The sequence below is a fragment of the Amborella trichopoda genome, chromosome 1 (genome assembly GCF_054954075.1).
Source record: "Amborella trichopoda isolate Santa Cruz 75 chromosome 1, AtrichopodaSantaCruz75HAP2 v2.0, whole genome shotgun sequence".
Classification (NCBI taxonomy): domain Eukaryota; kingdom Viridiplantae; phylum Streptophyta; class Magnoliopsida; order Amborellales; family Amborellaceae; genus Amborella; species Amborella trichopoda.
This window is the reverse complement of record NC_142336.1, coordinates 40,262,776-40,379,147: the sequence shown is the minus strand read 5'-3', so window position 1 is coordinate 40,379,147 and position 116,372 is coordinate 40,262,776. Positions and strand designations below refer to the sequence as shown.

The 116,372-nt window shown below is 34.2% G+C and overlaps 3 protein-coding genes across 7 annotated transcripts; all 3 read left to right on the top strand.

The window, feature by feature from the left end:
• The first annotated feature begins 22,343 nt into the window (after positions 1-22,343).
• Positions 22,344-49,446, top strand: LOC18426359 (uncharacterized). 4 transcript variants are annotated; one of them, XR_016054522.1, is made up of 8 exons: positions 22,344-23,272; positions 30,353-30,592; positions 31,087-31,176; positions 32,438-32,587; positions 33,572-33,696; positions 33,821-33,950; positions 45,049-45,431; positions 49,154-49,446. XR_016054522.1 is itself a non-coding variant. In XM_006833012.4 (7 exons), exons 1-7 carry the CDS (start codon positions 22,739-22,741, stop codon positions 49,277-49,279), a joined length of 1,395 nt encoding a protein of 464 aa, XP_006833075.2. In that variant the 5' UTR covers positions 22,344-22,738; the 3' UTR covers positions 49,280-49,446. The 4 variants fall into 4 exon arrangements, 3 of the variants coding, with proteins under 3 accessions (XP_006833075.2, XP_088721411.1, XP_088721414.1); XM_006833012.4 differs by lacking the exon at positions 45,049-45,431; XM_088865285.1 differs by lacking the exons at positions 33,821-33,950; positions 45,049-45,431.
• Positions 49,447-67,880: 18,434 nt separating this feature from the next.
• LOC110006569 (enoyl-CoA delta isomerase 3-like) lies at positions 67,881-78,297 on the top strand. The gene is made up of 9 exons (XM_088846036.1): positions 67,881-68,002; positions 68,214-68,259; positions 69,047-69,091; positions 69,279-69,344; positions 69,532-69,605; positions 70,943-71,055; positions 77,911-77,963; positions 78,038-78,099; positions 78,240-78,297. Exons 1-9 carry the CDS (start codon positions 67,905-67,907, stop codon positions 78,295-78,297), a joined length of 615 nt encoding a protein of 204 aa, XP_088702162.1. The 5' UTR covers positions 67,881-67,904.
• Positions 78,298-81,034: 2,737 nt separating this feature from the next.
• Positions 81,035-90,551, top strand: ACD32.1 (alpha-crystallin domain 32.1). 2 transcript variants are annotated; one of them, XM_006833013.3, is made up of 6 exons: positions 81,035-81,194; positions 82,778-82,891; positions 83,016-83,289; positions 85,677-85,791; positions 86,003-86,167; positions 90,210-90,551. In XM_006833013.3, exons 1-6 carry the CDS (start codon positions 81,102-81,104, stop codon positions 90,244-90,246), a joined length of 798 nt encoding a protein of 265 aa, XP_006833076.2. In that variant the 5' UTR covers positions 81,035-81,101; the 3' UTR covers positions 90,247-90,551. The 2 variants fall into 2 exon arrangements, 1 of the variants encoding a protein (XP_006833076.2); XR_016054517.1 differs by lacking the exon at positions 85,677-85,791.
• Positions 90,552-116,372: the final 25,821 nt, after the last annotated feature.

Genomic DNA, 116,372 nt, shown 5'->3' with positions numbered 1-116,372 from the left:
TATTTTGGGATGAGCTGGAAGAAGATATTCCTCTTCTCAAAAGATTCAGTATTTCATTGGAAAGTATTTTCCTCGTTAGGTTTTCTGGAGGTCGTCTGACTTCTATAAATTCATCCCATACTTTATTGGGAAAATTACAAACCCAACCACCCCCCCCCCCCCCCCCCCCCCCCCCCCCCCCCCCCGGCCTTCCCCCCCTCCCAAAAGAAAAACAGTTATTCTATCAACTTACCCCCCCACCTAAACTTTCTTCACTATCTTTTTTTAAAACCCAACTTTCCTAACAAATACCCCCAATACAAAAAATGAGCTTTTTTTTATGAAGATACCCTTCCCATACTTTAAAAATTTATTTTCGGGTCCAATACAACGTAATTAACAGATCGAATATATAAAATGCCGGAACGCCCCTCCAACGGCAAACATCCCCTGACCGCAATAAACAAACCCCCATAACCACCGGTCTGCCCCTAAAAACACCGAACTGGGGTAGTTCCAGTGACATAAACGCCGGATTGCCCACTAAATATGCCGGACTGAGCTCCCAAAATGCCGGACTGCCACTCAGAACGTCGGACTGGGGCCGTTCCAGTAACATGAAACGCTAGACTGCCCCATAAAATTGTCGGATTCTACAACTCCAGATTGCCCCTCATAACGCCGGACTGGGGCAGTCCAGTGACAAACACCGGACTATCCCATAAAAATGCCAGACTTACCACCCATAGCGCCGGACTGGTCCACAGAACGCCGGACCGGGCAGTTCCAGTGAGATCAAACGCCGGTGTGCCCATGAAAACGCCGGACCGACAGTTCCTAATCGTCAGACCGTAGTATTGAACGCGGGACTGGCTTCCTAACCGTCGGACTACCCCTCATAATGCCAAACCGGGGCAGTTCTAGTGACACAAAAGCTGGACTGCCCCTTAAATATGCCGGACTATTCTACCTAAAAAGCCGGATTGCCCTTCATTTTTGCCAGACCGCAATATGGACTGGCCTCCTTAACCGCCAGACCGTTCCACTTAAACGCCGGGCTTACTCCACAGGACCGCCGAACCGTCCCACTTTAACGCCGAACTGGCACCTCAAGACCGCCGGAGCACCCCAAATTAACGTCAGACTACCCATAACAGATCTTCATTAGTGACATTTATACATTGTGAATTTCTAGAAGCTCCTTGCAGAGCTTCATCAGTGTCATTTATAAATTGCAGGGATTTTAATGTTTGTCCATAACCAATAGCCACACCCAGGGATTTCAATGCTTGTCCTCAGATGCCCATAACTTAACAAACCATAGCCACACTTAATCATGTCCTCAGTTGCACATACTATGATACAAATTAAATTAAAAAAGACAAATAAAATAAAATGCCAAGAAGAAGACATGCGACTTCAAAGTTCAAATATCTATTAGAATGGGACATTTCATTAACTGGCTGCTTGATAGAGTAGCTTCAATTGTACAAAAAGAATGGACATTTCACTCTTAGAAACTCACTACTTAACATATGTTTCAAACATACATATCAAACTCAAAAATACATATCAATTGAAAAATACAACTGAATCACTTTCTTCGCCTCAGCCATTTTTTTTGCCAGCTTGTAATACCCTTTCCCTTTACAACGGGTTTCTCCCTAGTTCTTTCTGCTTGGACATCTCTCTCTCTCTTCTTGATCGCAAATTCCACCTTGATTCCTCATGCAAGGCCGGCACAACTTGAATTTGTCAGTTTTTGCTATTGTCATTTCTACTCTTTGTTCTCCTCTCATTTTTATCATAAGTCTCGCTCTCTCTTTCCTCATCTCCTTCCTCAGTCTCAAGCAAGGCCGGCACAACTTGAATTTGTCAGTTTTTGCTATTGTCATTTCTACTCTTTGTTCTCCTCTCATTTTTATCATAAGTCTCGCTCTCTCTTTCCTCATCTCCTTCCTCAGTCTCATGCAAGGCCGGCACAACTTGAATTTGTCAGTTTTTGCTATTGTCATTTCTACTCTTTGTTCTCCTCTCATTTTTATCATAAGTCTCGCTCTCTCTTTCCTCATCTCCTTCCTCAGTCTTGCTTTCCTCATCTCCCTCCTCAGTCTCGCTTTCTTCATCTCCACTGTCTACCTTATCTCTCTTGATTTCTTCATCTCCATCATCTCTCTCATCGCTTCCACTTTCGCCATTTCCACCATCTCTCTCCTCGCTCTCGCTTCCACCATCTCCCTCCACCCTCTCATCAGCATTTGTCTCCATAAGAGTATCCTGCAATAGCAAATCATGTGCTGCTTGTACATAATGTCTTGATTTCCCTGCTAATACTTCACTCCTAGGTGCAGCTTGTAGCGTCCCTATATAGGTTAATCGCTGCAGGTAGAGAATGAAAATCAAAATAAAAAATTACTTTGAATGCATATTAAATTAATAAAAAATGAAATACATAAATTAGATAATATACCAATCTCCTCTCGTCATCATGGCCTGCGAGTACGGGCACATGAGATTGTGACCACAAGGGGGGCGCACATGGGATTGTAACTGTGTGGGGGGGCACATGAAAGTATTTCTATAATCATAGGCTGCGAGGAGGGGGGCACGTGGGAGTATTTCTATAATCATGGCCCACGAGGGGGGCACATTTGATTGCGACTGCAAGGGGGGGCACATGGGAATATTTTTATATCTATGAGTAAACATGTTGTACCAGGCCATATATTCACTTGTAGGCATTCCACCATATTTATCCACGTCTACCTTGACAATGTTGAGTTCTCGTTGCCGCCAGTTGCTTGTCTTGGTACTCAACTCATCAATCGAACTTGTGGATGTAAACCGATATTTTCCCTCCTATCCCACTTGGGTGGCCCAACAGGAATCGCTTGCATCATCCCAAATTGTTGCAATACACAATCAGGCATATAGTACTCTGCAATATTGAAACATAGCAACTATGACTTGCACAACGGGTTTTCTTTACTTAGTGTATCTCGTGGACTGTACTCCTCATATGGTTGCCAAGTCACTACATAAACACAGGCAAATAACAAACCATGTCAATTGAGATGTCATCAAACATTGTTAATAGGTCTTTCCTACGTGATTGTTTCTTCTATTTGCAAGCTCTAGTAGGCTTACTGCTTAGAGCTAAAAAATCTCATAGATCCAATACTACAAAAAAGAAGAAGCTAGAATGTGAAAAATATAGCTAGGAGCAATTACTTTGAAGCCAAAGGAATTGTAAATAGCTCAATATTGACTATAAAAATTAATGAACGATATAAGTTACTTGTAGTAGTGTTACTGATCCACTAAAATGTGTATCCCCGTCCACGACCTTAGCTAAGGAATGATACAAACACAAGCGCTGCTGCATCCCATGCATACTTTCATGCCTCAACGAGATCTCCGAACAACTGCAGGTAACTTGTCAACATCAATCCTTGAGATGCGTCAGCAAATATAGTTGTGCCGACTAAATACAAGAGATAAGCTCGAATGTGTTGAAGTAATTTTAATTTGGTAGGTTTTTTTGGTAGTTATCCAAATTTGGTCATCAACCAAGTATGTTTAAGATAGCTTAACTTATCACCATTAGGGCAATCTCCCAAATACTCCATGGTGAAGGCTATGTAGTCTTTAAGTCTGATGCCTGTTACAGGCTCGCCTGTCACAAGTATCCTTAATAAGGGGGACACATCGTACAGGGTTTGAGTCATCTCACCATCACTTAAACGTGCGGTATTTGTCAACTTGCACCACTTCCCTATAAAGGCCTTCAGTAAACTACAATTGACATAGTGGACCCCTATGTCTATCAAGGAACTCAATTTGGTTTTTTTAACCAAAGCTACCTGTCGTGGTTTACATTTGTACAAGTACAATACACTTGTAGAAGTACACAACTGCAAAATTTTCTGTTGAGAAAAAAATGTAAATAAAGTATGCTTCTGAGAAGACAAGTGGACGCTAATAAAGAGGCTCAATAAACATGAAAAATAAAAGGCACAAAAAACAATAATGAAATGATCATGCATGGATATCAGTGCTAATAAAGTATGCTTCTGAGAAGACAAGTGGGTGCTAATAAAGTACGCTTTTGATATTAAGTTTCTTTAACCAAAATACATAAAAAGCAGTATGTTACATACCATACAAGTATATGCTTTCAAGTGGGTATTACAAATTAAAAAGGCAAAATAATTAAGCTGAGTACAAGTTTATGCCTTTAAGTGGGTGCTTTACAAGTTGCCCTGTTATGACCTATTCCTTTGCACCGACTACAATGAATAGGTCGCACTGGTACTTCCTATGACTCGATGCACTTATTTTTAGGTTGGCCAGGGGGGCACCTTGAGTGAGGTGGAAGTACTCTTACTCCCTCTGGATGAAGCTGTCCACGTAAACTACGCCCAGGCAAGTCGATCAAGGTAACTGACATGATAGCTACGGAATATGTTTCATGGAATTTTGCAATTGTGAAAAACTATTGACAATAATCAATGGGATCCCTATTCATTACTGGAAGGGCTTTACAAGTATGCTTGCAAGGCAAACTCGTTATTTGCCAAGCCCGGCATTCATATTCTCGTGTAATAATATTTACCTTATAATTCATGCGATCACCCTTAGCTTTATAAACTGCTTAATTTGATGCCACAGTGACTATCACGGAAAGGGATTGTTTTATGACATTTTTTAGTTCGTTTTGAGCTTTTGGGGTAAGTGTTGCAGTCCAGGTTTCAGCTTTCAAACTGCAAGTGGCCATTAGTTCCATGATTTGTCTCCTAATCGAGTCAACGCACTAGAGGATTGGCATATCTCGTGCTTTTAGAATCCACTTATTATATGACTTAGCCACATTGGTTGTTATTTGGTCATATTGATTACTCTTAAACTGTGATTTGGCCCAACGGTTTGGTGATGTTTCCATGAACCACTAGAATGCGTCCTCATAAAGTGATCTAATTTTCACCATCTTATCAAAATACTCGTGTTGCCTATATGCTCTACATGCACTGATAAATGCACATACAATTGCCTTCTTAACATCATTAGATATGTGTTTTCCTTCCTGTTTGAAATTATCCGCTAAATGATGCTCACAGAAGGCATGATGGGCATTATCAAAGACTTGATAAACCATATCAACTAGACCAGGGTGTCTATTTGACAAAAAAATGATTTCACGATTAGTCCCAATAGAAGCCTTTAATGATTTCATAAACCATAACCAGTTATCGGTACTTTTGGTATCCACAATAATGCAACATAAAACATTTGTCCTTCCCCATCGAGTAAGTTGGCAGTAAGTAGAGTCTCAAGGTATCATGCCTTCAATGATGTCCCATCAAGAAATACAAGTAAAACGACATCCATTATTGAAGCCATGTATTGACCCATAAAAGCTTAAGAACAATCGATGAAATCTATCATCTGGCCATATGTGTCATGTCGCATAACTACCAGGATTCGTCTCTATCACACGGTTTACATATGCTGGTAACTGGTTGTATGCCTCCTCTTGCGAACCATATATGTCTTTAATGGCCGTTTCTTTTTCTCACCAAGCCTTTCAATAGGGCAATTCTAACTTATAATCTTGAGATAAATCACTCATGATTTCTCTAGCATTGTAATATGCAGTGTCACTTAATTTATCATTGATTAAGGATGTAACAAATTTATGTGAAGCTCTTCTCTGTACATCATTGTTTGTCTCAATATTGCATGAGTGATTTCTTATCTATGTTTTGATTATGAAAACATTCGGCTTGCCAAGCTTCCCAGGATATATTTCCCATTTGCATAATTCACCCTTACATTTTGCCTTTACGCGGTACTCCTCATTTTTAACAAGACGATATATGAAATGGTTTGCTATAGCAAACTTGCTAAAGGCTTCTCAAAATTTTTCTAAAGATTCAAACTGCTGCCCTATCCCAGAAAGTGCATTCTTCCATGCACTAAGCAACCTTGGTGCAATACTTTGTTTAGAGACAGAGACTAAAACATTAGAAGATTGTGGGAGTTTAACTTCTTTGACTGCCATAGTGTTATGTGAAGTACTTTCATCCATACGTTCACTTCCATCAAATACATAGACAAGCACTTCATTCTCACCTTCATAAGTGTTCAACATCCTAAAAATATCATCATCATTGTATAGGTTCACAATAAATCTTTTATTTCTCGAGACAAAGTACCTCAAAGATATTAAGTGGATGTCAAGTAAGAACCGATCTGTTACGTATTTTCGCATGTCTTCTAACCTAGTACTACTGTCAATCATAAATGTACATGCAACACTACCAATATAATCCAAAGTCTCATCGACGCTTGATTGGAGTTTTCCACCAAAAATACAATAACCCAATATGTTATCACCCATTTTCTTTTGTCCTGCACAAGATCTGTAATAATTTACACTCCATACATTTCATTACAATATCTTAACACTAGCCTTGAACTTGCAGAAGTTTAGCAAGCTATTAGATTTTTTTTTCAAAGAGCTACAATTAAATTTTAACAGGAGGTATGCATATTGTTGGGGGTCTATAACCTACAAAAAACAAGAGCTACGCATAATTTTATTTTTAATGAATTAAAGTTAACAAGAATAATATAATGGATTATTCATATCCAAAATTGACAACAAAACAAACTCAATTCCAGCCAGTAGAGAATAAATTTACAATAGGGAATAAAAATTTACAACTACTAAAAGGGGACAATTTATTCTCTCTGATTTGCAACGAACCATAGGGGACACATGTTTTGAGCTTTTCATTTTTTCTATCTTTTTTGTAAAAAAGGCAACTCTATAATCCCAACATTGTCTCTGTAACAGGCTCTCTCCTCTAGTCACTTTTTTGTACAGTTAACCTCACAATGAGTCTCGTCTTTGCTAAGATGCCTCATTTAAGCCCTAAAGATACTACATTTAATTTTTTATACAAAAGTAAACAATTTCAAAAAGAATATTACAACTACCAATAACATTCAAGCCTTAAATATACCACATTCAAACCAATCTATATTCTTTTAGACAATTTTAACAAAGTGGATAATCAAGAGTGAGAAACATATACACATGGATTTATTCTCTCTTATTTAAATCTTCAATACATGCACGAAGAATCTATCTAGTCATGAAAGGAATGTCACATAATATATATCATCAATAATTTACCTAAATAAAATCCACAAAAGTTAAATTACATGTGTGATCAAAGAGAAAACCATCTAGAAACCACTACCTTGGTTTATTGTTTATTTTTTATTTTTACAATGAGGATAGTAATTTATTTTTTATTTTTACAATAGTAAACTCTCTTTTGTACCTGTGGGCTGATTTATGGCTAAAATCGAGCTCGGTTGCTTCAGATGGTGGTATAAGACCAATAGGCTAGAAATACAATCTTTTAAAAAAAAATTCATTGTATAAAAACTCAAGGGTTTAAATGTATGAATATCTCAATGCAAAACCATAATACATATATTCCAGCCTACAAACATGGTTTATACATATTTGAATAAGAAAACTCAACCCTAATAGGTCCTTTACAAACCCCTTACTAAAAAGTACAATTAAACTGAATACAATATTCAAATATTTACATTGTACATCTCTACAACATATTGCATGACTTGCACTCGTAATTCCTTATTATATCAAAATTATATGATAATTTCATCTTCATTCTTCATTCTCATCATATATCATAATATCTCATACAAATCTTACACTTGATCATAATAATTCAATAAGATTTCAATTCGTATAAACAATAATGCATAACATTAAAGCTCATACTACAAGATGAAAAATTAATAATCTCAATATTCATACAACATACTCAACTTAATCAATCATGAATTCATTTAATAACTGTGAATACATCAAATTAACATGCAAATATACATGGGGAAACCATAGTTCGAACCCCTTGTGCCTGGGCCACGAAAGGGCCTTTTGAGGACTTAATTTTGTCTCATTGTTTAAGGTACGGGTGATAATAATAACTCAAGAAGATCAATCCAATGAGAAGCAAATGATCATATTTATTTTACTTAATGGGGATTAAATCATGAGAGTGATGTGTATCAAAATAACCCTTCAAAGTTTGAGAGAGATACAACACAAAATAAAGAAGTTATCGTGAAACTACACCCATGTGGTCCATAAGGGACCACACGAACTTTTCAAGATTAAAAAAGGGAACTCAATGGATTATTTTTTATGCTCAAATATGATGAAATAAATATCTCATCAGTTGTATATTCTCAGTAAAAAATTCCAAAAAAATAAGATCAATAAATCAAGTTTGAAACTACTTAAGATCATGGAGTAAGCAAGTTAGCCTACACATACAATATGTATAGACTACATTATTGCTTTGGGATTTTTCAAATATCAAGTTTTCATGACCAAAAGTGAAGAAAGCTACTGTAAATTAAGAATTACAATAACCTTTAATAATAAAAATGAGGTAAGAATTAAAAATATGAGAAGAAAAATCAATACATTAATAAAGCAATGGTATAGGCTTGATCACATAAATGATGGACTACTCCATAAAAAGGTTTCAAATGAAAGCTCAAAAAAAAGATAGTCTCATAGGTGACAACATTTTTGTCAAGGGCTCTATTTCTCTCTCTCTCTCTCTCTCTCTCTCTCTCTCTCTCTCTCTCTTTGAAGTGAATACTCGAGTTAGGGCAATAATTGATCCCATAAGTTATTTTTATACTTAGATCATAAAGATAAATGTGATCTTGATCATTGATGCCTTAGATCAATGACACATGAGAGGTTTTTATCCAAGCCACTCATCTATATCTTATCACCAAGATCAATGGATAAGCTTTTGACACCCTTCACTCCTCAAAACCTAGGTTTATAGTCATTTTACCTTGAAGCCCTTAGTTCCATATTTTATTTCCCATTAAGTCTAAATTCATGTTTACAGTTATGCCTATGATTTTTTAATAATTTGTGAGAGTCAATAAAATACAAAGACACGGACATAAAGGTAATATGAGACATATATACATGTGAATAAAATATCTTATGACACCACCAATAAGATTTTAACAATACTAAAGTTTCTGGGTCAAGCCCATAAGGTGATGCCATATAATATATACTCACATGCTACAAAAGCATATGTGGATAATAATATGAATTAAATTAATTCTCAAAATCCCACACATGCCAAAAATGACACATATGCGCTAAAAAAAAAATGTGACTTAAATCAAACTTAAGTCACAGCAATATATAACCCTTTAAATAACAAGATAACATGTTATAACATAATACCAACAAAAGAATTAATGACAAATATGCCCCCCACATGGATATGACTTCAGCATGATGTCATCCACGAGTGGGGAGGTGGGGGTGCCATGTGGCAACCCTATAGCCACTTGGGATCCATGTGGCATCCCCATAGGATGTCTTTGTTTGGTATTTACGTCAAACAACTTTGAAAGTCACATTTTTTATTGTTTAAAAAATCTAAAAATTTCTCAAAAAATCTCAAAAATTCTCTAAATGATTTCTCAACATTGTTACACAATTTCTCATTAATATAAAAGCTTTTCTCGTCAATTTTAAAATAATTTGGGCCAAAGGTAAATGAGATCTCTAGACTTAAAACATCAGTCGAAGTCTTTCACTGGGCTAACCCGAATGACGTTCCACCGATGTATTAAGCCGATTCAATAAACTTATGCTCCACAGTCTATGGCAGGGACACATAATTGGTCATATCAAAGTCGCTGAGCCAGAGCTTCCCGTCACCGGGGGTTCAATGAATTACTAGTGCACCCTTGTGGGACATGTTTCTACTCAAATACAAGGGTCCTCTCAAAGCACATGTGCACTAGCTCTTATAAGTTGAATAATAATATAGAAGAGTGACTTCTCCATACGACTGTAGGTGCACATGCTATGAAACGGTATCGTGTCAAGATACAGGCTCATGTTCCATGAGCTGACCATTCCATACAAGGCAAATACTCTTTTAAATACTTAGGTTCTATTATTCTCGATTAGATTCTCCAACCCCTAGCTTATCACAGCAACTATGAGATATTCTAATCAATATATTCCTGACTTGGAGGTGACCGCCACACCTCCCCGAGAGTTTACACTCTCAAAACGTATACTTTCAATACCTCAAATACTCGGGATATATGAATCTGAGCCCCAGTACGCCAAGCACCCAGATTCAGTCTCTTTCTAACTCTCACTGAATGTAAGACTATTGGCTTTAAGGCCTTGAAAGACAACATAGGCAACAACTTCAGCCTGGTTTGAGGGGTAAATCGTAAGAGAGAGAGAGAGAGATAGTACCACAGCCTGGCTTTTTACCATCTATGATGAGTAAATCGTGAGATAGAGAGAGCGTCAGTGAAGAATGGGTAAATCATGAGAGAGAGAGAGAGAGCGTGCGCCAGTGAAAATGGGTAAATCGTGAGAGAGAGAGAATGCTGAGTAAATCGTGAGAGAGAGAGCGCTGAGTAAAACGTGAGAGAGAGCGTTGGTGAAAACAATGGAGAGAGATAGAGCGTTGGTGAAGACAATGAAGAGAGCTGTGAAGACAGTGAAGAGAGTGGTGAACACAGTAAAGAGAGAGAGAGAGAGCGAGAGAGAGAGAGAGAGCTAGAGTGAAAAGTAAAAAAGGTAGGGTAAGGGAGGGGTAGTATGGTCCTTAGTTTTATACTTTTTTTAGGTTGGGGGGTTATTTGTTAGGAAAGATGGGTTTTAAAAAACGATAGTGAAGAAAGTATAGGCGGATGGTAAGTTGATAGAGTAGTTGTTTCTTGGGGGGGGGGGGGGGGTTTGTAATTTTCCCTATTTTATTTATTATTTATTATTTAAATAATATTTATTTGAATTTTAGGGCTCTTTAATCATCAACACTTCAAGGCACAACAATGTAGGTGTATTTTTCTTTTATAAAGGGTGTGGTTTGCATGAGGCTGCAATCTTAAACAATCAAATTAAGGCACAAGATCCAATTTTGGTGTTCAAAAATCTTAGAATGATTTAATAATCTATTTTTAACTCTAACTGCACAATTTTAAACTCCAAAAATAGTTCAAAACGAGTAGATCTACAAACACATGAAAATCTTAAATTTGATGATTTAGATAATGTGTTGCAAGATGTCGTATTATTAGCACTTAAAATCTCTTTTTTTCTCTATATCTATGCACCTTGATACACATAGAATTAGAGCTGAATATGCAAAGTGGAAATGTGCAACAGGAGATTAATATGATCGCCGCATATCAATGAAGTAGAAGGGCAAGAGGTCAGCTGAAATGAGCTTTGCTTTTTATGGAGTGGAATTGTTATGCATTCAAGAAACAACATATCCATAGAATGAATGTTGCTGCAATGAGGATGTTGAGATAGATGAGTAGCAAAATAAGAAATGATAGAATTCGAAATGAATACATTCAGGAAAATTTAACATTGGTTAGGCGGTGCGATTTAATTCAATTGGAAGGCTAAAAAAGGTAAGTGGTGTCACGACCCCGCCCCCGTCCCCTTCACCGTGCTCGCCGGAGGGCGGCCAAGAGTGGATCCGTGAACGGGAGGTAGCGAATGCCACCCAGGTCGAAGTGGCTCAATGCTTATACAATGCAGTAAACAAAGCAAACCATGGAAGAATTAAAACATTAACTCTGAATATCGAAGCCAAAAACCATACTAAAAAAATCCACTATATGTCATTTATCAAAATCATTACATATCAGTTCGAGGCATCAGAGCCCGATAGTACACACAACCCACAATAAACAATAATTAGTGCCAAAGTGCCTATAAACCCACAATGAGAAAGAATTATCTTTGACTGCTTCGAGTCCCAAACACTAACAACTTCCATTAGGCCAAGCTTCTTCCACATGTGACTGTTGCTGTACAGAGATAGTAAAATAATAGAATGAGCTATACAGCCCAGTAAGAAAGTCTAGGTACTAAGCATCATTATTAAATCTATGACAGTATAAATATCACATAAGTCAGGAATCTTGTCAGGGCATCAATCACATGCATCATTTCAGGTATTATAATTCTCATTCGATCAATACAATAACTATCATTCACATTCACAATGCAAATAATAGGTATCATAAGGATTGGCAGTTCAGAAACCTTTCCTAGACGAACACTATCATAATGCATAGAAGTCATGCATTTCACAATATCATTCATTCATCTAAAACATAACGTGTTTCATAGTAGATGTTATTATCTCAACAGAGTATACTCTTGCTTTATCAAATAGCACCTTTCCATTTCATAATAAACAGATGGTCAGGTCATGCTATACGCCTAAAGTATGTACCCCATAAGCATTAGTCACATAAGTAGGCCTTACAATACTCTCAAAGCAGTCACCTCTCAATCTCAATCTCAATCTGAGCCATGCGATACGCACAAAGCATGCCAAAGGTTCTCATAACACTAATCACATCAGTCACATAATAGGCACTGCAATACTCTCAAAACAAGCACCTCTCAATCTCAATCGGCCACCCTCCGACGAGCACAGTAAAGGGGACGGGGCCGGGGTTGTGACAAGTGGCTAGCCCAAAAAGATGTAGTTGAAGTAGTGAGAAAAGATATGGGTACTAATGGCCTCACTAAGGGTATCAACCCTAATAGAGCATAACCCCAATTAGGTGGAAAAAACTTAGATGACGATCTATACATCTCGATGTCGAGATAATTAGATGTTTTTCCAACATCAAAATAACCTTTTCCAAAGAATTTTAGAGTTGCACCTTAATTCTACATTTTAAGGTGTCAATCTTTTATAGACTTTTCCCTTTATAAATAGAACTAAAGAAAAATGATTAGAAAATATTTTAAATGGAAAAAGAACCAAAATATCCCTAAATTTATTTTGATCAATATTTTTTTTCAAAATATTTTTTTTATTATTATATAATTCTATTTTGATCATCATTATTATTATTATTATTTAATTATACTTATAAAAATGAAACTAAAACCCAAATTTCTTATTAATATATTTTGTAAATAAAAATTTAAAACAAAAAAGTAAAATTCATCTTTAGCCCTTGGATGAGGTTGGTACAAAATCTGAACCATGTCTTTGTTTTGTCCCTTCTGGGCAGGACCTATTGTTTGGTTACTTATTGGACCTCAAGTCTAGTGTTTTATTCGGCTCGAAAATTGGTGGGATCCAGTCCGATTTTTTGTCAGAATTGGGAATCAACTGGTTTCCCATAGAACCAACAGTTTTGAATCGGCTGGTTCTCTCTGTTAAAGAATTTGGTAATCTATTTTTTATTATTCTTAAAAAATATTATTTCTATTTTTAATTTTATTAGCCAATTCTCTTGGTTGGATCACCTATTCGAACCTGTTTCCCAAATGGCCGGTTCACCTGGCCAATCTGGATTTACACTACCCCATATTTTCGGTTGTAACGGTAGAGGATATAATGGTTCTATGATTTAATGGAGTTCATTCAATTTTTAGATGGTTACATCTAAGTGTTTGGAAGATCAAACTTGGATTTTCCTTTTTGAGAGTTTTTATATAGTAATCCTTAGGTGAATTCCAAAATTTGAATTAAATAAAAATCCTAAACTAGCCCTTTCGCCCGAAAGAGTAAATATACAGTATGCCCCCATAATAACACTTGTAGAGAGGCTTGGAGTCATGGTAATTGTCATGGGCCAAATTTGTATTAACCGAATTGTGCGTCCTTGACGCTTAGCCAAGGTGCTAAATTTTCAGTTCAACCTACTTAGTGTGCACCAACCAAGGGAATATACATCACACACACTACAAGAGACAAATTGGTCAAGGGGCCATACCCCAACTTTATTCCAAACAAGTCTATGTTTAACACACAAATTTTCAAAAAATTATGATTTTTTAAAATATGTTAAGAACCCGAGTTTTTTTTCCAAAAATATTAAAATTTTGATTTTTTTTTTTATAGAACCGATATAAATCCGTATTTTATCTTTTTTCAAAAGACTTTTCAGATTAACTATTTCCATATAACTTTATTTTTTCATTAACTTAATATTATTGAATTGTGGTTTAAAAATAATAATATTAGCCGTGGGAGTAAATTAAGAATCTTGATTTAACAAAAACTTTCCATAAAAAAATTCACCATAAGTTCCCTTAAAACAAGTATATGAAAGAATACAAGCGACATATTCCCCAAAGATAATGTATCAAAACAATCGTGTATCTCATAATAATAGGCGGAGTTCAAAGAAGAGCAACCAAAGGATAAATCTATTTTTTTTATTTAAACTCATAGCACCTTTATAACGAGCAAGAGGCAACTAGAGATCAATTGATATTCGAATTTGCATAAGTAATTTATTGCTTTCTTTATGCATAGAGAAGCATGATTAATTTTATATTTATAGTTTTTTTTTTATTATTCCATTGGTGCATATTTGGATGGACCACTATTCTGCATATTTGGTCTTTGTGTTTTGTTTTAGTTAACTGCAGTGTTTTGTTTTAGTTAACTGCATTCATATCTTAATGGTCTTTTTTGTTTTTTTTCTTTGAGCAATAATCCTATGCCTTGATTTACAATTCTTGTTGTTTACTGTTGTAGTTCTTGTATTTGGTATATTATTGTTTCACTTTATGCCATCAATAAATCTATGATATATTTTATGTTGTGACAATTGCATGAGCATTGTTGTGGGTAAGACCATAAATTGTCAAGTATTACTCTAATGACACTAGGTAAGGCAATAAAATTATTGTTCAATGGTTAATGTACCTATACAATGATTACAAATCATAATCCGATATTATGTCATCTTTACATATCAATTCTGTCATCCCGTTTTTCTATGCCAAATCCGAAACATTCATGATTCTATAACTTTTTTTTTTTTTTTTGATAATCTATATTTTTTACCAAATTATTTTCTCCGATATTTTAAAATAAAATTGACTTTTTACCGATGTTTTGGTTCACCGATATATTATTATTCCCCGACTTGCTTATTATAGTTGTACCACCGTAAATACCCACCAAGAGTTTGGGCTAGAGGTTTATATAAACCCAGGTTACAAGCATTCGAAATTCAAATGCAATTCATGTAATAGCCAGCCCTTGCGCATGGCCTGGTCGAGAACACTTGATGGCTAAGTGAAAAGCCCAACTAAGTCCGCAATTCCCAGTCCTTGGGTTGGTTACACTGACCTTCAATTCTAGCATCCCACCTAGTCTGGGTCCTTGATTCATGGCCACCTGATGGTCAATTGTGTCCGTCACAACAACTATCTTCCCTCTTTCAAGCTGACCACATTCCGGCTATTACGCCCACGTCTTCAGCCCGACATCAATAACATGGCACCAATTTGAATTTGAACTCAGTGCCCCCCATCTTGGGTCCCCATGATCTTTGTGTTACTCAGACAAGAAAGAAAATATGAGGAAGTCTCACACTTTTTACTAGTTTTCACCTGCACAAGAAAAGTAAAATTGGGAAAAGTCTTTCCCTCATTTTACTATTCCTCTGAGGAAAGGGGTAGAGCATAGACACCTTGGGCTGCCACTTTCGGAAAAAATTACAAACCATCGAGAAGCCCTAAGCCTTTTGTTGAAAATCATTTGACTTCTTCCTACAATTACTGGTGGTTTGACATTTTAACAATATTTTATAATAAAATTCTTCACTTTCCAGGAGAGAGAGTACCCAATTTCTCAAAAAATCTTAACCCAATATTATCCCTAGAGAGAGAGAGATAGAGGATGATCATTTGGAGAGAGGGATAGAAAGAGAGTATATGATCATGTGTACGCCTGTGGCTTTGGTGCAATAGAAAGATTGGGCAATGGCATATAGGATTAGTACAAAATTGGGGCAACGAGTGATAAAAATTTCACCAATATGAGATCAAATTTCAATCTCAACCGTAAGAAATATATTAAATAAGTTATAACAATAAAACTTTATTTAAAATATATATCTTATACAACATATCAATGAAATACATAATAAATGGTTAAAACATACAATTTCTTGGTTTCCCACCACTAAACACATGAAAGCAAACAGCTGGAAAACTCCTAAAAAAACTGCAAAAAAAGTTATCAAACGCACCGATTACATGATCGTGAGGCCCAAACCCATTTGCACCAACGTAGTTTGTCAACTTTAGGGGAAAAGGTTAAGCTCTTAATCTTACAACTTGGCTTTAAATTTTTCCTATTTCTTAAATCGTTATTTGTATGATTTATGTTCTGGTGTCCTAAAATAAAATATGGACAAGTTTTATATGCTTCTCCTACAGCATAGAAGTTCTATCTTTCTCCTTTTCCGGCCGTCCATTTTGAATGGAGGGCTAAGATTGCCCCAATCACAATGTCACATTTCTACACTATTTTATTTTTAATTTTTTTTCTATAAACTATTTTGACACCAAATTTTGGATGTCCATTTCTCTTTTAAACTCGTACTAGCGAAAAATATAAAAAAAATATATTCAATAAAATAAAATGATCAAAATACCCCTGAAAGTTTCAAAGAGTATTTTGGTCATTATATTTTATCGAAAAATTATTTTTAATATTTCTTATAGGTACGCCTCAATGAGAAGATGACACGTATTAAATTTCATATTCATACAATTTGTATAAAAAAGCTAAAATAAAATACTTTGAGTTGTTGGATCTAAGATCAAACGGTGAGTGGTTCTCTTGATCAAAATTAGAAAGCTGGATGGTAGGGGGAGGATAGAACTTCTATGTTGTAGAAAAAACATAGAAACCTTTACTATAAAACATATGATATTAACTTAGACGGATAGAGAGAGAGTAGATAATTTAATCTAGAATTCTAGTTTCTCCTAATTTTAAGGTAGATACAATAAGTTAACTAAGACGGATAGAGAGAGAGTAGATAGTTTAATCTAGAATTCTAGTTTCTCCTAATTTTAAGGTAGATACAAGAAGTTTGACAATAGATAGTCAACGGTAGAACTGCTTTTGTGAAAAAAAAAACATAGCCCAAATTCCAAAAATACATATAATTCCCTGCAAAAGCCCGCCCTTTTTGATCAAATGGGAACTTGCTATATTCCTTATTTGCAAAAGCCCTTCCTTGTTGATTCACAAACGGGAACTAACCATATTCCTTCTCCGCAAAAGCCCCAACTAGGGGAGACAGGAGATGGGTATTTACGATATTTTTACCTCGTAAAATTGAACCGAAATGGTTAATCGGATATGGGGTTGGAAGCAGTTTAACCAGTCTAACTGGTAAACCGGTTGATTGAACTGCTCTAATTGGACAAGACTCGGGCCGTCAAAAAATTATTGAAAAACTAAAAAAGATACAAAAAAAATTCTACTAAAATATGAAAAACATATAAAGAATGATTAAAACAATACTCATTCAACTGAAGTTGAAAATTAATGAAAAAAATAGATTTTAAAGAATCGATTTGTACCTAGTGGCATTTTTAATTTTTTCGAAAAAGATGGAAAAATATAAAAGTGAGTATTAATGACTAAAACAATTTTTAATCTTTATGTAAAGAATATTAAAAAATGTATTACGAACCAAAATCTTTATTTTTGAGATTTTATATACATTTTTTTGAAATTTTTTTTTTAAATACCAGCCAATCACTAAAATTGCCCGATATCGGAATCGACCACTGGCAGATTCCAATCTAACCGGGCGGTTATCAGTTAGATCGCCTGATTTTTCCAATATGGATTCCTACCATGCAAAAGCACCAAAAATGAGAGGATATTCGTCTACAAACACCCCAACAAAGCGAGAGAATTAGGTTTTTCACTTTTTATCGGTTGCCATGCATTTAGCCATGGGTATCATGCGAGCTATATAATTTCATTTTACTAAATTTTTATTGGGTTATGTTGGAGTGCTCATAGTATAGAGCATTTTATATACTCAAAAAAATTGGAATATTTATATATTGAGTAATTTTTTAAAGGGTATTTTTTTGTCATTAGGAGGAGTGCAACATCATCTATATGGAATTTAATATCATCTATATGAAGTACAATAGTAGTATTTAATGTTCAATGTGTGTGATGTCACACCCATATGGATGATGTCACATCTCTATTAATGATAAAAATGGATTTTCTATTTTTTTTAAAAAATAATATAAATATCCATTATATTTACCGTTATTACGGGATTACTTATAAGTTTTCGTTGTTATATCTATTCCATATTTCCAACTTTCTAACTTTCTTTTTAAAGAAAAAAGCTTCTATAAGGTGTCAACCTTATTTGTACAAGTAAGGTGCACCCAAAAAATCTATTGAGAAGATTTTTCCGATGCTGTAAAACCATCAAATCGATCATCTTGGCCTTGAGATTCATAGATATGAAAAAAAAAAAAAAAACGATTTTTAGTCCTAAAAATCTTTCATCTTCTAACACATTATATGGACCGTCAATTTTCAAGATTTTCAAGTATTCGTAGATCTACTTAGTCATTATCATTTTTGGAACTTTAGACTTCATAATAGGGAGTAGCATCAAATTTTCATATCATCACAAAACTTTGTTATGTCAAAATTGAATTTTCAGTATAATTTTGAGGTGCACCTTGCTTCAATAATATAAGGTTGACACCATATACAAATCTCACTTTTTTAAAAAATAAAGATGAAACTGCCCATTTTTAGTTTTTAAAAAATTTAAAACTAATAATTTTCAGATTTTTAAAATCTAAATTTATAAGTAAAAATCTCTCTCAACAAAAAGAGCTCGTTTTTCTTTGTTTTTTTAGACGGACATGCCTTTCCCGTACACAAAAATCATTTTGGCCAAATTTCATGTTGACTTTTGGATCCAATAGCACATTGTTGGAGGGCACCATCACATTGCTTACTGCCAGACCGCTCGTGAGCGCCCTAAGACAACTACCGAACCAAAACTAGGTACTGTCGGACCGCTCTTGAGCCCTACTACCGCACTGCTTGACATCTACTGCCAGACCGCCCTTTGCAACTGTCGGACTAGGACTATATTTTACCCAATGCCGGAGCCCTACTGTCGGACCGCATTTTACACCGTGCCGGAGCCCTAGTACCGGACCACACTTATGCTGGAGCTCCTATTGGTGGGATAGAGGAGAGAGGCCTGGCTTATGCTGGAGCTCCTATTGGTGGGATCCTATTGGTGGGATAGAGGAGAAAGGCCTGGCTTATGCTGGAGCTCCTATTGGTGGGATAGAGGAGAGAGGCCTGGGTAAAGTAAAAGTAAGGGAAAGTAGTTTAGTTTTTTTTTTTTAGTTGGGGGTATTTGCATAAAAAGGGTATTTTGGATAAAAAAACGAGAGAAGACGTTAGGTTGGAGTGTAGTCTTGGGTTTTTGTTTTTTATAATTTTCTCTTTTTTTTTTGTCTGTCATCTAGATTGACTTGAACATTTGGGTCTTGATCAAATATCTTGAAGGAAGTTAGCGTTTTTCTTACATTTTTGGGTGGACGAGAAGAAAACTACAATGTGGGACATCAAATCTCTGTAAATTTACAGTTGGATTTCCTTCTTTACATTTGAAGTAACTAGGGTTTTGAGATTCTTCAATCTTATCAAATGTATATAGTGAATTTGGTAGGGTTTTCTTGGACTCTACGGCATTGGTTTCTCTTTGAGGAGAGCCCTGCATTTCTTGGCTGTAACTGAGAAATCCGGCTTGGGTTTGATGGTTGGAGAAGTTGGTTTTTAGGGTTTAAGGGATTGAAGTCGAAATGGGTAGCAGGAAAGCAAGGTGGACCATCTCTTTGAGATTTTGACCATTGAAGTTTCGGCGAGAATGGCCATCGGAGTTCCTGTGCCCTATCTCCATGGCTCCAATGGCTAACCCAATCATTGTTTCTTATGGCCAGACCTTTGAGAGGAGATGCATTGAGGCCTACAAGGAAATGGGAGCCATGGCTATGGCCTCCAGCCAATTAGACCCTTCAGCCCTATTTCTTAACTTTGCCTTCAAAATTGTTATTTTCAATTAGTGTGGGAATGATTGTGACTTCCATGTATAAAAGATAAATGGTCTCTTTATAGACAAACCCACTAAATAAAAGGATGTGGTTTGTATTAGACTGATGCCCGAAATAGTCAAATAAGGTGTACCTTCAAATAGTATCGAAAGATGTGGTTTCAACACTACAAATCTTTATGGCCTAATAATTGATTTTCATAGCTCATGATAAAGTTTAAATCTTCAAATATAATATAGATTAAACAAATTTGTGAACACTTGAAAATATTGGAAATTGATCGTCTAGATAATATATTATACTATCTAGTATTTTTAAAATTTGAAGTCCGTTTTTTAGAACTTCATATATTATCTCAAGGTCGTGATGATGGGATTTGAGGGTATTTTAGGATCAAAACAATTCTTTTTAGTACATTTTTTATGTGCATTTTAGTTTGTTTATTTAGAGCCTCAACCTTATACAAACTTTTTTCAAAATAAAATGGCCACATTATTTTTAGAGAAAATATTTTCATAGATCCCATTTTCAACTTTCATTTCTCTATTGACCTAAAGTTGTAAAACCTATCTTACTACATAAAAATTCACATTATTATATCTCCTAACCTCTTAAACATAATTTATTCAATTTTTACTAAGTTTTTTATCCAAACAAATTTTAAAAATATATGATTTCTAAACCCTTCTCTCTCTCTCTAGACATGATTCCCCATTTCTCTCTCCATATCAGCCTCTCAACCCTCTCTCGCTAAGCTCAGTCTCTCCCTCTCTCTCTCTCTCTCTCTCTCTCTAAAATCGAATCTCTCGATGAACTCAGTCGCTCTCTCTCTCTAAACTCTGTCTCTTTCGATCGCCACCTATCTCTCTCTAACTGCCTTTCTCTCTCCTCAAGAGTTGGGTGCTCTGTACCCCTTTCTCCAAACAGAAAAATAAGATAAACCACCAACCTTCGGTTGTGCCTCCATTGTCAATCCACTCACCCAAATACTCATTCCCCTTTCCCTCTCACCGGCTCACCTCTCTCTCTCTAAAAGAGAAAGAGAAAAAACTATACAGAGACTCCCCACTTTTCTCTCTCTACATCTGCACTCAAAATCAGAGGTGCATACGCCCGAAATCAATCACTCAAAAACAATCAAAACTTCAAATTCTTCGGCAAAACATGAAAAAGAAAGCACCCAAAAAATACAATCAAGATTCTGCATCATGAAGCCAACCAATCTCGTATTTTTGCGAAATCACAAAAATATAGGATATTATTCTGATTTCCTCTTTGCCTGAATCCATATCCTGAAACACTCTTCATCTAGTTTTACATAAGAGTTTCAACAATTCTGTGCATAGAGAGACAGGGACAGTGAGAACCAAGACGAGGCTTGTGTATCCTAGAGTGAGGAAATCAGTCCAGCTCCCTATGACTGAGATTAGCCATAGATAAAAGCAGCGATCTTGAAATAGAGCTTCGAGTCCTTTCCAAGGGCGATATCCTGTTAAACCTTGAGAACATAATTTGTCTGTGAACGTATGAAAGCAGCAGACTCCTCCACTACTGGTTCTTGTGAGAATTGCATATCTGGCGAAGGTGGAGGTAACATGTTATGCGTTAACTAATTTAGACAGCTTATATATTTTTATATTTCGACATTCTCTACAATCTTCTGGCCTTTACCATTGTTGAGCGGGAAAGAAATGGGTTGAAGAGGAATAACAGTCTAGATATAGAAACACGTGAGGAGGGAGATTTAAACATGCGAGAGTTAGAAAAAAAAGTTGTCTTTTTTAATTTATTTGAGTTAAAAGTTGGAATAAATATAGATAAAGTTGTTTGGGGTTGGAAGATGAGCTTTAAAAATTTGAGTTTAGAAAGAAATAAAAGTTAAAAAATAGAGTCCATAAAAATATTTTCCCTTATTTTTAGAGCTTTTATGCATGACAATGTAATTAAGACGACCCGGACAGCTAAAGAGAGGCGTCGCCTACATGGTTTCCTTTGACCCAGTGGGCTTGTAAAACACCTTCCCCTTAGTAAGGGGCCGGGTAGGGTACGGTTCATTGTTACAGTATGGTACATATACGATCCACAAGTGCCACGTGGCTGGGTACAAAGTGTGCTTTTCCCGAACAAAAATGAGCATTCCCTACTTCACCTATCCTTAAATTCATATTTTTATGGAAAATTCATTGTAACCTTATCTTCCTTCCATTCCCATGAATAAGTTTTCATCTATGACCATTTTACCCCTCATCAGAATCTCTAGTCAATTCATACGTCTTCCCCCTTATCCTCACACTCCAGTTATCGAAGTTCTCCAACTTTTTTTATGACCACTTCTTCCTTTGCAACTGTTGCCGATATTCCTTGACCTGATCCCGGTCCACAAAACCCTAGATATATCCAGAACCCTAATTTCCTGTGCGACTGCAACTCAGCTTGTAAATATCTGATCCATCAAACCCTAGATTTCATCTGCTGCATCAGTCTCTGCAAGTTATACTGTGGATTCTTTTGCGAGAGTGAAGTTCAGAATTTGATAATCTTATTTCTCCTTTCCAGCTACTTCTCCATTGAACTGAAAAGAGTCGCCATAAAAGACATTTGTTAAGTTCACTATGTCCTCTCCTCTTTGACATCATCAAAATTCCTAATTTGAAAGACTCTGGCTTTCAGTCTTCTGATTCCATGGAGTCTTTCAACTACTGCTTCTGAAACATTGGTTCGACAATGTCAATGGAAAGATCTTTCGAGGCATGGGAAGAGGTTCAGAGACAAGGGCAAGACATAGCAGATCGCTTCAATTCTCTTGCGCAAGGGTTTACTGGTCTAATCCATACTCATATGAGCTCACCCCCATTCTCATGGCCAAACCACATCAGCAAACCTCTGGATCTCGAGCACTCTCATGAATTTGCAGTAACCAGTGGGGTTCCTGCTATCTTCGACATAGGGGGAAGACTGGGGCGTGCTGGAGCTGAGTTTGGGGCCTACATGAATGGAGTTGTTCAACAATTTTTCAGGAGGCTTCCTCTCCCTTTCAAGCCAGAGGAGAACCCGGTCATGAATGGTAGTGATGGGAAGAGTAAGAAGCGGTTAGTTTTTGAAGGGGATGAGAGAGAGAGCTTAGGATCTTCTTGGAGGGGTTTGAGTGGTGGGAGGCCTACGTATTCAGTGGGTTCTTCAAATGATGGAGATGAGTTTGAAGAAGAGGATGGGTCTGGGTTTCAATCGAGGTTGTCTGGTGTTTGCAATAGGCATCAGGTAGGATCTCTTTGAGGATTATGTGTTTCTTTTAATGAGCTAATATGCATTTGTTTTCTGGTTTGGAACTGAAATGAATTCTAGGCAGTCATATTGTATATCCAAGCTAGAGATTGATCAAATTGAGTGGGAACATTTGAATGATCAGTTGAACTTTGTTATTCTTGATTTGCACACTATCCTTTTTCCTCTTTATTCCTCATTCTTATGTTGGGATTATTGCTCGGGGAGGGTAATATGCGATTAAGTAGTCGCTATTCCCTTCCCTTGCCTGAAATTTTCCTGAAATTTGATTTTTTTTGCAACCATAATAGAGGCAGTTTTTCATTCTTTCTACTGTAGATTTATTTTGTTCCCCTAAGAGTTGTGTCATCTCTTATAATTGATTGGTACCAGACATTATATATATTTTTAGGACTAGAGGGGTTCTTGTCGGTTTTCCATGCTTCATGGTTAAAGGGGCCAGATGAACGACTGAAGCCTTTTGTGATGTTCTCTAATTTATATGCATAAGAGAAAAAAATCTTGATTGAGGATATCTGAACAACCGTTGTACTAGTTTGGTGAGCCACATGTTGCTTTGTTCATTGCTATATGGCATAATCAGGTGACCATTTTTTGGACTGACATCTACAAAAATATTGATCTTTTTCTTGTAATTCATTGGAGGTTTTGATTGTGATATTCCAGTGGTACTTGAGTGGTATTTGTTCCCCACTTTTGCCTCAGCTATGCTTCACCTCCTTCTTGCATGTGCCCTCCTCATATCTTAAGGTGCCTTCTGTTCCTCTCTCATAGATCTTGCTAACAACCATGTTGAGCGTGGACCATGAGACATGGCTTTGAAAACATTTATTCAATTACTCCATTATTTTAAGTATTAGAGGATGCGTTCCTCCCTTCTCTGGAATAGTAGACAAGGATTTGTATGCATGCTTAGAACATGAGTGGGTGAGACTTGCACTTGCCATTTCATGATGCTTGTCTAATTGTTCTCTAATTTGATACCAGTCATTTTGTGATGGCTTGACACGACACACTGGGCTATTGTCACACTATATTCGCCAAATTTAGCAATATTATGGCATCGCTTTCCTGCTACACTATAATGGTTCTCCTTTAGATTTGTTTGAATACCATTTAAATGAATGGTGTGTCCATGTAAATTCTTATTTATGTTAAAACCATTGTGTAACTCTATTAAGCACAATGCCTATTACAAACCCTTTGGGAAGGACTGTAAGCTTTCTGCAATGTTCTATAGGAACCTCCTAGCAGAAGGTGGCATGTGTTGCACATGTTATGGTAGTCCCTATGGCACCACATAAATAGTTTCTTTAGGAATGAGCCTAAGTCATGGAAAATTCAATAGTTTGTGACTCTTTTGAGAGACAGTGCAGAGTTTCAATAGCATTGTTTGGATTTTGGATACTGTAGGTGTAGGTTGATTTTGAGACTAATCCTTCTGTTGGTTACTCTGCTATATGGATCAGTATTGTGCCCTGGCTCACCTCATATCACATGTCCCTATTTTGTGGAGAAGCTTGTTCTTTGTTTGTTGGTCTGTGACCTTAGACTTGGTCCTTTCTACAGGCCATCTTCAACATCATTGGATTCGTTCCCAGACATCCGCTGTCTTTGGGATTATCAAAAAAGAAGACATTTGTTATCTTTGTAGGGTTGCCAAAAGGTATGTGATTCAAGGGTCCATGGTGCCTTTCATTTGGACCTCATATGGCTAATTTGGGTACTTTAATCACCAGTCGAGATTCTCTTATGATGTTAGTTGCTTCTCTTTCGGTATTGGAGAGGTCAGCTGATGTGGAAACAATGTTTCTTTGCCACTCTGTGGAGTATTTGGGCTTAGGTGTACTTCTTTACATAGCCTTCCTGGATGTTTTGTCACACATCGACATTTCGTATAGTGGTTCAGGGTTTTGGCTATCTTGGGAGTCTGGCACAATTCGGGCTTTGACATTCAGGGTTGAGGGCTTTATTGTAGAGCGAGGGTGGTTTCGACAATGGATACCCGGCCCCTAGACTGAATTTGGTTGGAGATATTTCCTATTAGTGTTCCAAAGCTTAATTTTGATGGTAGGTCTCTTGGGTACCTTGATCTAGCTAGGTTTGGTAACATTTTCTTAAACAATACGAGGCAGATGCTGAAAACGTTTCCAGGGACTACTCATATTTGTGCTTGATTAAAGCAGACTTTGACAAGTACATTTGACTACATTCACACAGAAATAAGTAGTATGTTTGATTGGTAAGCTTAGAAGGATTGGGATTACTCATCCTTTCCCTTGGGGATTTCATATTTCTGGATAAGTATGCTGCTGCCCTTTCTCTTTTCTCTAATCTTTTGATTTCCATTTTCTATTTTGTTGGTGATGTGCATGTATTTCATTGTCTATACTCTTGCATACAACTGGATTTATGCTCGTGTACTGGATTAATGCAATGGTATTCAATGAAGAAAAATTCATATATTTTTGGGGTCATTATCATGTGTGGCTTCATTATTTGGAGGAAATCGTTGTTGATATTAAATGGAAACTCTTAGTGGCTATTTCCCCATGCAACATTTTCTACTGCAACTTCACCATGTGAAGGAAATATTTAATGATGATTAATGGAAGCTCCTTGTTGCAGCAAAAGATCTCTTTTGCCCCAATGCATCATTCCCATCAGTGCTTTAAAAAATGGCGGCTTCAGTACCTAGGTCAGTGCTTTAAAAAATGGCGGCCTTGATACCTAGGAAGGAGGGGGGAGGGAGGGCGGGAAGGGGGGAAGGAGGGAGGGATTCATGTCTTTCGTTCTTTGGTGCTTGTGGTGCTGTAGACAGTGCACAATAATTGTTCAGTGAAACTTTGCCTAGAAGTTTGGTTCACAACATATTTTTGATAAAAATTCTCTTTAAATTTGGTTCACAACAATTGGTTGATGAAAATCAACACAAAATGGTCTATAAGTGTTCGAAAACGTGGTTGGCTGAGGGAAGGAGGCATTCACTTCTTTCATTTGGTGCAAAGTGCACACTAATTTTTCATTGAAACTTCTCCTAGAAAGTTTGGTTCACAACATATTTTTGATGAAAATTATCTTTAAATTTGGTTTAATTGATGAAAATCAATAAAAAATGGTCTAGAAGTGTTTGGAAACGTAGTTGGCTGTGGAACTTGGGCTTTGGATGGTCGGAGTGACTTGGGCGAGTCCAAGTTGACTCACCGGTGTCTGTGTTGGGCCAACCAAAGAGCTAAAAAACCCTAAGAAATTGGTGAACATCTGAAAAATTGGTAAAAATGGGAAGAAAATGATAAACAACATAAAGGGTAAGAGTAGTTAAAAGATGAGAAAATAGTAAGTTTTGAAAAAATAGAGAAAATGGAAAATTGGTTAAAGATTATTTTCTCAAAAAAGGGATAAGTAATAGGAAAAATAGAGAACATTTTTTAAAAAATATAAAGAACATATTAAGTTAAACTTCTCTCAAAAGAATAAAATATAAAGAACATATTAATTATAAATTAATTATAATTGATTTAGTGAAAAATTAAATTAATTGTATATGGATGTTCTGGACTTGACAACTTGCTAAGTTTGAGTCACTCGAACAAGTCTGAGTCAACTCGCCAAGTCAGCAAACACTGGTCTAGATTGATACCAACTAAATATTGATTTTCATCGAACAATTAGTGTTGAACCCAATTTTCTAAGCGGATTTGCATTGGAATCTTGGTGTCCACTTCCTATGCAATTCCCCAGCCAAACTACAATCCTTTAATACATGGAGAAGTATAGTATGCGTCAGGTTAGGGATGCAATTCTACATGTGTGTCCCCTGACGCACCTAACATCCATCTTAGAGATGGATGTAAAAAGGTGGTGGTCCCACCAAAACCCTCAAAACAACCTTCTAAAAGAGTATATCAAAATATTTTTATATTAAAATTAATTTTTTTATACTCATGTTTGCCATGGTGTTCACAATTTTTTATTTTAATTTTTTTTTATACTCATGCTTACCATGGTATAGATTGTCTACCCCTAAAATTTTTGGATCCTAGATCCATCGCTTAGATGGATTTTGGAGGGAGGGCTTATATAAATAGATGAGGCAGACTCACAAAAACCTTGTCCTTAATATATTTGTATGTTGATTGTCAATCCTTTAATACAATTCTTATATTCTCTGTAAGTTATGTTTTTGATAGCTTTAAACAATGATAATGGTGTTAGGTTTGATAGCTTTAAACAATGATAATGGTGGTGGCCTAACAACCTCGGGGTCAAATAAAATCCATTTTAGGTGTGGAGAGTCTCTCTCTCTACTTCTTTCTCTCTCCTTATATATATGTGTTTGTATATATATTAATAGGAAAATGATTCTAAAACATCGGGCTTGCATGTGCAATAATATATGCCCTACGAATTGGATTAGGAGGGAAAAAAGAGAGATGATTATAGGAAAATGATTCGAAAACACCAGGGGCACATGTACAACAGTATATGCCCTAAAATTCATAGTAGAATAGAAAAAAATGGATGGCCAAAGTTGTGTATGGGTTATAATTTTATTTTTATTTGTTACAGATCTGTTTTACATGAAATTTTGAGAGTATCTGTGCCTCACAAAGTTGCACCTAAAAAGTTATAAAAATAACAATTTGAAAATACTAAATTGACCAAAATACTCCTGAATGTTTCAGGGTATATTGGACTTTCTGGGTTATTTGTTTATGTTTTTCTAGGTGCTCCGAATTTAGAAGAGTGGACGCCCCAAATTTCATCTGAAAAAAGTTTGTTAAAAAAAATAAAATTCAAATACAAAGGCAATCATGGATGTCTGTTTTCTTCCCTTTTAATCTAAATGAAGAGTGGATGCCCAAATTTCATGTGAAAAACGTTTGTTAAAAAAAAAAAAATTCAAATACAAAGGTAATCATGGATGTCCATTTTCTTCCCTTTTAATCTAAATGGTTGTGTATGCTATTGTATACACAAGCTTGAGTTAAAAATTATTGTCTATATATATTAAAATGATTTTCTATAAGTATGTCATACGTACATACACATACGTGCATACACACCCACACACGCACACACCCATACCCACACACATATATATATCCTTGCTTGTTTGCATCATGTCATACATGATGTGGTTTCCTAGGTGGCGCCTTTTGTTTTTTAAAATACTGGTTCCTATCAGAAATTATAAAGTGATATTTCTTTTTTAAAGACTGAAACCATTTTCAAGTAGTTCAACAAAGGCACTTATTCTCTATGGCTATGGGGTGTCTGTATGTAAGAGTTAGCATTGTACACTTATACAAACTTTAGTGCATGGCTTTGGTCAGGTGTTAGGTTTTTTAACAGTTTAGATGACCATTGTGGCCTGTCTGACCAGTGGCCACAACTCTCTAAGTAGCTACTGGATGAATAGATTAGCAGTTGACATAAACAATATGGATGCCTAACTGTGGAGTGAGTTCTAGCCTTGTATGATTCTTGTCCATGCTGCAACCTAGGTCGCAATTTTTTTATATTTAAAGGCCCAAGGGGTCAATCATGCATACATGCCTACATATATAAATCATTATGTCTGTGTATTGGAATAACTTTGTTGCATACATACATGCATGTATTTCATATGCATGTACATACCGATGTATATGTACCAACATATATATGGTGTCTCTTTACACTACACAAAGAAAAAGAACACTACAGTCTTAATCTATGCATGCATGACGTAAACATATAGTCACACTCACATATGCTATGTATGTGTTACCCATATTTGTGTATCTAAGTCCTTATACAAAAAGATCAAAGTTAGAATATGGGTTTGGGGGATGATTGACTTTTAGATCGTGGATTCTGGAGGAAGGCTTTTGTTGCATAATGAAATTGCCTTAGTGTTGCCTTCCAGAAAGAGGCAGAAACTGGTACGATGGGATTGATGTTATGATACCAATGTTCTGTGAAGATCAAGAAACTGGAAGATAGGGTAACTTTACTTTGTAAGTTTTTTGCACAAAGTAAATTCTTTGCAAGTGTGGATATTTCTGCTACCTTCAGGATTAAACTGTTTGGATGTGGCTTGGGAGTCGATTTTAATGATGGCAGGGTGTATTTATGAATGAAGGTGGTAAATGTTAGTTTAATTGCTACTAGCGTGCACTTTTTATGTATTTTATGAATCACAAGACGATCAAAGGGTGCATCTCATTGCTGCTGGTAAACAATTTAGGATCCATCTCACTCCTCCCACACCCTCCCCCCTTTCTCTATTTTCTTCGCCTTGGCCTCACTAAACAGACGTTTTAATCTCTTTCTTATAAGCTAATTCTATCACAGGTGGTCTCACCTGTTTTTTGGTACTTGAGGTCCATTTGAGGGTAGCTGTTTTTTGTAAACCATGAACCTTTTTGGTTATTCTTACTCTGAGTACCTGAGTTGTGGGTTGCCGTATATCTCTCCCACTTCTTCCTCTTCCTTCCCGCCCTTCTTTTCTTTACTCTCTTTTTATTGCCCATGCCTTCCTGGGCACCCAGCTTGTGGGCTGCCATCAAGGGGCATGTTGGGTTTCTTGTAAGTTTTGTAAGATATTAATACAGTACAGTCAACCATTATTTTTTCAGAAAAAAAAGGGCAATTGTCACAGTTATTTTGATTGAATCATTGTACTGCATATTTAAGATGAAGTAATTCTGAGTTGCCTGATAGCTAGTACTGCAGGAAGCAATTCTTTGTCAATTAGGTCTCCACAAACAAAATGTCTACATCAATCATAGTGTGCTAATGTGGCAAGAATATGGTCTTGTTTCTTTTGCGAGATTGTTGGAGCGACTAACAATTTATTTTATGCTAACTTTTTCTTCTTTACTCTTCATTTTCTAATATGCTATTTGAGATGTGCTATTTATTAAATCCCTTCATAGTATCTTTGAAATGTTAATATCTAAATTATTATGTGACTCGTGGTAGATGTTCTCTTTGTCCATGGAACTAATCAACTCTATTTTATTGCCTTGATATTCTTTTGATTATACCTATAATCTATGATGCAAACAGGGAAGCATAAACATTACAACGATGTATGACAGTAGAACACGTGACATTGAAAGTTCTGTTGTTGCAAGGGGGGACTTATGGCGAGCAGAGGCATCTCATGGGGGATCTACCTCAGGGAATGACAATTCACCAGTCTTCCTAATTCAGCTTGGGCCAGTTCTTTTTGTTCGGGATACGACACTGCTTCTGCCAGTCCATTTATCAAAGCAGCACTTGCTTTGGTATGGCTTTGATAGGAAGGTAAAGCTATTATTGTGACAATCAAGTTGATGCAATCGAGTACTTTTTAAATAAGTAATTTGATTTGAATGTGATGTCATGTGAGGCATCTTGTGCATTGTGTGCAAAATGCTCGGGCATATTTGCTTTGTGATTCTCTTTCTTTGGTAATAAAGGAATGTCTGTGTGGGTGTGTACAGGCGCATGTGTTGTGTGTGCATTTGCACTCACATGTGTTAGTTTATATATATATGTGTGTGTGTGTGTGTGTGTGTGTGTATGTATTTTATTTATTTATTTAATATTATATGAAACATAGATTTAGCTGTCTGGCATTTGGTTTTTCTCTGCATTTCAAAGTTAGTACTGAACTGATAACAGGTTGTGAAAATCCTGAACTGATGGCGGTTTTTTTTTTTTTTAAAACAGGATGCTTATTTTCTTTTGTCTGCTACATTTTGAATTATCATCTGCGTTAAGTCATACTCAACTAGTCTTCTGGTTGTTATCCACAGAATGGGATGCACTCTCTGTGCCCAGCCATATGGTCAAAACACAGAAGGTGGCTATTGATGTCAATGATATGTCTCAACCCCTTGGCTTGCGTAAGTTTCTAATTCCTGTTAGGGTATTTCAGATTCTTTGACAAAATTTTGGGTGCCATTCCAAAATTATATATTCTTTAATCTTCTATTGTTGGGGTTAGTCTGCTTTCGCTTATGTGTTCCGTTTGTATACTATACATGGGAAAGATGTCATACAAATGAAAATTATAATACCTTTTTGGTCTTCTTTGTTCGAAAAGTGACTATTGGAAGATTGTGAAGTAATTGAGCCTATGTGAAACCGTTGGTGTTGTCAAATCTGTACAGTTAATTTTTTACATCCCCAAGACACCAAGGTTTTCTCTCCACTAGACCCCTACAACCACCACTATGTCACCACTGCTATTCTCCTCGCCATTGACATCCTTATTGTTGCCACTTTTGCATATCACCCTTGTAACTGTCTTCCCTTTTTCTTTATCAACTTCTTACTGTTCGACTTGCTCGGGTTATATATGCTGGTTGAAGGATCTTTATCTTTTGTACTGCTAATTTTCACTCCTATTATTAATAAGAAATGCAGATTGGGATAATTAGTTCACACTTCTATTACGGAAAAATTGTTTACTATAATAAGCTTGCAGCATTTGTGTTTGAGGGTTGTGTAGGCTGCATTAGAAGGTATTGAGGTGTGGTATGGCTTACAATAGCCACAGCTTGATAAATATATCTCTCCTCTATCTCTCCTCCCCCCCCCCCCACCCCCCACAGCAGGTATTTAGGCCCATGGGGTGCATGGGCCAACCAATCCCTTCCTCTTTTGGTGTAGATAAGCAACTAGCTGATTTGATGAAGGGGCCAACGAGGGAAGACAAAAATGGCAGGAATTTGAAGGCCAGGTTTAGAGTACTGTGAGCTTGATGGATTGAGTTGGCTGCATTTTGGGTGTCTTATAGGCCCTGAGTTTGTCTTCTCTCGTTGGCTATGATAGGTTGTATTGTATTTGTGCTTATTCTGTTTAATGATTTATTTTAAGCAATAAAAGTTTTGGGCAATTGAAGGATGTTCTCTTAGCTAGACTTTTCTTGTTTGTGCATTATTTGGTTAACAGTAATACAACTTTGAAGTCATCTGGTAACTTACGCATAGTGGAATCTGTTTCATTCTGTATGTATTTCTTTTCTTTTGCTTTTAGTGTGCATGTATCTCTGTGTATGTGTGTGGGTGTAGCTGTTAATAGTACATAATTTCTTTGGCATTCTAAGTCGAGGGAAAAAGTAAATGCCTCTCTGACTTTTCTTTTGCTTTCTTTTTTCTTCAGTCCTTTATGGATTTGCAGTTCCCAAATGGGCAGCTTACATATGTATCTGGAGAAGGCTTGACTACCAGTGCTTTCCTACCCGTTCTTGGGGGCCTCTTGCAAGCTCAGGGTCGTTATCCAGGAGAAACAAGATTAAGCTTCTCTTTCAAGGTCAGTGGATATGTATGATGGTCATAATCCTTATCGTTGACATAAGGATCAATAGTTTATTCTTGAATGAAAACTTGGGGGTATGTTCTTTGCATGTGCTAAATATAGAGAGATACAAATGAACCCAAAAAAAAAAATGCAAGAAAGGATACATAACCTGAAAGAATTAATCCGGACATCATCATCGTCAAAGCCTTTTTCCAACTAATTGGGGTCGGCTACACAAATCCTACTCCGCTATGTACAGAAATCCTGGTCCGCTATGTACACAAATCCTGGTCCACTAAAAGGCAAAAGACTAAAGAAAATTGTGAAGGGAAGGAGAAAGGGAAATACCATATGTACAGAGAGAACATATAGAAATGGATAGGAGTTTAACTTAAAAAATTTAGAAATCTGAGAGAGTTTCCCTTTTAAAATCTAATTTGGTTTTTGGAGATATGGATTGATTTCATGGAAGTAGGAAAAAATATGCTTGTCAAATTTCAGAGGTTTGGCTAGAGATTTCTAGGGAAGAAAATTAAGATATGTGAGTAAGGAAAAATACACATGAATACCTTACCCTAAACTTTCTCTCCTAAGGTTTCCTCCAATACGTACCTTATCCCAAACTCTTGTCTTCCTGTGGTGTCCTCTTCTAATTGAATACCACATGTCCACCCATTAATTGTGGCTTAATAATTTAGGTCAGATATGAAATTGGGAGACAATTTCTTGATCTAGACATTTTCATATTGTCCATGATTTGAATTATTTTGGAACTTTTTTCTTGGTTGTGACTTGTTTCTTAATTTGTAATGAAGTTTCCAGTTGAAAGGCTTATAAGGATACAGGGTTGAGTCTTCTTTGTTTCTATAATATTTTGCTGTTTCTGCCATCCATTTTTTGATGTTTTTGCCAACTATTTGCTGGTTGATTATCCATTTCTGCCATGTTGGCATTGGAATGACTATAAAAAAGATCTTTAATTGCTTACATTTCCAGAACAAATTGGGAACGCGTATCACTCCAATGGTTCAAGTACCAGATAAATCAGTTTCACTTGGAATTGTGCAAGCATTAGCATGGCAAAAATCAGGTCTGATGGTTCGGCCAACCATTCAAGTCAGGTAGGACTAACAAGCTGCTGGATCACATAAATCCATGTCTTTTGTTCAGTTTTCATGTTGGTTCTTTAAATATCTCTTCAATATCTGGGGTAAATATTTATATTTTTAACTTGACATTGAACAGTGTTTGCCCCACTTTTGGTGGTAGCAATCCTGGATTACGGGCTGAAATAATTCATTCTGTGAGGGAGAAACTGAGTCTCATTTGTGGCTTTGCTCGAACAATGAATCCTTCAGCATTTGCATCCGTCGCTGTAAGTGACTCTCATCAAAATAGTAAATTAAGTAACCTTTGAAGAAAATTCTAGTAACTTTGTTGATGAGTGAAGATAAAAGTGACAATTATGACTCGTACGTTGAATGATAACCTGACAATTGATGTTTGTAACTTCTTGCCACTACATGCTATCTCATTTGTTCAATAGTAGCGGCATATGTTTTGTTTGTTGCATAGTGTTTTAAGTAATGAGTGACTTAAAACTTGTCCGCTTGTGTAAACCCAGCTCATCTAAGTCCATTTGAGACTCAGGCAAGTCATTGAGTCTACTCTTATTGGCATGGCAAACTCACAGCCAGTCACTAGCCAAGCATTGGTTTTAATCTATGGTTTCTTGACAATTGGTACATTTTAAATATTTTTTTGTAAATGGAGAACCTTGATTCCTTCAACCCAAAAGAGGACCTTTTTTGTTTCCTAGCTTAAAACCTTGATCAGAAGATGGGGAAGGATTAATACCCCCACTTTTTCTAAACTATCTGACTCATAGTTACTTGAATCTCTCACTGAAGGTCGCGATTCCGATTCAGAACCCCGATTTAGCGATTACGCCAAGGAATCTTCATGGAACCCATTTCCGTGAAGACTGGAATCTCGATTCCTTATTTTAGGAATTCCGATTCTCACACTTATAGAATCGCATTTCCAATATTGATTAATTCTCGATTCTGCCATTGGTGAACTTCAATTATACACTTGTTGAAACTGGTTTTCACATATATAAATACTTAATTCGATTGTTTTTGAATCCAAAATCCTGAACAATAAGAATCATGTTTGGTAGATGCAAGAAACAACGAATTAATTGAACATTGAAACTTGTTTCCACCCTCATAGAACCTTGATCTGTTTTTTTTTTTGGGAATCGTAATACCACAAAATCAAATACTAATGTTTTAGGTGCATAAATGTGACTTATAAATTGGCTAAAATATTTATGGAATTTGATGTGAATTATTTAGAAACCGGAACTGAAAATGATTATCTTCCATAATTAATGTGTGTTCCGAACAATAATATGATGAACACATTGCCGAAGTTTTGTTTCCATAAATCAACATTCAAATTCAAAAGTATAGAGTTAAGTTCTTAACAAGTTTCATTCCAATGTCTTTTGGGGGTAACAAGGGCAAACATAACTTCTTTTGCAGGGCCCTTGGAGTATTAAAATAAGATAACTTGCCCTTGCAACGTTAAAATTGAATATTCCACGCCTTCACCCTTGGTATCAAAGGCCCATATCCCTTCAGATGGGTCGAAACTCGAATCCAAACTGCAATAAATCTTGATTCCAATCTGGGTCAAATCTTGATTCCAAACTGGCATAAATCTTGATTCGAAATTCCTAGGAATCTCGATTCTAAAGATGTCAGAATCTCGATTCCATAAATGAAATAATCTCGATTCTATATTGGTCGATTCCAAAAAATAGGTTGGAAATTTGATTCCACAGAACTAGGAATCTCGATTCCATCTATGTAGGGATCTTGATTCCATTTTGGCCGGATCTCGATTTCTATAAAATAGGAATCTTATTTCCCATGATCATAAATCTTCTAACTGGTCACGATTCCATGAATCCAATTCCTAATTTGTTTTGAATTGTTTCAAAACATATGATCTGACTACACCGGTCTTGAACAATGATAGCTTTTACTGGAAGAATCAGATTTTTTCTCAAAATGACAGTTACGTTCCAACCTTAGGTTGTCGGAGGCTTCATTGAGTGTGAAATATGTACGTGCTTTGGGGAGTAAAGCATGCCCAAGGATGTGGGTATCGCACGAGAACAGGAACAAAGTAGGGGTATAGGATCTTTATTTTTTAGCTAGGTTCATGTAGCGGTCTTGTGGATATCTGGTGATGATGCTACAATTTGAGCTATGTTCATTGTGAGTATCTATAAAATCGATGGATGGAAATGCTGTCTGATGCATGGTTTTGGGGCTGGCGAAGAGATTGTTCTCAAGATCTATGTTGTGGTCTACCGGTCGTTGTTTATAAACTTGGCCAGAGAACTGGACTTACCCGGCGCACATTGCCTGGCCACTTCTTGATTTTCCAAAGAAATTTTATAACTCGCCTGAGACTTAAATTTCTTTTTTTCTTCTTTTGACCATACTATTTTGTAAATTTTTTCGAAGAGTTCTCAGTGAATCAGCTTGTCGACAAGCTTAAGGCAGGTCAGATTTTAAGCCTACTCCAGTTTTAAAATTTGCTACGAGTCCAGAGGTTCGTTGTCAGTTCATTTAGAGTCATGAGCTTTAGATCTTCGATAGAGATTGTAGCAGTATGGGCATGATAGATAACATCAAGGGGAACTGCCTTGCATATGATTAACTCTGTCTATGGGTAGTTGGGGGATGATGATCATAGGATACTTGTATGAGGGATCTTTCTAGTTCATTTAGAGCCATGCTGTTAGATCTCTGTTAGAGACAGGACCGGTATGGTAAATGACAGAGAATGGGAAGTTTATAAGGAGTACTACAACAAAATTAATGTTGTGTGAAATTTTGTTGACTTGGATTAGGAACTAAATTATTGGAATCACCTACCGTTGGTACCACCGTGTTATTTTTTTTTGAGAATGTTAACATTGTATTACTTTAAAAGACGAAGGAATACAAAGATTGAGGGAGAGGACCGAGAATACCCACGAGACAAGTATCTCAGTCAAAAATCGGTTCACTGATTCTATACAAAATATATTTTTTTGAAGTGGCTGTATACAAAAGATTGAGGTCTCAAAAAAATAGGCTTATAAGCACACCCTATTACAAGCAGCAGCAAAAAATATCTAGTGTCCTAGAAAAACTCTGTGGTCCAGAGCAAAAAAGGAGATGGACCAGTCATTATCTTCCATGTGTGGTCATCGACGTGCTCCGTCTTTAGCCAGAAGGTCGGCGAACTTGTTCGACGTCTGCCATATATGCCTCCAATAGACGGTATCCCTGCATAAGTGGTAAATTTCATCAAATATCGTAGATAGGTACCAAGGGGGGGTAGTGGTGCCTGCTGCCCATGATAAAATGTTTTGAGCATCTCCTTCCACCACCAAGGATTGGCCCCAAGATGGATTAAAAAATTTTAGGCCCATTAGGAGTGCCATGTCTTCAACAAACTGTGAGTCTCCATGTCCGACATATTCTGAGTATGTCATGAGAACTTTGCGATTGTGATCACGGAAAACCCCTTTTACTCCTGAAGGGCCTGGGTTTCCCAATGAACAGCCATCGAAGTTAAGCTTTATGGCATTTTCTGGAGGAGGCAACCAGTTGTGAGGTCTTTGTATCTTGAAGGGCTGGAATTGGATAATGTTCTCCCATGGCCTGAGGAAAGAACTCGTAGGAATCCCACCAAAGATGCTGTGGGTGGAAGCCCTAAACGTTACAAGGGATGTAACCTTATGAAATAGCATTGAAACATCATTTTTGTGTCCTTGAAAGACCCTCTCATTTCTTTCTAGCCATAAAACCCATACGGTAGCAGCGATTGCTGCCCTCCACAAGGTTCTACCTGCTTTGGGCCATTGACCTTCTGAGTAATAAACGAAGAGATCGTTAACCAAAGGTGGGAGGACTCAATAGAGACTAAACAAGTGGAGAATTAGTGTCCAAAGTTCAAAGGCCACACTGCAATGTAGAAAGAGGTGGGGATTTGATTCCTCCTCTATCAGGCACATTACACATCTGTTTGGGAGCGGCAGACCTCATTTTTGAAGCTGGTTGAGTGTGAAAGCCCGTTGACAGCCTGCTATCCAATTGAAGGTCTGGACTTTTGGAGGAGCTATTGTGTTTCAAACTTTGGAAAGAGGAGAGGTGGGATTTAACGGAAATGTAAGAGGTTAGATAAGTTTCTTATAGAAAGAGGCTGCTGAAAACTTACTAGAAGGGGATCTAGTCCATACTAAAGAATCATTCCCTGATGAAGGTAAGAACACGCGGTGAAGAGTAGCCGAAAGGTTGGTGAAAGCTAAAGTTTCCTTGTCGCAGAGATTCCTTCTAAAAGAAGGATTCCAAGTTCTATGCCCCCCTGCCAAGACCATTACCAATGTGTTATTGAATCATTGGTTTGGTTGGTATGGTCCTCCCACTTTTCATGATGATGTTTCCTTGGCACTTATTGAACACTAAGGTAGTGTTTGATAACAGGGACAGAGGGGGAAGTCCCAAACTTTCCCCTCTATTTTAGCTTCCCTAGTTTGGGAACAGTGAATGTCGGAACTTTAAGTTTCCCCATAAAGAATTTGCAGCCAATGGTCATCCCTGGGATGCAACTTTCTGGGAAAATAGACGGGGTTTAACCCCATTAAGGCCAACGCTCACCCTAACCGTCTCACTCACCCTTCTCCATGCTGTTTGTCCTAACCCTCTCACTGAAGCCCAACCTTCTTCCAGCAACGCCCTTCTCTTTGCCCTAGGCCTGCAAGAGAGAGAGAGAGAGAGAGAGAGAGAGAGAGAGAGAGAGAGAGAGATGAACTATAGATAGAGAAATGAGCTCAGGAGAGCAATGTCAAGGCCTGCTATTAACCCCCCTTACATACGTGAAGGTTTTCTGCCACTATTCTCTGAGCTTTTCGATTTTCACTCTTTCTCCCTCTCTGAATTTGCTGGTTTTCTCTGTCATAGCTTTGTGGGCCTTCAGAGATTCATCCCCCAATTTATTTTCTCTATTCACTGACCAGCGAGTCACAGGTCGGCCCTTTTGGTTGTTCTCTGAACTGTCAGCGGTGGTGGACACGCTTTAAACCCTGGTAAATTCTGTGGTTTTTGGCTTCCAAATCATCTGCTGATTCTTGTGTTTCTCTTCTGTCGCCTCTGGTCAATTTTGGGTTTCTTAATTCTTTGCTGTTTTTTGTTTCTTGAGAATTAGCTTGTCTTGGCTCCTCAGGGTTTAATGTAGGAGCAGTTAGAATTGGAATTTTGGGATTATTTTCTTTATTTGGATATTTTTAGGCTTTTTTTTGGGGTTTTGAGTAAGACTTGGAGTATATTTTGAGTTTTTTCTAGGCTTTCTTTGGAAATTTCCAGTCCTTTTCTCGCTCATAGCAATGGTTAGGATCATAATTGGGTGGTTATATATTTTTTTTTTCTTTTAATCTCTTTTTTCTTGTTTTTTGTTTTTTTGGAAAGGGGGGGACGAGGGGAGGGGGAGTGGTTTGGGGGTTTTGCTCTTTTCTTCATATGTGGTTTTTGGTTGTTAGAACCAGTTGGTTTTAAGAGTTCTGAGCATTGTCTTACTCTGAAAAAGAAAAACTTCCGTCCTCTGAATAATTATCTGATATTTAGTGGGGCTCTTTTTACAATTTACTGATTGGACTTTTGCTCTAATTCCCTATAAAAGTCAGGGTCATAGCAAGGAATTTGAGGTTTTTATTGACTCCCAACACCACTTCTCTTGAGGATTATTGGATTCTTGAGATTTTTTGCAGTTTTCTGGGGAATTCTTCTTTGCCTCCGAAGGTCAATTAGGGTTCTTTTTGTGCATTTATTGGGTTTTTCCCCATCTCTAAGCATCAAATTTCGTGGATTGCAGCTTGAATTCACTGGTTTACCTATGTATCAATTGAGTTTTCGAGATAGAGAGAGCTATAAAAATTTCCATCAGGAAAAGATGGATACCTATATAGGCAAATTGAAGAAAATTTGAGGTTGAGGTCCATACTGATTGGTGAACAGTGAGAAGCTGGAATTCTTATGGCTTGCGAGGGCACACCAGTTACTTATGCTTCCAAGAAGCCTCATGCTTATAAGAAAGGCATTAGATGGGTTGTAGTAAGAAACTCTTATTCAAAATATGCATTTCACTCATCAAATCATTGAAACACATGATGAACGATTAAGGGAGGCTCCAGCTTTCCCAACACCAAACAAGTAAAAATACCAGCATCACAGTTTATCAAACCGTGTTCCCGGCTTTCAGGCTACCAATTTATACCTTCCTCCAAGATTCCAAGAAATTCACCTACTGGGATTTTCCTATGGAAACTCTGAAGAAGGGTATCAAATGCAGTCTAAGTGGAACCGACTCCCCCTTGGTTTCCTACTTGGTGTTTTTGGTAACTGAAATGGGAAACATTGGTATATGTGCGTCATTTGAAATGCCTTGCATAAGCCCTTCTTGAATCATCATTCTTGCTACTTGATGTGAGAGGCTGATAGGTTGGACTTTATGACTTATTTGCGTGGTTAGCCCATGTGCTTTATTTAGGATTTGTTGATAACAGGTACTAGTTCCAATTGACTAGTTGGTGATGTTGTGTTTGCTTTACAAAAGGCAACTAGCAAGGAGGTGTTCTTTACCTTTTGGCATGTATTTAGGCCTTGTGATCCTGATAGATTGTTAATGGATTTTAATCATGAGATCTACAATTGGAATTGGGGTATATACTCTGTAGTGTTTCATGGAGTTCTATGACAGCTTAGCATGGTAGAAGTCCTTTGTCAGGTTTTAGTCCCTTAGTTCAGTTTTAGTTGAGTTAATACTTGCTTTTTGAGAGGGATCCTCAGTTATTTTTTACAATACTTATTACGTCAGAAAGACAATAGTCCTTAGGATTGGATGATGCCTTGTGGTTGTGCCCATTGTCCATCCTTGCTCATTCTGGAGTGATGCCTACAGCAGAGATAGAGGAAGCACATTATGGTGGGAAATTACTTATTTGCATGTTGGATTTATCATTCCCAAAGGGTAGATTTCTTGGATATGGGTTTGTATCACTCTGGTGTATTCCATTTATGTTAATGGCGAGTGAGAATATCCCTTTGTGCTCAAATGGTTTGGTTCGAGATATTGAGCCTATAGATGCGGGAACCTTGGGGTTAAGGCCACAGTCCTACCTTGGGAACTTGATTCGCGGTTCCTCTAAGGGATCTTAGAGGTAGCTAGGTTTAGACAAGTAGGGATCTTGCTCCCTATAAAATTGAAAGGTGGACTATGTGACCGAGCAAGTCAATACCAGTTAAAAATGTTCTACTTTATTCTTATTGTATTGCTACCCGAATCACTAACAAGTGTCCATATATAGTATGAACCAAATAAAATTGCTTAGAACTCTCACTTACTCGCTATTAAAATGAAAATAGATTCAAGATATAGATCTAAAAATAAAGATGAAATGGAATCAAAAGAACATAAACTAAGAGAATACGTTATACCTTGCGTGAGCTTACCGCCAATGACTTAGCACACCCTACACTGGGTCTCCTCGACCAATGGCACATAAGATCTAGGTCCAAGAACTTGTCTCACAAATTTGGGAAGCCTAGGCAAAAATCAGCAGAGAGCATAACATGGGATATGCTTGACCAAAGCTCAACACATGAGCATAGGGCCAAGACTTAGGGCTAGGCTATGTGGCTTGGGCGTGCCACTCCTTGGTTTAGTTTTCCTTCTTAAACTCTAAACTTTGGAGAGAGAAGAAGAGAGATATTTAGAGAGTGGCATGCCACTCCTTGAGGCTGAGAGAGAGAGAGAGAGAGAGAGAGAGATGTTAAGTGTAGAGTATAAGCTCCATCCATAGCTAGTCCATATAGAACAAAGGCTAGAGTTTCTAGGGTTAGGGTTTTACCATCTTTGTGGGACTTAATATTGACCTTTGATCTTGGAAACTTATGGGGTGAAGAGATCTCATTAATTCATCCCTTAAATCAGCCATCATGATTAAAGGGAGATGATGTGGAACCATTATTTTTTAGTTTCCATAACTCTATTCCCATCAAATGTAGAGAAAGTAATAAATCAATCACAATTAATTTCTTACACCTTCCTATTTTGAAATTAATCACTATTAATTTCTTACGCCTTCCTATTTTAAAATCAATCAAAATCTTGCACAAAAGGTTTCTTAAAATTTTAAGTCAACATATAACATAATTGCCATCTTTCAATTTAAGAGAGTTTAGAGAAGGTGGGGCGCACCACCATAGGGTGGCCATATGGGCCACACTCCCCATCATATGGTGGGCCCAATACCCGAATGAGCCTCCAAATGCTTTAAACATAATTTCAGGTAATAAAATAGTTTTATAAAATCTCTAAATATTTTAATTTTCTCTCTGATTAAAATAAATCTCAAAAATTTATTTTTTCTTAGTTAAAAATCATTTCTCAATAAAATAGACTATCTAGAGAGGTATAAAAATTTATTTTAATTATCTTAAAAATAATTAAAATATATTTACACATATCTAAGAAGATTTGATGGGAGTTGGATCCATAGATTTAGGATTACGACAAATATACTGAGGACTCTATCCTTTCTAGAGACCGTTTCTCACTGCACCTTCTCAAACTAACCCAACAGTTCTCATGACCCACAGCCTCTCGCAGGAATTCTTGATTGGACTATCAAAGTTAGCTAATAAAGTGAAAGAAATATGATTCTAGACAATGGATTACAGGTCTCTCCTTGAGGACAAGTCCAAGCCCTATTTCAGCTGTATGCTCCATGGGTCATCCCAACACAGTCCAATGTTGCAGGGAGTCATCTCTTATGCACATGTACATGTCACACATCCTTATCCAAAGCGTCGCTTCCCGGACTGCTATGTAGTGTACATGCTGTGTGATGGTAATGATGAAGATTTAGGCCCTTGCTCTCTCAGGCCATCCATCACACACACGGGTCAAATCCATGGCCCCTCGCCAATGGTCTTAGGCATATTTTCGACCTCATTGAGGGATACCCCACATCGAAAACCCTTATCGGTTGTGTTCACACGATGCCCAGGACTATGGGTTTTTAGATATTGCATTGAGCCATAGCTAGTCAAAGCTCAAGTGTGTCCAAGCATCAGAAATGCCTCATAGTCCATTGTGGACCACACACCCACTGGTGTAAACATTTCACTATATGTTTTTTAGTGCATGCTCTCATAAGGCCTTTAAATGGCCACACGATTCCAATAAAAATGGGATCTCGGTCTAAATGCTTGTAGCTCTCCAAGGAGAGGAGCTATACTATAAATTAAACTATTGCTCCTCGTCATTATAGATTTATTTCTTCAAAATATGTTAAACTGTGATGCGTAGCACATTATGATATGCTAGAATTATGATTTTGAAAAACTACAATTTAATATCAGAATAAGCCAACTTTTCATATTATAAACTATATTATTGTAGTAAATTGGAGTGCTATAACTGTGGCATTGGTAATAACAATGTGTAGTAAATTGGAGTACTATAACTATGGCAGCTCGGCCAAGGTATTCGGCCCTAGGCCGACGCGAGTTACTCATGCTAGTCCGAGTAACTCGCCCAAGTCCAAGCCAAGTTAAAAAAAAAATAAAAATATAAGGAAAAAAATCTAATATATATATGTTATCTGCAACATATTTACATAAAACCCAAGATGGCATACTTGTTATCCTTAATGCCCTTGCATGCCTCTTAGTCCGAGAGGTCTTGAGCTCGATCCCCAAACTTGAGTTTTTGGAACTGTTTTTTTAACTCGTAGAAAGAAAAAAGGCTAAGTACAAAAAAAATCACGCAATGTTCACAAGGAGATTGGAACCCACAACATGACGAGCAATAGCCACACATTCTACCCAACAAGCGATTTGAACGTATTCAACCTCAAAATTGACATATTGTATATATTCCAATACATACATGATGTACGACCAACTTGGGAAAAAATTGCCTCACCCATAGGGTGAGGCTGAGTAACTCAGCCAAGTCCGAGTGACCTCGGCTGAGTCTCAAAACACTGGATAATTTGCTACGATGTATGATAATGGATCGAGCGGGCATGGGCTTGATGTTAATTTTAGCATGTATTATTAATTGATCTTGTTTTATGTATAGTGGTGCTTAGATCCTTCCAATGAAGACCTCAATACCCATGACATGGGATCTCGCTCCAAGGTATCCTTGGATCTTTCTCATTAACTTGTTGAATGTATGGACTTTGATCCTAACCCGAGGAGCTTCCACCGTGTGGCGGTTTGACGTTTCCCGTACCAATCCCTCTCCCACCTCCAACAACTATGATTGAGCCTCACTCTCCGCTTCTACTAAAGATTTGGCATACTTTCCAGCTGATGGGCTTGGCTGTTTGCGTGGACCAGTTGAAGGTTTTGTTCTGTTTGGAATGGTTGTTGCTGCCAATGCTATTACAAAGACTGAACTTAAACTGATGAGGTGGATGGTCTGGTCCTAACCAGTTAATTTGGTGACTAAATGATTGGACCAGATTGAAAAACATGAAATATAAAAATTTAGAGCCTAAAACTTTGTGAATCCTTTTTGGACCTCCTATGGGGGTTTTTGACATTGAGCACCCAGGCTGTGGGATGCTGAATGTTCTTGTAAATGCTTTTACTCTATTAGTACAATAGTCAACAGATTAAAAAGAAAAAGAAGAAAAAAAGGAAGAGAAAAAAAGACCCTAAAACCTGAAAAGTAGAAAGAACTCTGAAAAGTTCAGAATAGGATATGTTCTTATTTGTTATCACCATTGCAAAGTTTTAAGGTTGATACAATAAAACTCACTAAGCATGCTTCGTTTTATTTAAGCACATGTATCTTTCTTTATTTATGAAAAGATTTGTATATATGAGTCGCTTTATCTACTTTAAATAATACTTGTGCCATGCATATGATTAGTGCATATGTTATATTCTGATTCTACAAAATCAAGGGTGTTGCTTAGAGCCATGTCTGATGACACACTTACAATGTTCCATAGCACAAAATACAAAAGACAAACAATTGTTCATTAGTTGCAATATTCGTCATGAAGGCCAATGGGGCATGACGCATCTTCCCTCCAAGCCGAGATCATGAGCTACACAGAGAACTAATAGCCTCTTCGTATACCAAACGCTTGGGTCATTGTTGTTGTCATCTGTACTATGATGCAATGACTTGTTTTTCTTTTTAATTTTTTATTTATCTTTTTCTTTTTAGATTTTTTTAGGCTTAGGGTTGTTTTTGTCTTTTATGGTTGTGGAGATTGCAAGGTTAGAATTGGAAAGCTTATTTTATTTTAATATAGGAAGATAATTTGTCTTTACACGAGATATATGGGAGAGTTAAAAGGAATCTTCTATATTTGTGGGATTTAGTTGGTATAGAGAGGTTTTTCAAGGGGGATCACGTTGGACTAAGAAAGAGAGAGAATCATAGAAGACCTGATATGCCTACAAGATCTATTTAGTAGATTGCAACAACAGGAGGAAGAACATGAAGAGGTAAATCTCAGTGCAAAAGATGTAGAAATTATGAAGAAGAAGATACGCTAGTTGCGATATGTGAGATACTGCTCATTTGAGATTGAAGGACGAATGAAGATCAAGTTGGGTACTTCAGAGGCCCATTACAAGCTGAATATCAAGTGTTTGATGAATTGTTTCATTGAAGAAAAAGCATCCATACTAATGGTAGGCCTGCCACCTGCATCACCAACTATTGGAAGACTCTCAGAGGAGCTTAAATCTTCAACCTTGAGGTCGGGCTTCTCCCAACCCCTGAGAAATGATGCAATGACTTATTTAATTTTTTTTCTTAGATTTTTTTTAGGCTTAGGGTTATTTTTGTCTTTTATGGTTGTAGAGATCTCAAGGGTAGAATTGGAGAGTTTATTTTATTAAAATAGAAGGATACATCTTGGTGGTTACAAGAGAGACATGGGGGAGGTAAGAGGAGTTTTCTATATTTATGGGATTTGGTTGGTGTAGAGAGATTTTTTAAAGGGGCTCACATTGGATTAAGAAAGTGCAATATTTACATGAGATTAAAGAGAAAAAAATGTGGAAGATAGAAAGGAGAGAGAGAGAGAGAGAGAGAGAGAGAGAGAGAGAGAGAGAGAGAGAGAGAGAGAGAGAGTGGGGAGTTGAGGTTTTTGTTGTTTTTACTTTTATCTTTTTTGTTTTTAATTAATTCTTTTAGTTGTATTTAAAGGGAAGGATGTCCCTTGTTGGAGCTAGGTGAATTGAGTAAAGAAATTGTTTTTGGGTCTTGTGAAGAGATCTTTGGGGTGGACTCCCTTGTAGACTCTGAGAGGGTATGATCTTTCATCTTTTATTATTATTTTATTTTATTTATTTCTTTTCTATCTTCTCTACATCTGATGCAGGGAAAAGATGGAAGGAAGATGGGAAAAAAACAAATAAAACAAAAAAAAGTAATAAATCGATGAGAGAATATACTTTCTCTCAGGGTTTACAGGAAAGTCCACCCTAAAGATTACTTTACAACGCCCAAATGCAATTGTTTTTATTGCATTAACCAAGTTCCAAAGAGGGGTATCTTTCTCCTTTAAATACAACTAACAAAATTAATAAAAAAGTAATATAAAAGAAAAAACAATAAAAATCTTATCTCCCCACATTTATCTCTCTCTCTATCTTCCACGTTTTTCTCTTTAACCTCATGTAAGTCTCTCTCATACTGAAGACAACAAGATCCCTTTTAAAAATCTCTCTACACCAACTAAATTCCATAAATATAGAAACGTTCTTTTAGCTCCCCCATATATCTCTTGTAATCACCAATATGTATTTTTCTATCTTAAAATAAAACGAACTTTCCAACTCTTCTCTTGAGATCTTTACAACCATAGAAGAAAAAAATAACCCTAAGCTTAAAAAAATCTAAAAAATAGGCAAAAAAGAAAAGAAAAAAGTAGTCATTGCATCATCTCTTGGGGTCTGGGATAAGCTTGACCTCGAGCTGGAAGATTTAAGTTCCTCTAATAGCTTTTCCAATAGTTGGTGACACAGTCCAATCATTCATCTGGGCACTTTCCTTGAATGAAACAATTGATTAAATACTTAGTATCCAGCTTGTAATGACTTCGGAAATACCCAACTTGATCTTGATTTCTCTTTTAATCTCAAAGGGTGGTATTTCACATATCGCAACTACCTTATCTTTTTCATAATTGTCTAAATCTTTTGCACTGAGATTTACCTCTTCATGTTCTTCCTCCTGCTGTTGCAATCTACAAAATAAATCTAGCAGCCATATCAGGTCTTCTATGATTCTCTCAAATATTTGATCCAATTGCTCAAATATTTAATCTATATACTCCATAACTGGATCTGTAGACGTTTGTGAAAGCACCATGTTTTATGGATCTCAAGGCTCTGCTTTATTGGTCTGAACTACTAGATCTAATACCAATTGATGGAGGGAAAATATAGGGGGAAGATGGGAAAGAGTACAAATAAAATAAAAATAATAATATACAGTTGGTATAATGTACCATCTCTCAGGGTTTGCACCGGAGTCCACCCCAAAGCTTTCTTCACAAGACCCAAAAACAATTCCTTTACTCAATTGATCAAGTTCCAAAGAGGGACATCCTTCCCCTTTAACTAATTAATTAAAAAAAGGAAAAGTATACAACAAGATTATGTATTTTTAATGCAAGGAGGTCACAATCACTGGTGTCTGTTAGATTTCAAATCGGGTGGTTGTAAGTGTTATTGACTAGAGTCAAAGTTCAAAAAAAAAATTTCTGAACTTTGTATCACACCCCAAGCCATCCAATTTGACATCGAATGACTACTAGCAGTTGTGACCTTCTTGTAATAAAGACAAACGGTCTCGTAATGTACAATCCCTTAAAAAAAAAAAAAGATATATGAAAAACCTTTCTGTCTCTCTCTAATCTGCCACATTTTTCTCTCTTTAACCTCGTGTAAATCTGGCTCTTTTTTAATCAAACATTAGCCTCCTTAAAAAATCTTTCTATACCAATTAAATTCTGTATATACAGAAGATACTTTTTTAACTCCATATGTCTCTTGTAACCGCCAACATCAATCTTCCTATTTTAAAATAAATTAAACTTTTCAATTCCACTGTTGAAATTTCTACAACCTTAAAAGACAAAGCCTAAATAAAATAAAAAAATAGTGAAAAAGGGAAAAAGTCATTGCATCACCATGTTACCTTGTATTATTCATTTTCCATATGCCTATAGTTAGTGAATTGATTATATCATCAACCAAAAAGGAAAATGGTAATACGACTTTAGTTTGGAAGTTAGAACTTATTAAAAGTTGAAATGGATATTTCCTATTTCTTGCTTAATTAAGTTGCTCAATAAAATTGCCCCTGGTGAAGCTTTTGTGGTTATTAGTTCCATCCAATGTACATGGTCTTCGTCTGCTTCAGGGGTCCCTTGCCATTTCTTCGCCTTCATCTCCTTTGGGGATTCTCATTGTGTTCTTGACCATGCAATCATTTCCTCTATAAATGGCATCTTGGATGTTTAGGTCGAAATACCTTTACCTCAGGTTTAATTTTTATCTAAGTTAACCTGGTAATGAGCATCCTATGCTTTAATCTTTTACTCTTTCGTTGTGGCCAATTGACTTAGGTTAGGATGTGGTAAAATTACCATCATAAGGTAGAAAATTCTTCCCCCAAGATTCATCAACCAATCAGCGATTTGCTAATACCATGTATGGCTATTAAGATGTATAAGAGAAATTAGAGGAAGAGGGGTTATGGCCAGTCACTAATGACTTGTTAAGTTGCGATGATTATACACTGCAATAATGTATGCTAAATTTTACTTGCATTGCCCATTCCCCCCAAAAAAAAAAAAATTACTTGCATTGCTTTCTTTACAGAATTAATTGTTGAACATATTTTAAAATGGGACAGAATTTTGAGGATCAAGAGGTTGAAATATTGGAATAAAAAATCGTTAGGAACCTGATCTAGAAAACTAATTTCCCCAGAATAGGTCAACCAGAGTTAATGTCCTTAGCAACCCTTGTTTAATTTTTGAAGGAAAAGCAGTACTGACAAGGCACGTTGCCAAGAGTAGGTGGATGCCTATCCCATGAATCCTACCTTGAAACATATATTCTCGAGATGTAATGCAACTAAGTCCAGAAAAAGATAAGCAAGAAGAAAGGAACTACTTTCCTATCCAGAAATAAATCTTCATGTTCCTGAGTGAAAAAATTGTTTGTGTTTATGTTATTATTGTCGCATAGATGCCTAAATGCTATCCCATGGCTCAGGATCGTATTATTTCAACTGTTATATGTTTTAGGAAGTTCTTATAATTTCTGACAGATGATTTTTATGGTACACTGGTTTAACAGATGGTTCTTCTGCCTGCAACTTTCTTTTATTGGATATAGATACTTATTTTGTCTCTCTCACTTTTTTTTGTGTGCATTTTGCTCTATTTGCTTCCAAATACAGGTTGGCAGGTCCAAGTGGAACGGGCACATTGGGAACTCGGGAATAGTTATTAGAGTTGAAGCTCCAATCAATAATGTCAGTAGGCCTTCATTTTCTATTCAGTTGAATACCGGAGTGGAGTTCTGATTTTTTTTACCTCTACTTTCCCCCCTTCCCCTTCATTTTGATGGATGGGTGGAGTTTTGATCTTTCGCATCTTCTTGTATAGTGTATATACTGTCAACAGTGATACTCAAAATGTAAATGAAATTGTGATATTATATGTAGAAGTCTGATCATCACGATTCTCTTTCTTTTTATTTTTCGCCTTGGCATATTGAAATTGTAAGATTTGAGGTGAATTGAGAGTGACGCAACAGGCCAGGATCACGCTTGAGACATTGGCTGCTTTCTCCGTTTTTAGAGACTCAGGATTTTCGGTTTTGCTGAATGATCATGGGTAAATTTGGTTCGAGGATATGTACTTCATATATCATGCACAAACACTAGGCAGCTTCTTTTATGCTCATTCTTTCTTTATATTTTTTTATGTTAAAGAGAATTATTTTTTTCTTGTGTTCATTCATTTTTTTTTCTTCATTTTTATCTGTTCTTATACGGTGAACGATAATTGGTGAGCCATTTATGACACTCAAGCTAGGTAGTCCATCTACTATTTTCAAGTGTTTATGGATCCATCGCATCACTATTTTCGAGCTTTTATTTCAGAGTCGCGGGTGAAATTAGATTTTTGTATTTATGATGTTGGGACTGCATTCCTTGGCGAGGTTTTGATGTATGACTTTACTTCATGCTTAGCTTAACAAATAACAGTTGATGTTGCAACTTCATGCGTTGAACTTTTGAAGGGCTAAATAATGAACCTCGATGTTTGCTAGTTTCTCTTTCAAGGAGTCGCTCTCTCTCTCTCTCTTTGCTGGAGTTTTTTGGGTTTGAAGAAGTATAAAAGAAATCCCCATTGATCTCTCTTTCATCCGAGGAATAAGTGTCTAGTCTAAAGTACATGGACATCACTATCATCAAAGTCTTGTTTCAATTATTTAGTGTCTGCTATATGAATCATATTTTATTATTTTTCTTTATCAAGGGTCATATATTAGGTCATATATTCTGTCAGGTCATAAGTTATCATGCCTTAAATTTTTCTTTTTTTTGAGCAACTAGTCACCATACCTTATTTTAGTAGTTCTATTTATGTTTTTTTGGGTTTTTTTTTTTACCCTTTTAAGTGCTTTCCATTAGAACCAAATTGTCCATCCTAACTGTGCTACTTTAGGTTGACGTTGTATATGGCCAACCAACTTAAAATCTATTTTCTCAACTTGCATCTATGGGAGCTACGCCAAAGTTCTCTCAGATGTATAAATTTCGAATCTATCTTTGCTTTTCTTGCTACTGGTCCACTTTAACATTTTTATCTCAATTACACTCTTCTAAGGATATATTGTTTTTTTGACAACATACATGGGTACAATATACGTGCCTTATCTCAATAAAATAGACGCCTATGCTAAAAAGATGTTGAAAATGTCCGTAGTTTTTGCGCTTTCTAGCAGATGCCCATGAGGATATTTTTAACCTAAAAATTTGGCATTCATCTTAGAATCAACGAATAGTTTATTTCAAAAAAGGAAAAAGAAACATTAATTTTAATTTCTGAACACATAGATCTAGCCTTCTGAAAAAAAATGAATCGTTTTTAGTTTGGAGATAGACAATATAACTACTCTTATATCGTTTTTAGTTTGGAGATAGACAATAGAACTACTCTTATATTTTCCTACATAGATTGACGATATTATGGTATTTCTTTTAAGGGTGCGGTTTGTATAGAGAGCCAAGGCTCAAAACAGTCAAAGTAAGGCGCACTTTCAAATAGTGTCGAGAAATGTTGTTCAATACTGGAAATCTTTGTGATAGCCTTAAAATATATTTTCATATCTAATTATAAAATTTAAAGCATCAAAAATAGTGTAGATCGAGTAGATCTATAAAAACTTGAAAATCTTGAAAATTGGCTCAAAAAATGCGTTATAAGATGCACTATTTCCAAACCTTGAAATCCATTTTTTTTTTTCTCATGTCCATATATCTTGATGTTGAGATGATCAATGTGAGGATATTTGGACATCAAAACAATCTCCTCTAGTGAAATTTTTGAGGTGGGCTCTAATTTGATTGTTTAGAGCCTCAATCTATATAAACTTTTTCCTTCTTTTAAAGCTAAAAAGAAAATTTTTTTTTTTTTGACAAATGTTCAAAACTTTTATTGATGACTAATTACATCAGAGGAAAATAAAAGCGAAGGCAACACATAGCCAAAGAGTCAGCTATTAAGTTTGCTTCTCGGTAAAGGAAAATGAAAAAGGTTCGACCAGGTCCATGATTTGCAACCAAAGAGAACGGAGCTCCCATGGAACGCGCTGTTCTTTATTGCACCACTTAATCACATTAAGAGAATCCCCTTCAACCCAAAACATTCGTTCTCAGATTCTTCTGAAACAAAACTTTTACCCCACACAAAAGAGCACTTAATTCAACATAATTTGCTGTTTTGGCCCCAATCGGACTAGCAAAGGAGAAAATTATAGAACCCAAGGAACCATGCACTACACCACCAATTCTAGCAATACCTGGGTTTCCCAGAAAACTCCCATCAAAGTTAAGTATAATACATCTAGCAGAAGGAGCAGTCCAAAAATATCGTGGTCTACTACGAGCACCCAAGGAGAAAGAGGCTGCTAAGATTTGCCATCACATCAACTTTTGGAATGCCTCACCCGTCTTTTGTCACAGACAACCATAACCAAATCGAGTGCTTGATGTTTGTTAAAAGTTTCTTAAAAGGTAGGGAGTTACCTTTAAAGGTTATTCTATTCCTTTCCTTCCAGATTTCACAAAGGATGACACCTTTAGAGATTTTCCAAATTGATTTACCTATCTCAGGCAAATGAGCGATAGAAAATTGAGAAACAATCCCTTCAATCGATTGAGGAAGCACCACATGAACCCCAAGATTGCCAAACAACCAGTTCCAAATTTGTGCTGTAAAAGAACAGTGAATAAGTAAGTGTGCACCCGACTCCCCATCAACTTTACACAGTAAACAGACATTGGGCAAGATTTTCCCCTTTTCATCAAGTTGTCAATGGTTAAAATCTTTTCAGAGATACAAGCCAAATAAAACCTTGCACCTTATGTGGGATAGGCCACTTCCAAATTTGTGCTACTTTTGGATTAGACCATCTTAGCCTATCATGAAAGAGGAGGTTGTAATACAATTTAACAGAGAACATCCCATCACTTTCGATTTCCCAAATAATTTCATCCTCTGCATTAAACGCAACATAAGCTTTATCCAAAGTTTCCATTAAAGCGCACCATTGGGAAAGAAGGGCTCAGCTGGCCATAAGATAGAGAAATATTTTAAGAATTTTGCATACCCTTTCTTTCTAGAGCATCACTAACTGTCAAATTGGGCTGGGTAACCAATCCATAAAGGTCAAGAAAGGCTATTCCCCTATCCATTTATGGTGCCATAAAGATACTTGACTCCCACAACCAATATTCCACCTTGAATATTCAAAAATATTTTCTCATGGCACACACAATAAATTTAATAGTCTATATAAATGAATCAAGGATAGGAATAATACTTATTCCTTATGGAATTATTTTTTGGCATCATGGAAAAGAAGATATCCTAGAGAGAGTGCTTCTCCAAGAGAGAGGGACATGACCTTTGAGAAAGAGGTAGTTTCCATGAGGTTGATCGGCAGTGTCGTTCGAAAAGAGAGGGCGTTAAGAAGAGAAAATAAGTTAGGCTATCACCAACACATAGATAGTCTTGTAACGTAAAACTATAAACTTGATCGAACATTGGATTTTATTGATAGTGGATTTTGACTTGCCAAGGCAATGGAGGCCTTTTAGGTAAATCATATAAATCTTGTGTTCAACTCTTTTTAATTTTTACAACATTTTTCTTCGCTTTTATTTTTACCTCAGCCTTGTTTCTATCCTTTGCAGGGAGAGGTGTTTACGGGGATAAGATTTATAATTTGGTAGAGAGAAACACATTGCCAAGTTGGTAGAGACAAAATGTTTTGCAAGAATTTCACAAAAAGTTCTATTTGATAAAAGGGAAAAAAAAAAAATTTATTTATTCAAGTCACCAAGGTAAATATGATGATTTTTCCATAAAATATTTTGGAGTCTAGGGTTAAATAATACTCTCAAGTTGGATATGCTAGGGTAATGTGAATATTTTTCACATAATTTTAGTCTCATGCATATAGTCTCCATTTGGCTCCTATACGTTTCATAATTTTTTCTGCTTTAGTAGCGTTTTTCAAACACTATGCACACATTTTTAATATTTTAAATTTTTTTCTACTTATTTATTGTTTTTACACTACTTTATAGATGTTTTTTTGTTGCTTTATAAACACTTTACCAACATTTTTCAGCTTTGAAAAAATTATGTACAGACACCTTTTGTGCCATTTATTACGAGATGTTGTCGTTTTTGCTGAAAATTTCAAGGAGCACACCCTTCCTTCCTATAACATTTTTTCCCCCTAAATTGTCCTTCTGACACGCAATAACAACACCGGACAGTTGGGGAACCCTTGTGCTTCTTATCTGTCCAGTGTCTCTAACTAGGAACAACAATATTATATGTCTGTCCGGTGTTCGTGATGCCGAACAACACTTTGAATGCAAAAAAAGCGCAACCTGGCTCCCCTTATTTTCTTCTTGCTCTCTCTCTCTTTCTATCCTCTCTGTCTCTCTACCCAGAGCGCTCTCTTTGTGGACCGGTGGTCTGAAGCTCATTCGTGGACATTTTGGGCGTTGTCATTGTGACTTGGGGGGGGGGTGGTAATTTAGAAAAAAAAAATATCGTAGGAAGGAGGGGTGTGCTTCTTATAATTTCCAGCAAAAAGGTAATAAACGGGTACATATCGGCACCTATTCTTCAGTTCAACTTTTTTTTGTCTCTTCATAAATGCCATTTCAATAATGTTTTTATTTTATTTTATAACATTCTTTGGCATTTATACATTGTCTTTTAAATCTCTTCATGAATACTTCCATTTCACTTCAAATGAATTCACAAAAGTTTTTGAAGTGTAGTGCATCATCTTCAGCTACATATTTACCAAAATTACCAAGAAGGATAAAAAACAATACATCGGCCAACATCATAAGCAATAATAAACATTGGTTTTGGTTCTTTGCGGAGGAAGAGGTTTCTGGTGTTGAAGAGGATGTTCCTGATGATCTGGACGTGTACAATTTGGCCAAGGTAGAGGTAGGTGGGGAGATGCCTCTAAATGCGATCCCCCATTCTGAACCTTTACTCCTTCAGGATGCAAATAGTGGTTTGGAAGTTGGGGAAAATGCTGCGATGATGGGAGGGGATGATGGTTCAGATGTACCTGTTGTGGTTGATCAGGAGGAAGGGGATGCTACTCCAGACTTATCTTCAATTGTTGTTCAGGCGATAGGGGATGTTGCTCTAAACCTATTTGCCAGGGTTGTTCAGGTTGCTGATTCGAATGGACTGTCGTAAGGCTTTTTGTCGGCTACTGCGAATGGCGATAAGGGGGCTCTTGATGAGACGATTACGGCGATGGTGGGTGATATCGGCTTTTCTTATGATGTCCCGCTTGCTGTGGTAGTGAAGAAAATCAAGGATCAGTTGAAAAAAGCTAAATCAGCCTATACAAACCCTGTGATAGTGTCGCTTGCTAAGACTGCTAAAAAGATTAAGGAGCAAAGGGAATCCATTAAGGAGGTGGTTGGCTCGTCTGGTCGCAAAGGGGCCTAATGCGAAGGTGGTGGGGGGTATCTGACTTAGTGACGAAGCAGTGGTGAATATCAGTAGCGATTCTTCTAGTTCGAGTAGCAACCATGATATTGGAGCGGTTTTTGAAGAGGGTGGCGATATTGGTTCCTTCTTCTAGGGGTCAAGTTCTTCTTCTCACCCTTAATGTTGATTCTCTCATGGAATGTTGGAGGTCTGGGTGAGACCAGACGTATGACTGATTTAAAGCTTTTAATTCAAAAGTTTAGGCTAGAAGTTGTTATTTTACAAGAAACTAAATCTACTGCTCCTAATTTTGTTTTAGTTAAGGAGGTTTGGTGTCATAGAGTAGTCAATTTTGAGGGTGTTGATTCTATAGGGGCTTATGGGGGTCTGCGGGTCTTATGGGACCCTCTTGCTCTCCACTGTGTGGAGGTTACTAGAGGGGATAGGTTTTTGGCTGTCTTTTTTCAGGGTTTTGATTCTGGGAGTTCTTGGGGATTAGTGAATGTCTATGGCCCTATTTTACTTGCTCTTAAAGAGGATGTCTTAAATACGTTGGGTAATATTTTACTGTCTCATAATTTGCCTATGTGTTTGGGTGGTGATTTTAAGTTCATTAGGTGGCTTGATGATTCTACTTCAAATATTTCTATTAATCATATGATGAGGATGTTTAGTTCTTTCATTGAGCGGTTTTAGTTGCTCGATTTGAATATTGTGGGTGCTAAATATACTTGGTCCAATAATAAGGTAACTAACTTGGTTATGTCTAAATTGGATCGATTCTTAGTTTCTCAAGAATGGATGGATGTCTTTCCATTGGTATCGGTTAAAGCCTTGCCTAGGCTTTCATCTGATCACATTCCTTTATTACTCAATACGAAGTTAGTCAATGGTTAGCTGAACCTGGTGTAGTTGACTTAATTAAATCCACTTGGGCAAATTCAATATCATTTGGTTTTGTGGATTTTCAGATTCATAGAAAACTCCTAAATATTAAGCATAAGTTGCTAACCTGGAAAGTTGAGAATTGGGGGTCTCTTAACTCTAAAATTGATCAGACACTTAGTGATATTCAGAGTTGGGATCAGGAGGTGCAACAAGGGGGCCATGTGTCTGAGGGTGATCTGGCTTCTCGAAGTAGGATGTTATCCTCTTTGGAAGATCTCTATCGTATGGAAGAAATCTATTGGAAGCAAATGTCTAGAGTTAAATGGTTAAAAGATGATACTAAGTTTTTTCATGCTATTGCTAGTGCACGATGGAGACATAATGATATTTCGGACCTTTTGATTCCTGGAGTTGACAGTGATGATAATAATGTAATGGAAACTAGCATTATTTCTCACTTTCAAAAGGCATTCTCTTCAGAAATACCCTTCAAACGTAAAATGGAGGGTCTAGCCTTTGCTTCTATTTCCCCAGTGCTTGCGAATAATCTTGAAATAGCAGTTACGATGGAAGAATTATAGAAAGCTCTTTTTAAACTACTAGGGGATAAGTCCCCTGGACCAGATGGTTTCCCTCTATTTTTTTTCCAGAGGTTTTGGTTTGAGAGTTGACGGCGGAGCTCTTTAAAAGAGTCAATGCTACTTTTATAGCTCTGATCCCAAAGAGATTTATCATTTCTTCTCTTTCTGATATTAAACCCATTAGCCTCCTTACCAGTATTTACAAGATTATTGCCAAGATCTTAGCTGAGAGCCTATTAACTGTTCTTCCTCTTCTAGTCTCTGATACTCAATCGGCTTTTATTCAAAAAGAATGACCCAAGATAGCGTGTTTACAACCTAAGAATGTATTCATTCGAGGCTGCTTAGTAGGGAACCTGAATGTGTGAGTAAGCTAGATATGGAGAAAGCCTATGATAGGGTAGAATAGAGTGTTTTGATGGAGATCCTCAAGTAGATGGGGTTTGGTTCTAAATTGAGGAGTTGGATTTTTGGTTGTCTCTCGACAGCTCACTTTTCGATTCTCATTAATGGAAGCCCAAAAGTTTTTTTTAGGGCCTCTTGGGGTTTTAGACAGGGAGCTCCACTCTGATCGTTTCTCTTCACTCTGTATGCGGAATGTTTCAGTATGATGATTGGAAATATTGTAGTGAAATGTTATTTTACAGGCCTTGAGGTTGCTTTGAATGACATACATATTTCTCATCTTCAATATGCTGATACTTTGCCTTTTTGTGGTGCGAACAGTGCCCAGGTAAATAACATAAAGCTGTTCGTTGTTTGTTATGAGGTGTTGATGAGTCTGAAGGTTAATTTAGGAAAACCTGCAATGATTGGGCTGAATTGTGTTGATGAAGTGGTTGAAGATTAAGCAGCAAATTTTGGTTGTAGCGGCAAGTATCTCTCTCTTGGGGGAAGGGTTATGTTGCTGCTATCATGTTTAGCAAATCTTCATATATATCAATGTCGTTTATGCATATGCCAAGGGGTGTGGCAAGGCGGATTGAATTCATGATGCACAATGTTTTGTGGGGCTCCTTTTGTGAAGAAAGGAAGTATCATCTGATTAGTTGAGATAAGGTGTGTACCCCAAAGGGTGAAGGTGGTCTCGGATTGCGGCATTTGCTACTAATGAATTCGACACTGTTATGCAAGTGGTGATGACGAAGTATTTACTCTAAAGCTCAGCTGTGGTGCAAAGTTTTGGTGTCTAAATATGGTGTGGATAGGTTTGGGGTGTGGATCAATAGGGTAATTAGAAGGGAAAATATTTCCCTTATATGAAAAGATACTTATGCGTTAAAACAAGTGGTTGATCATAATATAAGATGGCTGCCTGGGTCAATGGCCTCGATATCCTTTTGGAGTCATAAGTGGTTGGGAGACACGTAGTTAAAATATGTTTATTATCTCTTAAATGAGAAGATCAATTATCCCTAGCCTACGGTAGCAGACCTTGTGGAAGTGAGAGGAGATAATGTTAGTTGGAATATAACTTTCCCTTATGATCTTTATCAACCGCTTATCCATATGATACAGGAGATTTATTAGGTGGTTATTCGTTCACATATTGAAGATGAACTAGTTTGGAAAATAGATAATGATGGAAAGTTTTTGGTTAGATCGGTTTACAAACTTCTTTTCTTTGATAGAGTGCGGTGGAGCCTACCGAAGATCTCGCGGATTTGGAGCTGGGCTGACCCTCATAAAGTTCAAGTTTTTTTATCGTTAACGGCTCAGGATAAAATCCTTACAGTTGATAATCTAATTAAGATGGGGAAGATAATTACGAATATTTGCCTTATGTGTAAGGAGGATGGAGAAACAGAAGCGCACTTATTTACACATTGTGTTTTTGTATCCAAAATTTGGTGATGGTACTTTCAGATGATGGGGATAAAGTTAGCGTTGCCGCAAAATGTTGTGGATATGGTTGTTCAAATGGATGCGCTTGCCCAAAATTGGTAGTTTTATTTGGAAAGTCCTGCGGGGAGTATTTTATGGGAGGTCTGGTTGAAGAGGAATCAGAGAACTTTTGAAGGGGTGACTAATAGTTTTGAAAGAGTGACTAATAACATCAAGTTATCTCTTTGGTCTTGGATCTCAGTTACCAAAGAAGGAAGGGGTATTTCTAAAACTGATGTTATGACTAAACTTTCGAATTTATTTCAGTTGGCAGTGCCTAGAAATAGACCAAGTGTTAGTTGGAACCCTCCAGTATCCTAAAATTGAATTTTGATGGTAGCTCTTTGGGGAACCCAGGCCCTGCAGGTTTTGGTGGTGTGATTCGTGATTAGCAAGAGAATGTTTTACTTGCATATGCTGGGCCATGTGGTTCTATTACGGCAAACCACGTTGAGTTATTGGGAATGCTGCATGGTTTGAAAATCCTATTGGCAAGGTACGCTGGATATGGTTTTATTATTGAAGGAGATTCGCTAAATGTCATCAAATGGTGCAAGAAAGAGCAACGTTTCCCGTGGCAACTTAAATTGATAGGCTTGCAAATTTTCGACTTGTTGGCTTTAATGACGGTCTCCCTACAACACGTGTATAGGGAGGCAAATTCAGTAGCTGACTCTTTAGCTAAGAGAGGTATTGTTTTAGATGCGTTGTTAGTTGCTGTTGATGTAGTTTCACTGATGTAATTTGCTTCTATTATGGATACATCTTGAACTTTGTCAAAAAAAGAAGAAGAAGACAGAGATGAAGCAAGTTAAAATTGGGAATATTTCATATTTAGCTAAGAAAATAGTCTAAAAAAATTAGACATGTATAAATGACATAAAATAAAGCTACAATTTACAGTTATTATGAGGATATGATAAAATCATTCAATAATAATTTTATGTCATGACTTGGTAGTATTTAGGGTCTTACTTGAATTATTTTTGGCATAAAATTTCAGGAACAGAAGAATATAATATGCTTTTTGCACTGTCATAACATGAAATACACAATAGTTTTTATTGGAATCATACATTGAAATCATAATAATAATATTAAACACAATAATTTCATTTAAAAATAACTACAACTACAACTTGAGTTATGTGATTGTTGTTGGTAGATAAGAACTTCAACCCAAAAATTCAAAAATATAAAATAATGTTCCATTCAAATTATTATTATTTATATACTACTGAAATAATAAGAAGGGGTGGTTTGTATAAGGCTGTGGCTCTAAACAATAAAAATAGGGTGCACCTTTAAATTAGTGCCAAAATATGTTATTTTAATATTGGAAATCCTTATGATGACCAGAATTTTTTTATTTTTATTTTTATCTCTAATAATAAAAGTTAAAGTTAGAAAATAGTGTAAATCGAATAGATCTATGAATACTTGAAAATCTTGAAAATTGACCATCTAGATAATACATTATGAGACGCACTATTTTCAATATTTGAAAACTTTTTTTTCTTCATGTCCATGCATCTTAAGGCTAAGATATGGAATTGAGGGCTTTTAGTATCAAAACAATTTTTTTTCTTTTAATGAATTTTGAGGTGCGCTTTAATTTGATTGTTTAGAGCCTCGCACTTATATAAACTTTTTCATAATAAAAACTTCCCAAAAAGGTAAAATTAATCAAACTTCAATTTCCAAGGGGAAATTAACATAAGGATAACTTATACATAGCAATATGTATAATCCAACTCTAATCATGGGACATACATGAATAGTGAATGTCAGAGCATAGTGCCATATTGTATACTGGGAATGCTTCGTTTAATAGTGCATCATGTAATACATTTTCTACAACTTCAATCTTTAGGATTTTCAAGTGTTCATAGATTTGCTTGATCTATACTATAAGATTTAAAATTTATAATTATATATAAAAATAAATTTTCTGGCCATCACAAAGATTTCTACCACTGAAACAACATCTTTACATACTATTTGAAGGTGCTCCTTACTTTGATGGTTTAGGGCTTCAACCTTATATAAATCATACCCATTTTTGAATGGTAAGATTTAAGTACTAAGAGCTCAAAATCCATACTCATCTAATGATTCTAATGTGGATCTCTAAATTTTGGATTGAAATAACTCTTCCTAAGCAAGTTTTTACTTGATGAAGTAATTGTACAGGAAATTTATCAAAGTACTTATAAGAAACTAACTATTTAAGACTTCACCCATATAATTTGCTTTAATTTCAAATAACCCCAAGACACATGATCATAAATCAGAATAGATGCAAATATATAATATGTTAAATAGTGCATCTCTCGTAAGTAATTTGGCAAATTTTCCTAAATGCACAATATGCTCCCACAGATCGGGTAAATACACTCTTACAAGAAACCAAACTGCCTTGAACAAAATCAAAATTCTCGAATAGTAGATGCAAAAGTAAATAAAATATAAAAAAAACAGTATGAAAAATAGGAATAGCATATCTAAAAAATAGGAATAGGAATATAAAAAATTGGAATGACGTTCATCTGCACCATGATCACTAAACTCCCCCACCCATATCATGGGTATAAGGTGGATGTCAATGGTGTATCATGTACCATCAATCTGTTGTGGGTCATTGCATTTGATAAAATTACATTGTATCACCAATTTCATTCCTTTTAGTTTTAGCCAGTATTTATAAATTTGACTCTGTCAAGGTACTCGGGGCTTGGCTGAGACGAGTTACTTTGGTGAGTCTGAGTAACCTGCTCGAGACCAGCTCAATTGTTTTTAAAGAAATTTGACTTGGCCAAAGTACTCAGGCCTTGGCTGAGGTGAGTTACTTTGGCAAGTTTGAGTAAACTGCCCGAGACCAACTCAATTGTTTTTGAAGACAATGAAGACAAATATATATATATATATATATATATATATATATATATATATATATATATATATATATATATATATATATATATATATATATATATATATATATATATATATATATATATATATGAATACAACGTCCAACTTTCTTAGTTAAATATCAAATGACATGCTGGTTGGGCCGCCCGATGTCAAGATGAATGGCGTGCTGGTTATGTCAAATGACTGCAACAGGAATCAAACCCTCAAGTGATGGGAACCACACATGCACTCTAGCCAAATTGCCTTTTAGATGCTGTTGAATTTAAATATGAGCAATGATTTCATACAACGGTTGCATCATAATATAATGCAACAACTTTAAAAAACCATGTTATGGCCATTTGTTTGATCCAAATTTTGAAATATATACTCTTTTCATTCTAATGAACAATCACAAAAAAAAAAAAAAAAATGTAAACACAACCTAGAAAGTATTTTTTTAGCCCAATTAACATAGGCCGTTCATTTGGGTGAGATGCTTAGATCTAGGTCTTATAATGATTTTTTTATTTCTAATCTTTTTGGATGACTTTATTATCATTAGATGAACAATGTTAAAAAATAAAAAAAAATGATTTTGAGTTTATAAAAGCTAAGATCTTGAAATTCACTAAATGAATAGTCTAGATTCATTTTTGAAATGGACTCATTTTGACCATATTTAGGGTTTCAAATTGATTTTTTTTTTATTTTGAATTAATAATTGAGATGAAGAGAGTGTGTGTGCCAAATTTTTGATCATACAAATAACACAAACATAGTTTTCTAGAAGTGCCGTTGCATGAAATCATTGCTCTTTAAATATATATATACAAATGTGGTGAGCAATGTGCTTCACCAAAACTCGTTTCGCCCATTAAGCTGGGGCCAAGTAGCTCGGCCAATTCCGAGTGGATCCGCCTGAGTCCATAAACACTCGTTTTAACAAGCGTATTTAGGCCAGATTATTAGCCATTCGATTGCCCATGACGTAGGACACAAAAGAAACATAGAAATCATTAGGTTTATTTGAAGGGGAAAGCTTTCCCTTATTAGAAATTCACATTAATTTTTTTTCTTTTATGGTTACATTTCCATCTTGTTGAAGTACTCTATATTTTTAAACCAATTAAAAATGAGATCACAGTCCTCTTCCGTAAAAAAATTAGGTCTTTTGTTTTCTTTGAATGTTAGCTATTGATAAAAAATTTAGATCCTTCCCATTTTTGCCAATAAGAAGTATATATTCTCCAATTAAACCCAACTAATATTATGCTTTACATTTTCCTAAATTTATTCTTATAGTTACTAGTCAAGATTTTGGATAAACAATTTTAAGTTAGGTAAAATTACAAAAAAACCCCCAAAACTACATGAAATTTACCCCAACCTAACTATTTTTTTCACTTTTTTTTCCCAAAATACACTTTCTATCTAAATACCCCCAACCAAATAAAAAATAAAAAAATGCCTAAACTACATTCTCTTACTTTTATCTTTACCTATGCTTCTCTCTCCTCTATCCCACAAAAATAGGGGATCCGGCACTGTGTAAGTGACGCCCGGCAGTAGCGCTTCGGCACTATGTAAAGTGCGGTCCGACAACTTTTATCTTTACCTATGCTTCTCTCTCCTTTATCCCACAAAAACAGGGGATCCGGCACTATGTAAGTGACGCTCGGCAGTAGCGCTCCGGCACTATGTAAAGTGCGGTCCGACAACTTTTATCTTTACCTATGCTTCTCTCTCCTCTATCCCACAAAAACAGGAGATCCGGCACTGTGTAAGTGATGCTCGGCAGTAGCTCTCCGGCACTATGTAAAGTGCGATCCGACAATAGGGCTTTGGCACTGTGTAAAGTGCGGTTCGGCAGTAGGGCTCTGGCACTGTGTAAAGTACGGTCCGACAATTGTAAAGGGCCGTCGGGCAGTTGCAAAGGGCAGTCCAGCAGTTGCAAAGGGCGGATGTTACTGGATTCCAAGGGTCAAACACTATGTAAATGGCGGTTCAGCAGTACTCCGTTTTGGTTCGGTAGTTATCTTAGGGAGGTTTAACACTTGTACGCTCCGGCAACGTGATGGTGCGCTCCGGCAATGTGCTATTAGGTCCAAATGTCAACATCAAATCTAGCCAAAATGATTTTTGTGTACAAAAAGGGCATTTTTGTCTAAAAAAATGAATTTTTTCCCTTGAAAGGTATTTGGGCAACAAATTTGTTTTGAGGAAAAAAGTGAGTGAAAACTAAGTTAGGGTAAGTTGCATAGAAAGTATGATCTTGGGGTTTTTTGTAAATTTATGTGGGTAATTGCTCCTTGTTCCGTTCCATGTCTTATACTTTTGCCCTTATTTTTAGAGAGTTATACTTTTGATATTTTTATTTATTTTTAGGGCTAATGATATTAGGCAAAATATGTAATAAGATCATTTATCTTCACTTTAAGGTGGTCACAATCCATATTAACCTGGTGTAATGATTAATACAATCAAAAGTCCAAATAAAAACTTTTTAGACTTCTTGACACAACTCAACAATCAAATTTCACGTCGAATAATTACAAATGATTACTATCTTTGTAACGAGAGAAAATGATCTTATAATATACAATCTCATTATATTAATGCGCTAGGGCAATGTGTGGTGTAAATTGATTGGCCTAAATCAATCATCGATGATCATAGGAATGGACGATTCAAGCATCGGGCCCAATTAAAGAACTATGGGGAACATTTTCTTTTCTCCTGTTGGTATGATTACGGAAATGACATGGTTTTTATGTGGCCATCCTGGACATTGTAGAAGTGCGAGCTTGACAATAAATATATATTTTAAATATAATTTGATTTTAATTTTTTAAACATATATAATCTTTAATATGAAGTTCATGAATATTGATTTTTTTTTTTGAAAACTAAAAATAATAATTCTATTAAGAAAACATTTGGACCATTAGTTACAATTGTATTTAGATGGACCACCTATTTGCATCTATTTTTAAGATGAATGTTGTATGCCTTTGAAACGCATATTATAGAAATACAGTCTAGCCCGCATGAAATAATTTTCCTTATGAAAGTAGCACTTTACTATTGGACCAAGTTTGAAAGGCTTACCCCTTTTGCCCATGGATTTAATAAGTTATTGCTTGAACCTTTTTATTTTTAAAAAATAGATTTAAATGAAATTTGGGGGGCTGTTGCCCGTAATTGGGGCACATATATAAAAAATATATAAAGTTCAAAAAAGCAAAATGATTAAAATACCCCTAAAAAGTTTAGGGCTATTTTTCTCATTTAATTTTTGAAATGTTTTTTATACTTTTAGAGGTGTGTGAGGGCTAGATGAATAGAGTCCCAAATTTCATCTGATTTCCTTGTATGTAAAAATATGAATTTCAAATACTTAGCAGTCTAACCATCCGATCAGTAGCTTTTATTGAACTACAATGTGGACTATTACGTCATTTCAAAAATGTTTGCTTTATCAGTTTTTTTTGTTTTTTGTTTTCTTAATATTTAATCAAGATGAAATTTCTAGTGTTTACTTGCCCATCTCAATAAAAGATAAATGTAATTCAAATAAAAGGAAATGTCCAAAATAACCTTCAAAATTTAAGGTTTATTTTGGTCATTTGTGTTTTATAATTTTGTTTTATATATTTTATATATGTGCAAGAGGTGAAAAGCATACATGACTAATTTTTTTTCTCAATCGTATATAAAAAGATAAAATAAGATTAAAATACTCATATATATATTCTCAGCCGTCAATTTTTGGTGACCTATAACCACATTATTATCACTACTATCTTCATCATCATTTTATGTAATTTACATCATCATTTTATGTAATTTAGACCATTCAATGTTTTAGACCTACTGTAGATAAGTTATGATTTTTGAAATCCAGTTTAGCAAACAAACTTCACCATCCCATCAGTGATAACTTCAATAAATGATTAAAACTCGCTAATTTTCAGATCTGTAGGTATCTAGAGTTCCAGGTTCAAACACATGGTCTCATATTTCTTAAAATTTCCAAATAAGTTATCAAACACAATTTTTTTCAGTTCCATATTCGAACTCGTGAACTTCGTAATTTTCGTGGAAATTCCAACTTCAACTTCCTATAAAAGTCTTCAAGATTTATAAACATATGTTAAAGGGACGGTGAACTAGGCTTTTACCCTCTTTGCTGGCGGACCATGTAAAAAGCTTAATTTTGGGAGAAGTGTAAAAGACTATTTGCTTTGTATGCCTTACAATCATCTTTAGCTGTTAGATAAAAAATTAAGTCGCTGCAACTACATTATTGACTTGGTTTAAAGTAAAAAGACATTTATTAAATTTTGTAGTGCACTCTAAGTTGGATTTTATGTTGATGGCAAAAAGTGATTGCGACTTTGTGCCAAATATAAATGAACTTGTAAGAAAAAAATTATATAAGGATGCAATTAAGGTGCACCTAAGAAATCCATTGTAAAAAGTTGTTTTGAATTTGAAAAACCATCTAATGTAATCTATAAAAAAAAAAAAATCTTGAGTTCCAAAAATAGTGGATCTTGCAATACATTATCTGAACTATCCAGTTTCATTATTGTCATGTGTTTGTAAATCTACTTGATTTGAAACATTTTTAGGGTCTAAAGTTTTATAATTAAAAATGAAAATGGATTCTCAAGCCATCCTAAAAAATTTCGACACCAAAATTATATCGTATAATCGAATTTAGTGGTGCACCTTACTAAATTATATCATATAATCGAATTTAGTGGTGCACCTTACTTTGATTGTTCAATGTTGCAAGTTGCAACCTTATACAAAGCACACTCTTTGATGGTTTATGGTTGTAAGCAATTGTTTAAAAAATGGATCGATGCCCTGGATCAGGCACCCCAAAAACCCATCCGAATCGGTGAATCGCTGTTTCAGATCGGGAATTGGCCAAATCGGTTGGATTAGACATTAAAAAAAAAAATTCAAAAAAATTATTATAAAAGTTTTTTTCTAGGAATCCAACAAGAAATGAGGGTACTACATTAATAACTTATATTTTTTTGCATCAATATGCGAATATTGAGATGTTGTTTTCATGTATAGAGATTCTCATCAAATATTTATTAAAACCTAACTAAATACAATATTATACATTGAAATTAAAATTATTGGTTTGTATTTTATTATTTTATCATCGTTTTCTATACAAATAGGAATAAATTTGAAATTTGTCTTATAATATCTTCTAATTTTAAAAATCTAATATACAGCTATAACAAAAAATAATACATTGTATAATTTATAATGTAAATAAATTAATAAATAAAATATAATATTTGATTATCATTGTAATTAGTGTAATTATTAAGTACAATATTATAATAAACGTGATTAAAAAAGCAAGGGTATGACCCTCACAAATAAATAAATCTAATGTATAATAATTTGTGTTGATAGAAATATAGAATTTAGTAACATAAATTTGCAATCATATTTAAATAAATTAGGGAATTTTTTTTTTTTTCATATTTGCAATGTGAGAAAATCGATAAAGCAACTTGAATAAATTCTAAAGTAATATGAGCTAGTGTTATTTTTCTCTATTAAAATATCTCATAAACTAGTATTTTTTTAAATATTCAATAAACCAAAAGAAATATTAAATATTAAAAATAAAGAATTATAGGCCATTTCATTTTATAGATGCCCTTGTATAAGAGAGAAATATCTATTTATAGAACCCACCCATCCCTACATAATACAAACACCAAAAATAATTTGGAGCAAATTATCGCTATCTTTTAAAATAAAGTACGCCTAAATTTGGAGCAACGTTGGGCTATGAGAATTGTCCCACATCGAAAGGATATGAGACGGAAAATGCATATATAATGAGTTGCAATAAGTCACTGGCAAGGAATTGTTTGGGAATAGGGCCTCGTGCAAGGTGCTAGGGTCCACCATGTGAGGTTTGTCCACACAAGCAAAAGGTGGGCAGGAGAGTTTTTGAATAAAAAATTGGATGTGCCAGAGCTCACGAATTGGATGTGCCAGAGCCCACGACGTCGTCAAAATAAGACGCGTTAGAGCCCACGATTCTTGACATCAGCATGGTGATTTAAATGCTTTTTAATAATAAAATGGTAGACGCGCCAGAGCCCACGATTCATGACATCAACATGGTGATTTAAATGTTTTTTAATAATAAAATGGTACAAATGGTTTTTATTTTAGATTTGAGACGGCTTGAGCGATACCTGATCCGAATTGCCTGATTTCATATTGAATCGCCGATTTTTCGAATACTAGTTGCAAGTATAGCACACCCTAACTTATAATATACAATCCCCTAATTTTAGTTATCTTCTCTATATTGTTATTCTATGATATGTCCTATGAGGTTCTCTCTTGTCTCATTAGGGCACAAGTCTTCTTAAAAACAAAACAAAATATATTAAAATATATTTTAATATATTGATATATATTGGAATATTATGTGTTGGTAATGAGAAATATACTAAAATAAAACAAAATTTGCTTTAAATGTGGGTTCTCATCGATCCAGCATAGTCGAATGCTCCAAAATTTATTTGGTTTTATTGTTCCTTCAACAGTTTATTTAGCCCACGGGTTTCTTATCTTTTATCGTTTCTTTTTATTTCTAATTGTTGAGATGGAAGGCCAGGGCTCAACTCCTTCAAGCTTCTGCGATTTGCAGAGGCTCCATGAAGGCCTTTATTTATTAACTTTTACTGGAAATTTGGATCATGGGTCTCTCTCTCCTTCTCTTTCTCTTAAAAAATCAGATAATGCAACTGTGTATGCATGTGCATGTGTGTGTGCGAGGGCAAGCGCATGACTGCATGTGCATGCAAGCTTTGGAGTTTATACTTTATACTTCTTTTCCATTTTTATTGCTGAAAGTCTTTTGCTTTCAATTTCATCCTGTTGTTCAACGTTCATTACTTTTCCTCTTATACAGATTTAGTCGAGATGCCATCCGTCAGATCAATGAATCACTCGATCAGGTAAAGATGTTTTCTAAGGAGAAATTAGAATTTACGGTTTTCAAATGAAATAACAAGTTGGATTTGTAAAATTCTTAACCGGTTCCGTAAAATAATGATTTTTATTATAATATGTGATGTTCTTTTGAAACCAATGTTATGGGACTCGTCATTAGGGCGAGGCTGAGTTACTTACCCAAGTCCGAGAGGACTCGAGCGTGTCTCATAGTACTGTTTGAAACTCAACGAGTTCTCACTGGGTTGGATTTTGCCTCCCTCAGAAGTTCATATCATTTTAGAGTTGCAAGAATAGCAAAAACATAGTTTCATGGGATCGAGAGTAGGATATAGGTCATTGGTTAGCTCTAGAGAATAAATATTATCGCAAGAGTATGAACTACCGGTCTAGGTTTCCATTCCAATTGACATATTCGAAAACCATTAACAATTTACAAAAAATAGGTAGGGGTCTGTATCCTCCATTGATCCACCCAAAATGGTTCTTATGATAACTTAAAAATCTACTTCTACCCCTATTTATGAAATTTTATGTTAAAAAAATAGTGCAGATCAGTAGTTTTATAAACATTAAAAAATCTTGAAAATAGTGTTGATCAAAAGCCTTAAATACCATAAATTTGATAGACTTGCTCACACTCTTAACTAAACTAAATCCCTGGGTGTCCATGACATTGACAGCTTTGTCCATAAGTATTTTTTCATTTTTTGTATAAATAATGAAAATAATAGTGCGTTTAGTTTATTTTATTTTATATTAATTACATTTTATGAAAATCTCGATATTCAGGTTGGCAATGATAAGGAGGCATTTGCGTTGGTCATCACAAATGAGGTTCTGACTCACTTCAAGCCATCATCTAATGGTTAGGAATAATTATGACCTCTTTGAAACAAAGATAAATAGTCTCTTAACATACAATCCGTTTTACAAAGTATCAAATATGTTTACAAATAAGTTTTTTTATAAGTATTCATCTCATAATGTTTAAGAATAAATAACTTAGTCAATGAGAAATCAGGGCAAGTTCTTCTCAAAAGGGATGGATGTTAACCATCTTCGAAGGGTCAACATAGATCAAGGGAAGGTAAGCAAGCTAAATTTAAACAGACTTTATATATTATTGTTTGAATTTTCGTAATATTTGTAACATGTAAAACTAGTAAAGACGTTTGTTTCTAATTTTTTATTTTATTATTATTATTATTATTGTTATTATTATTATTATTATTATTATTTATTTAATTATTTATTTATTTTTATGATTTAAACAGGAATATGTACATGCATTTCAAATGCTAGTAAGCAGACTTCTAACCCTTTGCGTCCCAACCATAGCCGTTGTAAGGTGAGTCAATTTCATTTCACCATGACGGAATTTTTCATGGTTTATACCCTAAAAGTCCTCCTTTTATTCTAGACTGATTTACGGAATTTTTCATGGTTTATACCCTAAAAGTCCTCCTTTTATTCTAGACTGATTTACGGAATTTTTCATGGTTTATACCCTAAAAGTCCTCCTTTTATTCTAGACTGATTATGTACAGATCTTAAAATTTTAAGTAAAATACAAAATGTTATGTGGAAATTACAAAAAAAGTCGGTCAACCCATCTTTTTTTTTTTTTTTTTTCAAAATTACCCTATGTGGTCAATGCTAATTTTGAATTTGTTTTTAGGTTTGTTTTTTGTTTTTTGTTTTTTGTTTTTTCATTAGTAGGGCAATGCTCGATGGTTTAAGGCATTGCCCTACTAATGGATAAACTAAAAAGTAAAATCAAAATTTAGGTTGCCTGAGGGGCAATTTATTTAAAAAAAAAAAACAAAAAATGTGAGTTGACCGACTTTATTTGTAATTCCAATATATAAGTAGAACATTTTGTATTTTACATAAAAGTTTAAAGTCCGTATGTAAATCATTCTTTATTGTACCATGGAACGGAAGAATAATTAAATGATCATCTTGTGAGACCATCCCACAGCTTGACACAGACTCAAATAATCAGGCTTGGGCTTGAGTGATTAACAATTGGCGTTAGCAGCATTTAGTTTCAGGATTCCTAATCCTAAACTATCCAATGAAATAAAAACAAAAACACTATTGAACTACCCAAAAAAAACGAAAAAAAAAAGAAAAAAATAAAGGCAGAAACCTAGACATGGGATGCTCACTTATGCACACGTCGAAAACAAATAATAGGGACGCTAGGTCACCCCGTTAAAGGATAATAATTTATATAAATACCAAATTTTATTAAGGAAAATGTTTTGAAAGCGTTATAGTCATATCAAAATAAATAAGCATCACCTCAAAACTCACGAAAACAAAATAAGTAAGCATCACCTCAAAACTTACGAAAAAGTGCAGTTCTGACTTTGGCAAACGTCCAAATCGATCATCTCTACCTTGATCATTCTGATTGTGAAAAAGATTTAGATTTCAAGCTCTAAACATAGTGTATATTATAATACATTATCTAGACCATTCATTTTCAAGTATTTGCGGATCGGTAAGATTTGTACCATTTTTTGAGCTACAAATTTCAAAATTGATAGTAGAAATTAATTTGCGCCATCATAGAAATCTCCCATTCTCAAATTTGATATTTTGTAACCATGATAAATTAATAAAGATTTTTGTTCTTACTTTTTTTATTTCTAAATGTTGATGTCATTTTGTGGTCAGGGGACATGCTGCTGGGCCAGGTTGCATTTTTGCTTTGGCTCATGATTATAGACTCATGACCTCTTATTATGGTTATATCTTCATGAGTGAGGTAATTATTAGCAATCATATATGTATAATATTATTTTTCTGTTTATTTCATGACCTTTTTCTAACCTTTATAATGGCCAAATATTTAATAAAAGGCATATGTTTCCCTTATCATGCATGCTCAACTTAGCAAATGACTTAAGTGCATAAAAGCACAGGGAAGGGAAAGTATGCTCTAATCCTCAGGACCATGGAAATAGACATGCTTTGGATGTCCTATTAGCCATACACCAGGCTCATCTTTATTTGCCTTATCTGTGTTATTTTTTTCCCTTCACTAAATTGACTAGAGTTTGAGCAGAACACCACGCATTGTATAAAGCACACAGTTTCTATGAATCCACATAAAAATGAGGACCCTCTCGAAAATCTGTTTTTGAGATGGATTTTTGGATCCGAGTTTTAGTGACATACAATCTCTTACATGGAGATCATGAATATGAAAAAAATGAATAGATTTTAAAAATTAAAAATAATAATTTTATAAAAAAAACTTATGGAATATTAGTTTTACTGTTTTTAGATGGACCACCCATTTGCAATCCATCTTTAAAATAGACGCTTTATACCTAGGAGGACGCAATGTAGAAATGCATCCTGTGACTCATGGAACAATTTTCCTTGTAGTAATAGGATAAAAAGGATGTACAAAGATAATGGAAGAGGGGGGCAAGATTGATTTGAGATCCACCTCCCCTAGGACAGGGGTTATGTATGCTCCCTCTTTCATTTCTTGGTCCATGTTCCCAATTGCATAAAAAATGGATCCACCTCCACCTCAATTTTGTAATGTTCTGAAAATAGGCACCCAACAATGGTCATGTTTTACTATTTAGTATTATTTAAGTTCTTAAAATCGTTTATATGAATATTGACGTGCCAAGTTGACAAACTACTAATTATAACACACTTTTAGAGAAAAAAATAGGCCATCCAAATTGGGTCTTAGGAAGCCCTTCACTAGTCAATCATTGCATTTCATGGTGCCGTACATAGACCATGGGCTACCATTTGGAGTGTTGTCATTATATGGGCTTCTCTTCTCTCTTGATCAACATTGAATAGTTGATTGGATGGTGATGATCCTGTGACATGGGTTTCGATGGTGATGAGGACCATAATATACTTACCCTATAGTTACCGAACTAGGAAAACTATATGATGGTCATGAGGATCATAATATACTTTCCCCATAGTCATCAATTAAAAAATAGAGGTATATATATATATATATATATATATCAAATGAGACCAATGGTTTAACAAACGGATCGGTGACCCGGATCAGGCTTCCAAAAAACCGATCCGGATCGGAGAATCAGCCATCCGGATCCGGAATCGGGTGAATCGGTCATAATAAAGCTTAAAAAAAATCTGAAAAAATTATTAAAATTCATTATAAATATTATTTTTTAGGAATTCAATAAGAAATGAGGGTACTCCATTAAGAATTTTCATGTTTTTGAATGAATATGCGAATATTGATATGTTCTTTCCCTGCATGAATCGCCATTCAGCATTTAATTTACATCACACAAAAGGATAAACATATAATTATCATGGAATAAGTATATCAACATACATGGACTACAATAAAGCATAAAATTAGTAACATATGATCTAAAAATAAAATGATAGACGACGTTATTGTTCTTCTTGGTCACGCTGGTGCCATTGATTGAATTCGTTTAACAATTCGTTGATTCGATCTAAAAACGAATCATTGATATTAGAAGGCGTATGACTATTCCCAAATCCCTGAGTGTTAGTGTTTTGTTGTGTTTCCAATCTAAAATCCCCGAAGATTGTCCATCCTTCATGCTCACCTGTACTGTCGTGCTCATCCCTACACTGTTGCTGAATAATATGGCTGGGATAGGGTGGCCTCAGAATCATCATCTCTCTCATTTTCTCTTTGAATAATATGGATTAAAAAAATAAAATAACAAATTTTCAAAAAAATCGATCATGGATTAAAAAAAAAAATCACAAATTTTTCAAAAAATTCTATCATGGATTACAAAAAAAAATTCGATCATGGATTAAAAAAAAAAAATCACAAATTTTCAAAAAATTCTATCATGGATTACAAAAAAAAATTCGATCATGGATTACAAAAAAAACAAACAAAAAAAAACAAAAAATTCAATCGTGGATTACAAAAAAAGAAAAAAACAATTCGATCATGGGTTACAAAAAATTCAATCATGGATTACAAAAAACTCTATCATGAGTTACAAAAAAAGCAAAAAACAAAAATTCGATCATGGATTACAAAAAAAAAAACAAACATTTCGATCATGGGTTACAAAAAAAAAACAAACATTTCGATCATGTATTACAAAACATTCGATCATGGATTACAAAAAATTCTATCATGGGTTACAAAAAAAAAAAAAAAAAACAAAAAATTCGATCATGGATTACAAGAAAAAAAAACAAACATTTCGATCATGGATTACAAAAAATTCGATCATGGATTACAAACAATTCTATCATGGGTTACAAGAAAAAAACAAAAACAAAAAATTCGATCATGGATTACAAAAAAAAAAAAACAATTCGATCGTGGATTACAAAAAAATTGATCAAGTATTACAAAAAAATCTATCATGGATTACAAAAAAAAAAAAAAAAAAAAAAAAAAAAAAAAAAAAAAAAAAATAAAATAAAATAAAATAAAAATAAAAAAAATCCGTACGGGACTCGCCGATTCACTGTTCGGACTCGCCGATTCCGTACAGTGAATCGGCGAGTCACTGTACAGAATCGTCTGGTTCTCTCTAGAACCGGACGATTCCCTTTTTTTTCGCTGATTCGATCCGTCCATGGCGATTCCCGAGTCGAACCGGGCGCGTCCGGTTCGACTCGGCGTTTTTTTAAACACTGAATGAGACTATTTACTTGTGATACAAGGTCTTAATAATTATTGACTACTAGATGTAAAATTATGTGGTTGAGGATATATTATTGATTGGGCACAAAGTCTAAAATAAAATGTTGCCAATATTGTGACACACTTTAATCTATTAGATTTCACATTCAATGGTTAAAAATGATTATAACCTCATTGTACAAATAATAAATGGTATCATAGTATAAAATACCAAAAAAATATACTTGATTAATATTAAAAAAAAGAACTGGTAGAAGCATATTTTCTTCGCTGAATTACCCAAAAAAAATAAATATCAAAAGGAGAGTAGGACGATTGTAGCATAAAGGCACATAGGTGTTTGACTGATTGGTAATGCAGGTCGATTTGGGTATGTCTTTAACACCTGGGATTGTTGCCGTCCTGCGTTCCAAATTGTCAGCTAACATTTTCCAAGAGGCAATACTTACAGGGTACGTCTCTCCCACAATAATGTTTGGATGCGGCCAGGCCGCGTATTGTACAAATGCGGGATTGGTAATAAATATATATATTTTAAATATAATTTGATCCTAATTTTTAGATAATATATAATCTTTATCATGGAGATCATGAATATGAAAAAAAATAAAAAATAAAAAATAAAAAATAAAAAATAAAAAATAAAAAATAAAAAATAAAAAATAAAAAATAAAAAATAAAAAATAAAAAATAAAAAATAAAAAATAAAAAATAAAAAATAAAAAATAAAAAATAAAAAATAAAAAATAAAAAATAACAAATAAAAATAATAATTATATTAAAAAAATATTCGAACCGTTAGTTACACTTGTTTTTAGGTACGGGATATTCGAACCGTTAGTTACACTTGTTTTTAGGTACGGGAATTGCATACTATAAGATTATTTACTTTTAGTAGAAGGAGGCCACATATATTTTTAACCATTGGATGTGTTATTTGACAGGTTGAAGTGCGTTAGAATATTAAAAAAAAATTATTTGGGCTTTTTGCTCAATCAATGCCACATCTCTAACCACTAAATTTCACATCTAATGGTCAATAATAATTATAACTTTTATATACCAAAAATATTATTGTATACATTTCTATAGGTATTTGGATGTAGATAGGCCTAGCAAAAGGTCGAGCTTGGGTAGGGCTAGCCATGGGGTGAACCTGGTTGGGGCCCTACCCCAGGACCCCTAAGGCCATGGTGGTTAGACATGGCTCGGACATCAGGCCACATGGCCGTATTTTTTAGGGCATTGCCAGCCCTAAAAATGGATTTCATCTTTCATCTCGTCATTTAATTTGTTTTGAGGATTACTTGCATAATTCAACCTAATACTTTCCCCACCCCAAAAAACATTTTGGGGTACTAAAGACCCAAAAACAAGAATCAAATCACCTCCCAAAAACCAATTTTGAGGTAGGAAAGGGAATCCAAATAGATTCAAATCACCTTTAAATAGTGCTTTTAAAAATAAATTTAGATCCATTGTGAATCAAATAGATGGTATGGTGTAACTTTGGGAAACAACAAATTTAGAGCATCTTTTTGAGCGTCATGTTGGTTTATTATATTTTTGTGAGGATGCGGTCATTATAGTGACTCAAAAAAGCTTTAAAAGTGCTTAGATATGTTGCCCATTTAAATGGACGACCCAAATTTTATTTGATAGTAACAAGCATTGAGCATTTTCCAAGGCCTAAATGAATTTTTATATTTTTTTTGAAGATGAAAATTAGGGGCATTTTTTATGTTAAAAACATAAAGAAATATGAAATTCTTTTGGTTTTCTCACTCATCTCAAAAGTGGATTTTAAGGTGGATGAGCATGAAATTTAGTACCCATAAAAGAAAATATTTACTCTTTTGTCCAATAGGTGGCAATGCATCAGGTGGCCTGTTTGGCCAGATCAGCACGGCCTTAAAAATTAAGGGCCTGGGCTACAAAATGTGGCTTGAGGGCCAGATAGGCCTAGCTAGGGCTAGGGCTCGGGCCAGCCCGGTTTGGTCTGGCTTGACCCTTTTTTATGACTTTTTCTTTAGTTTTTTCTGTGATATAATTTGGCTTGGTCTGGAAAGCACATGGCCCGGGCCTGGCTAGCCCTACCATATTTATGCTATCTAGAAAAATGTCCATTTATTTAGCCAAAAAAACATCATCATGTTAAGTATACAACACTACATGCAGCCCAAACAATGAAGAATTGTGAACCATTCCTCTGCCATAGTTCTTGAATTTGGTTGAGTAGAAGTAAGGCCCTTCTCAAAAGATTTATGGACAGTCGAGCATGTGCTATTGGGAACCGAGACTTGCTCGATTTTCGAACCCCGATTGCAACAAATTCAATACATTGAAACCAACTCACCTATCACCACGCAATCAATTTCAAGAATTTCAATCACCCAACAACCATATCTGGTGTAATAAATTTAAGAAGAATAATAAAAAATCAAGAGAAGCAAAATAGAAAATCCAAAACCACAAAAAAATATTACAAAACTACAATCCAGGCACTATGAACACACAAAATACATTGTTCATCCTAATCATGCTAAATCGAAGGGCAAAACACAAAAGAATAATTGAACTAACCTCAGTTATACAATGGAAAACATTGACAAAATCACCCAAAATAGAGCAAAACGGTAGCTAGGATTTTGCCAAAAACACCTAATCTCAATGTTAAACAACTCTTCCTTATAAGATCTACTTTCTCTTTATACAAAATGATTTATAAAACCTCTATCACAAGTGATTTTTTATAAGTACCGGTTTTTATGCGGCCTAGCCCATGTATGTAGAAATGCGGGCCTCTTAATAAATCTATTTTTTAAATGGATTATAAGATTTAATTTTTGAGGACATGTACTCTCTAACATGGAGATCATGAATATGTAAAAATAAATAAATTTAAAAAACTAAAAATAATAATTATAATAAAAAAAAAAATTGGACCGTTCGTTTCCATTGTTTTTAGTTGGAACACCGACTTGCATCCATCTTTAAGATGGATGCTTTACACTTTCCTGACCGCATATGTAGAAATGCGGTCTAGTCCGCATGACACAATTGTCCTTTTTATAATGACCACAAATTCCCTTTTATAATGACCACAAATTTTCACGTTTTTTTATAAAGGGTGCGGTTTCTATAAGGTTGCAACCTTTAACAATACAATTAAGGAGCACGTCCAAAATTTTATCATAACATGTAATTTTGGTGAAAAAATTATTAGGATTATCTCAAAATCTATTTTCATATTTAATTATAAACTTTTAAACTTCAAAAATAGTTAAAATCAAGTAGATTTATAAACATATGAAAATCTTGAAAATGGACGGTCTAGATAATGTATTGCAAGATGTACTATTTCTGAGACTCAAAATCATTTTCTTTCTTCATATTCATACATCTCAATGTCGAGATGATCAATTAGATGTTTTTTCAACATTTAAACAACCTTTTCCGATTGATTTTTTATGTGCATATGTAATTCTATATTTTTAGGTTGCAACCTTATATAAACTTTTTCCTTTTCTAAATGATGGTTATTCTTCTTTGTTTGTTACTGTTCATTGGTGTAGTATTGGTTTAATAGTTGATAACTTGCTATGTCACTGTAATTCTTATTTATTTCTCTTTAATGTTAATATATTCACTAACCGTGCCCTCACATCTCTGTCATTTACCCTCTAATTCACGTGTAAAATCTTGTGTCATAGTCGCCCAATGAGTAATTGGCTCAGCTTTTTTTATCCCCATTTTTTTGGCTCAGTTCTTATTTTTTCTTTCTACTAGAAATAAATTACTACCCAATTTTGGTTATTACTGATATATCGATATTAGAGTAAAAAACGATATTAATTGTATTGGTAATTATTTTTGAGCTTAGTGGTAATACATTTGGTTTAAGGGAGACAATGGGTTAAACTTGAAGTTTGTTCCAAAAAACAAGCAAAGCTGATTTTTCTTTTTCTGTGTAATCTTAAAGCGTTGGAATACAGAAAGAGGAAGTGGCAGAGAGAAGTTTACCATGCATTGAAGGTGATCCAAACAATGAGTTGTTATCTTCATGATATGATTCAGAATTTTATTGATGATTTTTAAGAAATTTGCAGATGGAGATGTTTAAGAATACAGTTAGGGAGCTCGAAAGCGGTGGCATCGGATATGCAAGAATGTGAGAAGATGTAGAATGGGAACTTGTCTCTATTGCTTGGATGTACAAATGAATCTATTAAGGCACCTTAGCACCTGTCGATTGCTTAATCAGTTCAGTTATAATAAGATGTTTTTGTTTTGTGTAGTTTTGTATAACAGGTTCATGGCAACAGGGATTGCTCAATTGATCAATTCACTCTCAATTACCAAATACTAATATATACCAATGATTTTGTTATGAGGCCTGATGAAATACATTATGCAAAGGAAACTTTAACATATAATTCAAAAGCAGTTAATAAGTCCTTTGTGTAAATTCTCAAATTAAGTAGTTATTCTAAAGTGAAGCCAAAAATTTATGATAAAGAAAATTCTTTGAAGTAGTTCAGGTGCGTGAGGGACTAAATGTAAATTTTTGTCCTCTTGAGGGCATAGTCGCCGTGCTCCATTACAAAAACCTTTTGATGAAAGGGTTTCTTTTATTTTCTTTATTTATTTATTTTTTAATTTTTATCAAAATGCTCAAATAGAAATTTTCCAATGCACCTTTAACCATTTCAAAAGCCTAAAATGTCTCAGAACCAGTTGGGGGGACAATTTTCTAAATTATTTTCTACAAAAAGCTATTAACACACATGTTAGTTTCTTAATCATGATTTTTAACTTTTCCATGGAGGGAGAAATTGAAAATTGTCATGACAACAAATTCTGATGCATCTGCCATTGGGTTATTGGAAACTTCATTTTAGAGGGTACAAGAAGTTGCTAAGTTTTTCTGGTAGCGTTCAAAATCTCACTAAGTTGACATCCATTGTGTTTGGACTCTTTCTTAATATTGCATTCGAAACCGAGGGCTCTCAAATTATATATGGCTATTTATCATGGACTGAGATTCCTCTACCTCAATTTATTTATTTACTTTTATGGGATTATCTTCAAAAAAAAGATTTATTTTTTGTACATGGAGATCACAATCATTCTTGTCCTTTAAATTTCAAAATAGGTGGTTGTAAGAGAGATATTGAATAGACACAAAGTTAAAAAAAAAAAAAAAAAAAAAAATCTCGAACTTCATGACTGACCCCAAGCCATTCAATTTGATATCTAATGAGTGTAAATGATATTGGCCTCTATGTACAAACGATAAATGGTCTCTTTGTAAATAATCCTAGTATTTGAAGGCTGAAAATGCTTCTTAAAGATCCGTGGCACATTTCGACTTTTAAAATTGTTAAGAGCAAAAAAATGGCCAAATATGTTGCAATGTATGCTGCAATGAAGATAAGATACCCCAAAAATTAAATGTTAATGATTTTACCTTTTGTATGGAGGGGCAAAATTGCAAATTGTCACAACTAATTTAGACACATTTTCAAATGGGCCACTCAAAACTATGTTTTAGATGGGATGCAAAAGAAGCTGTTGAGTTTGTATTGGTAGCCTTGGAATCTCAAATGCAGGAGAATTTAGACATTATACTATTTTCAAGGGATACTTATCATGGTATCCTTAAATCACATGAAAAGTGAAAACTTTAGAAAGGACACATGTCGTAAAGATATTTGAACACAGGGGCAGGTTGTTGAGGAAAAAATGAAATATTTTAGTCTCTCTAAATTACTCCATCTAAGGCAGCAAATGATGATTTCCTAAAGGTGAATGAAATTGTTTCTTTGTTACAAATTGATATCAAATTCAAATTAAAGGAAAATCAGGGTTACAAATATCTAAAGGTTTAAGTGGATATCAACTCTTGTGTGTAAGCTTCTATTTACCCCATAGGTCAGAATAATTAATGATATATATTGCTCCTTACTTGAGAATAACATTGTAGTATTTAGCAGTCTGCGACCCACAATTGTCTAAACAGTAAACGGTGTGAAAAGAAAGTATATATTATATATCGAATTAATATAGAAGATGTATATTGCAATTAGTATATATAGATAGGGTAAGTACAATCAAGGGAGAGAAAAAGAGCCTTGAGCTATTAGAGAGTGCATAGGGGGTTTTGAAGTAAAACAATGAATGATCGACGGGGAAAAGAGAAATAAGGCGTAGGGGAGGTAAATCTTCATCATAATTAGAAAAGTAATATTCATAATGGATATGTTCGGACAGTGATGCATGAAATGCTGTCAAGGCATCATGGTCTTGTTAAGACCGTGATGGTTATAAACATGCTTAAAGGCATCATGGTCTAATTAGACAATGATGCCTCACAACGTAATTCAGGTCACAATTAGATCCGTGAGGGGTATTTTAGTTAAAAAGATTAATAGTAGAAAATGGGTAGTGAAAGTAGTTCTAAAAAGAATTAGTTTTTTTGTTTAATTTTAAAAAAATATATTTTTAATAATTTCTCAAACATTAATAAGCTGTACATTTTCCTCGAAAAAAGGTGGCAATGGACCCGGACCCGATTCAGGTCCGAGTATGAGTTAAAAAATTGGATATGATGGGTCCGATCCAAGTCTAATCTTAGATCCAAAAACTACTTGGATCCGGATCCAGGTCATATATATTTTTTGGATCCGAGACGAGCTGATCCCAGACCCTAAGCATTGCCACCCCTAATTTTAAAAAACGTTTATTAAAAGCTGTTCTTGCATCGCAATTCAATTTCAAAGGATCCCATAATTTCGATTGGATAATATTTGCCAAGCAATCAATATCATAACAACAGATGCTATCCATAATGGCGCAACTAAGATATTTTTTTGTGCATGCCCTCAATTATCAGCCCATCCCATCTCTTCAATTGATTTTTGTGCATGATTCAGCCCCCCAAAAGATCCTGTCACTTTATCACCATTATTATCCTGACTTTTAGGACCATATTTTATATCATCAAATAACTCTTTTTGAACAGTAGGTCATCAGAATAATATATATATATATATATATATATATATATATATATATATATTCATCATCCATACTCTAAAGCCCCCAGCTCTCAGTTCTATTAACCTTCATCCCATCCTCTTCTTCTAAATTTGGTGAAGTTTTAGTGAAGGGATGGAAAGCCAAATTGCAAGGAGGAGGATGCACCAAATTGCGTGCCACCTCTTGCCTACTGAAGAACTCCCAGCCAATCATGTCTTTCCAATGGTAAATTAGAAGTCTCTTTTTCTTTTTTGGGCCATAATCAAACTCCTTGAATTAGTTTTATTCATGCAAGAAAATTCAGGGGAAATATCGGTTTTTGTTCAGTTGGTTTTTTTGGGTATGTGATGAATATTTATAGAATTATGATGTGGGTTTCGCTTTTTGCTCTGAATCCTATGCGTCGTGAAGTTGCAGGATATTGGGAAATTTAATAATTTAGCTTCTTTTAGCATTTCTTCTTTTGTTTTTCAAACTGGGTTTTCTTCTTCATTTTTTTATGGCCGCATAGCATGTTCTAGATGTTGCCAAATAATATGCCGTGGGTTTGATTTAGAAACATTTAATTTGGAATCTCATGATTTAAATAACCATTTTTTATATGAAAATGGAGGGTAGTTAAATTTTTGCAGTGGCATTTGGAAGGATTAATGGATAACATGATTACTTTTGGGTGAATCTGTTTTTTCATTTCTCTGCTCTCTTGCTCGTCTTTTGATTGGTAATGCAGTTGTAAGCAAAATAGAGAAATTGAACCTGAATTATCATATAACTGCAGCTAGTTCTAATTTTTGGTGCACTTCTCTTTAATTGTAACATCTTTTAATATTTTTGGGAGTGTGTTATTTGATTCTTTGGACATGGTGATGTGAGAAGAAAGATAAAATCTGAATGTGATATGTGTTTTTTTTTTTTTTTGGTAAGGGCTAAGATCTGAGTATGAGTTAGACACATTATGGCTTTTCTTTATGGTATGCACACAGTCTGTTTCTTAATAGACTGTGGTTTTGATGGAATTCATATGTTAGAATTTGTGGGCTTATATTTGCACAAATCATCATCATCCTCAAAGCCTTTTACCAACTAATTGGGGTCTACTACATGAATCCTAATTGACCATTCTGCGTCATACCTTAAGTGAGGCCATTAAGTCCCCATATTTTTTCTCCCTACTTCCAACCATATCCTTTTGGGCCTACTCTTTGCATTTTCTTAGGCTTCAACCCTAACTAACTTGCACATCCGAATAAGTGTTGTACTACTGTGTCTGCACGCTAGCCGACTTAAGTCTACTTTCTCTCATCTTATTGCCTATTGGTGTCACACCTAAATTCTCCCAAATGTAGGCACTTCACAAATATATTTTTAATTCAAAAACTTATTCGTTTCAAAATTTAGGTCAGCTTTGAACTTTAAACCAAATTTAAAGTGAACTATTTGCTTAACTTTGAATCAGGAAGGTTTTACCACTTATGGTTATTCTGTTTTATCTTTCATGAACATTAATTGATTATCCTTTGTGTTTTTAATTCTTATTTAGATTGATGAGATGTTCTTGTAATACCAGTAACTTTTATTTATGGACCTAGATAATTTAATTGATGACATACTTCATATGTATGATGTAAGATGTGTCAGTCAATTATCCGATCTTGGGACCATTTCTATTTTATATTTCTTTAATTATGTGTTTTATGTAAATTTCTATAAGTGGTTACACTTATTCGAAAATATTTTATTGTAGTCCTTGTTTGATTAGAAGCTTGGCTTCTGAAGAGATTGACATCTGGTATATTTTTCTTTATCAGAACTGCAGTAGCTATATGAACTCTGTGATCAGAAGACGCGATAACCGGATGTTTTTTGCACGTCAAGGTTCCATTTCTCAAGCCCGCTTCATGCAACAAGTTACAATTCAAGAGGTGCTTAGTTAGTTTTTGGGATAACAAAATAATATAGTCCTTAACTTGCACAAATGCACAAATACAAAGTTCTTTATAGCTACTACTGGACAATAGAACATATCTCTTGCTACCATTTTTGCAGTTTGAAGATTTAGGTAATGGCAACTTGTCGAGACAAGATACACCTTCTGAATGCAGTGTGAATGTCCTTAAGGATTCTCATTCCACTGATCCACCCATGTTTGCAAGACCTACTCAAAAAGCAGCAGAGTCATCAAAAGTTGGGGATGAGCAAGACTGTAAACTGGCTGCAAAAGAGTGTCCTATGTTTGCAAGGATGGACAGTGGCATGAACAAAAGTGGAGTTGCGAATAAAGAAAAGCAGCTTCCCGATAGTCAATCACGCAAAATAAGTGGTATATAAACCTAAATGACCAGATCATCATTGATAGCTCAGTAATATTTTCTTTCCTGACATTCAATATTCCTGTGAAATCTATATTGCATCATGGTGTGTGCAAGTTGGTCCCTCTGAAGTAGTAGAAGTGCATTAGACAATAAAAAAGGCATCAAACTTCACACACTCTTAAATTTTTGGGTACGTAGATAACACATGCACGTTCCTGTGTTTGCAAATTCTCTCATATACTCAAATTTAGATACTATTTCCACTACTTCTAGTTAAATGTTTTCAGGTACATGTAAATGTAGATTATCATTTTCCTACATATGCTCACATGCATCTTATGTAATTAGATCACCATATGCTACTGCTACCACCCTACTGATTTTGTTTTCTTTTTGGGTAATTACTACCCTACTACTTCTAGTTTCTTTTCTTTTTTTTTTCTTTTTGGTGAACACTGATAATGGTTAGCACCAATTTTTTCAGCAGAGTGTTTTCCTGGCTGGAAATGAGAACCATCTTGCCAATGTCCAATAGTCTCGTGCTGAAAAAGCGCTACATATGTATACAAATGTAAACACATGCTGACATAGACATATACTGGTACATGCAGATCATTTGTGAATGTGTGTAAGCCTATGTGCGTGCATGCATGTGTGCATGTGTGTGGCTTGTGTGTGAAAGGAATATATGGAAAACACCTTCGAGTTCTACCATCAGGCAATTAAATAAGCTATTGATTTAGGACTATGCAGATCTCATTTTTTTGGACTTTTTCCCTTTTTACTTTGGTTCACCAAGTGAGTTTATTGGCTTTTTCATTTAACCTGCCCATTGGTATACTCAGTAACATCTAATGAGTAGGTTTTATGCTTGGTTAATCTGGATCCTTCTTCTCATACCAATCTCTATCGTTGGTTATTTCTTTGCCTGTCATCAACTGACCTGTTGAATTTAGGCTTTGACCAGAAGTTCATTGAGGTTCATGGGACTACTCCAATTTAGATTTGATGGATTGTAATTCTTTTATTTATATCATAATTGATGAACCTTTTTGTTTTTGCGACTGTCCTTCTAAAACCATGTAAAAGTGTCAATTAAGCACCAAACTAGTATATTCTTACTTATACTTATTAGTTAACCCATTTTTTTCTTTTTCTTTAACAAAGATTACTAGGGTCTGTTTGTTGCTTAACGTAATTTTCTGATCTAAAAGCTTTGTTGGACATCATTTCAACCTATCATTCTACTACGTAGGATATTAGTTGTATCAGCCTATCCTTCAATCAAATTTTCTTTGTTGGATATTTTCATTATGTTTTCAAAAAAGATTAGATGATGTATCTCAATTGATAAATTTTGTTTCAATCAATGTTAAAAAAACTTTTCTTGGGCTTGGGACTTGGCTCTTGTGAGCTGAGTAATTCGGGGAGTCAGAGTAGACACATCAGAGCAGTTCATGAGCCCAAAAAAGGGTTCAAAATTGAAAAAAAAGAGTTTGCAAAAAGTTTTTCACAAAAAAAAAAAAAAAAAAAAAAAAAAAAAAAAACGGAATATTTTAAAGGCTAAAGAAATCATAAGCTACATTAAAAGTATACACAAAAAGAAAATTATATATAGAAGAGGGAATATGGAAAAATTGATCTCTAGCTTGAAATAGTTCACAAATATCCAAAAAAGGGAAAAAATAAAATAAAATAGAGAATAAATAAAAAAATCACAAATCATCATAAAAAACATAAACAGTATATGAAACACATTTTTGCATCATTCATTAGAGTAAAAAAAATAAAAATTTTAAAACCTTTTTACTGACCATATTTTGCCTAAAGAACTCGCCTTGGCAGAATCTTGAGGCCGAGTTACTTGGCCAAGTCTGAGTCAACTCGGGTGAGTTTCTTAATACTGGTTTCAAGTCATTAAAGTACCCTCAAATCAAATACTTAAACCTAATTATTAACGATTTAGCATTCAAGTCGGTGGTCTCTTTATAATTCTATCATTATTCTTTGTTGCTTTTTTGTCATTCTATCTTTTTTCTATCATCTTTCATTTTTTATTTTTCTCTAGTTTCTTTACAATTTTTGACATGAAAGTAACTTGTGTAAATGCCTCACACATGTGTTGGCGGTTATCGTTATGTATTTCAGTAACACATACATGATACCTCTGAATGTCCCAACTTCTCTTGTTTCATGAAACTGCACGTGGCAATATATGTTTTAATTATTTGTTGGCGCATTTCACTTTGGCTATATATATATATATATATATATATATATATATATATATATATAATTTTATTTTTTGAGGAAAATTGTTTTTGTTCGAGGAAAATGTAATTTCTAGTGAGTTACTTGTGATGGATATGTGATGCAAAGTTAAACTAAAATCCAGTTGCAGAATGGTCTCCGCGGATGGACATAGTGGAATCTGGATCTAAATATATCATTACAGTTGAGTTGCCTGGTGTTGGCAGTCGTGGGATACGAGTAGAGATGGATGACAAAAAGTATGGATTTACCCATTTGAAGTTCTTGACGTAACTATGATTGTGCTTATGTAATGATTTCCTTGTGTTTGGGGTTCTTGAATGCATGCATATTCTGTTCTTTTGGAAAGGTATGATGTTTAAGATAGGACCCCTAGTATTTCATTCATTCTTGTATTATTCTAGAAGATTTTTGTATCACTATTTGACATTTGGTAACACTCTTTTGCAGTCTAGTTTTGTCGGGCACACGTTTAACTCAGGAGTGGAGAGATGCTAGTGATCCAGTATACTCTGCTCCAGTATATCACATGAGGGAGATAACACAGGGGCCATACAGGGCTGTTTGGAAACTTCCAGGGGATGTGAATAAGGATGGCGTCTCTGCAGAGTTTGTGTAAGTAACCTATATATCCCTATTAACTCCTTAGCATGTATCATGATCTCTTGCCATTGTGCTTTGTTCATATCTCATTTCGCATTAGAGCCAAGAGTTCTTCACTGTGTTGTGCAGCCAAAGAAGTTCTTCAAACTTCAAAATCTTTAAAATTAGTAGATTGAAAAATATTAATATGACTTAAACAAAAGAACATAAAATGATTAAATAACCCTTCTGCATGAATACAATTAACTCTAGATTGGATTTAGTCATAATTTGTTGTTATTTTATTATCACTTTTTAGGAGATGATTCAGCTAATTAATGTAAACCATATAAAGGATAATGTTTATTTGTCACGGCTCAAAGTGACTCTTAACACATTCTTTGCGTATTTCATTGCTTGACTTCAAAGGTGTGTTCTTTGTTTATTTCCATAATTTTTGGCATGTGGCTAAAAGTGACTTCCAACACTAGACAGTTCCACTGTTCTTCTTCTCCCCATACTTTCAGGAAATCAGTGACAGTTTAGGCATAGCCTGAAACATGTTAAGGGAATTAGAAGTACCTGATCTCACTTCCCAGTCAGATATGTACTGAACTAACAGATGGCTCACAGTTCTCTCATCCTCTTACATAACAGATGCATGTTTTTCAATATATATCCCTGTTTTATGAGCTGTCGATCATGAGAACTTTATCCTCATGTATGCTGATGGGGGCATAAGAAACTTGACACCTATGTTGGGGCTTCTTCTTCCATTTCTAACTTCCATGGAAAGTTCGAATCGAGCTTGCCCATTATTGGCATACCAGGTTTGGTATGATCAGCATGATACCTGCTTTAGTCTGCACAGTACCTGCTTTGTCCATGTGTGAGGGGATTAGTGAACTTTATATGTCCCTTTTTCTGCTAAACAAGCTCCTGTGTGCTGGATATGAATACCTACCTGGCTTTGTTTCCTCCTACTTGAAAAGTAAAGGGCTAGTAAACATGAAAAAAGAATTACAGGATATATGGTTCTCTATAGCATTGTTCGTCAACAGAAAATTTGAAATGATGCCAACTTTTTACTCCCGCATCATCTTGGCTCGATTGGAAGCGAGTCCTGCATCATCTCTACCATACATTGTGACTTGATTTCTCACAAGATTCTGTTGAGTCACTAAATGATCAACCAAGTCTTTAGGTGATCTGAAAGACTCACATAGGACTCTCCCTCTTCTTTCAAAGTATAGATACTGATTTCCCTCTTTCAAGACAAGAAAACAAAGAGAGCAAATATTAATGTTGCCAAACTTATGGTTTGGCAAGTAGAACTGCAGAAGTTTGTTTCTTAACATGTTCAAGAAGCTTGTTCATAGGCACTTTATAGGGGGATGCAGATACAATGATCACATCTATATTTAGATTTATAGATATATGATTCGTGCTTACAAAAATGAATAGAAGTAATTTATGACCCAGGATAGAATTCACTATATTGTAAGTGATCTTAATCAACTATCTGCCCAAAATTATGGGTATGATGGCACTGAGAGATTAGGACTAGACTGAGGGCATCTTATGGTGTTGACTTGCGGCATCTGAGTTTACGTCCCAGTTAAGTGGATATTTTATTTTTAAGCACGATAAAAAAATTTCAGATTTATGCATAGTTTTAGCATCAGATATTTTGTCTAAGACATTTTTCCTTTCAAGTATCTAACTGGATGTAGTAATTGTTCTGTGGTCAAGAGGTGGTTCTTGTGTTAACTGTGCTCCTCTTCACTCTTTATATAAAGTATCCCAATGTTACAAATGGTCATATCAGGGGCTGTTTGCATGGATTTACTTCTTGTTCAAGGGTGATTGGTAGCAGTGGGATCATAATATCAAGATAGTGGCCATCCAGTTTAATCTGGTGCAATCACCAATAGAGGGCATGGTGAAAACTTGAGTGTACCCGAGGTTGAATTTTGGAGATTGATGATAGACGGTATGGAAGGACAAAGTCTTTTGTGTAGGTAAGCTTAATCTTCGGAGTGAGAGGAGAGCTTAAAGAAAATGTAGTGAAGGGGCTTGAGAAGATTACAAGGGTATTAGAGAATTTTGTCATGTAATCTTAGATGGATAGGAAAAGAGAAGGGAGGCCACTACTTCAAGGGAAGTAATCACCATTTCTCAACAGCAGTTTAATAACAGAGTCAGAGGTGAGGGGTTTAGTAGCTACACATCTTTGAACGAAGGGAGGGAGTTTCTCTCTCTCTCTCTCTCTCTCTAACACAAAGACATGCAGGGCTAAAGGGCAAGGATAATGCTTGTTTAAATCCTTTTGTCAAATATAAACATTGAAATGCCTTAAGTTGTTCAAAAAAATCCATAATCTATATATCGTTTGAGGGTCCTAGTCTCTTAGGCCCCAACTAGATGTCATGGTAGGAATACACTAGCCTTAGCTTTACATCCCTTTAGGCTCAGGGCACCCAAGAATGGTGGTCATCGGCCATACATTACCTTCCTTTTTTGCCATAAGCCGCTATATATATATATATATATATATATATATATATATATATATATATATATATATATATATATATATATATATATATATATATATATATAGATATATATATAGGAAAAGTCTTAAAACGCCTATAGCCGAAATTGAATAGTGTTTCACCCTGCCATGAACATGCTATGTCCGTTGCAGCCTGCCAGGGACATGATAGGTCCATGGCGGTTGTTTTATCCACACCGTATTTTTTCGGACGGTGATGAGCCTACGGGGGTAAACACTAGTCATTTTCGCCCATAGGCATTTGTTAGTGGCTTCCATATATATATATATATATATATATATATTTATATATATATAGTGCTATACATAACCCCACCATTGGCAGTATTTTGCTCTCAAGGAAGATTCCGTTCTTGGAGTTGTGCCCATAAATAGTGGCACACCAGCCAATCCAATGCAACGTTAGGGCGGTTTTATTGCTAATCCAGAAAAAAGGGGGCCATACATATGGCAGCTAGGGATGGCTACGGTGGCAATCGGTCCAGGTTGTTCCGAACTGTGTCTGGGTCCAGGTCTAGATCAACTTGACCCAGTATAAAATATATGAATGATATGTAAAATATATATTTTATAGTATAGATCTTAATATGTTTTTAATTTTTAATTTTTAGACCCCAGCCCGGGCCGAAATGACATGGACCCAACCATGGTCAGGGTCCGTATCCATGTAAAGCCTAGTGGGGTCGGGTCCGACCCCATTGCCACCCCTATACGGCATCCTTAGTGACTACAAGCAGCTAATAGTAGGTTTTTGGTGTAAAATATTTGCATGTCTCAAGAAACGGGCTTGGGTTAAGACGGTAGCAGTTGGGTTTTCATAGCATTACGTTTCAAGATACATTCCTATGTAACCTTGTCAAAAAAAAAAAAAAATTGCATGTTTCTTTTTGTTCTTAAGGGACGCTGTCTTTTCTACATGATGATTCCCTTGATGAAATTTATTTTGCTGAAGCGGGTACTGATGCTAGTTTTAGGCATTAAGAAATAAGAACCAGGAGTAATAGATTTGTATTTTGCGTATCAATTGTTGCTTTCTTTTACTCTATGCATGCCTAGCAAACGTGGATAGCAAACATTGTGCTCTGGTGTTAAGGCATGGGGTAGTTTATTTGTCTTTGGATCAGTTAGGACTATAAAATTGATACCCCTGTAGGTATATCCTTGGAATTTACTCCATTCACTCAATATATATACTATTGCATTCTAACAAGTTGCTAATTGTTAATGAGAAAATAACAAAAACTATGGCCACCATTCACCATGTCGGAGACATTCTTGTTTATTGTAAAATTTGTATCATCATATAGAACCGAACAACAAACATAAAACTGTGAAGGAGTTTCAGATTGGTGGTGAATATATTGTTTTATTCATTCAATTCACGGTCTCAACCCCCATCCCCACCTGTGATGAAAATATGAAATTTATGCTATATGTGACTTTCTACTGCATGTAAATTGAAAGATGGGACCGACTGGATGCTCATTGTTCTTGCAGGGATGGTTTTCTCCAAATCATTCTACTGAAAATTTGAAGTTGCGGTCACCACTTGGTATCTTAAATGGTTGTAACCAGAATATAGGAAAGAGAGGAAGGGGGGGGGGGGGACACTGCCGTTAGATCAATTAGCATAGGAATGGGTCCAGAGTATAAATGTATTTGCTTATGTGAAACTTGTTTTTCTAAGCTGGTCGTACTTTAAGAGCCTTTTGGCGTACTTTACTTGTGTACATGTTATGTTATGGGAAGCTCTCAAAGCTTTCAGTGGTTGTTTGAACGGCATCGGACTGTCGACATGGAAACTTGCATATTGTAATTGATTTTGCTTTTTAACCTTAATATCTCTAGCAGAGTACATGGTCTATGAAAGGTGAGGATCTTAGACTTTCCCTTAACCTTCTCAAGCCCCGGTAGAAATGGTGGATTGAGTTAGGTGAGCAGCCAACGTAAAATTTTGTCAAAAATTTTTGTGTAGCCGACCCCAATTAGGTGGTGATGATAGCCAGCAAAATATAATGTAGAGAGCTATATTACCATATTTTGGAAAACTGTGAAAACCAGTGAAAATCACATTCTTGTAATGATTGCATTTTGTATTGATTAGAAAATGAAAGAAAGATGTATAAAAGCAATAAAAATACAATTAGAAATACAAACGTCGTGTTATCTCAATTTTAATAACTTAAAGGAAAATTCATATGCTAAACTCATGGAAAACTGATACAAATCTACATATGAAGTTAAGATACATGAAATTTAGTGATCTACATATGTTTTGCACTGCATGATCACAAATTGCAGAGATTAACCTCTATTGTATATCATTAAGATGGATGGTACCATCAATCAATGGTGTACATTAGGCTTTATATTCCTACTACTACTCTCTTCAATTATTTCTTAAACAGTAAAATTATTGCATACCACTTCCATGTCTTATCTCTTTGTAGTGCTCATAAAATTCTGACAATCCTATTTGTAATTATTATACAACGGTAATCTATTAATCTTCTATACCATATTATAGGAAAACATTACAAAATGCCTATAGGTGAAGTTTTACAGTATTTTACCTATGGTTTTATCATCATTCAAAGTTTATCACATGGTCACAAATGTCTGATAGTGTTTGAATTTTAATTTTTTTTTAACAAATCATAATAATCTGAAATTTTGTAGGCGTGTGCGTCTTAGTGAGATGCATATGAATAAAATATAAAACAAATAATTTGAATGATAAAAAATTACGCAAAATGCCCCTATAAAGCTTCAGGGGTAATTACATCATTTTATTTTATGTCTATTGTCTTTTTAATTTATTTTGGTGCTATTTGGTCATATGTACACACGTCCCAAATTTTAGATAAATATGAGTAGTACAATAATTATAAAAATTCAAATACTACCGGACAACTGTGATCGTGTGATGAATTTTGGACAGTGATGAGGTGTAGGTGAAGCATTGTTAGAATTTTACCTATAGGCATTATGTAGATGCTTCCCCATATTATATCTCATCCATCTTAAAATCTATGCTCTTTTCATTTTAATGAATAGTCACAAACAGGAAAATTTTGAAAAAGTAACCTAAAAAGTATATTTGTAGCTTAATTAACATAGACCGTCCATTTTGGTGGGATGCTTAGATCTATGCCATAAAATTATATTTTTTCTTTCTAATTTTTTTATATAACTTTATTATCATTAGATTAACAATATTAAAAAATGAAAAAATGATTTTGAATTAAAAAAAGACCTAGATCTTGAAATTCATCAATTGGTCGGTCTAGATTCATTGTTGCAATGGACTCATTTTGACCATATATAGGGTGCAAAGTAGTTTTTTTTTCTTTTTTAATTGATTATTGAGATGAAGAGAGTGTGTGTGCAAAATTTTGGGTCTTACAAATGCCAGAAACATGGTTTTCTAGAAGTGTGGTTGCATTATACTATATGATACAACCGTTGTATAAAATCACTGCCCGTACATAATATATTGTCCATCCATAGTCCATTAGTCCATAATTTCATACATTTCAAATAAAAAAATAAAGGTTCAAACTAAGTTCAAACTTCAAACTATTAGATATTAGGGTATTAGATCATACTCCATAATCCATGCCATAATACAAACTCCATGTACTCCATAGACCATACTCCATAAAAATAGAAAAATATAATCCAAGACACAAGAGATCGATTCATTAACAAGAAAGGAAAGAAATTGCACGTAGGAGATAGGACGTATCAAATGTCTGTAGTCCACAACTTCACATATATTCTTCTGCACTCCATAAGTCCATATCTATAGTCCATTCATAGTTACAAGTTTACAACTTACATACACATAACCAAGAGAAGGAAAAGAAAAATGGAAGAAATATAGACTTGAAGACTCAAAAGAGTCTTAAGTCATCACTCATCATACCGAAAAAGCAGGGTCAACGGCTTCATATACATCAGAGTCGAGCCCATCATTATGGAAATCACCTCCCTCCTCAACATAATGGTCATTCTTATTTCTCTTGAATCTTGCTCTACTTCCTCCATCCTCATCCACTAATAAGAAAATTTAGTAACTACTATCCTTGAGCCTTTCATAACCATATCTCATGTCAATTCTTCATGCTCTTCGATCTCATCATCAATCAATCTCGTTATCCGTATTTTTTTGATGTGAGGGGTCTCTCTTGGACCCTTAGATACACTTGTCTATGATTGTGTTATTTCCCTCTATAGCCCTAAAATTAGTGCATGCACTTCAATGTGCAATTGAAAGCTACGCTGTATCTTCTATTTACTCGATGGTAGCATTCATCTACACAATATTATATAAGGAAATTACTACCAACACAAACAAGATTATTATCCAATAAAATAATCATCTACACTATAACATATAAAGGAAATTGAGACCAACACAAATCATTGAACAAGATCTAAATGAGGAGTAAAGGTTCAAACTAAGTTCAAACTTCAAACTATTAGATATTAGAGTATTAGATCATACTCCATAATCCATGCCATAATCCAAACTCCATGTACTCCATAGACCATACTCCATAAAAATAGAAAAATATAATCCAAAACACAAGAGATCGATTCTTTAACATGAAAAGGAAAGAAATAGCACGTAGGAGATAGGACGTATCAAATGTCTGTAGTCCACGACTTCACATATATTCTTCGTATCAAATGTCTGTAGTCCACAACTTCACATATATTCTTCCGCACTCCATTTAGTTGTCCTCGATCATTACGAATCAAATATTGCAGTTGGTCGTCGTAAGTAAGATGAAATTAAAGGGATGAGATATGATACATCTAAATAATATCATACATATGTTAAAATAATATATTCACCCATAGAGATTATATACGATGAGACTATTTACTATTTACTTTTGGTACAAGAAGATTATAATTACTTATAACCATCTAACGTGAAATCTGATAACTTGGGTGTGTCACAAAGTTCGAGAGAATTCCTTTTGACCTTTGAGCTCGTTCAATGAAATAAATGAAGTAACTCAATTTCACATTTAATGATCAATATTAATTGTGACTAGCTTGTATCAAAGGTAAATAGCCAATGCTAAATAGACTTCAAAGGAAACTCCATTAATAATTGTATTCATGCTGGAATATAATGCCCATTTACTTAGGTAAACCCTCGAATTAGTTTTGCAGGCCCAAAAAATTTGGGAATATCTCCTCTTCAACCCATAGATTAAAATTTTTCCCAATTGTACTCTCTATGCACTTGAGAAATAATAAAATCTCAAGATTGAATATAGACCGTACTATTTTTAGATGACGATATCTAAATGTTAGAAAACTCAAATTTCAAAAACTTATTTTGAGAATAACCATCTAGTGATTCGTAGGTGGTTCCTAAAATTTCAAATCGAAAAAATCCTCCAAAGTAGGCCTTCTATAGAGGACGTAAAAGTAAACTAGGCTCCCAAGGGAGCATAGCATATGTGCTTAATTAACAAAATCAGGGTTATCCTAAAATCTCAATTGTTGTGGAATCCTAACCAGAGAATGTATGCATCACAATTCATTGAGCACGATTTAAATGAGGGAATATCCAACCAAGGAGAGTATTCGTTTTATTGTAGTTTAATTGTCCCCAATAATTAATGATAAATCAAATATATCTTAGGCCTGGCTAGGAATGGTCATAAGTGAGATGAAATCAAAGGGGTGAAGTATGATGTGTGAGTAATAGCAAATGTACTATCAAAATCATGTGTTTTGTTTTTTTTTGGCGAGTCAGTCGAGAGAGGGCCCTCATCCTTAATAGGAATTGAGTTTAGGATGTAGCGTTGCAAATCGTTAAGCACTGACCAATTGACCCACATAAAAGTAGACATATCGGTAGAACACTATATTTACCCTTATATCACATGTTAATGCCAAGGCCTTAGAAGAAACTCATTTGAAAATTGACAATATGGGATCATTCTAAACAAATGGAATGGCAACCACATCGATAACATATGTGTTCCTCATGGCACAAAGATTTCAGCCCAAGAATATTGGAAGTTTTGGGTAATAAGAATGCATGGGCAACATCAAAATATATATAACATTTGGGGCAATATCGAACTAAATGTATTTGATAGATGAAAGTGAAAATATCAAATCTATTTTTTCAGTTGGGTGGTATTTAGGTAGGGCATCAACATGTTCTTATTGTGTCACATGCCTTGCCTTAAAACTTGTTTATTCTTTGTTTGATGATTAAGATTGGCACATTTCTCCATGTAATAAATGGATTTATTTTATTGTTGGGATTGTATACAGTGAGATCATTTATATTTGATACAAGGTGGTCACAATTCTTTACAACCATTTGATGTGAAATTTGATTGTTTGGGTGTTTCACAAAATTCGAAAAAAATTCTTTTGAAGTTTGAGCATGGTCAATGAAATAATTGCACTCACCCAATTTCACATCTAATGCTCTATATATATATATATATATACTGAAAAAAGATATGGTCAGTAGCCTCATGTAGATAAGCTAAATGTACCAACGGCCCAGAATGAATCTGGGCCGATCTGACGATCACGAATGTCTGGTAGTATCCAGTAGTATTTGAAATTTTTTTTTTCTACTATCCCAAATCACGTAAAATTTTAGATATGTGTTCTTCAAAAATAGGTGAATCTACAAAAAATATAATAAAAATATTTTATATGAAGAACATTGACTAAAATACCTCTGAAACTTTACAGGGGTATTTTGGTCAATTTTTCCATGTAAAATATATTTTTGTAATATTTTTAATAGATTCGCTTATTTTTTGAAGAATACACGCTTAAAATTTAAACTCTCACTAGCGAAAAATATAAAAAGAGTATTTTCAATAAAATAAAATGACCAAAATACCCCTTAAAAGTTTCAAGGGGTATTTTGGTCATTATATTTTATTGAACAATTATTTTTAATATTTTTTATAAGTGCACCCCAATGAGAAAATGGCACTTACCAAATTTCATATTCATACAATTTCTGTAAAAAACATTAAAAATAAAAAACTTTGCAACATCGGATTTAAGATCAAACGGTGAGTGGCTCTAGATCAAAATTGGACGGTTGGATGATAGGGGGAAGATATAACTTCTATGCTGTAGGGGAAGTATAGAAACCTTTCCCATATATATATATATATATATATATATATATATATATATATATATATATATATATATATATATATATATATATATATATATATATATATATATATATATATATATATATATATATATAACTTACTGTCTACAAATACAAAGACTGACAAATCTCCTCCACTCAGAGGGATAGTAAGAAGGTAAAGAAGATAGATTACAATTACACATGTATATGAAAGTTACCGACTTTAATGCTATACAGTTGTTGATGATAAGCCTAACCTACTGTTTACAGAATGGAAGAAGAAGGTAAGAAGAATATTTACTTCATCTTTGAGCTCAGCAATGGTTGGTTCTTTTTGGGTAGCTTCATGCTGACTGATTCGTTTCATGATATCAGAAAAATAAAGAAACATTTTTCTTTGATTGGCTCAGAGACACTCTACGCCAACACAAAATCCTTATTCCCAATTTTGAAATAAATACAGTAGAAACCCAATATACATTGTTTCAAACTATTGAAGGAAATACAATCAAATCCATACATCCTCCTGAACAAAGTTTGAAAATCCAAGGAGTTATTACCAAAACTCCTGCCCCAACAGAATCTACAACCTCAACTTCCACTCAAATGATAGTATATGAAATTGTAGCAACACCATATAAATTAAATAATGCAAATATAGCTCGTATTGAGTTACTTCCCCATATAATTGAACAAAATAATTATACAAATCTTTGCCTTCATGCACTTGGTATACAAACAAATCGAATAGAAAATTTATTACATCCACCTTCCCATAAGGAGAAAAAACAACTATTCTTTAAACCTCCTCCTGACTTAAATAAAGAAAAATTTCATATAGGTGATGATAATAAAACACTTATGAATCAATTAATTCCTAAATTATCCAAATTAGAAATTAAGGAACCCATACAAACTACCATTGTCTTACCTGATAGTGATAAGGGAAAAACAAAAATTCCAGAATATATATATATATATATATATATATAGTGGTTTAGCATCTAAAGCTAAATTTTCATAGAAATCAACTATATAGTTTAAACAACCTAAGAATCTTTGTAATTTAGTTTTGTCTAATATAATATCTGGGAATTTATCAGCAAATTGAATAGATCGTTCTATTGGGATAATTGTACCATGATAAATATGATGTTCTAAAAATCTAATCTTAGTTTGACATATATTAATCTTTTTAGCAGAGACTACTAGTCCTGCATGTTTTACTGAGTTAATAAAAACATTAATATGCTTAAAATGTTGATCTATATTTTCAGAGAATATTAAAATATCATCAATATATACAATCATGAATATGAAATATGGTTTAAATACTTCATTCATAATTTTTTGAAATTCTGATGGAGCATTTTTAAGGCCAATTGGCATTACATTCCATTCGTATTGTCCGACGGCACATTGAATGCAGTTTTAAATTTATCTTCTTCTTTTATTCGTATTTGCCAGTATCCTAATTTAAATCAAATTTGGAAAAGATTGTGGCTTTAGCTAGTATATCTAATAAATCTTTTTTATTTGGGATTGGATATCTTATCCATTGTAGAACTTTATTTAATGGTTTATAGTTTATAACTAATCTAGGTACATCTCTTTCTTTTTCTGTATTTTTATTGACATAGAATGCAGCACAACTCCAAGGATAAGTACTTGGTCTTATTAAATTTTTAGCTAATAATTCCTTTATTTCATTTTGACATGTTTCTAATAAGGTTGAATTCATCTGAACAGGTCTTGCCTTAGTTGGTATTTTTTATTCTTCAAATCCATTTTCATATGGCAATCCTATAATATGTTTTTTCCTAGTCCAGAAAGCATTTGGTATTTCACTACAAACTTCTTGTTCAATCTTTTGTTTGATTTGTTTAATTTAGTTTTGTATTTCTTCTTTTTGTAATGCTTCTTCAATATTCCTATAGAGAATTTCTTCTTTTAATGAGTATAAAAATGATTCTTTATTTTGTATAATTGTTTTAACATTATTAATTTCTTTGAGTTTAGGTTTGTCTATAAATTCAAATATGATTTTATTTCTAGCTATTGCAGTTTCTATTCCTGAATGAGTGATTAGTATTAGATATAGTAGAGTAAGAAATGGAACTCCTAATATTACTGATTGACTTAGTCTTTTTACCATAATGAAAGGTGTTGGAAAACAATGTTCTTTATTACATACTACAGCATTAGATAATTTATATTTTATAAATAATCTACTACCATCAGCTGTATTTAATATTTGAATAGTTTTATCAAAATATTTTGTAGGTATTAATCCTTCATTTATACAGTTTAAATCAGCTCCTGAATCTATAAGAGCTATTGAATGAAACTCTTATTCTTTATTAATAACAATTTTAATTATTACAAACTAGTTTTGGGTTATTACTTTGTTTATTATATTTACAGATGTATTAGTGTCTATTTCTTCTATTTTTGTTCCTGATGTTTCAGGTATATCTACTAATTGGGTGAATTCTATTTCATCCGCGTCAGTTATTTCTCCATTAACTTCATTTTGTAATTCTAATATTTTTATTCTATTTTTAAGATGATTTATTTCTATTTTTACTTCATTTACTTCTTGTTTTAGTTCAGCTATAGTAGGTTCTTTTTGCATATTTTCTTTTTGGCTAATTCTTTTCATTATATCAGCAAAATTATACTCATCTGGGGTTTTATTAAAAGAGTAGTTTTAGGTTTGGATTTTGCAATATTAATAAATTGAGTTAGAATTTCTCTTTTCTCATCAGGATTATTTATTTTATCTATAATATCTAAGATTAATGAATCTTCTTTTGATAACATATTACAAGATGGCATACTACAAGAACATTCCATATCAGAAGAGCTTGAAATTATAATATTTTCATCTTCTATTTGTCCTATAAGAGAAATATCACTACTACTATCATCTTTTGAACTTGAAGTAGATTCTTCTTTATTTAATTGGATAATATCATATATTTGATTTCTTATGTTTTCATCTAATATAATTGCATTTAGTTTCTTCTTGACTTTACATGTATTTTTATAATGGCCTACTTTTCCGCATTTATAACAAACATGTGTTTTCTTTTTGCCTTTTCTATATTGATCTTTAGGCAAGAATTTTTTTTTATATATATTTTTTTCTTTCTTTTATACAATTTTCTTTCTTTCTTATCTGGTCTATATTTTTTATGTTTATGTTTATGAATTTTGTCTTTACATTGTTCTATATGGTAACTAAATTGTTGACAAAAATCTCATAATTCTTTTTTACCTGTTATATTCTGTTTATCCAATTGTTTCTTTAATTTCATGTCTGTGCAAAGGGCTAATCCTTCAGCACATATTACTGTTGACAATTCTCCTAGAGTATAAGCAGAATATTGTATAGTTCCACCATGTTTATTTTTTAACTAACTTTCTCAGTAAATAAATGTGGTAGTCCTGAAATAAATTTTCCTTTCCAGTGATCAAGATGACTATCTTCTCTGGATAAGAGTCTGAAAAAAAAAACATCCTTATATCATTTATAATGTGATAAAGTTGGACATCTTAAATTAGAAAGTAAGTCTTCAGATCAGGCTTCCATTAGTGCAGTACTCCCCACAAAGTGAAGTGTTATAGTAAAAATGAGTGTATTAACAACATCACTTTCAGAATAAAGGATATCTTCATTTTTAACAGTCCATTGACGAGTATTGGTTAGAATTTGATTTTTTAATGTTTCAGGGAAATGAAAATCCCACCATCCTCTTAACCAACTAGTAAATCCACAGACTATAGCATTGGCGACTTCTTGGTCTTTGTTGCCAACAATTTTGCAAGCTGAAGCATACATTGTCATATGTTTCATTGTATCTAATATTTGGGTTTCAGCCATGCCATCAATATTCCAATTGACTATTGATCTTCCTGAGTAGGAAGTTGTATGGGATATTAAATCTTCTTCAAATTGAATATCAACTGGTGTGGGTCTAAGATGGTAAGGTCTGGCAGTAGCAGGTTTCCAACCTTTACCATATGCTATTCTCTGGATTTGTGGAGTATTTGATTCTGTGAAGGCTAATGTCTGGTGTTCAATAGTGTCTTCTATTATTGGTATTTCTTCCTGAAGAGTTAATGTAGAAGATTCTGGTATAAATTTTGATTTACCCTTTATGTCTTTTATATCTAAATCGACTAATTTGGATATAAGTTGATCCATTAAAGTTTTATTGTTTTCAATCATATGGAATTTATTTAATTCAGGAGGAGGTTTAAATAATAAAGTCTTTTTGGGTTCTGGAATTGGATTTGGTCTGATCATATTTTCTATTCTCATAATTTTTTTTCCTATGGATTGCATATATAAGTTTGTATAATTATTTTGTTCAATTATGTGTGTAATTAATTCAGTGTGATGAACAATTTCTCCAGTTGTCATTTTACAAGGAGTAGCTCTTATTTCAGAAACAAGTGAACTTTTTCCTTTTTTGCTAGATCCTGTTATAATTATACTTCTTTCTGGAGGATGTATACTAGTTATATTTATACCTTCTATTGTTTGATATGTAGTATATTGATTGTCTATGGTACTTATTTTATTTTTCTCAAAATCTGGAATTTCAACTTTTCTTTCCATTAATGTTCTTCTTAACCATGTAAAGAACCCTAAATTACATGTTATTGATTTATATAGCTTGTTATACCTTTTATGGAATAGTTCAATTAATCTGGGTTGAAATATTTTTAAATACCATTCCCATATATCTTTATTTTCTTTAAAAAGATAATCTTGCTCTATCCATTGTTTAGATAATGGTTTAGTGATGGTTAATATTTGAAAATCCATTTCTGTGTCAGCAAGAGCTAGTTCAGTTTTCAATGTGGGTTGATATTGTGGAATTACTATATTATCTTTTGTTTTTAATAAACTTTGTATTTTTTGATTCATTTTACTTGATGTAGAGTGTCTAGATGATTCTCCAATATTATTTTTTGATAATATATGTTGACGAAGTATACTTGAATCTATACTTGAATCATCCCTTATTATTTGATTAGGAAATTGGATTTCTACTTTCCCATCCTGGTGTTCTATAATTCTATCAGGAATATTCCTATTGGGTGCTTTTAAATGATTATTTTCATTTTTTATGTTGCAAGCTTCAGGTAATTTAATATCTGACCGTTGTATGGTTTTAGAAATGATTACATTTGATTTTTCAATATTTGTTTGGAAGAGAGTAGTTTTTCCTTTGGTATCTATTTGGACAGCATTTAGACATAATGTATTCATTACTTTGTAATATATTCTATATACAGTAGCGATATTCTGAGATTCTGGTAACATATCAAAACCTTGGGTTTTAAGATTTAATGTTAATACTTTTAAGATATTAGGATCAGTGAAGGATATTTAATAATCTGGAAAATAATTAAAATATATTGGTTCGCTACATAGGCTTGATTCTATCATTCCTAATAGGGAATCAAAAAACTTATTATGTCTATTATCTCTCAAACATACTAGAATAGAATTATTTAACCCTAGTCTTGTTAAATGTTTAATAGCTATTTGAATTAATCTTATATGTAAATAATTATAATTTTTAATTTTATGTGCCTGTATTATTTTATTTGATATAAATTAAAAGTTTTCTTGATTACTAGTTACTGATACTGTTTGTTCTACGGTTTTTATTGCATAACCTACTTTTAATTTGAAAGTTCCTGTATTATATACATTTGAAATAGCTACTTTAGGTATATTCCAATTTGTAATTTGTTTTTCAATATTATCAATTACAACTTTTTCTTTGTTTTTTATCCTTAGAGTATTACTAGCTTGTGATAGTGTATTACTTGATAGATTCTTAATGAAATTTGCCATTATTAGGTTGCGGATCAGTGCTTTTTCTGGCTACCTCTTACGTCTTTTTGACCTCAACGGCTCTCCTAGCCTTAACGGTCTCTCGACTGGGTGCACTTAAGCCTCAACTCTCGGACCAACTTTCTCTAATGGTAAATATCAGTAGTATTTCTACCTCATAACACACTAACACTTACTATTAATGCTCCTTAAATTAGAAACAAAGATTTATGTTGTTTATAGAGTTCTAAACAGAGTTAGCTCTGATACCATTTAACGCCAAGTTCTACTCTGAACCTAATTGAACCTAATTATGAAACTAATTTATCATAATCGAGTCTAAACTAATCTCACATAACCTAAGTACAAAAATAGTAAAACTAGAATGACTATCGAGAAAGGAGCTATATCTATTACTAACCAAGTAGAATAGGCATTCTCATATATTTTAACACTTAAAACGATAGGGATTAACATAACTTTATTCATGCATAAATTATACAGACTAACATACTGTATACAGAGAAAGAAATTTACAGTGACAACATGACAGAATAAAACTTACAGTAATAATATAAGCTTACAAACTAACATACTGTGAAAACCAAACTTACAATATACTCACAAAGTACAGATGCAGAAACTGCAAAACGACTTCCACTCTGGTGGACTGAATCTTGGTAGATCCTTGAGATGACAATCACACATTTATAATCTAAAACTAAACACTCAAAAACTCAACTGAAATATTTACAATAGAAGAGGGAGAAGAAGAAGAGGACTGGAGAGTCGGTCTGAGCTTGTTGTGACTTCTTGAAATCTTCCGATGATTTCCAAATGAGAAGAGGTCTTCCTTTTATAGACTCTGGACTCCAAATATCTCTGAATTGTATTTCAATCTTAATTATTTTGAATGGACGTCTACAGGTGGCAAGAGTCGCTGCCATCTATGAAGAGGGAAATGGATGAGTGTGTTTCCTTCGTGGCAAGTACGGTGAGATCGATGGAGACAGTAATTGTTGGCGGGTTGTTAGCTGGCGTGACGAGTTGATGCGAAGTGGCTGCACGGATGGTCGTTAAAGATGAAGGAATCCAAGGTGGCTGTACGGATGGTTGACGAAGGTAAATGAATCTTTATTTTATTTTTGTCTTATATGATATTGCATTGCTTCATCGGTGTCGACGACAATATTTGGTCACTTCAGGGCACTATTTCAGCAAATTATGTCACTCCAGGGCACTACTTTAGCATATTATGTCACTTCATCAGCACTGTTCAGTCACGGGGTATATTGGTACAAGAATATTACGTCTTGTCATATTTGCTTTAGTCATATCATGGAACATATGCTTCTTTCGGGCCTTCAGGTTATGGGCTAATACAATGATTGCTTCTGAGACATACCGTGGGCTGATAGATCTTGGGCTTCTTCAATGGCTTCTGTTTTTGTAGCATTTTTTGCTTCTTCTGAAAAGATTTCATATAGTTGTTTTTCTAATTCGGCTCTGGTGGCTTGAAGATTATGCTTTCTCATTTGAGATATATATTCAGATAAATTATTTGGGTGAAAGTAAGAAGGAGGTTTGAAGCTAGTTGGGACTTGTTTTATTAGAATATGTTCTGGGTCTAAATTGTGGTAGACAAAAACGTCCCACCACTTCACAGCAATCTGTTTCCCCAAACATGGGATATATTCATAATTATTGATATTATTATCTGATATAGCAAATGACCATTTCAATATCCATGGTATCTGATAAAAGGCAACAAAATATAAGTGATAATTGATTTTTGGATCCTTCCCGTTGTATTCAATAAACTTTTCTTGAGAGGCTTGGAGGGTTTTCGGCATTATTTGGGAGAGAGATCCCCAAACTGTAAACCAGTTTAGGAACCAATTAGGAACAGGTCCGGTTACCACCATTTTAAACTGGAGCAACCAGGTGTGTGAATTATATTGGTTTTGGATGGTAAGTATGCGATGCCAAGCATCAATATAGTCAGAGTATCGGTAATGTTTATTTGGGAAATCGGGAGATTGTAATTTTCTAGATCGTAAAGGGTTTGAGCGCCATTCACTGAAATTCAGTATCTTTCGTATTTGCCTCTTTGAATATGATATGATCTTTGAATTTTTATGAAAATAATGAGTAAGATATATAGAACATGTTTCAAGTAAAATCATTTCAAACCAATCTCTGGTTTCCATACCATTAGAGGGGTTCAAATTATTGCATAAGTAATATTTAGGTATCGTATTTGGGTCTTCTGAAGCATGTTCACTTTCAATGATAGCATCAACTATAAAAGCAATATTTTCATATGGAGATTTGTTTGAAGTTGTAGGCTTTCGTATGGTTGGAGATTGTATGAACAACGGAGTTTGCGGAGATAATGGTGTTTGGCTAGAGTGTTGAGGATAGTTTAATGGACTTTTTGGGAGACTGAGTGAATATGGAGTCAAGCTTTTATCAGGGGGTTGTATTGGAACAATATCTAGGGATGTTTCCATAGGAGCCTTTCCTTTGAGTTTTATTTTTTGTACAGTTTGAGTATGTTCAGTCGTCCATTTGGGAGGATTCTTTTTAAGTCTATCATATAGTGGTTTAGCATCTAAAGCTAAATTTTCATAGAAATCAACTATATCTTTTAAACAACCTACAAATCTTTGTAATTCAGTTTTGTCTATTATAATATCTGGGAATTTATCAACAAATTGAATAGATCGTTCTATTGGGATAATTGTCCCATGATAAATATGATGTCCTAAAAATCTAATTTTAGTTTGACATATATTAATCTTTTTAGCAGAGACTACTAGTTCTGCATGTTTTACTGAGTTAATAAAAACAATAATATGTTTAAAATGTTGATCTATATTTTCAGAGAATACTAAAACATCATCAATATATACAATCATGAATTTGTAATATGGATTAAATACTTCATTCATAATTTTTTGAAATTCTGATGGAGCATTTTTAAGGCCAAATGGCATTACATTCCATTCGTATTGTCCGAACGGCACATTAATGCAGTTTTATATTTATCTTCTTCTTTTATTTGTATTTGCCAGTATCCTAATTTTAGATCAAATTTGGAAAAAATTATGGCTTTAGCTAGTCTATCTAATAAATCTTTTTTATTTGGTATTGGATATCTTATTCATTGTAGAACTTTATTTAATGGTTTATAATTTATAACTAATCTAGGTACACCTCTTTCTTTTTCTGCATTTTTATTGACATAGAATGCAGCACAACTCCAAGGAGAAGTACTTGGTCTTATTAAATGTTTAGTTAATAATTCTTTTTTTTCATTTTGACATGTTTCTAATAAGGTTGAATTCATTTGAACAGGTCTTGCCTTAGTTAGTATTTTTTATTCTTCAAATCCATTTGCATATGGCAATCCTACAATATGTTTTTTTCTAGTCCAGAAAGCATTTGGTATTTCACTACAAATTTCTTGTTTAATCTTTTATTTGATTTGTTTAATTTGGTTTTGTATTTCTTCTTTCTGTAATGATTCTTCTGTATTCCTATAGAGAATTTCTTCTTTTAATGAGTATAAAAATGATTCTTTATTTTGTATAGTTGTTTTAACATTATTAATTTCTTTAAGTTTAGGTTTGTCTATAAATTCAAATATGATTTTATTTCTAGCTATTGCAGTTTCTATTCCTATATGAGTGATTAGTATTGGATAGAGTAGAGTAAGAAATGGAACTCTTAATATTACTGATTGACTTAGTCCTTTTATCATAATGAAAGGTGTTGGAAAACAATGTTCTTTATTATATACTACAGTATTAAACAATTTATATTTTATAAATAATCTACTACCATCAGCTGTATTTAATATTTGAGTAGTTCTCTCAAAATATTTTGTAGGTACTAATCCTTCATTTATACAGTTTAATAATTTGAACCCCTCTAATGGTATGAAAACCAGAGAGTGGTTTGAAATGATTTTACTTGAAACATGTTCTATATATCTTACTCATTATTTTCATAAAAATTCAAAGATCATATCATATAAAAAAATGCAAATACGAAAGATACTGAATTTCAGTGAATGGGGCTCAGACCCTTCACGATCTAGAAAAATAATATCTCCCTATTTCCCAAATAAACATTACCGATACTCTGACTATATTGATGCTTGGCATCGCATACTTACTATCCAGAACCAATATAATTCACACACCTAGTTCCTCCAGTTTTAAATGGTGGTAACCGAACCCGTTCCTAATTGGTTCCTAAACTGGTTTACAGTTTGGGGATCTCTCTCCCAAATAATGCCGGAAACCCTCCAAGCCTCTCAAGAAAAGTTTATTGAATACAACGGGAAGGATCCAAAAATCAATTATCATTTATATTTTGTTGCCTTTTATTAGATACCATGGATATTGAAATGGTCATTTGCTATATCAGATAATAATATCAATAATTATTAATATATCCCATATTTGGGGAAACAGATTGCTGTGAAGTGGTGGGACGTTTTTGTCTACCACAATTTAGACCCAGAACATATTCTAATGAAACAAGTCCCAACTAGCTTCAAACCTCCTCCTTACTTTCACCCAAATAATTTATCTGAATATATATCTCAAATGAGAAAGCATAATCCTCAAGCCACCAGAACCGAATTAAAAAAACAACTATATGAAATCTTTTCAGAAGAAGCCGAAAATGCTACAGAAACAGAAGCCATTGAAGAAGCCCAAGATCTATCTGCACACGGTATGTCTCAAAAGCAATCATTGTATTAGCCCATGACCTGAAGGCCCGAAAGAAGCATATGTTCCATGATATGATTAAAGCACATATGACAAGACGTAATATTCTTCTACCAATATTCCCCGTGACTCAACAGTGCTGATGAAGTGATATAATATGCTGAAATAGTGCCCTGAAGTGACCAAATATTGTCGCCGACACCGATGAAGCAATGCAATATCATATAAGACAAAAATAAAATAAAGATTCTTTTACCTTCGTCGACCATCCGTAAAGCCACCTTGGATTCCTTCATCTTTAAAGATCATCCGTGCAGCCACTTCGCATCAACTTGTCACGCCAGCTAACAACCCGCCAACAATTTCTGTCTCCATCGATCTCACCGTACTTGCCACGAAGGAAACACACTCATCCATTTCCCTCTTCATAGATGGCAGCGAATCTTGCCACCTGTAGACGTCCATTCAAAATAATTAAGATTGAAATACAATTCAGAGATATTTGGAGTCCGGAGTCTATAAAAGGAAGACCTCTTCTCATTTGGAAATCATCGTAAGATTTGAGGAAGTCACAGCAAGCTCAAACCGACTCTCCTGTCCTCTTCTTCTTCTCCCTCTTCTATTGTAAATGTTTCAGTTGAGTTTTTGAGTGTTTATTTTAGATTGTAAATGTGTGTTTGTCATCTCAAGGATCTACCAAGATTCTGTCCACCAGAGTGGAAGTCGTTTTGCAGTTTTTGCATCTGTACTTTGTGAGTATATTGTAAGTTTGGTTTTCACAGTATGTTCGTTTGTAAGCTTATGTTATTACTGTAAGTTTTATTCTGTCATGTTGTCACTATAAATTTCTGTCTCTGTATACAATATGTTAGTCTGTATAATTTATGCTTGAATAAAGTTGTGTTAAGTTATGTTAATCTGTATCGTTTTAAGTGTTAAAATATATGAGAATACCTATTCTACTTGGTTAATAATAGATATAGCTCCCTTCTCGATAGTCATTTTGGATTTACTATTTTTGTACTTGGGTTATGTGAGATTAGTTTAGGTGAAAATCCCACCATCCTCTTAACCAACTAGTAAATCCACAGACTATGGCTTTGGCGACTTCTTGGTCTTGGTAGCTAACCATTTTGCAAGCTAAAGCATGCATTGTCATATGTTTCATTGTATCTAATATTTGGGTTTCAGCCATGCCATCAATATTCCAATTGACTATTGATCTTCTTGAGTAGGAAGTTTTATGGGATATTAAATCTTCTTCAAATTGAATATCAACTGGTGTGGGTCTAAGATGGTAAGGTCTGGCAGTAGCAAGTTTCCAACCTTTACCATATGCTATTATCTGGATTTGTGGAGTATTTGATTCTGTGAAGGTTAATGTCTGGTGTTCAATAGTGTCTTCTATTATTGGTATTTCTTCCTGAAGAGTTAATGTAGAAGATTTTGGTATTAATTTTGATTTACCCTTTATGTCTTTTATATCTCAATCGGCTAATTTGGATATAAGTTGATCCATTAAAGTTTTATTGTTTTCAATCATACGGAATTTATTTAATTCAGGAGGAGGTTTAAATAATAAAGCCTTTTTGGGTTCTGAAACTGGATTTGGTCTGATCATATTTTCTATTCTCATAGTTTGTTTTCCTATGGATTCATATATAAGTTTGTATAATTATTTTGTTCAATTATGTGTGGAATTAATTCAGTGCGATGAACAATTTCTCCAGTTGTCATTTTATAAGGAGTAGCTCTTGTTTCAGAAACAAGTGAACTTTCTCCTTCTTTGCTAGATCTTATTATACTTCTTTCTGGAGGATGTATACTAGTTATATTTATACCTTCTATTGTTTGATATGTAGTATATTGATTGTCTATGGTACTTGTTTTATTTTTCTCAAAATCTGAAATTTCAACTTTTCTTTCCATTAATGTTCTTTTTAACCATGTAAAGAACTCTATATTACATGTTTTTTATTTATATAGCTTGTTATACCTTTTATGGAATAGTTCAATTAATCTGGGTTGAAATCTTTTTAAATACTATTCCCGTATACCTTTATTTTCTTTAGAAAGATAATCTTATTCTATCCATTGTTTAGATAATGGTTTAGTGATGGTTAATATTTGAAAATCCATTTCTGTGTCAATAAGATCTAGTTCAGTTTTCAATTTGATATTGTGGAATTATCATATTATCTTTTGTTCTTAATAAACTTTGTATTTTTGGATTCATTCTACTTGATGCAGAGTGTCTAGATGATTCTCCAATATTATGTTTTGATAATATATGTTGACGAAGTATAACTGAATCTATACTTGAATCATCCCTTATTATTTCATTAGAATATTGGATTTTTACTTTCCCATCCTGGTGTTCTATAATTCTATCAGGAATATTTCTATTGGGTGCTTTTAAATGATTATTTTCATTTTCTAGGTTCCAAGCTTCAGGTAATTTAATATCTGACCATTGTATGGTTTTAGGAATGATTAAATTTGATTTTTTAATATTCTTTTGGAAGAGAGTAGTTGTTCATTTGGTATCTATTTGGACAGCATTTGGACATAATGTATTCATTACTTTGTAATATATTCTATATACAATAGCGATATTCTGAAATTCTGGTAACATTTCAAAACCTTGGGTTTTAAGATTTAATGTTAATACTTTTAAGATATTAGGATCAGTTAAGGATATTGAATAGTTTGGAAAACAATTAAAATATATTGGTCCGCTACATAGGCTTGATTATATCATTCCTAATAGGGAATCAGAAATCTCTTAAACATACTAAAATAAAATTATTTAACCCTAGTCTTGTTAAAGGTTTAATAGCTATTTGAATTAATCTTATATGTATATAATTGTAATTTTTAGTTTTATGTGCCTGTATTATTTTATTTGATAATAATTGAAAGTTTTCTTGATTACTAGTTACTGATACTGTTTGTTCTATGGTTTTTATTGCATAACCTACTTTTAATTTGAAAGTTCCTGTATTATATACATTTGAAATAGGTACTTTAGGTATATTCCAATTTGTAATTTGTTTTTTAATATTATCTATTACAACTTCTTCTTTGTTTTTTATCCTTAGAGTATTACTAGCTTGTGATAGTATATTACTTGATAGATTCCTGATGAAATTTGCCATTATTAGATTGCGGATGAGTGCTTTTTCTGGCTACCTCTTACGTCTTTTTAAACTCAGCGGCTCTCCTAGCCTTAACGGTCTTTCGACTGGGTGCTCTTAAGCCTCAACTCGGACCAACTTTCTTTAATGGTAAATATCAGTAGTGTTTCTACCTCATAACATAATAACACTTACTATTAATTCTCCTTAAATTAGAAACAAAGATTTATGTTGTTTATAGAGTTCTAAACAGAGTTGGCTCTGAAACCATTTAACGCCAAGATGTACTCTGAACCTAATTGAACCTAATTATAAAACTAATTTATCATAATCGAGTCTAAACTAATCTCACATAACCTAAGTACAAAAATAGTAAAACTAGAATGACTATCGAAGAGGAGCTATATCTATTACTAACAAAGTAGAATAGGTATTCTCATATATTTTAACACTTAAAACGATACGGATTAACATAACTTTATTCAAGCATATATTTTAGAGTATTACTAGCTTGTGATAGTGTATTACTTGATAAATTCCTAATGAATTTTGTCATTATTAGGTTACGGATGAGTGTTTTTTCTAGCTACCTCTTACGTCTTTTTGACCTCAGCGGCTCTCCTGGCCATAACGGTCTCTCGACTGGGTGCTCTTAAGCCTCAACTCTCGGACCAACTTTCTCTAATGGTAAATATATGTAGTGTTTCTACCACACAACATACTAACACTAACTATTAATGCTCCTTAAATTAGAAACAAAGATTTATGTTGTTTATAGAGTTCTAAACAAAGTTGAAGTTGTAATAGATAATATTGAAAAACAAATTACAAATTGGAATATACCTAAAGTACCTATTTCAAATGTATATAATATAGGAACTTTCAAATTAAAAGTAGGTATGCAATAAAAACCGTAGAACAAACAGTATCAGTAACTAGTAATCAAGAAAACTTTCAATTACTATCAAATAAAATAATACAGGCACATAAAACTAAAAATTATAATTATTTACATATAGGATTAATTCAAATAGCTATTAAACCTTTAACAAGACTAGGGTTAAATAATTCTATTCAAGTATGTTTAAGAGATTTATGATTCCCTATTAGGAATGATAGAATCAAGCCTATGTAGCGGATCAATATATTTTAATTGTTTTTCAAATTATTAATATCCTTAACTGATCATAATATCTTAAAAGTATTAACATTAAATCTTAAAACCCAAGGTTTTGATATGTTACCAGAATCTCATAGTATCGCTATTGTATATAGAATATATTACAAAGTAATGAATACATTATGTCCAAATGCTGTCCAAATAGATACTAAAGGAACAACTACTCTCTTCCAAAAGAATATTAAAAAAATCAAACTTAATCATTCCTAAAACCATACAATGGTCAGATATTAAATTACCTGAAGCTTGGAGCCTAGAAAATGGAAATAATCATTTAAAAGCACCCAATAGAAATATTCTTGATAGAATTATAGAACAGTAGGATGGGAAAGTAGAAATCCAATTTCCTAATCAAATAATAAGGGATGATTCAAGTATAGATTCAAGTATACTTCGTCAACATATATTATCAAAAAATAATATTGGAGAATCATCTAGACACTCTACATCAAGTAGAATGAATCCAAAAACACAAAGTTTATTAAGAACAAAAGATAATATAGTAATTCAACATTAACAACCCACATTGAAAACTGAACTAGATCTTGCTGACACAGAAATGGATTTTCAAATATTAACCATCACTAAACCATTATCTAAACAATGGATAGAACAAGATTATCTTTCTAAAGAAAATAAAGATATACGGGAATGATATTTAAAAATATTTCAACCCAGATTAATTGAACTATTCCATAAAAGGTATAACAAGCTATATAAATCAATAACATGTAATATAGGGTTCTTTACATGGTTAAGAAGAACATTAATGGAAAGAAAAGTTGAAATTCCAGATTTTGAGAAAAATAAAATAAGTACTATAGACAATCAATATACTACATATCAAACAATAGAAGGTGTATATATAACTAGTATACATCCTCCAGAAAGAAGTATAATTATAACAGGATCTAGCAAAGAAGGAGAAAGTTCACTTGTTTCTGAAACAAGAGCTATTCTTTATAAAATGACAACTGGAGAAATTGTTCATCGCACTGAATTAATTCCACACATAATAGAACAAAATAATTATGCAAACGTATATATGCAATCCATAGGAAAACAAATTATGATAATAGAAAATATGATCAGACCAAATCCAATTCCAGAACCCAAAAAGACTTTATTATTTAAACGTCCTCCTAAATTAAATAAATTTCGTATGATTGAAAACAATAAAACTTTAATGGATCAACTTATATCCAAATTAGCCGATTTAGATATAAAAGACATAAATGGTAAATCAAAATTAATACCAGAATCTTCTACATTAACTCTTCAAGAAGAAATACCAATAATAGAGGACACTATTGAACACCAGACATTAGCCTTCACAGAATCAAATACTCCACAAATCCAAAGAATAGCATATGGTAAAGGTTGAAAACCTGCTATTGCCAGACCTTACTATCTTAGACCCACACCAGTTGATATTCAATTTGAAGAAGATTTAATATCCCATACAACGTCCTACTCAGGAAGATCAATAGTCAATTGGAATATTGATGGCATGGCTAAAACCCAAATATTAGATACAATGAAACATATGACAATCTATGCTTCAGCTTGCAAAATGGTTGGCAACCAAGACCAAGAGGTCGTCAAGGCTATAGTCCGTGGATTTACTGGCTGGTTAAGAGGATGGTGGGATTTTTACCTCCCTGAAACCCTCAAAAATCAAATCTTAACCAATACTCATCAATGGACCTTTAAAAATGAACAAAATCAAGATATCCTCTATTTTGAAAGTGATGTTGTTAATACACTCATTTATACTATAATACTTCACTTTGTGGGGAGTACTGCGTTAATGGAAGCCCGATCTGAAGACTTACTTTCTAATTTAAGATGTTTAACTTTATCACATTATAAATGGTATAAGGATGATTTCTTTTCCAGACTCTTATCCAGATAAGATAATCATCTTGATCACTAGAAAGAAAATTTTATTTCAAGACTACCACATTTATTTGCTGAGAAAGTTAGAATCAGATTAAAAAATAAACATGGTGGAACTATACAATATTCTACTTATACTCTAGGAGAATTGTTAGCAGAAATATGTACTGAAGGATTAGCCCTTTGCACAGACATGAAATTAAAGAAATAATTGGATAAACAGAATATGACAAGTAAAAAAGAATTAGGAGATTTTTTTCAACAATTTGGTTACCATATAGAACAAAGTAAAGAAAAAACTCATAAACATAAACATAAAAAATATAGACCTGATAAGAAAGAAAGAAAGAAAATTGTATAAAAGAAAGAAAAAAGAAAAATATATAAAAATATTCTTGCCTAAAGATCAATATAGAAAAGACAAAAAGAAAATACCTGTTTGTTATAAGTGCGGAAAAGTAGGCCATTATAAAAAAACATGTAAAGTCAAGAAAAAACTAAATGCAATTATATTAGATGAAAACATAAGAAATCAAATATATGATATTATCCAATTAAATAAAGAAGAATCTACTTCAAGTTCAGAAGATGAAAATATTATAATTTCAAGCTCTTCTGATATGGAATGTTCTTATAGTATGCCATCTTGCAATATGTTATCAAAAGAACATTAATTAATCTTAGATATTATAGATAAAATAAATAATCCTGATGAGAAAAGAGAAATTCTAACTCAGTTTATTAATATTGCAAAATCCAAACCTAAAACTACTCCTTTAATAAAATCCCCAGATGAGTATAATTTTGCTGATATAATTAAAAGAATTAGCCAAAAAGAAAATATGCAAAAAGAACCTACTATAGCTGAACTAAAACAAGAAGTAAATGAAATAAAAATAGAAATAAATCATCTAAAAAATAGAATAAAAATATTAGAATTACAAAATAAAGTTAATGGAGAAATAACTGACTCGGATGAAATAGAATTCACCCAATTAGTAGATATACCTGAAACATAAGGAACAAAAATAGAAGAAATAGACACTAATACATCTGTAAATATAATAAAAAAAGTAATAACCCAAATATATATATATATATATATATATATATATATATAACCTAGATTTAATAAAGATTCTATACTATCAGTCTTAGATAACCAAAAGAGAGACTTAATACTATGATAATAATGAGAGATACGGGAGTAATATCAATAGTAATCCATGTATTATAAGTAGTTTAATATATCTTTATGCTACATACAACACGTACTATCATAACAACTGTAAACTGTTCCAAACTTGAATCAAACTGAAGCAAACTTGTTACAGACCGAAGTAAACTTGAAAATAACAAACTGTTACAGATTCTCACAAACTGTTACAGACTCTCACTTAACTAAGCAAACTTTGAAAATAACAAATTATTACAAACTCTCACTTAACTAAGCAAACTTGTTATAGACTTAAATTCATCAGCTATAAAAATCAAAGCGACTTATAAAACAAAACTTACAGAGTGCAGATATAGTAACTGCATAATAGTTTCCACTCATCTGGGTAATAATCTGGTAAGGCTTTGACGTTACAATCACACATAGATAGTTTAAAAGAGAAAAAAAATGGGAAGAGATGAGAAGCGGGACTGTTTTCTGAGAGGAGAGGTTCTATCGAATGTTTCTCTTCCTCCCCTATTTATAGAGAAGTAAGAGATGTAGGTGGGTGCCATGTGGTTGGTCCTGGTTGTAGAGGATCATTCATCCTTATCTTCGGGAATCTTGCTTTAGTTGTAAAAGACCGGTTGATGAGATGGTTGGAGCATCTTTTGAGTAATTGTGGAGACAGTTGGAATTTTTTCTGATGACAGGTAGCTTTGTCGGTGGCTCGAGCATCTTTATTTGGGTCATATCTAGGTCACATCTATTTTGCTTTGCTTTAAGTCACATCATCTTTGCTTTAGGTCACATCAGCTTTGCTTTGGGTCACATCAGCTTTGTTTTAGGTCACATCAGCTTTGTTTTGGGTTACATCAGCTTTGTTTTGGGTCACATCGGCTTTGCTTTGGGTCACATCAGCTTTGCTTTAGGTCACATCTTTGCTTTATGTCATATCATAAATATTATGGTATCCATATTGGGTTAATACAAGGTATGTTTTTGGGACATTCCATGTCCTGATAGGTCTGGTGTATCAAGTGGTATTTCTATTTCGGGAGTACTTGGTGTGCTGGCAGTTTCTGCCTCTTCTTCAAATATTTTCATTAGTTGGTTTTCTAGTTCTTCTTTGGTGGCTCTGGGATTTTGCTTTTTCATTATGGTAATATATTCTGCTAGACTATTTGGGTTGGAGTATGAATGAGAGCCATATGCTAATGGGATTCTTTTGAGCTGTATATTGTCTGGTTCAATATTATAGTAAACAAACACGTCCCACCATTTTATGGCAATTTGTTTGCCTAAACATGACATATATTCAAAATTATTTGTATTATTTGGGGATATCACAAAATTCCATTTAACGATCCATGGTACTTGATACATAGCAATAAAATATAAGTGGTAATCTATATTGGGATCACTCCCATTGAAGTCAATGAAACGGTTTTGAGAGAGTTGCAGAGGTTCAGGAAGTATTTGGGTTAAAGATCCCCATGTTGCAAACTAGTTACGAAACCAATTTGGAAATGGAGTGTTTATAGGCGTTTTAAACTGTAAGAACCAAGTGTGAGAATTATATGGGTTTTGAAGTGTCATTATCTTATGCCAATTCTAACCAAGATCTACCATAATTCTAACCTATCACAATTCTAACCTAATAGAGACTAGATTTAATAAAGATTCTATACTATCAGTCTTAGATAACCAAAATAGTGACTTAATACTATGATAATAATGAGAGATACAGGAGTAATATCAATAGTAATCCATGTATTATAAGTAGTTTGATATATCTTTATGCTACATACAACACGTATTATCATAACAACTGTAAACTGTTACAAACTTGAATCAAACTGAAGCAAACTTGTTACAGACCGAAGTAAACTTGAAAATAAGAAACTGTTAAAGATTCTCACAAACGGTTACAGACTCTCACTTAACTAAGCAAACTTTGAAAATAACAAATTATTACAAACTCTCACTTAACTAAGCAAACTAGTTACAGACTTAAATTCATCAGCTATAAAAATCAAAGCGACTTATAAAACAAAACTTACAGAGTGCAGATACAGTAACTGCGTAATAGTTTCCACTCGTCTAGGTAATAATCTGGTAAGGTTTTGACGTTACAATCACACATAGATAGTTTAAAAGAGAAGAAAAATGAGAAGAGATGAGAAGCGAGGCTGTTTTCTGAGAGGAGAGGTTATATCGAATGTTTCTCTTCCTCCCCTATTTATAGAGAAGTAAGAGATGTAGGTGGGTGCCACGTGGTTGGTCCTGGTTGTAGAGGATCATTCATCCTTATCTTCGAGAATCTTGCTTTAGTTGCAAAAGACCGGTTGATGAGATGGTTGGAGCATCTTTTGAGTAATTGTGGAGACAGGTGGAGTTTTTTCTGATGACAGGTGGCTTTGTCGGTGGCTCGAGCATCTTTCTTTGAGTCATATCTGGGTCACATCTATTTTGTTTTTGCTTTGGGTCACATCAGCTTTGCTTTAGGCCACAT

What these genes read in the sequence shown, in the direction of transcription:
- ACD32.1 (XM_006833013.3), top strand. Translation starts at nt 81,102, where the DNA reads ATGGAAAGCCAAATTGCAAGGAGGAGGATGCACCAAATTGCGTGCCAC. An exon ending in CCAATCATGTCTTTCCAATG is followed by an intron (nt 81,195 to 82,777) that starts GTAAATTAGAAG and finishes TTTCTTTATCAG; the next exon opens with AACTGCAGTAGCTATATGAA. An exon ending in GTAGAGATGGATGACAAAAA is followed by an intron (nt 85,792 to 86,002) that starts GTATGGATTTAC and finishes ACTCTTTTGCAG; the next exon opens with TCTAGTTTTGTCGGGCACAC.
- LOC110006569 (XM_088846036.1), top strand. Translation starts at nt 67,905, where the DNA reads ATGGAAGGCCAGGGCTCAACTCCTTCAAGCTTCTGCGATTTGCAGAGG. An exon ending in TCAATGAATCACTCGATCAG is followed by an intron (nt 68,260 to 69,046) that starts GTAAAGATGTTT and finishes CTCGATATTCAG; the next exon opens with GTTGGCAATGATAAGGAGGC. An exon ending in AATTATTAGCAATCATATAT is followed by an intron (nt 71,056 to 77,910) that starts GTATAATATTAT and finishes GTAATCTTAAAG; the next exon opens with CGTTGGAATACAGAAAGAGG.
- LOC18426359 (XM_006833012.4), top strand. Translation starts at nt 22,739, where the DNA reads ATGTCAATGGAAAGATCTTTCGAGGCATGGGAAGAGGTTCAGAGACAA. An exon ending in GTCTCAACCCCTTGGCTTGC is followed by an intron (nt 31,177 to 32,437) that starts GTAAGTTTCTAA and finishes TTTTTTCTTCAG; the next exon opens with TCCTTTATGGATTTGCAGTT. An exon ending in CAGCATTTGCATCCGTCGCT is followed by an intron (nt 33,951 to 49,153) that starts GTAAGTGACTCT and finishes TTCCAAATACAG; the next exon opens with GTTGGCAGGTCCAAGTGGAA.